The sequence below is a fragment of the Carassius gibelio genome, chromosome A18 (assembly GCF_023724105.1).
Source record: "Carassius gibelio isolate Cgi1373 ecotype wild population from Czech Republic chromosome A18, carGib1.2-hapl.c, whole genome shotgun sequence".
Taxonomy (NCBI): Eukaryota; Metazoa; Chordata; class Actinopteri; order Cypriniformes; family Cyprinidae; genus Carassius; species Carassius gibelio.
Window position 1 is genome coordinate 17,504,014 of NC_068388.1, and position 144,179 is coordinate 17,648,192.

General features: G+C 36.0%; 1 protein-coding gene and 2 long non-coding RNA genes across 7 annotated transcripts in view; 2 read left to right on the top strand and 1 right to left on the bottom strand.

The window, feature by feature from the left end:
• Positions 1-2,558: 2,558 nt before the first annotated feature.
• LOC127933948 (transcription factor Maf-like) lies at positions 2,559-111,387 on the bottom strand. 2 transcript variants are annotated; one of them, XM_052531093.1, is made up of 3 exons: positions 109,763-111,387; positions 104,500-104,562; positions 2,559-2,854 (listed from the first exon to the last, which is right to left on the bottom strand). In XM_052531093.1, exons 1-2 carry the CDS (start codon positions 110,734-110,736, stop codon positions 104,535-104,537), a joined length of 1,002 nt encoding a protein of 333 aa, XP_052387053.1. In that variant the 5' UTR covers positions 110,737-111,387; the 3' UTR covers positions 2,559-2,854; positions 104,500-104,534. The 2 variants fall into 2 exon arrangements, with proteins under 2 accessions (XP_052387053.1, XP_052387054.1); XM_052531094.1 differs by lacking the exon at positions 2,559-2,854 and adding an exon at positions 88,654-89,191.
• On the top strand, positions 50,667-54,116 carry LOC127933956 (uncharacterized). 4 transcript variants are annotated; one of them, XR_008147632.1, is made up of 4 exons: positions 50,667-50,834; positions 51,053-52,089; positions 52,778-53,210; positions 53,297-54,116. It is a non-coding gene; the product is annotated as an uncharacterized LOC127933956 (long non-coding RNA). The 4 variants fall into 4 exon arrangements; XR_008147633.1 differs by having other exon boundaries at positions 51,053-51,166; XR_008147631.1 differs by having other exon boundaries at positions 50,667-52,089.
• A 32,180-nt stretch (positions 111,388-143,567) lies between the features above and the next one.
• LOC127933965 (uncharacterized) overlaps positions 143,568-144,179 on the top strand; it is a 5,007-nt gene continuing 4,395 nt past the window's right edge. The window contains exon 1 of the long non-coding RNA XR_008147645.1: positions 143,568-143,886. This is a non-coding gene — a long non-coding RNA (uncharacterized LOC127933965). The remainder of the gene's footprint in view (positions 143,887-144,179) is intronic.

A 144,179-nucleotide genomic window follows, 5' to 3' on the forward strand; every position in this document is an offset into this window, starting at 1 on the left:
ATTTTACAGTGCATTACAAAGTGAGTCCAAAGGGGTCCTGACCAAGCATCCATATGTGATGAGTTGGGAGTGAGAAAGTGTTGGTCAACTAAATTATACAAATTGTATAATAAATTATGTCAGTAACTCAGTGATTAAAGTAAATGAAGAAAGGAAATAATGTGTCTCTTTTCTTTTTCATATATTTTTTTTCTTTCTTTCTTTTCATTTCCATCACAGCCTTAAAGAGTTCAACCCCCAGAACAATCTGAAGGTGAGTAAATGATGGCAAAATATTTGGGATAACTTAACAAATGCATTTTATTCCTCTTGCACATATGTGCCATATAATTAGTCACTTATTTTTAAACTTTCTGAGATTTATACAGCTTTTGTAGGAATATGATGTAGATAGAATATCTATATTTTAGTAATAATTGCCATCATATATACAGGTGCATCTCAATAAATTAGAATGTCTTGGACAAGTTCATTTATTTCAGTAATTCAACTCAAATTGTGAAACTTGTGTATTAAATAAATTCAATGCACACAGACTGAAGTAGTTTTAAGACTTTGGTTCTTATAATTGCGATGCACCACTTCACTCTCAACAAATTAGAATAGTTCATAAGACAAATAATAATAATAATAAAGAAACATTTTTTTGTGTGAATTGTTGGCCTTCTGGAAAGTATGTTCATTTACTGTACATGTACTTAATACTTGGTAGGGGCTGCGTCAGTTCGTGGACGTGATCATTTGGTGGCACTGCTGAGGTGGTTTGGAAGCCCAGTTTTCTTTGACAGTAGCCTTCAGCTCATCTGCATTTTTTGGTCTCTTGTTTCTCATTTTCCTCTTGACAATACCCCATAGATTGCTTTTGGCAGTGTGGGCAGGTGCCAAATCCTGCTGGAAAATGAAATCAGCATCTTTAAAAGCTGGTCAAACGGGTGCAGGGACTTTGGTTTTCAAAAAACACAATGGACCAACACAAGCAGATGACATTGCACCCCCAAATCATCACAAACTGTGGAAACTTAACACTGCACTTCAAGCAACTTGGCTATGAGCTTCTTCAGCCTTCCTCCAGACTTTAGCATCTTGGTTTCCAAATGAAATACAAAACTTGCTCTAGTCTGAAAACAGGACTTTGGACCACTGCAACAGTCCAGTTCTTCTTCTCCTCAGCCCAGGTAAGACGCCTCTGACATTGTCTGTGGTTCAGCAAATTCCTTGACATGTCTGTGTGTGGTGGGTCTGTATGCCTTGACCCAGCCTCAGTCCATTGCTTGTGAAGTTCATTCAAATTATTGAATCAATTTAGCTTGACAATCCTCATAAGGCTGCAGTTCTCTCAGTTGGTTGTGCATCTTTTTCTTCCACACTTTTTGCTTTCACTCAACTTTCTGTTAACATGCTTGGGTACAGCACTCTGTGAACAGCCAGCTTCTTTGTCAATTAATATTTTTTGGCTTACCCTCCTTGTGAAGGGTGTCAATGATTGTCTTCTGGACAACTGTCAGATCAGCAGTCTTCCCCATGATTGTGTAGCCTAGTGAACCAAACTGAGAGACCATTTTGAAGGCTCAGGAAACCTTTGCAGGTGTTTTTAGTTGATTAGCTGTTTGGCATGTCACCATGTTCTAATTTGTTGAGATGGGTGGGTTTTTGTTAAATGTTAGGCAAAATCATCACAATTTAAATAACTTAAACTAATTCTGTCTGTGTGCTTTGAATTTATTTAATACACGAGTTTCACAATCTGAGTTGAATTACTTAAAATAAAGTAACTCTTCTACTACATTCTAATTTATTGAGATGCACCTGTAGGTGTGTATGTGTAGTAAATATTTTCTTTCAAAAATAAAACTCCTTTTCTTGACAGAGAACCAATCAATTTTCTATTCCAAGTTTTGCTCTAATTTGCTGTATTTGTGTAGATTTACATACCTTTACTGTATGAATTAAAGGGGTCATATGACGTTGCTAAAGGGAACATCATTTTGTGTATTTGGTGTAATGCAATGTGTATATGCAGTTTTAGTTTTAAAAAGCACATTATTTTCCACATACTGTACATTATTGTTGCTCCTCTATGCCCCGCCATGTCATTTGGACATGTTGAGGCGTTTAGGTGGGTGTGGACGAGTCAAATTTTATGAAGAATATTTTTGGGGTTTTAGACTTTAGTCTTTGCAACTTTAGGGATCTTATCTTCTGTATGCACAAACAGCTTGTAACACCCAAAAGAGAAAAGAATACTTGAAATTCCATCATATAACCCCTTCAATCTAACTGATATCTATACAACGTGATTATGTGATTGCTCAGAAAAAAAAAAAAAAAATCCTTGCCAGTTTTGGGACATATATTTAGCTATAATACTTTACTTGAAAATATATAACTAAAAAAATTACATATAGCTTATACCTGCTTGTGATAATTACAGTGCTGGTAAATAGCCATCTGTAAAGATGCTGAGTGTGGCCCCAGTGATCACAACAACATGCACTGAATTTTTTTTTTTTTTTTTTTTTTTACATCAAAAGAAAAAAAGTGTTTCCCACAGCAGGATAACATCCTTTCCACAAGGTAAGCCATTTTCTGATATAATTCCTGCTTTCACATTTCCATTTTTCTTCTGTTTGATATGTTTATTTGTAGAAGAAGAAGAAAAAAAAAAGAAGAAGCTGCAGATGTAGAAGTGGAAAAGGGATCTTATCAAAGGACTCGGCTCCTCAAGAACAGTGCCATGGTAAGAGGGGGGATTATGGATTCAATTCTTGTTGCATTGTCTTCAGAGAGTCTGAGGTCTTGTGCTTTATGGAAGGCCTTGTACTGAGAGTCATCACATCAACTGCAACCATGATATCTGCAACCAGAGAGAGGAGAATAGAAAGGAGGTAGGAGAGAGGAAGAGACATAGATGAGTAATTGGTAGTTTAGTCACACATGAGACATTCTGAATTGAGTTTGCCAGTGATGTAAAATGAGTCATGGCTGTTAAGGTTTTTGTATGTCCTGAAGAAAACAAAAAGTAGGGTGACCACCCTGTGACTGTGAGTGTGTCATCATCCACACCAAGATTAGGAGTGACAACGGTCGCCGCTTGGGGTAACACCATTTTCAGATTCAATTAAATCCACACCACTGGAGAACACTCATCATCATTGTGATTAATGTCCACTACCTAAAATCCTTCACAAACACCTCTCAAAGAATAACCAATTTTGATGAATGCCAAAAGCAATTTACACATGCATTCTAAAATTATTTTCAACATTAGATCCTACAAAACATCTTTGCATCCATCAATTCAAATTGGTACAATGTGTATATATATATACATATATATATATATATATATATATATATATATTAGTGCTGTCAAAATTAGCGCGTTAACGCATTCGATTAATTTGAAATATTTAACGCGTTAAAAAAAAAATAACGCAATTAACGCGGTTGCAGTTTTTTTTTTTATTTCCAGTTGTGGCCTATGTGTGTTCAACGTGCAAAGAAATATGGATAAGACCAAGGAAGGACTTTTAGACGGAAAGTTTCAGTATAAAACTCTGCCGGATTACTCTTCAGTCTGCCACAAGAAACATTACTCTTCATTTATTCTGCCACAAGAAACAGCAACATTAAAATCATGAACTCAAATGTCATTGTTTAAAAAACAAAAAAAAACAATGACTGTAACAGTGCGTAAATCAGACCTTTCTGTAACGCTAACGTTAATAAGCTTAAACGAAGATAACGAAATAATTGTTTAGCGGAGTATTTTTTGTACACAGTGCCGCGAACTGTCAATCACTCCTGTACGCGTGCATCACTGTCCTCCTCAGCTGCAGCAACTTGCGCTCTCTCTCTCTTCATCAAGCTTTAAAACAAAAAGGGGACAAAAAGATCATATTGTCTTTGTGCATAGGCTATAGATTAATTAGATAAATGAATATCTAAATTTGTGCCTTGTCGTCTACGGTATTTTTTTAGAACTTAGAAAAAAGATGCTGCAGCCAATGAACAGCCAGCGGGGGCTGCAGGACGACTCAACCTCCGCAGACAGTTTTTAATGTTTATCAGACAATAAATACTCAAGATTTTGCTTTAGTATAACTCACAATGAGTTTCATACACCTTCTCCGGCCACGTTGAGTTGTTGACACTTAACAGTGGGAAAAGCGACACATGCGCTATTCACTTGTATAACTTAAGGGTGAATGGGTAATGTAGTTTCTGCTCTGGGTGGGATGAATTAGGAAGCTTGCATTGTGAAGGGCGCTCTGAAAATCGGCAGTGCAGGTAAAAGATTAAAACCTCTATTAGAACAGATGTCCAAATGAGCGTACCGGTACGCTACAAGCACGTTCTGGGCGCACGGAGAGGTGGCGGTACGCTCAAGAGCTATATTTGGAAGTGGCGGTACCAGTGCATACTGGCCCACTTAAAGCACTGGCAATGACTATACTTTGGAATTTTTTTGCAGTCCACTTAGAATTCAACATGGAAATCATTTTTGTTTTTTATTGGCATTGATTGTTTTGAAATTCAAATGGTACTTACATGCCTGTGTTTTTATTTCTGTAATAAATATGGCTTTCAAGCCAACAGTTAATTTGGAGGATATTGATGGTTTATTGCAGGTATGTTGTTTACATGAGAAAATCTGTGTTACAAGTTAAACAAAAATTCCAATAAACAATCATATTTTGAATTTAAATAGTTTCTTTGTCTTGAGTTTACATTAATTATTTACATTTACATATCCCAAAAGTTTCAGTCTTTTAATTGCGATTAATCGCGATTAATCGCGATTAATTTTTAAAAATTGTGCGATTAATTAGTTAATTTTTTTTAATCGATTGACAGCACTAATATATATATATATATATATATATATATATATATATATATATTTTTTTTTTTTTCTTTTTTTTTCTTTTTGGTATTTCTAATCATTAATACCAATAATTGGTATTTCCATATTGATTTATGGTTGAGCAGTAAGACTGGCAATGCTGTAGTTGGCACTTAGAAACATTAGGTAAACATTGATGATGTTCATGATTCATGCTTACCCAAACTTTTCTGCGTGTGGGTGGGCCATTAGGAATAAACTTGTAACTGCTACTTTAATAATACAACATTTCAGTGTACAAAAATTCCCATACAAATCAATCAAGTCATGGCAACTTTGATTCACTGTGAGTTCACATAAGGTGAAAGTGCAGTATAGTATAGGCTATTCCACATGTATGTTTTAGCCTGTAGTTAATTTAATTTGCTAACATTTGACATCCCAGATGAAAAACAAATTTGCTCAGTGGTTGCTCTTCCAAACCCACATAGCAAATGTCTTCTGGCCCGGATGCGGGCAAAACAATCACTTTTCCTTCGGCCCAAGTGCCGCAAAGAATGACATCCCTGAAGTGGCACAGAACTGGATTAAAGACAAGGGCCACACATGGGCCATAACCGGACTAAATCTCAGCCAAATAATCACCCTTAAATGGCCTTGAACTGGGCCAAAACAAGTTTTATTATTGGTGTCAATTCTCAGCCCTAAGTAAACCAGAATCCCCAAATCCGAGCCACATCTGAGACTTTTATAGCCCAAACCCAACCCAGACAGCAAGCAGTTTAGGCCTAGATCAAGCCAACATTATACCTGCATGTATTTCACGCGAGCCAGATGTGGGCCGGATCTGGGCCAACACTATGTTGTTATCTGGGAATACAGAATCTTAATATTTCATATTATTGCATCGTGTATCACTAAAATCGCCATTTTTAATTTTGTGACATGCTGACATCCCAGACAGCAACATAGTGTTCCCCTAAATCCGGCTCACATCTGGCCAACAAGAAATCAATGCGGGCCAGATGTGGGCCTGTTCTGGGCCGGAACTGCTTGCTGTCTGGGAATGTACACACAAACTATGCCAATTAAGTACATTAAACTGAATAGAAAATCTTAAAACCCACAAATCATGTAACTTTGCAATAAAAAAGGTATTGCATTGATTTTTCTATTTATTTTTATAAAGAACAAAATAACCAATAAAGAGTGTATGTATAAGTCTATAAGAGAAACGTAACAGATAGACACATGCAACTTAATCATAAGAACTTATTGCAAATATGTCAAAGAGCAGTACCACAGTAGTCCAAATGATGATACATTGCAGGTACAGTCCTCTCTTGCAGAACATAATAGTAATGCGAGAAGCAGGACATAATTTAAGTTGATAAATGCTGAAAATACTATCCCGATCCACTCCGTCAAGGCACTTGTTTCTCATTCAAAACATGCATCACTGGAAACACAGCATGTCACAATCTATGACAAAACTGGCGAGAGCCAATGAGCGTTTGATATCACTGCCATAAAACTTGTTGTAAAACTTCTTAACGGAATTTTTTTTTTATTGTTACTATAGCTACAGAGGAAGAAGATACATACCACCGATCTATGCGGTTTGAATTTGGATCTGTTCCTCACACCAAGCATCACATGGATACAAAGGATTAAAATAAAAAGTAAAATACTTTCATGATCATTTTATTTAATGCTTGTGCATGACAACATACTAATAAAAATGATGTGCCCACATTCTCTATTATAGATCAGTGTGTGTCCCATAGTAAAACAAATAAATATAATGTTTAGTTCTGTTATGACTTGCCCCTTTAAAGACTACATTTTAACATACTACACTTCTTTAAAATGTCTGTGATCATTTAACCATTATCATGCAATTTTGTATTTATCTTGTTTATCATCGGTCACATAAAATGCTTGCAGATCATAGCCTGATTTGGGCCACATATCACCTAACAGATGTTGGCCAGACTCCTCCCACCAACAATCGGCCCTCATGTTGTTTGCCGGATCCCCGCTATGCCATCATTGCCACACATGGCCCAGCTCTGGCTGAAAGGGTACATGCCATTGCCGACAGGAGGCCAGCAGTGCCAGCTTGAGGCCACATTTGGGCCAAGTCCATTTGCTATGTGGGAAGCTCAGGATACTTAGATGGGATTCTCTTTTTTCTCTCATTTTCATCAATACTGACTAAGATGTTTCTCCAAATCTCCTTAGGAGAAATAATAGTAGACACAAATGAGACATAAAAAATATTAGAGAAAAAAATAAAGAAACAAACAATAAAACAATTCAAATTCAAAAGGGATTGTGGTGGAGGAAACATAGAATATATATTCATTGTTTTATACTGCAATCTCTATCAAGACTTCATTGTAGGAACATTTTATTGCTCATAGTTTGCTATTTCCAAACTCAGGAAACTTATTATTGTGATTTTCATATATTTATCATTTTAAAATTTTAACAGTGTCTCAGTTGTTTCTCCTAAAATTCCTTTGGAAAAATAAAATTACACACAACTGAGATATGAGAAAGTTCTGAGAGAAAGGAGTTCAAAATGAAAATGGACTGTGAGAAACATGTGATTTCGCTTTATTGTGTTGTTGTAATCTCTCTTAAGACTCTTTAAATGTATATATATATATATATATATATATATATATATATATATATATATATATATATATATATATATTTTTTTTTTTTTTTTTCTTGATTGCATTAGCCTGCAATGGTTAGGAAAGTAGGAGTAGAGACGGGAAACGATTGGACAGGTGAGAAGGGAGCAGGAGCAGGAAATCATCATAATCATCACACACTGTGCTCATTTTTTTTCTCTCCTAAACTATAGACTCTGGTGGTCCATATTTGTCTCCTCCAATTTTTCAAACAAGATCTCAACATTATCACATGCTGTGCTCAGATTTTTTTTTCTCCTTAGAGACTGTGAATCGCTCACATTTGTATCCTCAAAAGTTTTAAAGATATCTCAATAACATCACACATTGTGCTCAGGTTTGTCTTAAGCTAAATACTCTGGGGGTCTCATATATGTCTTCTTTAAAGCTTTATAAAATATCGCAACAACTTTACAAAATGTGTCAAGTACTTGAAAGTCTATAAATAAAGGGCAAAAACATAACTTCAGATTTTAAGTCTACATTAAGAGATAAATCATGCAGAAATAAGGATAATGTTACTTTTTATAGGTTTACAGAAAAAAAGTAACCATGAAGCGTTCTTTACCGAAAGGCACATACATGGCTTATGATTCTGTCTTGAATATCAGTTGACCGTTTTTTTATTATTATTATTATTATTAATATTATTATTAATCCATATTACATGGTATAAATGTTTGAGCTCATATTGATACATTTGCAGACTTTATAATGTTGTTGAGAGACAAATTAGACAAATGTGAGAGTGCCTGGGTCCTTAGTGAAGGATTAACATCTGAGCACAGTGTGTGATGTTGTTGAGATCTCTTTTAGAGTTTTAAAAGAGACAAATGTGACAGATCCATAGTCTCTCTATAATGACAAAAATCTAAGCAGAAGGTGTGATATTGTTGATATCTTTTATAATGCTTTAAAGGAGACAAATGTTAGCAATTCAGTGTCTCTAGCCAAGAAGAAAAATCTAAGCACAGCCAATGATGATGATGAGGTCTCTTCTAAATCTTTAAAGGAGATAAATGTGAGATTAGAGTATTTGTCTCAGGAGACAAGTTTGAGAAGCAGGAGACTCCAGATCTCCATTCAATCTTAAAGTAACCCAATTTCTGTCTAGGATAAATTTTTTATGTTACAGAGATCTCACTTATAATTTTTCTTTCCTCTGGGATTTAATAGGGTCTATTGCACCAATTTAGTTCCAGAACTAACTGCACAGTACTAAAGTACTGGGACGATTTTGCAATAACTATTTCCCAGTATAATTTAGGGTTGCATTTGCACCGACAGTGTACTAGCAAATAACGTAAGCCAGTCAACAGTGATGTCATTTGTGCGTGCCGTTCAACAATGTTAACAAAGGAGAGTAATGTTAAAAACAGGAGGATGGAGGATGTTGGGATTTGTCGCTGTGTTTTTGGACATGGAATGACAATGTATATGTCTGCTGCCTATGTTGTACATACAACAACTGATTTTAGATGCTCTTCATTGGTGGCAACTTTGTTAACAGAAACTTAACACTTAACACACACAGATATATTAAATACTTTTTTTCCCACTTCTTCTTAAAATGTGAAGTGGTGTCTGTCTCACACCACAACTCAAAGGTGCATTAGGTGGTTGTCACACTGTTGTTTAAGAGTTCAGAATGGTTCCCAGCACCTTGATATGGTTGATAATACTCAATTACAAAAATAAACCCACAACCATGTATCTAGAAATGATATTCTATTATCTAAATGTGTCAATCCTTCAATGCACACTTAGAACATTTTTTTTTTTATTATTTTAGCGTATTTCATCATCTGCCATGCAAAATAAATAAAACAAAAATAAATAAATAATAATAAATCAATAATCTTATAAATAACAGCACAACTCTCCACAACAAGTCAGATGATTTGACAAGTAATATTTTTTTGTTTGTTTGTTTCATTTTCTTTTTTTTTACTTTTGATTGACTGGTTGATTGATTTCCAAGTTTCCCCACATGATATTAGGGGATTTTATGTAGTTAGTATGTAGGCCACTCTTTAGGACTTGACACAAAAAGTTTCAAATGATTTTCAATTGCTTTTATGAACCTCAGAAGGTTACTGTATGTCTGCACTTCTCTAACCCAGAACAGATGCACTGTTATATCGACAGATATGTCAAAGGTAACCAATATCAACCATGTTATCCACAGGGATTTGGTGAAAGTGTTTAAATGTATCTCTTCAAATTTAGTAACAAGCTGAGGTTAGGGGACTTACTTTATCCCTAAATGCTTTTGCAATCATAGATATCTCAGAGTAACCCCAGATCTGAAATTGAATATGAGACATCCAGTATAGTTTCCATGTCCAGAATGTATTAATCTACAGAAGTATCTATATTACACTGACTTCTGTTAGTGCCCCCAGTGACTACAAATTCAAGCTTTTCAATGTGACCCATGGACAGGATATTACCATTAAAGTGGGAAATTTGTTTTTATCACAAGCAGTGAAGACTGCAGTGTAATGGAGGAGACGGCTTTCTGAGAAGCTTCTAACCAAGGTGCTAGCATCTGAGCTTGCTCTCTCATCAATAATTGACAACATCAAACCAATCAGAACAATTTGCTCCCCACAAAGCGAAGTGGTAGAGCAGGCTGGAGGTGCTTAATCATTAATGAGGCAATTATCTGAAACTGTTACACCTGGCCTGAGTCGTTTGCGGAGTGGCCGCTTGTCTGACGCTACACCAGAGGACTCTGGGATATCAACTGACAGGAGTCCTAGCAGGGTCATCTACTGACAAGAAGAGTGGTGCCTGATACCTCTGCAAAACATTTGTCTTAACTCACTTCTATGCTTTTCTATAGATTTGGGAAGAGAGAAAATATTGCAGAGGAGATGGGGCACCTTGGTAGTGCCTTAAAATGATTCCAATTGAGGGACCATTTTTGTGGACAGACAAACCATTGATCGCAGGCGGATGTAACTGCACTCAAACATGTTAAAAAAAGGCCTTAAAACAACAAAGCAATCCTTTGATGCTCTGAGGTTTCAGAGGGAGATGCAAGTTCTAAGATGTCCTCTTGGAGAGGCTCATTGACTGTCCATATTGAAATATTTGATGGTTAATCAATTCTGCTTCCCTGTCAGCTTTTTTTTTAAAGTTCTTAAGAACCTTTTGAAAAACTAGTCTTAAAGGGATAGTTCACCCCAAAATGAAAATTTGATGTTTACCTGCTTACCCCCAGGGCATTCAAGATGTAGGTGACTTTGTTTCTTCAGTAGAAAACAAACTGAGATATTTAACTCAAACCGTTGCAATCTGTTGGCATATAATGCAAGTGTATTGGAATCATTGCTAAAACATGTGATCCTAAGTATCCAGGAGTGCTCTTCACATGTGGCCAGTCACAAGATTGTCTGCTGTAAATAGAATTATTGGAATAATAAGAATAAATTCATATTTAATTTAATAATATGCAAATAATATCATGTTTATTATTTGATTATTTAAATTGCCTCAGAATCTCAGAATCACTGAGTTGGAAAAATGATCACCCCACCCCCCACCTCCTAAAATGACTTGCAATCTCAATCAGGTGTAGCTAATGATCTTTTCTAATACACACAAAGCCATTTGACTTATAACTGTAATCATCTGTGGTCATTTTGATTAGTTCAGCATGAAAATAGCTTTCTTGGAGCATTTCAGTCCTGGCTAGTGCAACTGAAGTAACCAATCAACTATGGGTGGCAGGGCATTGTCAAATATCTCCAGGATAAAGTTGTGGACAGGCACAAGTCAGGAGATGGATACAAAACAATTTCCAGCAATACATATGCATACAAATTACAGCAAAGTGTAACCGTTACCTTCAGTAGGTAGGTAAAAGATTGTCATGCATGTGGTGGGAGACAAACACCGACATTTTGGATTTGGACAGCAATACAATCACAGACTAATGCAATAAATGTTGCAAATCGCTTAAATCATCATGATAAATAATTACCATCCGAACTGGGCTGAATTATTTATTTTAATGTTTCTATGTGGAGTGATATCCACATTTTATGAGGTTAAGTCTGATAAAGGTTAGCACTGGACGCATTACTGTCCAGAGAAAAAAAAAAAAAAAAAAAAAATTAAAACCAATTAATGGTCCCTAACATTAACTGTTGGTAATTTACTCTCTGCCAAATGCATACATAAAAAAAAAGGTCTAATCATTTCATGCAAAAATAGCCGTTTTAGAATGAATAGGGTCTTTAGATCTAAATCAACTTTTTACTATTTATTATTAGACTTTTCATAACTTTGCTTCTTTTATTGCCTTTCTTGATTTACATGAATTTCAAAAGAATCTGCAATTATATTAAAATTGACTTTTTTCCCCCCATTTTTTCCTTCAAAATGTGATATTGGCAGTTGTGATGACATTGTGGACAGAAACAGAATGTTTAATGATCACTGACTGCTCAGGTTTATGGCTCTCTTTGATGTGGATAGAATATAAATATGTTCTCCATAGAAAAGTGGCATCCCACTTTAGTCAGTGCTAAAATTAGTACCTATGTAATTTTGAATAGGTATTTATTACATTCTACAACAAAAGCAAGAAAAATGTAGGCTGTGAAACATCAATATGTTTACTAACATATTAGTAAACAACTAATATGTTATTAGTTATAGACTTTCATTTCCAGTGTAAATTTTATGAGAGCCCTATTTTTATAGACTTTTTCAAGGGTCGTCTGACTGTTTTGGGCTGTGTGGCCACCTAGAGTATATTGTGTATACTGTAGGACAGCCCAGGAACTGCAGTCACACTTACATACTGTAGGTTCAGATCCAGATCATTATTATTGGTGCATTTGTATCCACGGTTTTGTATCTATCCGCAAACATAATCATATTTTAAAGTTGATTTACAAAAAGTTTTAGGGAAAAAATAAGTAATTGGTCACTGTTGAAAGGGGTAGTCCCTGCATCACCATGAACGGATGCACCACACCTCCAATGCAAATAGACAGTTGCGGGCACTCTGGTAGAACACATGACCGAAAAAAGAAAGAAAGAAAGAAAGAAAAAAAAAAACTTTGCTGCTTTCTCTTGGTGTAGCTTTAACTCTGCTCTGTTTGAGACTTTCTTCTAATTCCTTTGTTTCAATGAACTTAAACATACCAGCTGCCCTTGTGCATGAAGAGAAAAATAATGCAACATTCTGTGTTTGTGTGTGTGTTAATGTGCAGTGCCCAAAATGTATTTGGACACGTGTATTGTAGTCGTACTGCAGTATGGAGACAGTATGGCAAGTTTCAAGAAAAGCTGTTTGGGAAAGGAGGAACCCTGCAATATTTTCTTCCTGCTTTTGTGGTTTTTAAAAGTGAGGCTCTTGAGACATCTACTTTTGTTCCTTATCCACACAGCCTGTGACTGCTGCTTTTAGAGACAGATTGCTCAATCAAATCCTGATATTAATAGAATTCCCCATGTTAAGTGCTGGTTTGCCTTTGCAGTCCATCCATACAATGACTGTATATAATATTTTGTTGAACATTGTTGAATTATGTATAGTCATTCATTTGTGAAAATAAATCAGCTTGATCACATTTTAAGGATGAGTTCAAATGTTTCTTGGTCACACTTTATATATTTCATAATGAAACTAAGTTAACTTCAATTTCCCATGGTAGATTCTAGTAAATGTGTCAGTGGACATATGAGTCACATTCGATTCAGCTGCAATCCGACTGTCTGTATCTTTATGTGAAATGCAATTCTCATCAAGGAAACACTCATGTCACGTTAATGTAGTTTCATAACCTTATGTATAAATGTATGAACTACACTGAATTTTAGCTGAGTACGCTGTAAAAATGGAAGTAAAAATGTGCCATTGTTACTTTTATGAGCTACCCCAAAATATATTGGTGATGTGTAAGCTAATAATGAATTTAACTGTTTTGTTTTTTTATAAAGGTTTTTTTTTTTTTTCAGAAGTCAGAGGCTATGACTATTGCTCTTTTAGAAAATATCTTAATTGTTTATAATTTATTTGTAGTTATTAATAATAGTTATTTTTATTAATAATGAAAATATTTTATAATAGGTTTATCTTAGTATAGTTTGCCTTGGCACTTTAAGTTTGTTTTTAGTGTCTTTTTTTATCTGACATATGGAATATGCCACAGATATTCTACAAACTAAAATCTGTTAACCTTTCAAAATCAATTAGGACTTAATTAATTAAGAATTAGGTATCACAGATCCAAAGATAAAAAGAAAATGCAGGGATTTCAGCGGCTAAACTAGTAGAACATGGCACTAAATACAACCGAGGCCATAGGTTTTATTTCCATATACCAAATGAGTAAAATAGATGTAAATTTGCAATAATAAAGAATAGTGCACTCTTACTCAGGTGAATTTGTTCACCATGCTTGAAACATACACCACCAAAGCAACAGCAGGAAAAAAAGAGACGAAAAATACACAGCAAGGACTTTATGAAGACAAAAAAGACAGCTCGACAGATAAAGAAGCAAAAGACAAAAAGTGTGTGTGTTAGGGTAACCCTTGAAGAGGAGACAGCAGTGTGTGGCTGTAATGAAACATTTATAATATGTCTCGCTCTGCTCTGCTGAGCTCACTGATCACTGACTGTAACTGCACTGGCAGGGCGAGAGGCAAGGGCAGTGTGAACATGTCTGTTAGCGTTCATTGGAGGAAAGAGACAGTGTGAGTCTCTCAGAAACAACCTATGTCAAGAAACACTGTCTGACATGCAATCCTGACCTCAGTGGTCAAAAAGCGAAACCCAGAAAAGGTCTACTGACAGTAAGAGTTAGAGTAAAAACATCCAGTAAAATGACAATCAAACAAAATGAGACACATTCTGTCTTAGTAGGAGAATTTCTAAATGTAGGTCACAATGTTGTTATAATTATTGTTTTTATCATTATTACTGGTCCATTCTAAAATAAATGCTTTAATGTACATCACATTTTACACAGCAGGTTTTTAAACACTTTATACAACGGTTCTTTCTGGTTTTTGAATCTGATTGGCTGAGAGCATTTTCCAGGCCTTTGATATTCTAGCGACGACAGAACTCCGTTTCACTTTTTGTATCACTCTGCTTGCAGTTTTTCTCACAGCGAGTGTCATGGCAGACATCTCAATTGTATACATATCTATGTGTGTTTCCATTTATGCAAGTGTGTATTCTGTATGTGTGTGTGTCAGCCAATCAGTTTCAAGCATTGTATAAAGTTAGACTGAAAAAAAGAGAAGAAATTACATAATATATATTTAATTCAAAAATAAATCACAATATATATATATATTATATATATTTCATTTTGTTATCACCCAGCCCACCATAACAGTAAAATATGATTCACAGTTATGCTTTAGGGGTTACTAAAAAAGAAATAATAATAATAATATATATATATATATATATATAAAAAAAAAATAGTGTTTGTTTTTGTTTAAGTGTTATGTTAACAAATGTAGGAGGTGGTGTTTCATGTGGTTAGATGGGGTTAAATCTTGAGTTCTATTTCGTTATTTATGCACTAGGGGCTTTTTTCTGGATCTTTAGAAACTGAAAGGCTTTTTACTAATCAGTGCTTCAGCATTTCTCCTAATTACCTGCTCCACAATCAACTCAGGAACAGTTTACCTGTGTAATTACATGGTATTATACCGCAGCACTAATCACACTGGTATAGTGTTGAGTGAACAACAATCTGAATTCTAGTCAAAAGGATACACACATGCAGAAGCATGACTATTCTGTGCTCTCTCTTGCTGACTGCAGCCATCTGGACTCAATAACGTTTTTCTTTCTAAATTAACAGCTGTCCGAATGGGAAAAAAAAAGTAGAAAAGAAAAACTGGGCTTTCACTTTTCATGTTAAGATGAATTTAGATCTGTCATAGTGACATTTGCTAATACACACTTCCCTATTACTACTTAGTACAGTCAGGGTTAATCAATCAATCAGTCAATACAATAAAATGTTGTGGCAAGCCCCCCATCACCACATTTTCTTCTGATTTGTATTGTGAAGTTAGACAAAGTGGACAGACAATTGTGACAAAAGTTAGAGTTTTTGATAATAAATAAATATATATATTATTATTATTAGTATTATTATTATTATTATTATTTTAATCAACTCCAGCACTTTCCTGTAAAAAAGCTTTTCCTTATACTCGTTTTCTGTTGTCTGCAGAGTTGTTTCTCTCAGTCAGTCTGTCCGTGGACTGTTTTGCTGTGGACGGTTAACATCAGTCAAACAGTGAACACCAGTGAAATAAGTGGAGAGAGTTGTGCTAACAGCCATCTGTTCCTCCATCAAACACTCATCTTGAGCGCTTCTCTTTCTGTTTCTAAGTTATTGCTGTTTGCTTAGTGTAATTCAGTGATTCTTTAAATAATATTTAAAGGAAAAGAATGCAAGTTTTAAGGGTGTCTCTCTTCATTAGCTTTGTGGCTTTAAACTCTTTTAAAATGCACGTATCAAAATTGGTTACAAACACACACACACACACATATACATATATATATATATATATATATATATATATGTAGTTTTTCCTTTAAAAAAAAAAAAGAAAAAAAAGAAAGAAAGAAAGAAAATCACATAATAGTTAACATATATAACATGGAAAAAGCTAAATTGCCCCATGTTTCAAAAAAGCTGATCTTGAGTTCTTGAACCTGGATTTGGTATTTTGATACATAATAATAAAATCGTAATAAAAAACATATGCTTGACCTCTCAGCACAGCGTTCAAGTGGGGCATTTTGATTCAAAGCCAAACGCTTCACTCACTGCCTCTCTGTTTCACCATCAAGAGGTGATATCAGAACAGACGCTGCTTTGACACAGTAAAGTGTTCAGCAAACAAATGCACATCCATGCTCTGCCAGAGCAGAACGGCGTGTTAAACTGTAGCTGTATCACGGTGTGTGTGCATGTGTCATTACGGTTATATATTATTGGCTTGTCAGTCACCTCTACTCTCTTTCTCTCTCACACCATCTATCCAAATCTGGTGATTGGCGGGTAATTATCTAACTGTCGATGCTCTCTTCTATCTCACACATCTACAGCCAACGCGTGACAGAGTCAGCCAAAACCAAGCGCATACGGGGGCACAGATGCATGGAAGTGCATGCACATGTGAAACCACAGGCCATTTCGGCAACATAATACAGCCTCAAAGGAGAATTTTCCATAAACTGCACACTTAGAGGCATGGTGGGAATGGTGGTCATACTGACACAGCAATAAAGAATAAACTGAATGTGCCTGTGGCCACAAGAGGGCTAAGATTATATTGCTGATAACATGATTGTCCACAAGTGCTTATTTCTGTCTGCGGTCATAATTAATGTCATTTCAGCGTCAGTTGAGTGGTTGCCCTGCCTCTGCTAATGGACCAAAATAGAGAGCAGAACATGAAATTCAGCATGAAGAGTGTGAACGGGTCTGTGTACAGAACGGAAGGCTTACAGACTGTGATATACAGTAATGTTTTTGTGTTAAATGTTTTGGCGAACAGAATTGGTCTGTTATGGCCTAGAGAATATTTCGATTTAAAGAAGGCTAGAGCAACTTGGAAATTATAGACAATTTTCTTAAAAATAATAATAAAAAAAAGATTAATTTAAAATCACAAAAAGATTTTATTTGAAGACATTAAACATTATACATTGATTATATGTAACTTCTGTTTAAAAAAGTGTCCCAGTATACACCTCTGTGGTTGAGAGAATGTCTAATTTTATAAGATTATTTGATGACATTTTTAATGACTTTGCATCAGCAAAGTTGAATAACTTAAATTATAAATAATATCTGAACAATTTTTTTTAATACTTACCATTTTACATACGAAACCCTGAACAACTAATTCCAGAAAAAGCTAATTTCAGAAAAGCTTCAAACCTTTAAATTTAAGTGACGCAGTGAACACACACACACACACACACACACACACACACACACACACACACACACACACACACACACACACACACACAGAGGGTGGAGAGAGCGCAGATAGACTAAAAGATAAAGGTTTTCTATAAACTGTCTCTCAGCAGAGAAATGCAAACGAGCCAATCTGTTTGTCTGTTTATGTGAGTGCAGAACAGAAGCCGTCTGGAGCAGAGAGAGGACCTGCCACCCCAGTCTGTCATATGGAAGCTACTCTGCCACAAATGGATACCTAATGACTCGATTTATACCAAACGATTCACCAGTCCTCCTAATGATCCTTCCCATATGCACTTCAAACACAGCCACACACACACACACATACACACACAGTCCTTATGTCCCCAGGAAAGACAGGGATATGTGTGTCTGTGTACGCTTTTTTGTCATGTAAGATTGTCAAGTACAATTTTATTTGAGAAGCTTTTCTAGAATTTGCTTTTCTGGAATCAGTTGGTGTTATGCGTTTCATATGTAAAATTGTATAATGTACTGTGTAATGTCCAATAGATTTATATCCCCCAAATACAACTACAACTACAATTAAATTTAACTTCGGATTTAGGTTTGTGAAGTTTATTGCCCGTTATTGTTAGGGAACTAAAGAAACTAAGTATAATTTGTGGCTTGTCCAGAGCTTTGGTTTATAGGAAATGAAAGGAGAAGTAAAGGAAACTACATAAATAGATTTGGGAAGAAGAAGTTATGCAAATTACCAGCATAAAAATTTTATACTCAAATTCAACACATATGATTTTGACATGGTACATTGATTTCCCTTCTATGCAAAAACCTGCAGTCTTCATTACTATTATTGACATGACAAGTCCTAAAAAAAAAAAAGAAAATAAATAAAAAACTGTTGCTAAGGTCATCCAACTCCCAGAAATTCAACCATTGCACAATTTTTTTTTTTTGAGGCCTGACAGGTTCTTGGATAGGCCTTCGAGTGGAAGAAAGTAAGGACGACATATATTTAATATGAGATAAATAAAAAATAAAAAACACAGAAAGGAATATTAGGAATTATAAAAAGAGTTGACAAATTTAAGAAAATCATAACTAGGCACAATTTAGATTTTTCTATGAAACAAAGTAAGCATTTAAGTATGTAGATCAAAAGGTTTTAAAGAGAATGATAAAGAATTTATCCATCTGCACTATTCTTTAATTATTGGTCTGTGTAAACGTACTGTACTAAGAAGTGCGTTGCTGCTTTTTCAGCATCTCACTTTTTTTTCCTTACATTTTATTTTGAGGCTGTGCTATTTTATTTACGTTTTTACATATATACTGTACATACATAAAGATCATTCATGTCTTATTTAATACTTTTCAGATGAACCACTTTAATTTTTCTTCAGTTAAATGCTTGTGGGACTTAAAGAGAGTTTTTAAAACACCGAGAATATGAGCTGTCATCCTTGGCTGCTGTCCATGTCGTTTCCTTTAAGTGAATGAACTGAAGCTTCAGCATAGATCAGCTCAGCACTAGTACTGCACCTCCCTGCATTCATAATTCACTCTGCAAACATTAACATACAGAGCCGAGCAGGCCATGCAAAACTGTGCAGTTTGCATTTAGATTTATGACGGAAGAAGAGAACTAAATTAATGGCAGCATTATTCAGAGGATTTCTGACTCTGTAGATTTGTGATTATTATTTTGTTTCAGGATGCGTAATGAGTTTGAACAATGCTGTTAATGGGATTATTGGCAGGCCACCAGCATTTGCTTCCTTATGTGAGGCTGATAGCATTTTTTTTTTTAACAATAAATCACTCAAGTGTACACAGCAATATTCAGACGTATGTTATTAAAAGTGTTAGAACAACAATATCAAATTTATGTTTGGGTTATTTGATGGATTGATCATAGTGCGTTATGGTGGCTCTGAGCAGAGTGATTTAATCTATTTTGATATTGATGCATATTAGCATATGAATTGGAACAAGAATGATAGAGTGTGACTGACTACATTGTAGAATTAGATTAAGCTACAGTATGTATTAATCTGTTCTGTTTCTTTCATTTTAAAGTGTAGAACGTTCACCTAATAGTACATATATGCACGATTTGTGTGGAGATATACACTACATAAAATTAAATATTTTTAAGTAAATGCACATAGTTCATATACAGTTCACACATGCATTTACAATATCTAAATACAGTGGCTAATATGTGTTTCTGTTGATGGATGCGCATTCTGGCTTCCCAGATGTTACAACAACAGCGATGAGAAAAAAAAAAAACAACCCTGGACAAATCATTCACTTTTGTTCAACGCGTATCCTGTATTCTGAAATATGAGCAGTCATTTATTCCGTCATCACCTGGGTGCTGATAGCGTGCATGCACAGATTAGATCTGAACAGCACATGTTAATATGTGTTTAAACTAAACTCATTTAAGCTTTGTCAGTTTCAAGTGAGAAGATTTGTGCGTGCGCTCATCCGAAGCGTGGAAACCCGCGCCTCAGAATGCACGCAAATATTATGCTCTCTCTTAAGTATTGTGTTTAAATGGACAAATTCAGACAAAAAATTATGTCAAAATGCCCGTCTTGGTAAATATCCTACAGCAAACATAGCCGGCTGAACGTAGGTCTACTGTAGGCTATCAGTGCATTCGAACAGCAACAACAAAGAAACCACTCACTGCTCTTGATTAAAAAGCTTTTGTAACTTTAATAAAGAATAATCTTTCATTTATACAGTCCAATATGCAATGCTGTTTTACATTTGATTACTTTTTCTGTACATAAAAAAATATACTAGCACTACCTAAAAAAAAAGAAAATTAAAAATCACTGTTTATTGTTTGTATCTTTACTCTATTGTGTTTATTTGTGCTGTTGCTTGTAGTTGGATAGAATATTCTTCTTCTTTTTTTTTATTAGAAAGTATAGTTTTTCCATAAACATAGCACATACAGGAACTGTACCGAAACCGTGAAACAAACCGAACCGTGAAAAAGTTGAACGTGCCACTCCGAATAAATATCACTACTTATAAGTCTATAGACAAGAAAACATATATAAAACCAAGTGTAATCTATCTAGCAGATGCATTACCTTTACGTTCTTGTCATCTAATGCAGTGACAACTGAGACTGTATGATGTTTTAATATCACTGTGGTCACTGTTTTAATATAATAATAATAATAATAATAATAATAATAATAATAATAATAATAATAAATAAATATATATATATATATATATATATATATATATATATATATATATATATATATATATATATATATATATATTAAGTTTATAATATAATATATATATAATATATTAAAGTTTATTAAGTTTATAATATAATTTAAAATACATACAGGTGATATCTGTTAGATAATACACAAATAAATAACCCATTTACATGTGGACTGATTTGCAATTAGGTTTGCATTTGTGTAGTTGTACTTTTGAACATTTTTGAACGGTAACCCATGTGAAAAAGTACACTTTTATAAAGTAAATCCTAATAAAACAAACATGAAAATGTAGGCTGTTTATTTCATTCAAATCATTATCTAAATGTTCAACTTAAACTACACTACAAGTGCATAAAAAAAAAAAAAAAAATAATAAAATAAAAAATTCCCTAAGAATGCATTTACATGAACATAAAGACTGCTGTATGTCAAATCACAAACAAAAGAACGGACAAAATATATTTGACTATTTTATGTATTTTTAACCAACTTATATAACCACAATGAATCAGAGATACAGAAAATGAGAGATCCCTTGAAATATGAAACAATCTGAAATAGAAAATCTTAAAATGATTTTGCTTGCATTCTCTCTGCACTCCTGGTAAAGCAATCACCAGTGAGAGTCACTTTTACTGGCAGGTGTGTTTTTAACGGCGTCAATCTGCTGTATGTTGTGAATGCTGTACTTTACATTACTCTGCAATAGTGATGGTGAATTACGCTCCACTCACAGCCGTGACACTATTGAGATTCCAATTGAGTTTTCCCGTGCCGCACGTACGACTGACTGTTCAGTAACAGATGCAGTACTACGAGAGCTGTTACCAGCTTGCCTGAGTGCTCATGTCAGCAAACATACACACCGCAACGGGCGCAGGGGTGGAGAAAGAAGAACAAGATGGAAGTAAATGGAAGGGGGTTTCTGAAAATTATGCCCACTGGGAGACATCACAACTGATATTCCACTGGTGCCTTTCTCTGAAAATTGGCCTTCTTGGCCCCCAGCCTTGTGTACAGCCGTGGAGCCATATTGGGCGTTTCTGCATGGAGGGGTCCGAGCAGCTGCGTTCAGCAGAAAAATAAATGAACAAAAACATAATCACATTGACAAAAAACACATTTTTTTCTGTGCTGTGTTAAGAACTTTTTTTTGTTGCCATCTGCAAAATCAGGCGCAAGTTGTGCCGTACTGGCATCAGTGTATCATAAGAGGCCAAAACTCAAGTATCGAGCACATATATGAAGCACTGAAGTGCAATAAAAGATGCACTTTAGGTTGTTAAGGTTTTGCAAAACACGCAACTTGTTAGACACTCGACTGTTTGACGGATATTATGCAAATAGCAGTGAGACGTGTTGTTAAAGGGCGATGCTCAAAGTGCAAACAGTTTCTGTACCATCAAAGGCTGCTTGTGTGCAAACAAGTGCCACTTAGAGTTCCCCAGAAATGTGCTGCCGGTAACAGAGGTGTTTGATTACACAACTGTGTCATGATAAGAGATGCCTGATGCTTGAGTGAGTTAAGCAGCTGTTCATTTGAAGATATTGTGTCATATTTGTTCAGAGCAGATCTGAACTTAGTACGGATATATCAGACGTCTATGAATGCAAATCATTGCTTAATTACAACATATCATTTAGTTTTTAGTAGGCACTTTAGACACACTATTTTTTGAAAATAAAATGCAACTTCCACAATACATGTGTACACTTATTCCATAAAAAATATATGAATTTAGTTTCATTATTTTACAATAATAACGTGATAACACCTTTCTTTGCAAAGTAACTATAACTATGTACATTGTTGTACTAGGTGTGCATTTTAAATTGTTTGTCCCCATTTTGAAAAATCTGATTAATTAGCACACACACACACACACACACACAAAAAAAAAAAAAAAAAAAAAATTTTTCATGAAATGTAAAAATGTACTATTTTCAAATAAACTATTGCTATTGAAATGTGTTATCATTTCATATAAATGCCATATATAATACATAGTATACAGACACAAAGTATTTAAAATATTAAGACTGAATTGCTAATCAAATATTGAACATTTATGTATGCATATATTAATTTAATTTAATTTTAATTACAATATGCACCACCTGACTGTAATAGACATTCTTTTTCTGTTTTGTAGAGCTGCTTTATGGTAACATACAGTACATAAGTTAATTTTAGACTGTGTCCTATCATGGCAGGTTCAATTTACATGCACAAATAAGAAAAAAATAAATATCCTAAAGGTGACCTGCTGGATTTCATTTCTGAAGTTTGATCTGTCCATGTAAAAGTGTCCCAAATGGTCAGGTCCGATACCAAACACCTTTCAGGGGGCGATCAGCGGACGTGAGTGCTCGTCCTGTTTATCTTTCCAACCTTGTGTGACTTGGTCTGCGACCTCTACTTCAGGACAATGCGAATTCACTAAGTACATAACTAAATCAATCTGTGCAAACACTCAAAATAGTAATGACTTGTTTAATGGCTTGTGATTAAATGTAATATATTACGGTATGCATTTGTAATTTACAAAAAAATGGACAGTTAATATGCATTGACCTAGTCTGGGATTTCTGCTGTTTCTCTACTATAATTTAGTTTGGTAATTTTTTAGATATTTGTTATTGTCGTCTTATTATGAACAGTTGTGGAGAAGTTCTACGGTCTGTAATATCCTGACACGCAAACAAACACACATCTCATTTGGTTGTTCTTGTGTGAAATGTGTTAAATACGGCACTGGATTTGAAAAATCACCACAAAATATTTATTTATTTAAAATGATAGTTAATTAAAAGAGAAATAGTTAATTAACATGAACTTAACACACATATACTGTATGTTTGGTGTCAGAATAAAAATCTACCATTGGAACACTCCTTTAGCAAGATTGTTGCCCTTTAAAGTGGAAAAGTGGAAAACAAAGAAACACCACATTAAATAAAACGTTTCATTCTTTCATAATCATTGTAATGCCAGCATATTAATCAATATAATGTTAATAATTTTCAAACTGAAATACCATTCACATTAGATGTTGTAAAGCACAAAACATCCCTATATGTGTTTATGTATGTATGTATTTTAAAGCAAGTGTGTGCCCGTGCTCTTCTAGGACACTTTACATTCCCTTGAGCGTTTTGAATTTAAAAGTAATTCCTCAGTGACTGTTTACTGAGCTTCAGCAGCTCTGTGCATTCTCACAGTCTAACCGATCAGGGCCAGGTTTAGACCGCTTGTTTAGCTTCCCAAGAGTCATCCCCCACCCACACATACACATACTGAATACACACATATTTTCCTGCTAGAGTAAGCCTGACAGCGAAGAACAGGCAGGCAGGCAGGCAGGCAGGCAGCTTGACTTTGATTCGACCCTGGACTGGGAATATCTGTACAGCATAATTTAACAAATGAATTTTCAGCAAATTTACCTTATATGCAATATCATAATTACTATTGTCTTTGGAACGCTGTTAAACTTAATGTTTAGGAACATGAAAGTGTTCTCCTTTTTAGTGTCAGTTTATTTAATAAATTTTATATTATCTCTAAGTACCTTTTTTTTTTTTTTACAAATATAACATTTTTAGGTAACATTTTATTTTAAGGTGGGCTTAAATTTTGCATGTACTTACTATACTAATAATTATGCATAATTACATGCAAGTAAGCCTAACCCTAACTATACAGTAAGTACATGTAGGTAATTAATAATACTCAGTACTTAAATGTAAAACAAGGACACATTAAAATTAAGTTTAACCCATTTTAATATAACATGGTATGTGTGTCCTAGCTGAGAATATGGTGAATCTGGTGAAAATGGAAAGCAATATTTTTACTAAATAATGATTGCATTTGATCTGTTGCTGTTATGGTGTTATTACATTTATATTAACTTTTATGGTGCTTTGTTTTTGGAGTTTATAGAGCTTTAGGGTTTTGTTGCATGGAAAAGAGCAGCTTAGACACTATGCTGCTGAGGTTCTGAGTGACATGAGGGTGAGTAAATGATGGCAGCTCGTTCAGATTTTTCCTTTAATCCTGAGAAGAGGCCTGGGCCTCTGTGAGAGTGTGTTTGGATGTGTTCTCTCATGTAAAGGTGAGCTCCTCTCACGGGGGATGACAGCTGTGAAATTACTATGGGAAGTGCAGTAAACCGCCTTCATTTCCCCTCATACATTTACATGCCCTCGCTAGCATCAGATGCCAGATCACCAGAGCTCACATACCAAACATGCCAAGGATGTTATGCATGACAAAGACTCCTGGTGAAGTCTTCAAAAACCTAGAAAGAGAATTTATTATCTTTTTCATTTTGTTGACTAGACTTATTGGTTGAATGAATAAACTCCTAAAGTTTAGCACATAACTTGTAGCTCTGTGGTAGATTTGTAATATGAAAGTATAGATGCTTAAATACTTGGCATCATGGCCGTAGCCAGCTATGAGGTCAAGGTAAATTTTTCATTCAAAATTAAAAATTTGTTCTCTGAATGACTAATTTGATGCTTAAAACTCCTTATATGAGTGTCTGCGTTTATAATTCAGTTTAGACGATTTGTAAGAATGTTTAGCGTCTGTAGTATAATGTGCAGTGTACATTTTTCTCGCTAGTTTATGGACATTGCAGGCCTGATTCTATATAGACATAGAGAAACTAGGTGGTCCCCTACAGTGCCAATGAGTGCAAGCACTTGCACTACATTTTAGCAGGGTGTCATTGACTTCAACTGGGTTTTTTTAGTTTTTTTTTTCTCAATTTTAATTTTGTTTTTTATAAATATTCATTTTTTAAATATTTGTTATTGTTTTCTTATTATGAACTATTGTGAAGAGGTTCTACAGACTGTAATATCCTGACATGCAAACAAACACATATCTAATTTGGTTGTTTCTGTGTGCATAAAATATTTTGTATTCTAATAATATAAACTTATTTTTTATTTATTTTTATTTTTTTGTATTTGGTGATCTCTGTTTTTTTTTCTTCCTTCTGGTTCCTTCTTGTTTGTAAAGTACTTTGAACTGCACTAACTTGTTTGTAAAAGTGCTATATCAGTTTAAATTAGCTTGTTTGAAACCAGGTGAATTATCCCTTTAACTAAAACAAAGTGTTATATTAATAGCTTTGTTATTATTTTTTGTCAGTTCTTTTTAATAAAATGAATAATAATGCAAAATATAATACAATGTAAATGTGAGAAATGTTGTGAAAGAATGTTGGAGTAATTTCCGGTAAGTGTAAATATGTACAGAATAGGAAAATAATAATAATAATAAATCATACTGGCTTCAGAAGGTTGAGGCTTCAGTTAATGATAAGTCAGTGTATGAAAGTGAAAATAATAATAATAATAATAATAATATTCACAAACTAAACACCACTACTGCCAATGTATCTGCAATAGCGGGTCACTGCCATTGCTTAGGCCCTAGGGCAGCATCTATAAGATTTCACTTATATTTAGGCTGGTAAACTGGTGAAATGTTTACTGCTACCTTGAATGAAATGCAATACTGTTATCATAAACCAAGCGGATGTTCATCGAGGATGTGCAGCAAAGCCCATATCTCTGTGTGTGTATGCAAACAAACATCAACCAAAATAAATAAATATAATAAACAAATAAATAAAAAGCATATGACAAAGCATTTCTTCATTTGACAAAAATCATTTCAGTAGACTTTTTGCTTTAAATGAATGGTTGTTTTCATGGTGTAAAGAACAGAAACTGCTATTTGTTAATAATTGGAATCTTTTCTGGGAGCGTCCTAAGACAATTATCAGATAACTATTATGATGAGTTTTGTTCCACCCGCTTAAATGATAAAAGTACTTGCGCTGTAAAAGCTATTGAGACTGTGTCTGTTCCCCGAATAGTGAGGTCAAAATATAATGTAGGATCTAGAAAAAATCTTATCGTAATAAAACCAGAAAAATGTAAAGTAAATGAACAAAAACAATTTTTAAAGTTTGGGCTCATAAATATTAGATCACTCACACCAAAAGCAGTTATTGTAAATGAAATTATCACAGATAATAGTTTTGATGTACTCTGCTTGACTGAAACCTGGCTAAAACCAAATGATTATTTTGGTCTAAATGAGTCTACTCCACCAAACTACTGTTATAAGCATGAGCCCCGTCAGACTGGTCGTGGCGGAGGTGTTGCAACAATATATAGTGATATTCTCAATGTTACCCAGAAAACAGGATACAGGTTTAACTCTTTTGAAATACTTCTGCTAAATGTTACACTGTCAGACATGCAAAATAAATCTAATGTATCTCTTGCTCTGGCTACTGTGTATAGACCACCAGGGCCGTATACAGAATTCCTAAAAGAATTTGCAGATTTCCTCTCAGACCTTCTAGTTACAGTTGACAAGGCGCTAATCATGGGAGATTTTAATATTCACGTTGATAATGCAAATGATACATTAGGACTTGCGTTTACTGACCTAATAAACTCCTTTGGAGTCAAGCAAAATGTCACCGGGCCCACTCATCATTTTAATCATACACTAGATTTAATTATATCACATGGAATCAATCTTACTGCTATAGATATTGTACCTCAAAGTGATGATATTACAGACCATTTCCTTGTATCGTGCATGCTGCGTATAACTGATATTAACTATTTGTCTCAGGGATACCGTCTGGGCAGTACTATTGTTCCAGACACCAAAGAAAGATTCGCAAATAACCTGCCTGATCTATCTCAACTGCTATTTTTACCCAAAAATACACATGAATTAGACGAAATTACTGACAACTTGGGCACTATTTTCTCTAATACATTAGAAGCTGTTGCCCCCATCAAATTGAAAAAAGGTTAGAGAAAAACATACTGTACCATTGTATAACAGAAATACTCACTCTCTCAAGAAAGTAACTCGTAGTCTTGAACGCAAATGGAGAAAAACTAACTTAGAAGTTTTTAGAATTGCATAGAAAAACAGTATGTCCAGCTATAGACAGGCTCTAAAAACTGCTAGGGCAGAGCATATACACAAACTCATTGAAAATAACCAAAACAATCCACGGTTTTTATTTAGCACAGTGGTTAAGTTAACAAATTACCAGACACCACCTGATTCAAATATTCTACCAACGTTAAATAGTAATGACTTTATGAATTTCTTCACTGATAAAATAGATAACATTAGAAATACAATAGCGAATGTAGATTCTACAGCATCTGTAGTTTCATCCATCGCACCCAAAGATAAACTGCAGTGTTTTACAACCATAGGACAGGAAGAGCTAAGTAAACTTATCACTGTATCTAAACCAACAACATGTTTATTAGATCCTGTACCCACTAAATTACTGAAAGAGCTGTTACCTGTAGCCGAAGAACCGCTTCTCAATATCATTAACTCGTCGTTATCTTTAGGTTCATGTCCCAAAACCATTCAAGCTGGCGGTTATCAAGCCTCTTATTAAGAAACCAAAACTAGATCCTAGTGTACTGGCAAATTATAGGCCTATTTCAAATCTTCCATTTATGTCTACAATTTTAGAAAAAGTTGTGTCTGCTCAATTGAGCACCTTCCTGCATAAAAATGATCTGTATGAAGAATTCAGTCAGGTTTCAGGTCCCACCATAGCACAGAAACTGCACTTGCGAAAATTACAAATGACCTGATCCTTGCGTCAGATCAAGGCTGCATCTCATTTCTAGTCTTACTTGATCTTAGTGCTGCGTTCGACACCATAGATCATGACATACTCATAGATTGATTACAAAACTATAAGGTATTCAAGGGCAGGCTCTAAGATGGTTTAGATCCTACCTGTCCGATCGCTACCATTTTGTTTACTTAAATGGGGTGTCATCTCATTTATCATCAGTAAAATATGGAGTGCCACAAGGATCCGTCCTAGGTCCCCTTCTATTTTCAATATACATGTTGCCCCTTGGTAATATTATAAGAAAATACGGAATTAGCTTCCACTGTTATGCTGATGATACTCAGCTATATATCTCAACGAGACCAGATGAAACTTCCCAATTATCTAAGCCAACAGAGTGTGATAAAAATGTAAAAGATTGGATGACAAATAATTTTCTCCTATTAAATTTGGATAAGACAGAGATATTAATTATTGGACCAAAAAACACTACACAGAATCTTGTAGATTACAATCTGCAACTAGACGGCTGTACTGTTACTTCCTCTACAGTCAGAAATCTGGGTGTTATATTAGACAGCAATTTGTCTTTTGAAAATCATATTTCCAATGTTACAAAAACTGCATTCTTAGAAACATTGCCAAGCTACGAAACATGTTATCTGTTTCTGATGCAGAAAAGCTAGTTCATGCATTTATGACCTCTAGACTGGACTATTGTAATGTACTTCTAGGTGGTTGTCCTGCTTCGTCAATAAACAAGCTACAGGTAGTCCAAAATGCAGCAGCTAGAGTCCTTACGAGGTCAAGAAAATATGATCATATTACCCCAATTTCACAGTCTCTGCACTGGCTACCTATTAAGTTCCGTATCAGTTTTCAAATTATCATCACTTACCTATAAGGCCCTAAATGGTTTAGCTCCTGCGTACCTAACTAGCCTTCTACCACGCTACAACCCATCATGCAACCTAAGGTCACAAAACGCTGGACTTTTGGTAGTTCCTAGGATAGCAAAGTCCACTAAAGGAGGGAGAGCTTTCTCACATTTGGCTCCCAAACTCTAGAATAGCCTTCCTGATAATGTTCGGGGTTCTGACACACTCTCTCTGTTTAAATCTAGATTAAAAACACATCTCTTTAGCCAAGCATACGAATAATGTATCTTTTAAATTGTGAGTGTAGCTGCATCTGATCAAATGTGCATTTTTATTCATTAGCTTGGGTTAAACTAATTTTACTTTGTTGGATCAGCAGCTATGCTAATGATGTCTCTATTTTGTTTTACTATGTTTTGCCACGGGATTTACATAATAACTATTAATTAATAATATTGATAGTTCATCGTCTGGCTGACTACATCTTGTATTATTATTATTTTTTTATTTTTATTTTTTCTAAAATCCTGTCAAACTTGCACAAACTACTAGCTACTATTAAATATTGTAGAAACATAATTTTCTGTAAAGTTGCTTTGTAACGATTTGTATCATAAAAAGCGCTATACAAATAGACTTGAATTGAATTCTTCTTGAGATTAATTCATGATGAAAGCACATGCATGCAGTGTTTGAGACATACAAACATGTTACTGAATATCTTGCTCAAAAGGTTTATAACTTTAAGGGGATACTCCACCCTAAAATGAACATTTTGTCATTCCAAACCCATAAAAGCTTTGTTCGTCTTCAGAACTGCCGAGTAGAATACACTGTCAAGGTCCAGAAAAGTATGAAAAGCATCATCAGAATAGTCCATCTGCCATCAGTCGTTCAACTGTAACATTGAACGACGAGAAAACTTTTTTTGTACAAGAAGATAACAAAAATAACGACTTTATTCAACAATTCCTCTCCTCTGTCTCTCCCCACATAACCATAGCCCCATTTTGGAGAATATGAGCTGGACACAGGTGGCGTATGCTCTGGCAGATGGACTATTCTGATGATGCTTTTCATACTTTTCTGGACCTTGACAGTGTATTTTACTTGGCAGTCTTTGGGTCAGTCAAAAGTCTCCCGGTTTTCATCCAAAATATCTTGACACTTTCGCACGTGAGTATAAAATATTCTAGCTGAGCCCCTGGTGTAAGTTTTTTTAGGCGACCGTTATTTTAGAATGTATCGCCTTATTATTTCCATGGCGACGTATCATGCTTGTCATGTGACACAACGCAGACGCAATATATATATATGACACATGGATCACTTTTATTTTGTTTTTCCTGTTTTATGAAAAATATTCACAAACATACTCACTAATAATTAAATATCGGATATTCTGATTCTGAAATATGTGCAAGTAAATCTATTTGGTAGTTTGATCCCTTTTATATTGACAGTGTTATTTGATCTACTCCGGGTGATGAGTGCTGACCTTATAGTTACCTACACAATCTGTATATGATATCAATAAAAATTTAATTTAGTCAGATTATATTTGTAAGGATCATTCATTATTGCCGTTTCCATAGACATCAGCGTGTATTTTACAGACTGTAAATATATGGTTTTGCTAGTACTTATGTGTAGTATTTAAATTTCTGTAACATAAAATAAGCATTCTATGGTTGAAAGCACTGAGTATTTTTTGATAATAAGACAAACACTCAGCATGTCCGATCTCGTCTCTGTGACGGCCAAAGCGGATTTAAATTCAGCAGTTGATGACATGACTCACTGAAAGTTTTAATCACACCGGTGTGAATGTACACTTCAGGGACCAGCCAAGACTCATCACACGTGATCATACAAGGGTTAAAGGGGGGGGGGGGGGTGAAATGCTATTTCATGCATACTGAGTTTTTTACACTGTTAAAGAGTTGGATTCCCATGCTTAACATTGACAAAGTTTCAAAAATGAAGTTGTACGTTTGAAGGAGTATTTTTGTTCATAGGAAAACAAAATCAAGTATAGAGATTTTAGTACAGTTGTTTTTGTTTTGTTTTTGCATATTGGAATAAATATTCTGTATTACTCTATGTTATGTTTGTTTATATATATATATATATATATATATATATATATATATATATATATATATATATATATATATATATGTATATATATATATATATATATATATATATATATATATATATATATATATATATATATATATATATATATATATATAAATTTTTTTTTTTTTTTTTTTTTTTTTGTTAGGAAAATAACTGAGCCTTTAAATCTCATTTGTAATATACATGCTTATAAATCAACAACAAGGCATTTTTAGCTGTATTTATAAACTGCTTACTAATGACTATTGATGTTGGAATAATGCTTTATAAAGGATGAACTGACTATTTACTAATGCTTCCCTAATGATTCATAGCATACAGTTATTACAAATTGTTACCCATTCTTTCTTTCCTTTTTTCCTTTCTTTTCCCTCTTCTTCTTCTTCTTCTTTTTAAGGCCTTTCTGCTCACAGCAGATGTGAATTATAGAAATGGTAAAGGTGATGTGACACCAACCAGATCCCTGAAGCACACACACTCCAGAAACAAAGAGTTTGGTTACCTAGGGGAACAGAGGGACTAACCTGCGGCATTCCATGCTTCACTGACATTCTGTGACATTTAGGATGTAGTTAAAGAGCCACTGTAAGCTCCGTCTTGCTCCTTAACCATATGAACAAAGAGGTAAAAATAAAATTAAATAAAATTAAATAAAATAAAATAAAAATTTTATATAAGCGTTCCAGAAATAGTTGCATTTATGCATTTGGCAGACAATTTTATTAAATTGAAAATGGCATGACACGTAGCCAAGTATGGTGTCCCATACTTGGAATTTGTGCTTTCCATTGAACCAATCAAAATGCATACACACAGCAATGAGTAGTGAACACACACACACACACACATACACACACTAACACACATACACATATGTGAGCACACATCCCGAGCAGTGTGCAGCCACTGCCACTTTTTTTCTGCTGCGCCCGGGGAGCAGTTGGAGGTTCGGTGCCTTGCTCAAATGTCTCACCTCAGTCGTGGTATTGAAGGTGGAAAAGAGCTCCGTACATTCACTCCCCCCACCTGCAATCCCTGCTGGTACAGAGATTCAAATTTTATCCAAGGCAACTTACATTGCTTTCAAAAGCTATGCTGTACTGTTTCAGCTACTCTACTTTGAGTACGGAAAACAAGAATTAAATAAAATATTTGCTAGCTAAATTACTTGGTCACATACACGTCCTACTTAATAATGAAAGTGACTGGATTAACTAAACTGTAATAAAATTTGTATTGGACAATGATACAGTATTTCTCATTAAGTCTGGTAGAATTTGCTTTCATGAAAAAAAATAAAAAAAATAAATAGAGTTACTATAACTGCCACTTTGACATGACTTGTCTAAAAGATTATGCTAAACACCACATTTACTTTAATAAGAGCACTTGATATTAAGAACTTGTCGTCTTGGAGTGACAAACTGTATACAGTTATGTTATGGCTCTTCTGGACTAGCATGACTAATAGCTTACGATCCATGGCATTTAACCCCCCATATAAGCTTTGGCTCTTAATAACCTTGTGATCTGACTTGATCATTGGCTGGTGCCCTGCTTTATGAATGTTTGTGAATGTTTGCAAGATAGAGAAAGATGAATAAGACCAGGAATTTAGGGATGTGCTTTTTAGGGCTGTTTAGGTTCCTTGCATACTGACAGTCAGATCCAGTTATTCATTTGCATATATCTTATTTTTAGCAGTATATGAACACAATCTTGGACTGCCTTGAGGATGAGTAAATGATGATTGAATTTGTGGATAAAAATCCTTTTAAAAGATCAATTAAATTATTCTGAAAATATAAACAATTGTAGTTTTTTTTCTTCTTGCTAATCTAAAGTCAGATTAACAGATTAGTTTGATTAAGTAATTAAAATTGGCCTATGCACTGTGGCATTAATAATTATAGTTGCATAGACCTTAGTCAGAGTATATGCCGAACTGAATTGTATGGTGATCTTCGATTTGTCTCAAGCAGAGCTCTTTCATACATGTCTGGTTCATGAGCAATATGTTTTTTTTTTTTTTTTTTTTTTTTTTTACATACTGGAAACAAGTGGAATTGCTGGAACATTTTGGAGACAACGCTGTTAACAACTCAGTCAGTCAGTCAGCTGGTGCCTCTAAATCTAATTTGAGAGGAGACCTAGAACCTGTGATGCTTACTTCTGCAAACACTTCCTTTCAACATACCTCTCCAGCTTAAATGTGAGCACACGTGTTACCTTTGCAACATGTACAAAACGGTGAGAACCAATGGGGGAGCTGACATATGAGTGGAAATGTACAGACAAGGTGGACCAATTGCATATTCCTTTAATAACTGAATTAAAAAGTTTAACAAATAAAACTAAAATAATTTTACAGATTTGTATAACCCCTTTATAAAGGCTTATTGCAGGTTTTTGGGGCTACAAATATTATAGCCCCTTATTATAATATAATAATATAAATATTTTTTAGTTTACCTTGTTTTGGGGAGCCACTTTATGTCATAGGCTATTCTTTAGGTTGATTACACATCCATGCTGGTTGATAGATCAAGCTGTTGAAAAGCTGTAAAATTGGATATAATGCATATTTAGTCATAACTGGGTTATTCTGCCAACTCAACCACAGCTCTCCAGCTAAAATGTGTATTTTGATAATTTTCTTACAAAATATTGATTGTTTGTTACTTATCAATATTTTTTTGCATTGTATGCCAATGGTGTGCAAAGGCAGTTTATGCATTAACTAACATTATCTATGTTAGTTAAATTAATAAAACGTACTTATTAATACAATTAATAAGACCCTATATGATTTTGTCAGGAAGATTTGGAAAATGTAAATGTGAAGAATGTAAAATGTTGAAGCAAGAAATGCATCTTATACACACACACACACACACATGTATTTGCTAGCTTTATTTTTTCAACAGTGAGTGCCAAATATACACTGAAATTTTAACATTAATTTGCTCTCAATAATGTATTGCCCCCACATAATGGCCATCTTGCCCTGTCTTTCTCTATGTAGTAATGTTTGATTAAATGGAAATAAAGGCAAATATAATACTGTAATAGTTGATAAACATTACAGCTATAATTGTAATCACAATTATTTTGCAATTAATTGTTCAGTCTTAATTCATATGTCATATTTGCTATGATGGTGGGTTTTAGAAATTGGCATGTTTAAAGGCTGATGATACACGTCTCCATCTGTCCTCCCATTCATCACTATTACACGCACAGTGCAGGCATGAGTGTGGTCAAAGACAGAGCCACCAAAGGTCTTTGTGCTGATGGGCAAATCAATAGCCGTCACTAGCTCTACTCTTCCTAGCCCTAGTACCCTCCCCCTGAGAGTGAGTAATTGGATTCTGGCAATGGCAATGTAACATCTGGATCAAAGTAATGTGTTAATATTGGCTTTTAATATTGGATGACGCTACTTTTTTATTTCATTATGTGTTGTCCCTTGCACATTGTAGCATGGGTTCCCTTGGCTATAGAATGTATGCCTATAGTAAAATGCATAAAATTTGTTAAATACACCACCATTATCAGCAATATACATTAAACTGCAAGATTAATTATTTATTTTTTATAGCATTAATGAAACATACATATTATGTTACACACAGTTATATATTATGTATAATTTATAATGGATAAATGTGTAAGTTGATAAATTATTCATATTAAGGTCATACTAAATACTTAATGCAAGTAAACAGCACATGCTCTCTGTTGTGCTTGAACAAGAACAAGCTACAGTGAAAACTGCAGGGATGCATTTGTCATGCTGCAGGTGTTAAACTCCATTTTTGTCTGTTTTGACAAGGCAAGAGTATGAATTTGACAACAGCACACATATATGATGACCCCGCTCAGTGATCAGGGTCTGTGGTGAGGGGATTAAATGATGCAATGTCTATAGGTCTCACCTGGACTTGTCATAGCAAAGTAGGGCATTTGTTCCCCAAAGAGGCTTGTTTTGACAAAGGTCAAGGAAGTGCCAATGGTCATCCTATGACAGACCGGAAGATTGGCTGAGACAGGGTCAACATCTGAGCATGAATGTCAATGTGTGTTTGTGCATATGGGTTTCCAACTTTCCTTTTGTCCTCAAAACATTAAAGACTTTGATCTGACATTTTTTTTTTTTTTTGTCTAGATCTAAAAAAATAATAATAATAATGTGTGGGGGGTTTTAAAGTAAAAAAAGAAAGAAAAAAAAAAGAAAAAAATAAAATAAAAGAAAAGAAAAGTGCAACAGTAAATTAAGGCTGCAACAAACAAATTAAAAACAAGCAAACATACAAATTAACAAAAACCTCACCACTCATACTGGAACAATGCTTTACATTTCTAATCTCCTGTGTTTCTTTTTAAATTAACACTTTCAGAGCTGATAATGTAACATTTATGAAAATGGTTTAAGAATGGTTTTTAAAACACATTGCTAGTTTCATCACATAATTTCAGCAGTCACAGTTTAATTAGTAGGTAGATGACGTGTGGCCCGAGTTTTGTATTTAAAGTATTGTATTTAATGAGTATGAAAATATTTAATCACTTTTTATGTAATTTAGCACCACTTGACTTTCAAACTGTAAATGATCTGAGAAACTATATTGGAGAAAGTGTTTATCAGAGTTCTTACATCTTTTAAAAGGATTGTCCAGGCACTTTCCAAATGAAAGCCATATGCAACCGTCAACACTCTCACATGAAGGAATCTGAGAGTGCATAAAGGTATGCTTGGCAATTTACACAGCATGGTTTGATACTGATGTTATCATTTAAAGGACATTTATGGCTTTTTTTGTTATCTGCTAGCAAAACCATGCAAGGCAACTGCAAACTGTAATGGTAGACTAAATATGAACACTGTAGAAGCAAACTGCATTTAATTCTACACTTTCTTGGTCTCATTTTCTTCTCTCTTTCTCTCTCTCTCTCTCTCTCTCTCCTCTCTCTTCATTCACATTTAATTTTTCTTTCCCCTGTAATGGGCTGTAATGAGGTAGTCTTTACAGTATGTCCATTAGGCAGCTGAATAGCCGGATATTGGCAGGTATAGAGAAAGCATTTCAGAAGTGAAATACTGACCAGTAAAAATGATGGCATCCTTGACAGTAAGTGGCTGTAGTACGGTGCTGCCTAACGACATGTAGCGTAGTACAGTACTTTACTATAATTTAGCACTTTAATTTACAAAGGCATGTCAAAATAAAGGAAACACCTTGCATTATGTGTATATGAAGAAGCGAAGGCCACCTTTTGCCAAGACAACTTGAGTTATTCTTGGAATATTATCAAAAACTTCTGAATTGAGACAGTACATTGGACATTATAGTAAAATGAGTCGTAAAGCTGTTTGATTCTGGTGACTGGTGTGATTTGAGTTCACCTTGATATTGATGCGACCATTTGGAATTGTTTAGCAGTATATTTAAGGCCATGACTGCAAAAGGGAACACCAAAAGACATAGTGTTTGCTGGTGGTTGTGGTCTCTTAAAATGGAATTATATACCATGGCTGTCATATGACCAAGGAGAGTGATGATTGGACATAATGACTGCAGTTAGGTGGCAGTGGCTACCATTGTAGTTTCACTTGTTATCTATGAGTATGTGCTTTCTGCTTTTAAACAGAGATTCTGTAGAGATTATCCTAATAGAAAAAAAGGTAGGCTATTCCACAATTTGGGGCAGACTATGGCAAAAGTTGGTCTCCCTTACTTTTTTAACTTTTGCCTGGAAACCTTTAACAGCTTTTGATTTGCTGACTGTAAAAACTTTGCAGATATGTTAACAGTCACAAATTCAGATAAATAAGATGGTGCCAGACCGTTTAAGACCTTAAAAACAAAAAGTAAAATCTTTAAAATAAACTCTAATCTAAAATGAACAGGGAGCCAATGCAGAGAAAGTAAGACGGGGGTGATATACTCAAATTTACAAGTGACAGTAAGTAGTCTAGCAGCTGCGTTTTTGAATAATTGCAAGCGTTTCATATAGAAATGACCAATATTTATATAGATTGAATAGCAGTAGTCCAAACAAGAAGATATAAATGCATGGATTATGTTCTCATACTCAGCAAGGGTAAAAAACAAAAACAAAAAAACGTTTAACTTTGGCCAGTAGTCTCAGCTGAAAAAAACACACACACACACACACAAAAAAACACAATTTAACAAATGCATTTACCTGCTTATCAAATAGTAGGGCAGAGTCAAAGACAATGCCCATGTTTTTAACATATGGTTTTACATAAGCAGCTAAGCTGTCTAACACTTGATTTAAGCTGCCAGAAAAAAAAGCTAATGATCCAAATAGAGTTGCTTCAGTCTTACTCTTGTTTAAAGGGTACATAATATTTCACCTAATCTCATGTTAATCTTGAGTACCTATAGAGTAGTACTGCATCCTTCATATATCCAAAAAGTCTTTAGTTTCTAAAAGAAAAATACAGCATTCTGTTTCTTTCCGGAAAAAGCCGAGCTCCTGGATGCGTGCTGTGGGTGGAGCTATAATACTGACGTTTTGTGTTATTGCCATTAACATATATTCACTTATGTGCTGATTTCCAACAAAAGACAGAAATCCGATGCAGTTGTACATACATGAATGGGGTCCTATATCACTGGGACCGCTTCATGTTTTAATAGCAAACGATGTGCAAATCAAACGTCGACTCGGGCCTTGTTAATAAAACATTCGTCACTCAAATGACCAGAACACACAAAGGCACTTGATACACTCTGTTGCTGCCCCGAAAAAACAAACTGCATCCACTGTTCATATAATGCTGTGTTCTTTGGGAAGCTGAACATGGTAACTTTCCCTCATATCCAAAAACAAACTTATTTGGAGGCATTGTCGAATACATCATATGCAGTGCTGCCAACGATTTTGAGGTGCTTTGATGTGTGCGGTCTCCCTCTCCTCTGGTCAACGTGTGCGCGGGCGCGCTTTTCCGAGAGAAATGCTCATGTAAGCAGTTCTGCTCTTGTCTACGTCATTAAAAAAAAAAAAAAAAAAAATCAAATAAAAAAAATCAGCCGAAACTTGTACCAATCCAGAAGTAAGATTTTCGGCACAGAAATTTCCAGTCATTCTTCTTCTTCTACTTTTTTTTTTTTACCTTGGCCACAAACAGGCAGTTAGAGCAGACAAACCAGCATTGTCATTTTGCTTGATGGGCACACATATTTTTGTGTCGTATGCATAAAATTTACTCTGTGTCTCTAAAGATTTAGCCCAAAGGGAGCATATATAAAGAAAACAAAATGGGAGCAGGAATAGATCCATGGGGAACCCCATAGGCAAGTAATAGCTTCATAGCATCATCAAGCTTCACTTTTGTTATTAAAAAAAAAGACCCTCCTCTCTCTCTCTCTCTCTCTCTCTCTCTCTCTATATATATATATATATATATATAACTACTGTGAATTCATCATAGTCAAGTCTTAATGACAATGCACCGCCTTCAAGGCCGGATTAAGACCAAATTAGGTTTGCACGGGTAGTTTTAAAAGTGCTGTATGTAGTATTGACACCAAGTGGTTGAACTACATATTGCAGTTCATATTCAAAATATTGGAGAGGTTTTTTCACTCGGCCCCCTCCTCCTCAGCCTCGAGGCACATGCAGGTTGCCAGATTGATGACACAAAATCAAAAAAGGATGAAATTAAATACTAAATACGTTGTGTTTTCTGCCAATTGGAAACCTGAGGTGCAGAAAAACTATTGGGTAAACTGGCAGTGGACGGGTTTCGCAAACCAAAACAATGACAGACATTCCGGCCCGGAACACAAATTTTTAAAGGATAATATCTTGGTGTAGAATAGTTTTTCAGATAAATTATGTTAACTTGGCATGTTTCTTAAACCTCTGCATCCAATCACGAATTCCAGCAGTACGGCATATGCAAATGTGACACTGAAGCCAATGAGTGAAATGTCCGCTCAGCTACTCATCATAGTCAAGTCTCAATGACAACGCCCCGCCTTCAAGGCCGGATTAAGAACAAATTAAACTGGCACGGGAAGTTTTAAAAGTGCTGTATGTAGTATTGACACCAAGTGGTTTAACTACGTATTGTAGTTCATATTTAAAATATTGGAGAGTTTTTTTTTCACTCGGCCCCTCCTCCTCAGCCCAGAGGCACACGCAGGTTGCCAGATTGATGACACAAAATGACAATGGATGAAATTAAATACTTGATGATGAATGAAATGAAATATGCTGTGTCTTCCGCCAATTGGAAACCCGAGGTGCAGAAACACTATTGGCAGTGGGCAGGTTTCACAAACCAAAACAATGACAGACATTCCGTCCCAGAACACAAATTTTCAAAGGAGAATATCTTGCTGTAGAATTGATTTTCATATAAAGTATGTTAACTTAGCATGTTTCTCAACCATCTGCAAACATATTATGGTATTTTTATGCTTTAGTAGAGTCAAAAAGGTACATACAGTGTGAGAATCAACAATGTAATTCTAAGGAAAGAGTCAACAATGTAATTCTAAATGTAATTACAGAAATTAAATCCAATTAAATCCAAAGTGCACCCAAACAGCAGACCTGTTGGTTATTGGAGGATCTTCTATTTCTGGTCTGTTAAATGCATTAGACATTTTGCAACGATCCTTCAGCGCGTGCTGAGTGAGCGAGCGCCTTAGGGGCCGTTCACTTATCGTGCCCAAAAACGCGTGGAAAACACTAGTCGCGCCGGTTTCTCCTCCTTTCCAAAGCGCTCGGGCAGAAGCGCTCATGAGGCGTCTGTCTTTGCTAAGCAACAATGACGTGCTCTCTCCATGAGACGCGGAAATTTCAGCAAAGGATAAATGGATTTGCAGCTCTAAAAATCGCTTGCAGTAGCTCTGCTACTAAATTTATTTCAAAATTGCAATCCATATACAACTGATCAGCTGTTTCTTCATCTTGGCTGAGCTTTCAACGTTGTTACGGGAAAGAATGAAGCTGATTGGTTAGTTCTTGTCACATGACCCGCGGTGCGCTTGCTGCATTCTGAAAAGTTGAGATGTTTTTACATTTTGCTGTATATAAAACGTACTAAACCGAACCGAACCGTGACAGTGTATTGTATCGAACCGAACCGTGAATTTTGTGAACCGTTACACCCCTAGTATATATATATATATATATATATATATATATATATATATATACAATGTAAAAATATGTATGTACACAATAAGTGTACTGTGCCAAATGATGAATTGAAATGTAAGTATATAGTAGTTAAGGCCACTGAATATAAAGTGGGACCGGAAAAATAATGACTAGGAAAATTTGTTCAGAAAGTATAAGTATAAAATTAAAATAATAAAAAAAAAAAAAAAAAAAAAATTAAAAAAAAAAATATATATAAAATAAAATAAAATAAAATAAAATAAAAAAGGGAGTTTTTCCCCCATTTTTTGTTTTTTAATTAAAATGATTATGAGCAATACGGCATTAAGAGTGGTAAGAAGATTAAAAAAGCTGGGCGTGAACAATACTTTTTTCAATGCTCAATCCTGTGTCCAATTTACTCTTTGTCTGTGTCTCATAGATTCTAATTTATTATAGTTCTCCATCATATTAACGATTCTTCCCTCCAGGGTGCGATTTTCAGCTTTGGCAAAATTTCAACAGATATCTTGCCTTTCCTCACCAGACTGCCAAGCAAGAGCAATAAAAGCTTTCTGAGAGGAATAGCTCTGAACACTGATGTGGAGGCTAAATGGCTTCCTGAGCTGTTCTGAGAGTAAGACAGAAAAATATTAAAGAACAAGGTGCAAGCAAATAGATAAGAGAGATTAACTGAAAGTGAGAGAGAAAGAGACAGTGGCATCTTATTTATGTTTATTTTCCTGTGAACTGCTGTTTTAGTTCACATGGAGCAGGACATGAAACACATCTTCTGAACTTCTGAACTACTATGCATGGTAAACCAAATTTTCCTTTCCTTTCCTTTCCTTTCCTTTCATGTCTGCGAACACTACACAAAAGCACTTCTCTGCTCCTAACCGCCCCCCAAAAATAAATAAAACACAATCTGAAACACAATATTAGTTGTATCTATAACACTGTCTGACACATGACAAAACCAAAATAATAACTCACTTATTCAAATGTAAATTACTAATATCATGTACTTACCAATAACTTATATCACACTGCACTTTCGTAGGAGGTAGACTATAAGTAAATTACTACTGTAAAATAAAGTGCACCCACAGTTTTTCATTAAGATTTTTCTTTTCTTTTTTTCTCTCTTTTTCTTATAGGGAGTGACTTTGGAATGGTGAAATATTCATATAGTATTAAGGAACTTTATGCCCTTTGATACATTTAAAGTTTAAAATGAGCTTGTTTTTTCTACCCCTCCCTCCTCCACTCTGCTATCCATTACATGTACTTTTAAAATAGTAATTGGACATTCAGATGAACATTACCCATCCCCCCATATTTACATTTGGACACATTTCTCTTTAAAGTGCAAATGCAGCAGGCTGAACTCACAGGGATTAAAGACAGTGGAGGGTTTCGCCCACTTCCTAATCCAAGGAATGAGGCTGCAGCCCTAACTTTGGCCTCCCTCATCAGCCATGCCATAGGCTGTGTCCCCGCCGGCAGACGCCAGCTAACCGCAGAGCATTATGGAAGTGGACTGCATTTTTGTTGCACTTAAATGGGTGTTCCTCTGGCGATCAATCGTGGGGTCAGATAGAAACGATAGCGCAGCATCAGAGGAGATGGAGATTGAGGGTAACGCTATACCAGACCAGGAAACAGGCGGGAAGTCTGACGCTACTGTGCCAAGCAGAAACGCCTAGCTAAGGAGAAGTTGGCTGGGCCGTGTTGAAGGAAACAATAAAATATTAAGGGTCACTGGATACCTTGTCTCCCCTGGCTGTAGGCTGGAAAACATAGGGAGTTAACCCCGACCATGTGCGTCTGGGACGCGTGTGTGTGTGTGTGTAGGGTGAAGGAGAGGTCAGTATAGATGATCTGAGAGGACAGGGTCTGTTGATGCAATTAAACTGTGGTGTGTAGAAATCTGGCTCTATTCAGCTGAATAGTATTCATTGAAGCCTGCTTATTTGATCACAACAACACTTCAAGTCAAATCATCAGACTATATTCATTTTCTAATATTCCTTACCTTTGTTGAGACACAGTATTCCAAAGACACATTTATTTTATCATTGCTTCTGAGGTTGATGTCCTTCTTAAATCTTACTGCAAGCACATGCATTTTAAGACCACCATAAAATATGTGGGATGCTAGAAAAATATAATGGTTAAGAATTTAGTTTGCTAACAGAAAAATTGCAGGTCCAAATCTAGCCATTCATTCGAACAATGTTCTTCCATCACCTGTCTCAGACACGGCACTTATAATTTTATTCAAGGGATGCTGCATGCCTGCAATTAGTGTTCTAAGATGGTTTGGATGAAAAGTATCTGCTGAATGGAAAGCATTAGGGGTGTGACAAGACTCTTATCCCACGAGACAAGACAAGACGAGACGAGACAAGATTTTTAGACTTTTTTTTTTGGAGGAATCCTCAATTATGAAATATATAGGGGAAAATAGTCTTTATTTAACCAAAAAAAAACAAAAAAAAACAAAAAAAAAAAAAAACATTATGCTGAAAATGTAGGTGTATTTTAAAAATTAACTTGTACTTTATGAAATTAAACTTCTATTTTAATGAATTATATTCAGCAATAAACCACATGTAAACTAGCGCTGCAAGATTCTGAAAACATTGATAATCATGTTTATATATATATATATATATATATATATATATATATATATATATATATATATATATATATATATATATATATATTGTGTGGGTGTTTGAATTGCCATCTTTGACGATTAATCTTGCAGCTGTAATGTAAACAATGCAAATTGTTTGGCAAGGATATTTTCACGTTCTCGCGAGACCTCGCGCTACAGTCACATCACTAGCAAGTAGCATGCAGTTCTATCTCAAAATGTATTTATCCTCAATGTATTTAATATTATAACTATCCTTTATCTTCTCATGCCATTATATAATTTTGCCATCCTTTCCTTGCAGTAATGTCCAGTTTTTGAGATGCTATCTATGCCAAACCAGATGGTTGGCTTCCAGCTTCAACATAGAGGTTCTATTTGTTTTATAGCTTGCTGTTACAGATGGCTTGCTTGTGAGACACTTTTGGCCATAGGGGACTACACGAAGGACTGAATGGGCTTGGCACTGAAATTTTCACTTCAGTTTTTGAGTCAATCAAAAAAGAACGGCAACGATTGTAGTAAGAACAAATATCATTGTGGAAGTGGGACCATTTATTTTCTCTAAGGCCAAAGTTCATTGATGTTTGGGGGTCAAATGTTGGAAGAAGACCATACGTGGTCTGACTTAAATAGAAACCATTATGAGTCACAGCCAGCCCTGGTAGAAGACAAACGGTGGTGTTAAATCTAAAGGGTAGGTCAACTTGGATACATAAGACCTAATACACTAAATAATAATAATAAAAATAAATAAAATACGAATGATTTCCATTACAAAACCACTATAATAATACTCCTAAACTCACATGCAGGCATTAGTTACATTTCTCAAACACAGTTGACAAAATGCCACAACTGCCCTCTTTCTAAAGTTCAATGAAAAACGCAGTTATAAATAAAAGCTGAAATTCCACTTTAATTAATGTCTCAATTAGATTGGGAACATTAAAGGTAGTAATGATTTCACTCTTTGGTCTTATCATTAACAGCATGCTCACTCTTGCCTGAGATATTTGCACGCTTCTGTGAATGTATTAGACTAGATTAATGAGGACTGTGTCAAAAGGTAATTCACTCTGCCAATTTATCCACTTAAAACCTGTATTATAGGCTACATTCTTTCTTTTCCATACAGAAGTATAGTTATGAATCCCTGGGCTCATTACATTATCTTTTGAAGTTTTCATTTGAATTTCCTTTTTTGGTGAGGAGTTTAATATAGTACAGTTTCAGGGAACAGATGACTATGTCTATAAAAGGAATGCGAAAAAATCAATAAATACATTTCTGTGAGTTCCTCTGATAACCCAAATAGACAGTATTTGTCAAAAGTGCCATTGAGAAGCAGGTGAACTTTCTTTAGAGAGTGTTTCACACAAGTGTATCACATTGTATGTTGTAATCCCAGATGAAATCAAAATGATACATAGGAGGTTTTATTTTTGCAATATAGTCTGTTATAGTCCTAAAGGCCTTCGGGCCTAATAATCCTTTACAGAGTAATCAATATTTACTGTGGGCCTTATAGTGCTTGCCGGTGACTGCTGATATTGAACCACGAGATGTCTTTGAACTCTTTAGAGACAACTGACGGATCTAACTTGAGAAACAACCAACATTTCCCTGCCTTCACAAAGTAAATTGACTCTGTTTCATCAACCAATCTATGGTTAATATATACACAGTGACTTGACTGAAGATGTTCACAGATGTCAACAAATCACAAATAGACACTTATTAAAAGAGGCTACTAAACCAAAAAAGGTTGAACCAACAAAGGGAACTGCTATACCAATGAATTCATAGTAAATCAGTGTTTTGTGTTTTCTGTTGACTCATATCAACCACTCACCTTCTTGAGAATACTACTGCCAGCAGCACACTGGCCACAATGATTTATGTGGTAAGTGATCTGACCAAAATCGATTTAAACTGTCAGCAGTAACTGGACATCAACCTTGGTATCATATCATGTGCGGGTTTTGTAATTCAAGTGACCGCAGTCTCGTCTTGCTGGTCACCTCTAATCAGACCAGGAGCACATGACCCTGATGCCCTATACAGCTAGTACTTATAAAAATCATGTTTCGCACTGACCAAGTAGTAGTATTGCATGCAGATGAAATGTAAGCTGTGGTTGAAAATAAAACCCCCATATATAAACAGTGAGATAATGTGCAGCAAAGTATGGCAAAGTTTGCTGTGGCGCCTGGAAGCAGTTGGGGGTTCAGTGCCTTGCTTAAGGGTCTAACCATAGTTGTGGTATTGAGGGTGGAAGAGGACACACACACACACACACACACACACAGTTGGTAATGTTAATATCTCTGTACAAGCCAATCAAGTCAAAGAAAAGCTAAAATAAAATAGAACCTAATATCTGCTTCAATTAGGTTTATTTCAAATAAAAACAAAAACAAAACTTTCATTTGGGATTCACACATTCTCTTGACATTCCCATAGATTAATTTGACATTATTTTGCATTGTTGTTTATTCAGTTTATTTAAGACCCCCCCTTAGACATTAGTATATTCAAACGCTGAATACAACATATTCGATAACAGATTTACTGTACTCTTAAATTTTAAGCAAACCTTGCTAAATGCAATAACTACCAAATGAATGCAGTGAATAATCACTGTTTCATTACTTTTTAAGACACGTAATTTGGTTTAGAGCAAATTAATAAGAAGCACATAAATAGTGGAGACAAACATACTAACATCAACTGAATATATAATTGTAATTGTTAATTTGGCAGTATTTGAGATGTTGTGGAAGGAGCTAATATTATACATTGAACAATCATGAGGCTAAACATTTATCTCCAACTGCAGGGTCCTGGTTGGGGCCTGATTATTTTGGTCATGGGTTGCCATTTGATTTCTGTCTGCCTACACATTTGCCTATTCAGGGGTAGAAATGGGTGAAACCTCTCATGCAGAACATATTCAGGGAGGGCATGTTTGTACACCGCTCCATATTTGCAAAGTACATACATAAAACCTCTCTACCTGGGGCATGATAAAGGAGACCCTTTGAAATCCAGACAAGCAAGACCTCTGCGCTTGTAGGACCAGATGTAGAAGTGGGAGTAGAAGGGGGAGTGTGAACGGTTTATGGCGGCAGACATACGTCTATTCTGTGGCAGTGCCACTTCCTGATAAGGAGACCCTGGAACTTGTTTATATGCGGCAATTTGAAAACTAATTGAAAATTCCTGCCTGAAAACTGATGCATATCAAAACAGGATTATTTTAGAAATAATCAACTGCCACCGTCGGTCAAGAGCTAATCTTCACTTTGTTGGAATTCAAATTGCCCAGCCATGTTTACATTGCCACAAGAGTGGGTCCAGGGCTATAATGGGCCTATTTAAAGGGTAAATGCATTCCAAATAAAAATAATAGCTGCAGATAAACCTTCCACAAACCTCCCAAAAACTTCCCATATTGGACAAAAATCTATGTTTTGTGTGTAAAAATTAAATTTTTTAAGGGTACTTTGGACTACTTCAGTAGACAGAGGAGAACGGGAAGTCTTACACAGTGAGTTTAGAGAAGAAGGTGCTGTTAATATTTGATGGTGCATGTGTTTTGAAGCGGGATGCACGTTCTCAGGGCTTTTGGCCCTGCTGTCGGCCTCACTCTGGCTCAAATTGCTGGTGTTTATCACTTATGCCTGTGCTGGCAACAAAAGTCGACACACTATCCCTGTTTGAGAGCTGTCAGTCAGCAACGGTGGGGTGCTAACACTTAGCACAGGATGCAGGGATATTGTTCTAAGTAGCAGAGACACAGACACTAATATACAGTGTCCCTTCCTTAAGGGCTTCCTCTGTGGGGATCAAAATAAATGTAAAGCGAGTCACAGGATCACATAAAAAATGTGCAACTTAACACAAAGAGGATATATATCTTTGTTTTAAATAAGGTTTTGCTGCAGAGAACGGAATAGGCAAGCTAGCATTTATGTTTATTTTGTTGATACGTTTACACGTTTAAATATCTCAATATTTGAATATGATTTGATTATTCAAATATTGATTATAATATGAATTATGATTACTCTGCATGTGTCTGTTGTTGATGTTCCAAACCAGAGTATGTGAATGGTGTGTAATCAGAAGAGGACCTGTATGAATTGAAAACTAGATTATTATTTTTTTTTTTAAAGCATACTGTCAGTGCGTCTTCTTCTCTAGTTAGTGTGATATAGGGAATGGGAGGGCCAGAGTGGAGCTGGGGCAGACTGATTACAGAACACTTTGAATTGGGAGAGTTGGCACCCAAATTCATACAAAAACTCCAATTTGTGGATTTCTTGGAAACATAAAAAGCATAGCGTTTTATTTTAGAACTATTTTCACTGATGAAAACAATAAAAAAATTACAAAAAATAAAAGTACAAACAAATAAATAAAAACAATAAAAAATAAAGAATAAACAGTTATGTGTATAACTGACAGCATGTACAAGAGGGCAAACACAAAACTGTGTATGTACAGGATATAGGATGACGAATCAAACCACAGCAAAAGCCACATAAAACAACAACTGTAGCACATGAGAGAACTTTGCTCATGAAAGAATGTTTGCCAGTGGTCATTTCATTTGTGTATGTTACAGTTTTGTTTTCACTTTGCTGTAAGTTCAAATCATAGATTTACAGACATTGTATTTTGGCTCATTGCAATACTTCAAGTTCAAGGCTTCTTATGGTCATTGGGACCAACTAATTCTACTGTTTTTATTTTGTTTATTTCTCTCTACAAAAGAGACACAGCAACAAGGTTAATCTAAACTTAGTTTTTGCAAAATATTTGATTATTTATGGAGACTCGCATTTGCAGTGTGATTTGTAAGTACAGCATTAACAAAACCCTGCATTCATTTGTTTCAGCTCTGCACTGTCAATTGTGTTAGCATTGTAACAGGATAATAGAAAGACAGACACGTCCACCTTTACAGAAACATCAATTGAAAAAGACTGCCCACAATAGACACCTCACTTCTTTCTTTTGATTTTATCTCTCTTTTTGACAGTGGCTAGGTTTCTGTCGTTTAAAGCATAACACTCTCCTGTGATCCACCATGAAATAAATGTTCCTGCTACAATAGCACTTCACATACTCTCAGAAGTCTCATATGAAAGAAATATCCAGTAGGAAAAGTAAATACAACAATTCTGCACATATCGACAGTGCAAGCAGTAATATACTGTATACAGTGCACTCCTCTATTATTGGCAACCTTGGTAAATATGAGCAAAGGCAGCTGTGAAAATAAATCTGCATTGTTTATCCTTTTGATCTTTCAGTCAAAATAATTCACAAAATTCTAACTAATCATTGAAGTAAAACAATTGAAAGTGGGTTGAAAATCTCACTGTGAAATAAATGCTTTCTCTGGTTCATTTTGGCTACAATTATTGGCCCCTAATTATTGCAGTGTCCTTTTCCCAAGATAACGGAGTTTTCTCCTATAATGCCTGATGAGATAAAAATGTATAAAAAGGATCATTTCTTCATAAAGAATCTCTCCAGATCTTTCAGATTCTTAGATCCATGTTGGTGCTTCTTCTCTTCAGTTCACGCCACTCATCAGGTCAGAGGACTGGGACAGCCATGGCAGAAGCTTCATTTTGTGCTCAGTGGCCCATTTTTGTGTTCATTTTGATGTTTCTTTTGGAATACTCTCCTGATGGAAGATCCAAACATGGTCCATTATAGGATTTCTAACAGAGTTAGTCAGGTTTAGATTTTTGGTTTGTTGGTGTTTGATAAAATCCATGATGTCATGTATCTGAACATGATGTCCAGGACCTCCGGCAGAAAAACAGGCCCACAACATAAAAAATCCAGCAATATATTTAACTGTGGGCTTTGGATACTTTTTACACTGTTTGTACTAAACCCATCTGGTGGGTTTGCTGCCTAAAAGCTCTTATTTTTGTTTCATCTGACCATAGAAGCCAGTGCCATTTGAAGTTCCAGTCATGTCTGGAATTTGTTTTGGATGAGCGAGGATATTTTTTCTTGATACCCTCCTGAGCAACGTGGTGATGTAGGGGCTGTTTGCTGTATTTTTTGCTTTCTGACCACAAGATTCAACTAATCTCTGCAATTCTCCAGCTGTGATCCTTTGAGTCTTTGGCCACTCAAAATCTCCTCCTTTAGTTGATTGGAACCTCTTAATTATTGCCCTGATGGTGTGCATGGGGATTTTCAATGTTTTAACTCTTTATTTCGGTTTTCTGAAGCTCTACAATCTATTCTGTTCTGCACATCAGAACTATATTGTCTGGATTTACTCCTTGTGATGGATTATTATGGCAATTAAGATTTTGTGTTCCCAAATTGGGTATATAATTCAGAGATATTTTACTCATAATAATTTCCAGGGTGTTTCTTGTGGCCAACATGCATTGGAGAAAAACGTTTATTTAACAACGAGTCCAACCATACACACACTTTCAGTTGTTTTATTTCAATGAAAGTTTAGACTTTTGAATGAATGAATTTTTTTAATGAAAGATCGAAAGGAAAAACAATTCATTTTCAACAATTTAAAACAGACAATTTATTTTCACAACCGTATTTGCTCATATTTGCCAAGGATGCCAATAATAGTGGAGGGCACTGTATATATGTATGTGTGTGTTGGTATTGCCATTCAAAATAATTGACTGCACATGCATTGCATAAGAAAACACCATTCTGAAAATACCAACATATACTGTATGTTACAAGCACATGCATGTTTTGGATGCTGATGTGCTGGTGTTAAAAGTTGGCTTCCTAACCAAGTTAACCAGCAAGACTTCCTGGGGTGACTAGCATCGTCATTTAAATTGTACTGGTTCACCATCTAGATTAGCACCAGACTAGAATTAATCAGCAGAAACAAGTTAGTCAATGAAAGGTGGGTTTTTGCAGAGCTTTTACAAGATAAAAAAAAAAAAAACAATTAAAAAAAACTGTGGTGGATTGACAACAAAAAAACCTATTTCCTGAAGCACAAGGAGAACAAGCTAGTTAATTAAAGGTGGTTATTTGCAGAGCTTTCACAAGAAAAAATGTACTGTGCTAGATTGACACTTCATGCTTACTGTAAAATATGTGTCCTGTAGCAAACGTACAGAACCAGTGGATAAATTATTTCATCCAAATGAGAGCCCTGACCTCTATCCCACTGATTCTAGTTGAGCTATAGTGCAAACCCTGATAAATGCTCTTGATGCATGCTGCATGTCTCATCGATTCACTGCAGCTCTAACCACACGTAAGAGAACTGCTAGGAGCTGAGACCATGATTGCATCATTTCCTCTGACTGTGGGTGGCAGAAGGTCACTGCACTGATACCAGTCATGCTCATGAGAATACTCGTACATCTCAGAATGACTGACACCTGGAAACGGCGTGTTCCTGCACATTTGATGCATGAAATGACATCTAAAATGACTCAGTCAGAATGAGTACAAATTAATTATAATTAGGATATCAGTAGTTAGTTGGGAGAGTGATTCAGCAGACAAAATTACCCAAGGTCAGTGAAAAATAAAGCTGAAATTTGAGCATAAAATATTTAAGTAGGTGTGTCCTTGAATTAAACAATTTATTAAATGTGGGTGCAGTTTGTGAAATGAGTTGGTCATGTGCAGTCTGTTGTTTGTTTGTTTCAAATTTATCTATGGTTTTGGAGTTATTGTTAAAAGTTGGCAGAAGTAATTCAGTTCAATTATAAAATCGAATACATTTTCGTAGGAGTGGATGACGCATGTTGTACTGTAAAATGAGTTCAGATTTCAGCATGTGTGAATAAGTCACTGGGTGGGAACTCACAGAACGACACCATCCTACACACTTGCAGATAAACAGGTAGAGCTTTACAGGAATTTTAGCCACTATATGTTAACATGCGGAAAAGACTAGTCTGTCACTATGGGTGTTTTGCTTGTTTCGATTACATATTTGGCTGGACTTCTAAAATTGTTGGCACATATGGCACACTGCTAATCTAGTGTTGTTGAGGTGTTTGGTACATGCTGTATGCTGCCAATTAGCATACTGAACATATTCAGTCATAATTATATAATCCTGTGCATCACCACTGTGCATGTTGTTTCCGAGAGTCCAACTTGTATTTGTTCTTAATAGAAAACATGCTGTCTAACTAAAATATGAAGTATATATAAAATGTTAAATGTATTTTTAAATTTGATGTCAACTATACGTAAAATGCAAGGGACTTCACAAATACGTAAAATGCAAGTCACTTCACAAATAATTATTACAAAGAAACATAAGCAAAATCTTGCTTTGTTTACAGTGAGTGAAAAAAAAATCAGGCAGTATAAGTTTAAACCATAAAACAACAAAAATTGCTTAAAGACAGTAAACATATTGTGGTTTGTGAGTAATGTTGGTTAAAGGGATAGTTCACACAAAAGTATAAATTACCCCATGATTTACTCAATGTCAAGGCATCCTAGCTGTATATGATTTTCTTCTTTCAGATGAATCCAATTTGAGTTATATAATAATAATTAGGGGTATCATGATATACCGGTATTGGCGATAACCGTGATATTCAAAGAAACAATTGTCGATATCATGTTAATTTAGTGTGTGACGATTTACCGGTATTAGCGATAACAGCAATATTTTAAATGACCACTTCTCTTATGATAACACCACATGTAAATACTCCATCGCCAGTACATGGTTAAGCTCCCAGGTGGCAGTATTCTGCTTTAACGCTGACACCTGTCACCTCTCCGAGGACAGCTGTGTTCATCAGAGTAAGTTGCCATTATTTTACTAGTCATAGAATGGGAAACACTATATAACCTGTTAACAGTGGTTTTCTGTGTTCATATATTTAAGTAGAGGGTGATTATTCTAATATGTACCGCATTTTCTTTACTCGTGTTTTTTTTTTTTTTTTTTTTTTTTTATCAAATACGGCCTGTGCGTAGTCACACTTTATTTCTTTGTACAAATCTATTAACAGTTACACGATTAAAACTGATCTTAAAAAACTGAGAAACCACACTGCAACATTAAACTTGTAAAATGTTACATTGGTTGCAGTGCCATGCACTTAATGCCTCATCTGCGGTCATTTTTCAATAAGATTCATTAGTTAACATTAGTTAATTACATTAGTTAATCTATATAAATAATAATGAACAATATTTCCACAGCATTTATCTACCTATCTTAGTTCAGGTTAATTTCAGCATTTACTTAAGCATTATTAAAATCACAAGTTGTGTTTGTAAACATGTATGCACAGTGAACTAATATGAACAATCAATGACTATTTGTATTAACGTTAACAAAGATGAATAAATTGTGTAATAAATGTATTGTTCATTGTTCATTCAAGTAAAAAAAAAAAAAACATCTTACTGTAAAGTGTTACCCTTAATATTTATTCATCATACTGCTGAACTTGACAGTATTTTCTCTCTTGTTATTTCATAGGAAATTCAAAGAAGATGGAGAAAGACAGAGTCTTGTGCCCTGCATTTATAAGTATCCTTATGTTTGTTGGGTAAAAAAAAAAAACTTAATTACAAAGTAAAAAATTAATTGACTGATATAATTTGCCCCTAAGGTTTCTATAGATATAACGATATATCAATATTGTGAATTCTTATGGCCAGTATAACCATAATATAAAAAGTCTAACACTGTGACAGCCCCAAAGTGCAAAGTGCCTGGAATAACTCTCCACATGTCTAAGAACTGACATAGCGGCTGAATCACTCCAATCGCTGTTGCTAGTGTTGTTCTTTGTAGACCAGAGCCTTGCCATGGTGAGGCTAAATACCCTGGTGGGGAAATGGTTTGCGGAGGATAACACTGGGAGGCCATCATAGGCACAGACAGTGGCTCTGTGCTTCTGTGAGGCAGGGTGAGTGATGCAATATTGAGGGAATGGCTCTATTTGTGTTTTTATTAAACAAACTGAAACATGATCATTGCTTTTGTCTCCTGTAGGAACAAGGCAAACATAATGAAAGATGTGGTGCTTGTGAGCAAGGCCTCCAGTGAGTTCTCTCCTCTTCTTGGCAGGTCCGTCAGTACAAAGGTTTGGCAGCCGAGGGTGGTCCGCTGTCATGGACGAGATTCCTCCTCTGTCTGTGACAACTTTTCCCGGATCCCATCCACTGCTGGGGGCGAAAATAGTGTCGAAGAGCTGCGGAGGCTCCTTAGTCATTCTCTTACTGGAGTGGGATGCAGATGAGAAGTGTGATCTCGATGGTGGATGGAATGGCTGCCGGGGCATCAGGTGACACATCGTCTTAGATCACTTTTCCAACTCTTGCCTACCGTAGCAATAGGAGCACAGAAGATGCAGGTCCACCACCATCATGCTGGACACCGGGGTACCACAGGGCTGTGCTGAGCCCATTCCCCTACTCCCTCTACACCCACCACTGCAGGCTTGTGCATGAATCCAATTCCATCATACATTTTGCAGATGACACCACAGTGATTGGCCTCATCAGAGACTACAATAAGATTGCCTAGAGGGAGGAGATACAGCACCTGGCCGCATGGTGTGCTGTAGGGCTGTCAACCAATATTCTAAATTCGAATATATATTAGAATAGTAAAAAAAAAAAAAAAAACTAATTTCGAAGGTGAAAATTAACATTCAAATAAAAAAAATGTGGAAAAATTGTCCACGGTAGTAGAGGCGTGGCTGTCTGCTTTGCGAGTGAGCGCGCTAGCGCCTGAGGGTTCAGCGACAGGTCACTGAAAGTTGACGTGTCTTGCAAGGAAGATGGCAGAAAGTGCAGAGCCCAACTCGACCGCAGTGAAAAGTAACACAGAAAGTGAAGTAACATTTTTGACCCACGAGATAAAGTTGTATGCAAGCTATGTAAGATACAGTTAGCATACCATTTGACCACCTGAACTGATGTCACATCTCACAAAAATGTCCACCCAAATGAGCATGGCATAATGTGTAGAACTCCAGCTAAACAGTCATGTCTTGACACTTAACATTACTTTGCTTCTCCCGCCACAAGCTCTTTGTCCGCAACACAACAAGAGGCCATAGCGCCATAAAAGGACATGAGACCGATCAGTATCGCGGATGGGGCAGGCTTCGAGGAGTTCTGTCAAGCAATAGAAGCGAGGTTTGATTATTTATAGTTTCATGTCAAGGAAAAGTTCCTTGTTTACCACAGCACAGTTTGCTCGGAGCGTTCAATGTCAGTTCTATATGCTGTAAAACTTCAATTAATATTAATAATATTTGTTTCAATCACTGAATGAAGCCTGCTATACTTGCAGCCTTAAATTGCTTGCACATAACTCTTGATCAGCACTCAAAATTTGTTTGTTCATCTAAACCGTTATGCGCAGAGAGTGTTAGGGTGAGGGCGAGAGAGGGTGAGGTCTGCGTTCTTGGCCATTAGTTGATTTCCTTATTTTTGTGTAGGTAATATGTTGTCAAATATTTACTACCTATACAAGTAGTTATGTCTCTTTGTATTATTTTGTCCTGTTATTGACGTAATGTGCGTCATTGACAATATGTGACAATATGTTCGATTAGCTCGAATATTCTTTTTTTTTTTTTTTTTAGGGAATATTCGAACGTAATTTTTGAGCAATTTTGACAGCCCTAGTGTGCTGACAACAACCTGCTCCTTAACAACAGTAACACAGAGGAGCTTATCATATGTGATCGAGAACATCCTGAGCAGTTGAATCACTGTCTGGTATGAGAACTGCTCAGTGGCTGACCGCAAGGGACTGCAGAGGGTGGTGAAAACTGCACAATGCATCACAGGGACAACACTTCCTGCTATTAAGGACATCCAGAAAAAATGCTGTCTACATCAAGCTTGGAGCATTCTTAAGGACTCCTTTCACCCTCACCATAGACATTTAACCTCCTTCCCTCTGGGAGGTGCTTCAGGAGCCTATGGACAAGGACCAGCAGACTCAGAAACACCTTTTTCCCTACACACACAGACCACTACACACTCCTCAACCTTCCTCATCACTAATTCTGGTTTAAAAAAAATAAATAAAGTAAAATAAATAGTAGTAAAAAAATAAAAAAATATAAAAAAAAATAAAACCTGTTACACTTTTTATTAATTGCACTACTGTCTGTACATCCAAATTACTGAATGATCCATTTGCATTTGGAATATTTTTCTATGTACCTTTTTAATGTCCATTGCACTAGTGTTTTGTACAATTTAACATATTGCCTTAAACATATGTTTTTAAGTTTGATATAAGGTTGCTCCACACTATGTTTGTTTGAAGCAGTGACATCAAATTATGCATCTTTCTGAGGTCGGGGTTGATCGATCTGCCACAAGTTCAGAGGTTGAATGTTTGAATTCAAGCGGTGATGCAAGCATTATTTCCATGTCCGATTTCAAAAGAAAAGGCAGGATTTTATGTGTTTAATGTTAATAAATTTTACCGTAAATATGGATATTTGTCTTACAAAAATGTACCAATTCACTTCATGAAGACTTTATTGACTCCCTGGAGCCATGTGGGACATTTTTATGATGGATGGATGCACCCAGATGGCACTTGTAGGTCTGCAAAATGTCTGTTAAAGATTGCATAATCTGGAAAGCATCTGGTGTGTACTAACATCTGATAGATGTCTCTAAGATGTCAATTTTACATACATTCTAAGTCATAAATATCTCAAAGACATTTTTTAAATGTTTATTTGACTTCTGATGGGAAAAATCCTATTGACGTATTGCAGATGAGCAAACGTTCTAAAAATATGTCTTGCAGATGTAAATGCAGATGTCAAATAGACCTCTCCATGATGTATGTGTCCTATCAGGACAATAAATTGGACTTTTATTGGACTATTGAATTATGTTACCCATCCCCTGTCATTATAAAGCTTGGAAGAGCCAAGCATTGTTTTTTAAAATAATTATATTCTTCTGAAAGAGGAAAGTCATACACACCTAGGATAGTAGTTTTTTATATGTATTTTTATACATTAAGTTCAGACATTTATCAATTTAACATTGAACAGCTATTTCTAACATGTCAGTATGAGAAGAAGAAACACATCAATACGCATACAAGAAGAAGAAAAAGAACAAAAACAAAAAGTAAAAGACAAAGAAAACACCTCTGAAGCACAGTCAAAGCTCATATAAAGACAACATCAGATCTTCTCGCCTTGATCGCCATGAAGGTTGACTCATTTTGTGAAATTTAATATATCATAATACATCACGCAGGACTTATGTATGAGTGAGCAAGTGCAAACAAATGTGCATGAAACGTTGTAGCAACCCTGGTAATATAATTAAAGGAAGCTAACAAACAAACCTAATTATTTTAGCAACAGACACACAGCAAGACTGAAACTATGCAAAAGCCTACAGATCAAAACAAAAATCATCCCCTGTCTGCGATGTTTTGATCATCTGTGAGTAATCTCTCCCCTGATATTTGAAAGTTACTTACATCACAGATATTTCACTTTTACTGCTCATCGTATGAGAGTACAGCAGTGATATACACATTGAATGTATCTGAAGCTTGCAGGCATCTTAATTATTTCATGTGAGGGCTAAACTCTCAGTGTGTTGTTATTGTAATTCCCACAACAGATGCACTGTTCTTCTCTCCCTGTCTCAGCATGTTCTCATTGTGTCGAGAGCTGTCGCTTCTGCTTAACCCAACGCTGTTTAACCTGCTCCAATTAATTCATTACACTCCCAGAGAAACCAAAGTATAGTATAACATTCCAAATATTCCACTGAGTCTGAAAATCATAACTTATGTTTTAAGGCAAAAAAAAAAGAAAAAGAAAAAAAGAAAACCTTTTAAGAAAGAAATTAAGAAATCTTGCCAAGTCTGTGCTGCAAATATACACTATAGTCTATGCTCATTCAGATTCTGCATCTGTGTCGCCTTTGATGAAATAAATAAATAGTTGGTCTCTAGTGACCTCTAATCTAGTCCTTTAGGCTGGTTATGCACTTGATCCACTACATTATTTTACATCACACAAAGGTTTTATTTGTTGAGCTATCAGCTATTGGAATACGATTTGTACAAACGGACATTGATGATGCTCAAGAGCTGTTCATTTACTGAGTGTAAATACTCTCAGAGGGAGTAAACTGTTCTCTTATGTGTACCCTCTGGAGATGCCCGGTATCTGTCTAAACAATGATAGCTCTTTTCAGGGTTTCCTCTGCAAGGCCAAATAGCTTGCCGGACTAAACAAACACTGTAACCCATATATCTGTCAATGACCGAGAAAGAGGCAAACGACAGAAAGCAGAAAGAAATTTCAATCCTGTGTCCGAGATGTGCACCTGTCTCTGAGGAAGAAGGAAGCAGTGGTGGAAAGTAGATTATTTCTACAATGAGGATCCACCAGGACAGTTTTGTACAAGAAGGCTCTGTTATAAAATCATGGGATAATGACCACAACTCCAGTTTGGGAAGAAGCCAAATTCAACTGAGTGGCCATCTGACTGGACAAACATTACTCAAGATGAACACAGCCTCTTGTGTTTATGTGTTTCCTGTCCTTGCGACCTGTTAAATGCCATTAGAAGCTTGCTGAATCTTTAAAACATTCACACACATACACACACACACACACACACACACACACACACACACACAATCTTGGCTGTTGCAGGATGCAGGGGTGCAGCCCTGGAGAGCACGTGTCAGCCTTGCAGCAGTAAGGCTTGTAAAAGTGTAGAGGTGCTAAGCCTTTGATGCTGTCCTTATGGAGTATGGCCCATTGCTGGAAAAGATAACCAGGATGGCCCTTTCCTAACCTCCAGGCCTGTTCACTACCAACAGGAAGTTTTTTATGCAGACAGAGAAGTCTGCTGATGGACTGGTTGTGAGTCAAGGAACAATGGGTAGGCGGGTGTTTGTTCACTTTCTACATAGCATGAAATACTCGCAACCCTACATAATACATAAACATGTGACTTATAACCCAGCCCATGATGCTAGTCTTGGATTGGATTGCTTCTGCACAGGCCTTTTAAATTTGCTAGTCCAAACCAGGAGCCTCTAATTGAGACTGTTGCACAAAAACAAAAACTAAATAAATATCATTAAAATGAACCAGTCTATAATAGAAGCACCTAATGTTGCAGAAAGTGAGTTTTTCACACAGCATAGGCTATAACAAAATCCAAAAGTGTGTCGGGTTATTAGAATGTATTCCCTTTGAACCACTAGATGGCACACAAATTTGCCACAACATCTTTCCTAAACATTCCTGTTTCACTTCTGTACACATGGAAATTTGACAGATCCTTGATGCGCTCAGGAGCAGCAATGCAAAACTGATTCTGACCTAATTTGGTTTAATATTAATGTTGTTGTAAATGTTATAGATTTATGCAGCAAATGGGAATCAATTAAAATACCAAATATAATTTGAGACAATTTTTTTTTTTAACAACTAAAAAATGCGTAAAATGTAATCCTGCTGCTGGAGCTAAAGACACAGTATTTGACATGATAATAAAAAGCTTGCTGACTTTAACTGTTGAAATTACATGGTTGAATTCAGGTGGTTAATATAATTTAAGTTGCGTGTCCACCTTCCAGATATTGCTGTAATATTATTAATCATATCTTATAATAAAATATAATATTTATTATTATTATTATTATACTGTAAAGCCATAATACATTATTATGGTATCTCCCTCAAGCAACATAAAACTTTTTTTTTTTTTTTCAGTAATTAACAAGGTTATGTTGTGAGATACACTCTCATTCTGCTCACAGGTTAGTGGGAAATGTATACTGGTTCTGACAACACCAGCACCAGCTCTATTTTTGAGAAAGAAAAAAATAATAATAATAATAATAAAGAGTATTTTGCAACCTCATTACTAGCCAAACCCAAGGGGATTGTCTTGGAAAGGTCTTCTGTTACACTTTATTACCAAACCAAACCAAAAAAAAAAAAAAAAGAAAAACACTGCATTCCCAACACATCAAAAGAGTATTACTTGTTGTTAAAGCTGTTTTTGACATTCAGCATAAGATGCTCAGAGACCAATTGTGAATATCTCTGTGGATTAGCCTTCTGGGTATCTGCTAGACGATTCAACATTACTGTAGTCTTTCTCATAGGGGTTCCACTGTTTGAACCAGCATTATGTTGCAAATAGTTGAAGATCATCGTGTAGTTATTCAACAGGAATGCAAAGGCTTTTGGTGGTCTTTTATTGTGGCTTTGCCCTGTGGCCTGGAGTCCTACATTTTTTTCAGGAGAAAAAAAAAATCAATTTAAATACTGTCACTGACACTGTAGAGCTACAAAGTGGCAAAGAATGTGTGGCATGCCAGAGGCAAACCCAATCGCTTACTTTAAGAAAATGATATGCCAAGCTACAGACTTGCAAAGGCTCAATCATAATTAAAAATGTCTAATTTATGCTGCGGAGAATTTCAGACTGCCCCTCTAAATCAGGCTGTTCTACTTGCCTCAAATAATTATGTAAAAAGCAATTGTTGTAAAAAAAAAATATATAAAAATAAAAAAAAAGGAAAAACAGGCATCCACCGTAAGTCACATGTATACTTACTGTTAGTTAATAAGGAACTTTGGTAAAATTGGTAATGCTAGTAAAAGCATCATGAACTAACAATATACAACATTTATCCTGCTTTCAATCTAGGTTAATGTTCATTTCTAATACATAAGTTGTACAAAGAAGTTAACACTAGTTAATGTATTATGAACAAACATGAATGAACAATGAACAGAAATATATCTGTGAATTAGCATTAACCTATAAAAACTAATACTGCACAAAAAAAATAAATAAAAGTAAATCTTGAGCATAACATAAACTTTGGTATGGAGTTGGAAATTAATTTGTATGACAACAGCACTGTTTTGTTTCCTAAATCACATTTGTGCTTTTCAGTTAATTATGTGCTAAACAGTGTGTTGTTTGAATGCCCGGTTGAAACTGGATAGTGAAAGTCCTAATATAAACAGTCTCTATTAAACGTAAGAATGGTTATACACTTACATACTAGCTCAGGGATAATTATATAAGCATGTAAGTAAATAAATAAATACAATTAAATTCTGCTAACATAACGCAGAGCTTAATATATATTTATCTTTGCTGCCACAGCAGACTTCTGAAGCCACCCGTATGAAATCATGAGATTCTTATGACTTTTTTTTTTGCCGTTTTATATGATTAATGGGACTTTGATAGATCAGCAGTCTTTTATTAGGAACAAAAGCATAAAAGGCTGATTGTGGAACTCTGAGGGGCAGGTGGATTGTTCTATGTGTGTGTGTGTGTGTGTGTGGCATTCTGTGTCGTGTCTAAAAAGAAAATATGCTTGTAAGTCACTGTGATTTGTGCTGGGTAGCTGAAACAGGCGGTGAAGAGAAAACTGGACAATGCACAAAGACTCGTGTCTTTATTATTTTTAGTTTGCTTACTTTCATATTCTATTGGAAACTTGTGTACTATTTATACTACATGCATGCTTACGTTCATGTTAAATACTGCTTTTTGCATGTTTTTGTTTGGTCAGTTGCTTATGCATATTGTGTTTTGCTTCATGTTTTGTTTATAAAACTGTGTCTGTCATAGGCAACTTGAAAGCAGGATGAGGTGCGTTGTGTTGCCAGGCCCATTTCAGGTGCAACATAGTAAAGACTGCTTTAGCACCAAGTTTTGGTGTCATGGTTATTGATTAATTATTGATTAATTGGTCATTCTGTTCAGGTGTGTGCACTTTAAGTTCCTGTGTTAGCTACTTTAGCTTGTTGGGTATCGTTTATGTCAGTGGTTCTCAATTCCAGTCTTTGTGTACCACTGCTCTGCACATTGTATGTATGTATGTCTCTCTTATCCGATGTCCTCAGTTCAGTTCATGGATCTCCCTCCTAACAAGTTGATGATTTGAATCAGGCATGCAAAATAATGTTTAATTTTACTCTATTAAAAAACTACATATCATGAATTTCAAAGAACATAATAATGTACAAAGTAAAAAAAAAACAGATAATTGTGCTGTATGGGAGTTTCACAGCAACACACAGCATATTTAATGCCACACGCAGGTTAAACACACAGGAAGGAACCTCCTGAGGATATGATACAACATTCATAAAACCCCCATCTATCTCTATCTTTCTTTCTCACTCACCCTCTTCCCTTTAGAACATTAGTGCCCCCCCCCCCCCCCTCCACCCCAAGCTTTCTGCAATGTAGCACTTTTACTGTCAATTTAAGGAACAAGAAAAAAAAAAACTTTAGCCAGACAGAATAAGCTCAATGATCATAACGAGAACATAAGAGTTTATGGTGAGGTACGGTTCATGTTAAATGTTCAAAAAATGGAACATCACACTAAATAAGTGTAACATAAAACACGTTTAAAGATTTAAATTGATATATAAATTGGTAGATCTTAAAAATAAGAAAGGATAATATCATAGATAGTGGAACTGGGTACAATTTTTGGAGCGGTTTTTAACATGTGTAGTGGTTATTGTTAGGTTGAAAAAACCTCCTTCAGTCTAAGTCTATAAAATGATTAATCTCTTAGTCAAATATTGTAGGCAGATTGTTTAGAAAAGCATATGATTTAAGGTATCAAATTATGAACAATAGTAATACTTATGACTGATTTAATAAAAGCCATTAAATAACAAAAAATTCTGATCAATTCAGGCAGAAGCCATGTCGACCACAGACTAAATATTCTACGAATGTCTTAGGATGTGGTTGGCCAAGTAGGCTGTTATCGATGGTATGTGTGCACCATGCATGTGTGTATGTTTACTGTCTTTAAAGACATTGTGGAAGGGCTGAAAAGTAAAGAAATATCTAAGAATAAATTAAGCAATCACCGCAGATGAGCCATTCCACAAATGCTTTATTTGGATTATTTACCTTTCTTTCACCATATGTTTCATGTAGTAAGCTCTGAGCATTATCTCTGAACGCCTCAGCTGCTGTACGACTTTCCGTGTTTGAGGGTGAGAACAACAGAGGAGGAGAGAGAGACAGAGACAGAAGAGTGCTCCATCTAAAGCCTCAACCACATCCTCTAACACATCTGTCAGTAGCAACTATGCTACCAACCTAAACTCTCACACACATACCTCTCTTTTTCTGTTTCTTCCTTACACACACATTGAAACTGTGAGTTCCGGGAAATCACATTAACATAAGTGTGACTGTTAACAAGCAGCCGCTAATCATTCACCATCTCAATGTATTCGAGCCTGGAAGGAGTTGACACAAGGTATAACTGCATCTCAAAGCATGCGAACATGCACACACACACACAATTAGACTCAATCATGTGAATTATACTGGTTGAACAGTATATGAAAAAAAAAAAAAAAAAAACTAAACTGGACAATAATCAGTTCCCTTATTACTGTAATTCCAAACGTGCTTGACTTTCCACTGATCACTGATGGAGATGTTTTCCAAGATTTTACCATAGGCCTACCTATATATATATATATATATATATATATAGTTATTGGGCCCCTCCTAAAAGCTTTCAATAGCTTCTTTGGGGTTTCCCCCTTTTTTTCCACACATTAACCTTTCAATAACTATTGTAATTTTGTCTTGATGTTGTGTGAGAAAAAAATGAAAATAAATAAATAAAATAAAATCATATATCTAATATTTTAGAGTATAATTATTTATTTTTAAAATGTTATAATCATTAGAATTAGATCAAAGACTGAAAAAGGCAAATTTATTTATTTATATTTAATTAAAATTTGGTTAATCATCAACAAACCAAATGGGAATGGATTACACAGAGAAGATTTCAAATCTCTTACCCCTAACATGAGCAATGGTAACTGTGTTGGTTGCTTTTAGTTTATTATAAATTAACAGGTCAAACACGCTAATTTACTTCTGTTTCAGTTTACAGATAAAATATTTGTTAAATAAAATAATAATAATAATAATAATAATAAGTGTAAAAAAAATAAAAAAAATAAAAAACATTATCCACATGTGACATTTTGAGTGACCTGTAAAGGGAAAAAAAAGCAAGGTGGACTTTTTGTGGTGTTCAGGGGGGAAAGCTCTTCAAAAGACTTTGAAATGCCTCTGCAGGGTAAAAGTCAACAGGTGGCATGAATATAATTATGCTGTAAAGGTGCTTGTCTGCAAGATGTTTTAAACTCTGAGCATCCATTGATGCATATCTCACCATAATCTCACAAGTAAAAAAGCTAGACAACACAACCTCTTTAGATGAATTCAGAGACACTTTTTTCAGAGACTTAATTTCACACACAGGAGGCAACATTACAGTTTAGTTTCTACCTTACAGAGTAGTTGCCATGTCGACAAAAGGCAGCAAGCTTACCAGGTTTTGAAACAGAGTTAGTCTGGTTTGGGTGTGTTATAAATGTACTCTCAGTGTAAAAGAGCACAAAATGTACATGTTTCAGGATCTTGTCCAACAATGTTGCTTTGTGAAACCACAAACTCCTCCGCTTCACCTCCTCAATCATGACTTATAGATCAGTGTCACTTCCTGTTGGACTGGTCCATTATTTCATTCGGGGGTGTCAGGTGCCCAAAGTGCAATAATAAGCAGACATGCTATTGTTTTTTTTGTGTTTTTTTTTTATTATAGTGATAATTGATTTATAAATGCCGTTTTTAAGAGTGGGCATCAAGCTGAGGAACTGTGTGTATTGTCCACTTTGCAGCCTATTCTGGTCAGGAACCACCCACTCAAGACCCTTTTCCACCACAAGAACTTTCCACAGGACTTTGGGCCGGAACTCCACTGCAGGAACCAGTGCCCGGTTGCATGAAACTCCTTAAGCTAAGAAATCCCTTAAATTTAAGGTTAAGGGTACCCTTAGGGAAACTTGGGTTGCAAGAAAAAATCCTAAGGGTTTCCTTAAGGATCTTAAGGCTGTTATTAAGTTTTCCCCCTTAATTATCTAAGTGTTCCCTTAAGCGTTGCAACAAAGTCCTTAGTGACCATTTCACCTTAATAAATTTAAGGGACCAAAACAGCTCCCTTAAGTCAACTTAAACTCAAAATATGATGGCTGATTTAGTGTTAATTGAAGAAGAGGAAACAAATAGTAATACAAGTGTGATTTTAGCAAGGGTTTGGCTTTGTGGTTCGTTATGTTCTGTTTACTGTAAGAGGTAGTAACTATAGCAACCGCAGCGATCTTTGCCGTATGTTGTCAGAAACTACTGTGAAACACTTAGTATAAAGACATAGGTAAGGGTGACAGTTAAGAGGTTTCTTGCAACGCTCTTAATGAAATCCCTTACCTCAGGGATTTTTTTCTCCCTCAGGGAAACCCTCACTTAAGGAGTTTCATGCAACCGGGCACAGGATCTAAATAAAGTTCCAGGTAAAAAATTGCCCCTCAGAAAGTCCCTGTTCTCGAGGTAGTAGTTTTTCAAAGGTCTGAAACTTTTGGGGACGGGACTTGATCGCTGAACATGCTGATTGGTTGAGTTCACACAGCATTGTATTTCAACCACCCTTTGCATAGTGAATTTTTGTTAAAAAAAAGTTTACATATTACAGTTATTGTGTCATGAAATGTATTTTTTTTAAAACTCATGTGGTACATTAATAAAAACAGTGCCTATTTGAAAATGTGCTTATCCGATTTCGAAGATGGGAGCTCCACGCGATCAGAGGGTGCAAAGTGATCATGTATTCTGATGATACAGAGGACACAAGTCCAAAATTTGCATAGTTGGTATTGAAACGTGGGCAGACCTACGTCACCAGACTATATGCCTATTCTTCTCTGTACTTTAGAATGCAATGGAAACAGATGAGCAACAGGTCTGGGGGGAAAAAAGACCCTGAAGTCCATGATCATCTCCACAGTTTTGAACATGCTCCCAATTGTTAAGACGGCACCAGACAGCCAGCTCTTTAACCTCTTGTCTATAACCAGAGTCGTCACTGTCTTGAATGAGGCTGATAAGTGTGGTGTCATCTGCAAAATTCACGAGCTTGACAGAGGGGTCTTTAGAGGTGCAGCCACTGGTGTAGAGAAAGAAGAGCAGTGGGGAGAGGATGCAACTCTGGGAGGCGCCAGTGCTGATCATATGGGTGCTGGATTAAAATTTTCCCAGCTTTACTGGCTGCTGCCTGTCTTTCAGGAAGCTGGTGATCCATTGACAGATGGAAGTGGGCACGGAAAGCTGAGTTAATTTGGGCAGGAGGAGGATTGGGATGATAGTGTTAAAAGCCATGGTGAATTCCACAAACATGCTTACCTGACTGGTTACAGATAAACTGAAACCAGTCTTTCAAATGATTTCATGGCCACAGATGTTGGAACCACAGGTCCAGTAATTTGGGGTTTCTTTGGGACGGGGATGATGGTGGAACATTTGAACCATGAAGGGACTTTGCACAGCTCCAGTGATCTGTTGAAGATCTGTGTGAAGATTGGGGCCAGCTGGTCAGCGCAGGTTTTCAGACAAGCTGGTATCACACTGTCAGTTGTTGATTCACCACAGTGCGGGGAGGATGGTGGCTTGTAATTGGTTATGTCTTTCAGACCTTTCCACACTGAAGCAGGGTAACTGGAAGATAATTGGTTCTTTAGCTTTCCAGAATAATTCCTCTTTGACACTCTGATCTCCTTTTCCACTGTGTATTAGGCCTGTTTATATAAGAATCTGTTCCAATTCTTCTTCTTCGTCTTCTTTGGACTGACAAAGCAGTCTGCGTTTTGCAGTGAACCATGGTTTGTCATTGTTGTATGTTAAATTAGTTATAGTAGGAATGCATGTCTCCACAGAGATTGATATAAGAAGTTACAGTCTCTGTGAGCTCTTCCAGATTGGAGGCAGCATCTTCAAAAAAACTACAATCAGTGAAGTCGAAACAGGCTTGTAAATCAGGCTCTGCTCCACTAGTCCTTAACAGAGGTTTAGCTGATTTCAGTTTCTGCCTGTAGGTTGGTATAAGATGAACTAAACAGTGATCAGAGAGTCCCAAAGTTCCCCGTGGGACAGAGCGATATGCATCCTTTACTGTGGTGTAAAAATGGTCCAATATATTGCTGTCTCTGGTGGGACATGTAATGTGCTGTCTGTATTTTGGCAGTTCATGGGAAAGATTTGCCTTATTGAAATCCCAGAGAATGATTCAAACAGAGTCAGAGTATTGCTCTGTCTCTGTGATCTGATCAGCAAGTTTTTGTAGAGCCGATTGAACGATTGGACCTCCAGTGGCAAATAGAATGGTTTACAGTTAATGAAGAGCACTTCTAGATTGGGACAGCACCATCTTCTTGAACACTGTTACATCTGTACATCACCGTTTGAAGATGTAAAAACATGTCCCGCCGCTGTGAGATTTCTCCATTGATTCTGCATCGTGGTCCGCTCTGAACAGCTGGAAGCCTGGCAGATGTAGCACGCTGTGCGGAATAACGTCATTCAGCCATGTTTTTGAGAAACACAGAGCAACAGAGTTTGAAAAAGTCTTGTTTATCCAGGAAAGCAGAAGTCAGTTTTGTTGGGTAGAAAACAGAGATTCGCAAGATGGATGCTAGTCAGCAATGTTCGATATCCACATTGACTGAGCTTCACGAGCACTCCAGCTTGCTTTCCCCATCTGTGCATCCTAAAGGGTGCATCCACAAGTGCAAACTTTGGTCTGTTTCCAAAAGAATTTATGAATTATAACAATTTAAGTTTGAATAGTATAATTTCAAGTCTTTATTCAAAATGGGGGGCGGGTGACAGTCCAGAGGTTAAAGGGATACGACCAAGAGCTTAGCATCATACTAAGTCTTGACCTGTCACACAGGGGCTACCGCTTGCTCTTGCTTAAACTTGCTGATGGAACTGTCTCAACTGTCATCAAATAGGTATCCTGAGTGTACATAGGTGGAGTGGTGCCCAAGATGAACGGGGCTTTTACCAGCTCAAGAAAGGGCACAAAGCAACTGTGTGAAGCCCTTACCATAAATGTTTTTAGAAAAGAACACAGAGTACTAGAGTGCGAACTTACCACAGTGTGGATTTTAGAAAGTGCCCAAAGATGTCCACACTTACGATATCATGGATTTTAGGGTAACGTTCTAAGAGGATCTCGTGGCACTCTGAAAGAGCAGTTCATAGATGCAATGTCTCCAAACCAATATATTTGAGTGTCATCAACTCAATCTATGGTATAATGCTTCAGAGACTAGCTATAAAAATACAGCTGAGAGAAGGGACAAAAATCCAGCTCTCAAATGAGAGGGGAACTTGACCTTCCACGTGTTCCACTGCTGGAACAGCTATCAGTAATTTACTTAGCCGAGAGAGCAACACACCCAGTTCTCAACGAGAAAGAGGGCTCAACCTACAGCATGTTCCAATGCTGGAATGACTTGATGCAGGTTACCTAGCTGAGGGAGGATAAACCCAGCTCTCAACAAGAGAGGGGGGCTTGACCTACAGCATGATTTTTAGAATCAGAATGGGAAGTGTACTGCAAGCTAGCAAAAATCTCAGGTGAGTTGGATCAGAGAGGTGGAGGAAGGGCCTAGTTCACCTGACGCTGCTGGTTCCAGGAGCTCTGGAAAACGGAGAAGGCAACCCATTTGGTAAAGGAGAGCGCTGCTAAACTACCATGAGAACAGCCTATGGAGCAAGGAATTAAACTCCTCAGAAGCCTTCCCCGACACTAGCCTTCTGTGCCCATCTTTGGTCCTCAGACCGAGATGGACCAGGACTCCTAAGATGTTCGGCTTCAGACCTGGATTTTCATGGAATGAAGGATTGAAGACAGCTGAACGTGCCTTTACCTCCCTGAAATTCTCGACTAACGTCTTGACAGAGGTACCGAAAAGTTCGGAAGGTGAAACAGAAGCATCAAGAAGAAAGCCCTTTTCATTCTTCCCGATATCTGCCAGATTCACCCACCGATGTCTCTCCATTACTACCATGGCTGAAATAGACCTGCCCATGACAGAGGCGGCCTGCTTAGTAGTATGAGAGCGAGATCTGTGGTGTGGCACAGCTCAGCTACTTCATCAGGAGAAAGGCCTTTGCCTTTATCCAGATCTTTCAGTAGATCAGCCTGATATGCCTTGAGTACCGCCATCTTGTGCAACGAAGCCACAGCCTGACCAGCTACTTCCTATGCCCTGCTATTTAAGCAAGATATATGCTGAAGGGGCTTCAATGGCAAGAAGGGAGTAGTAAGAGAGGACGTCTCACCCATAAAGAGATAGCTAGTCAGCGTCTCTTCTACAGAGGGCATCTTATCATAGCTTTTTGCACATCGCCTTGATACTGGCATAACTCATATGCTGGAATCAAAGGATGTGTGAGGAAAATGGCCTCTTCCATTCCTTCTCAATCTCTGTATGGAAATCAGGAAGAAATGGAAGACTCATCTGAGGTGGTGGGCTATGGCCAGAAAGATAATGCTCATGGAGACAACCTTGCAGCGTCACTTTCTTATCCCACTTCCACGGCAAGTCCAGGCTCACCGTGACACAATCCATGATTTCCAACAGCTCGTCATAGGCAGGGATTGGGAAGGCCCAGATTCTTCGCCATCCTCAGACATCTCCTGCTTTTCCTGGGCTGAACCCAGCAGAGCACTGGCCCCCGGATCAGACGATGTTAAGGAAATAACATCATCCTCCAGCAACTCTCTGGAGCGCGAGAGAGAAAGCCCCTCTTTAAACTCATTGGCCAGATTCACCTGCGATCCCCATGAGCTCATTATCCTCCTCCAGCAGTGGGTCCAGAACCGTGGGTAGCAGATGGCTGCCCCTTTTTCCACGAAAAGAGAGACAAACGAGAGTAGAGCTTTTTCTTCTGAAAATGCATGCAAAATGCCCCCCCCCCCTCCACAAATTGACAAAGGTCGCAGAGATCTTTTGTCTCATCAGGTGTCAAATAATGACGACATGGATGCACACATCTTCTAAACATTTTGCTAGTGCTCACCTTTTTGCTTACCAAATTCAAAATGCACACTTTAAACAAAACAGTCAGTGAAGATGAAGAACAGGATGATGTGTTCTCCAGGCGCCTGTTTATACTATAATCACACCGGTAGTGACGTCATGGGCTGACGCCGGCCAACATGCTGTTGGAGTTTTTCAATATATGCTTCTGACATGGGTCATGACGAGGCATTCCCCATAGTGACCCCTAGAGGACACAGTTTGAAGTTCTTGAAAGGGAACTCATGAGATGGTCCCACTTATTTTAACATGCAAAAAAAAAGAGAAAAGCTTGATTATGGAAATTGAGAAAAAATGGATATTTTATGGCAAATACCCAAAGTTAACAACAAAAAATAAAAATAAGTGTGAAGACCTGGGTATTGATTGGGTTTTTTCCAGTAGAAGACGGATGACTCCACCTCCCCCTCGTAACCTGGTTGCATCCGTGACACCTGTGCCCAATTTCCCTTTCCTCTTTAAGAGAAGCAAGATCGATGGCAGAGGGGTTTGATAATATTTCTTTTTGCATACTTCATGACACCACTTCCACACATACCCTTAGAACCCCATTACTGACTTTTGAATACTACCGTACTACGTTTTGTATATTTGTCTCATCTAAATAAAACGTTTCTTTACGAATTGGCTCTCTTATGTCCCAGTTTTTGTTGCGTCCCCTTTTGAGTCACGGGACGTAACAATAAGGATGCAATCTATGAAGTTCTGAAAAAAAAGTATATGTTTTACATTCATTGCATGGGCAGTGCATTGCAAATGCTGAAGAGCACCCTAACATAAATAACTCATCCACAAAATTTTCTGTTTTGAAATTTTATGTTCTGTTTTGAATGTTCAAGCTGTGATTTTGTTGCAGAGTGCAACCTTTTTTCTTTCAGTGTGGACAGAAAATTTGCTTAATGGTGGAATATAATTGTGTCATTATGTCTGGTGTTCAAGGTGAGTAAACATTGAAGTGTGTTTAACAGAGACAAAATTCTGGAAGACTGCAGCAAGAAAGAATACATATGATATGATATGATATTATATGATTATATGTAAATACAACATTCTGGAATTAGCATGTCCTCAACTGTGCAAGCATCAGACACTAACATATAACTTGTGAAATGTTCGAACTGTATCTAATTTAAGACGGACCAGCACAGACTCACACACACTTATAACAGTCCCATGGGGCACAGAGGGCAAAGCTGGACAACTCAGCTGAGGCTTTTTATGACAAATATTGATCCTCTTGCCAGGGTGCACCGCAAAAACTCTGCCTAGACAGACAACAAAAATAATTGTAACCATATCACAACTTCCTGCCAGAGGAAATTAATCTCTAGATATGAGCTAGTGTGGACACTATTTCGGTTCACTGTAGGGGGCTGAATGCAGGAGACCCAAGCACAGGACCCTTCCCTGGAGATGTGTGAGTGTGGGAATGTGTCAGGATGCTGCAGATTACTGTAATAAGAGTGTGTAAAGGTTTTGGGGTGCTAGTACTAGTGTAATGGACTACCAGCAAGAGTGTATGTGTCAGAAACAACATCATTGATGGATTACAAGAAAAAAACTGGAGGGCTGGTGGGTATGTGTACAGGAGAGAGAATTACAGTGAGGAAACTGATGGGTGAAAGGTCACATTGTCTGAAGACAGATAGAAAATATCCATCCATTTCAGATCTTTCCAAAACAGAAGAACTGCTCACAAATTCCCATGGGTAAAGTACAGTCTTAATAAACAGTTTAGAAAATGTATATTTATACACACATATTTTACAGAACAAACACACATGCACAACAACTCATGGTCAGAGTTCAAGAATACAACCTTACGGCTAACTTAGTGTACTTCTGTGCTCTTAAAAGCTTTCACGCTGATTATTTACAAGTGTGCCCTCTACCCTGCCATATGCTTCAGATTTTGTTTAATTATGATAATACTGCAGTCTTTGTCCAACAAACTCCATTTAAGTAATAACTATATTTCTATAACTTTCAGGGCATTTTTTAAGACCAGACCCCATTTAATTAAGTCAAATGTCAGTTAGCCTGCTGTTTGAAATATTTTGTGCAATACAGAAGAAGAAATGTGTTTATTTGGTAGTTGTGATGGTTGTGCAGAGGGAGCAGTGGCCATAGCAGAGGCTTTATTGCTGGTAAAACAAATAGATTGTCTTTAATTTTGCAAGGAATAGTTGTGGTCTCAGTAGGAAGTTATAATTTACAACTGAGTAACAGGACTCAGCAGTCAGCTTGACAATCATACTACAACAATGTGCAGGCTTAAGGCCTATATAAAAAACAAACAAACAATGAATAAATAAATAAAAACTTAAAATACAAAACTATTAACACCAAAAGTGAGCGACTGAATGAATGAATGAAAGAACAAATAAATAAACAAACAAATGAATTGATTGCAAACTATTAATGTGTAAGCAAAGCAAAAGGGCAGATTACAAAATGTGAATCTATTCACATCAAATGTGTGAAAAAACTTATTCACACCAAGTGCAAAGCTATATATATATATATATATATATATATATATATATATATATATATATATATATATATATATATATATATGTAAACGTACTTACAGCCTAGCCTGTAAGTCAGAAGCACCAGACTGTCCTTGCAGAAATTTACTTTTTATAGAAACCATTTTATAGAAACAGCCTTTGTGTGTAGATGGCATTGTAGGCTACCGGTTCAGGAAACAGTCCCCGTCCTCCTTCAAATGGGCTGTACACATCTTCATATTTTGGTTGAAATTTTCTGGAAAAGTGTTTTAAATACAATTTTCCCACCAACTTCTAGTTGTGTCCTCTTTTGGAATGCTAAACAAAGTAGTTTTGCTTTCACCATGAAACAAACAAAGAATTACCAAAACATGGCGGCAGTGCAACAGCGAGAATTAAAGTTATGCCTTTTTTCTTCGCTTGAACATTTGGGTGGTGCTATGCAATTCTTCCCACACCGTGATGTAGACATATGTGGGCATGTTAGAATGAGCGTTTTAAGAATATCTCTTTGGATTTGAGACTTCAAGTCAATTCAAGATTCAAGATTTTTATTCGTCACATTATACTATTAAATAGTGCATATATAACCAGCAGTGAAATGTGAGTCAGGTCTGCTCCATGGACAGTGCAATTATTAAATACAACACAGATGAAAAACATACATAAATATAGGTATGAAAGAAATAAAAGTAAGCAATAAAATATAAGAATAACATAAAAAAAAATTATACTGTAGAATTAAACATATGATAGAAAATAATGTGCATGAAAGTATACTATGGTCTTAAAGGGGGGGTGAAATGCTCGTTTTCACTCAATATCCTGTTAATCTTGAGTACCTATAGAGTAGTACTGCATCCTTCATAACTCCAAAAAGTCTTTAGTTTTATTATATTCATAAGAGAAAGATAGTCTGTACCGATTTTTCCCGGAAAAACACGACCGACTGGAGGCGTGACGTGTGGGCGGGGCTAAAGAATCACGAGCGCCAGTAGGCTTTTGCGTTGAGAGCATGTGGAAGCTGTGACATTACCATGAGGGAAAAACAACCATCATCCAAAACAAACCATGGCTTACAGTCAGATTCAGCCGTTTATTTGTGATCCAGAATCAGATCCCGAGGCTGAAACTGAACAGAAACTAAACGTTGCAGCAGCAGCAACAACTCGCTCCGAGCGGAGCTCGAACCCGGGTCTCCGGCATGGGAGGGGACGCACTAACAAGGAGGCAAAGATATTTTAAGCAGTTTTACTCACCGCCTGCGGTTCCAACACACGATCGTGACCCTTTTTCGTTGGGATTGCATCATCCTTAAAGGGGAGGTGAAATGCTCGTTTTCACTCAATATCCTGTTAATCTTGAGTACCTATATAGTAGTACTGCATCCTTCATAACTCCAAAAAGTTTTTAGTTTTATCATATTCATAAGAGAAAGATAGTCTGTACCGATTTTTCCCAGAAAAACACGAGCGCCTGGAGGCGTGACCTGTGGGCGGAGCTAAAGAATCACGAGCGCCAGTTGCGTTGACAGCGTTTGGAAGCTGTATCAGCTGTGAAGGCTGAAACTGAACGAGAGCAGCAGCAGCAAGGACTCGCTCCGAGCGGGGCTCGAACCCGGGTCTCCGATGGGAGGCGGACGCATTAACAAGGAGGCAGAGATATTTTAAGCGGTTTTACTCACCGCCTGTGGTTCCAGCACACAATCGTGACCCTTTTTCGTTGGGATTGCATCATCCTTAAGAAATAAACGATACGCAAATCCGTCGTCAAACTGGGCTTTGTTTGTAAAACAAGCATTTTAGAAATGCAGGGAACAAACACAAACACTTGCACAACTCCATTCATGCTCTGTAAAAATAAACTCCATCCACTGGTCCCTTAATGCTGTTTTATCTTTGGTAATCTGTGAAGGGTTGTCTTGCCCTGGCAACCAAAAACACACTCCTTTTGTGACATTTCGCGACGCTCTCCCTCTGATCAGTGCTCTGCTATATGGGAGCGCGCGCTCTTCCGGCAGACGCGCCCTTAGGACCCATATAAGGAAATTCCGCTCCATCTAACGTCACACAGAGCCATACTCGAAAAAAACTTTCCAAAACTTGTGACAAACCGGAAGGAGTATTTTTGGAACAGAAATACTCCTTCAAACGTACAACTTAATTTTTGAAACTTTGTCCATGTTTAGCATGTTTATCCAACTCTTTAACGGTGTAAAAAACTCAGTATGCATGAAATAGCATTTCACCCCCCCTTTAAGAAAAAACGATACGCAAATCCGTCGTCAAACTGGGCCTTGTTTGTAAAACAACCATCTTCGAAATGGAGGGAACAAACAAAAACACTTGCACAACTCCGTTGATGCTCTGTAAAAATAAACTCCATCCACTGGTCCCTTAATGCTGTTTTTTTTTGGTAATCTGTGCAGGGTTGTCTTGCCCTGGCAACCAAAAACACACTTTTGTGACTTTTCGCGACGCTCTCGCTCTGATCAGTGAAATGTCTGTGCTCAGCCTCGCTATACGGGAGCGCGCGCTCTTCCGGCAGAAGTGTCCTAGGACCCATATAAGGAAATTCCGCTCCATCTAACGTCACACAGAGCCATACTCGGAAAAAACTTTCAGAAACTTGTGACAAACCGGAAGGAGTATTTTTGGAACAGAAATACTCCTTCAAACGTACAACTTAATTTTTGAAACTTTGTCCATGTTTAGCATGGGAATCCAACTCTTTAACAGTATAAAAAACTCAGTATGCATGAAATAGCATTTCATCCCCCCCCCCCCCCCCCCCCCTTTAAATATTAAGTGTACAAGGGGCAAATGTGCATATGCGCATTATACTGTAGTCTTAAATATTAAGATATACAAATGTGCAAGAGGCGAATGTACAAACAGGTTGTGACACTGTCAGTATGTCAGTGTGAGGTAGAGAATGATGAATATCTTACTGATTAAATGAATATTAGGGGAGACGAGTGTATGTTAAGAGGGTGGTTTTGAGTTTAGAAGCCTGCGGGAAGAAACTCCTCCTAAGTCTCTCAGTTTTTGCCATCAGGTTATGGAAATGCTTATCAGATGGCAGCAAATTGAAAAGATGGTCAGTGGGGTTGATGGAGTCCTTGATGATTTTAACAGCTCTGGTTTTGCAGAGTTTGAGGTAGATGTCCCGCAGAAAGGGGAGAGCAAACCCTAAGATGCACTCTGCTTAACTCACAACTCTCTGCAGAGCTTTGCAGTCTTGACTGGAGATATTCCCATACCACACTGATATACACTGAGTCAATACACTTTCTATGGCCCCTGAATAGAAAGTTTCCAGGATTGCTGGTGAGAGCCTGAATTTTCTCAGCTGTTGCAAATGAAATATATATTTTTTTTTTTCTTGAGGATTGCACAATGCTCTACCACTGAGCCACAGGAACATACAACATATTTATTTATCACGAGTGGTAATCAAATACGGTTTTAATGATAATTAAAAGATGAAATGGTAACACTAACCGTGGGGAATTTTATCATGATTTATCATCAAATCGTTGTTATCGTTACATCCCTAAAAGAGAGTGACAGCTAGAAAATGAGAGAAGGTAAAGGTTCATACAGACCTCGTAAGCAAAACTGAAAGAAACGTAAAAAGATACAAAGGAATTGTAAAATCTTTGAAGTATGTGTTAACTGTTCTTGTTATTAAATATCTGAAAAATCCCTTCTGCCCTCTCATACCTGATTTTCTTTCAACATCACAGAGACACATTTCAGTTGACACATATCAAATTCAAAGCAAGAGGAAAAGGAACCCACAGGAAATGTTATTGGTTAGGCAGTTCTTAGCTCTTCATTGAACCCCATGTTTTGTGGAACTGAAGTGTTTGTGTATTTGGAGGGTATAATTAAAGCTAAACACACTCAATTCAATTGAATTCAATAAAATAAAATAAAAAAGCATCCTGCTATAAAACTTACAAGCACCTAACAAAACAAGTCCCAATTACTATGTAAGACATAAGTAAAGACATGGACAGTCATGGCCAAAAGTTTTTGCAGTGACATAAATTTTGTGTTATACAAAGTTTGCTTCTTAAGCTGTTGTGGTTGTTCATTCACATTGTTGCCTTCCTGTCACGTATCACACATGCTCACTTCAATAAGCCGTCATAAATTGGGTTATTGCGTTTAAATGCTGTGCAAAATTGGAATAAGAGGCAAAAAACTACCTGCTGTGAACGGTTTATGCTTAAACATCGTTTATGACCTTACTTTGATAAAAGAAATCCGGTTACCACATTTACATGACCAAGTGCGGTTTTGGTTTACTAAGCATAATCACCTTAAGAACATGCATTCAAAGCAAATGCATTCAATGAGTACTTATCAGGTGAAATCACTATCACACTAATTCGATTTTAAGAGCAGACTGATTGCTATAAAAGAAGGGAAGAAGTGCTTCTAATCATTGTGTTCTTGTTAGTAATGATTTCCTCAAAAAAAAACATGTTCAGCCACATCACAGTGCATCAAAATGGCCTCACATGCAAGTAATTTACTGGATCATCAAGAACATCAAGGAGAGAGGTTTGACTGCAGTGAAGAAGTCTTCAGGATGTCCCATAGTGTCAATCATTCGTCAGGATGTCTCCTCCTAAAGAGTCCACTATGGAATCGGGGCACCAGCAGTGCAGAGTTTGCTCAGGAATGGCAGCAGGTTGGTGTGAGAGCATCTGCACAGACAGTGAGGCCAATACTTTTGGACAATGATAGGGTGTAATGAAGGGCAGCAAAGAAGCCACTTCTCTCCAAAAAAATGTCAAGGACAGACTGAAATTCTACAGGAAGTACAAGGATTGGACAGCAGAAGACTTTTTTCAAAGTCCCTTTCTCTGAAGCTCCCCTCCGACTGTTTGGGACATCTGTAAAATCGATTGTTTGGAGAAGAAAAGTTGAACACTACCATGAGTCCTGTGTTGTGCCAACAGTGAAGCATCCTGACACCATCCATGTGTGGGGTTGCTTTACAAGCAAGGGAGTGGGCTCTCACATAATTCTGCCCAAAAACACTGAAATTAATAAAGAATAGTATCAAAACCTGCAAGAGCGATCCATGAGCGATTTGGTGATTCATGCATTTTCCAGCATGATGGAGCACCATGTCACAAAGCAAGAGTGATAAAGAAGTGACTCAAATCGTTACATTGACATTTTGGATCCGTGGCCAGACAACTCCCTGGATTTCAATCCCATAGAGAGCTTGTGGTCAGTCTTCAAAAGGCGAGTGGACAAGCAGAACCCCACAAATTGCAATCAATTCTGAGAACTAATAAGACAAGAATGGATCGCCATAAATCAGGATTTGGCCCAGAAGCTAATCCAGTATTTTTTATTTTATTTTATTTTTTGCTAATAAAATCCTTTAAAACGGATGACATGCCTATCATTATTTTACAGTATACCACAGATACATGTGGAAAAATTAAACTACAAAAACCGAAGCAGAAAATGTAGTAAAACATAAAATGTGTCACTCCCAAAATTTTCATCCAATTTATTCCATATTTATGAAATAAAATGTATCCCGTGCATAATGTCAGGGTTTCTGCAGTTTATAAGATATAAGATTATAAGTCTAAAGGTATTGTCCTGCGTAGGGTCCTAGCATACTGGGACAGGAAGGGAAACACTTGTGAGCGGCTTGCCAGTCAATCACAGGGCTACACAAACACTCACGCATTCACACACTAACTCTCACATAAGGACATTTAATTGTCTGTAATTGACATGTCCTACTATGGAGCAGAGGAAACCCACGCCAAAACAACTCCTCTTCTAGAAACTGTCTTATTGTACATGTGTGTGTGGTGACAGTGCTACCATGCTGGAATCAAATATATGATAATACCGTCTGTTAACAGATGAAAACTAAGGCCTTTCTGTATTCTTTGAGATACCAGAAGAAATGCCTCTATAATATGCCTCTTGTCTCTCTCTCTTTTTTTCAGTTTGTAATTATTTTGATTTTCAAGGCTGCTGTGACAGGCCTTGCAGACAAACACTGAGGTAGTTCTTTACTGTGATGTCTCACAGGTGGTTGGTTTATCGGTGTACTATGAGTGTGCCACTGTGGTAATCACCAGTTATCAGTTTGATCTGTGGTCTTCAGGACACAATCCCTTAACCAAAAAAAGATTCTGACTTAATAAAAAACCAGTGACCCCTTCTCAGAAGAAGGGTGTCAGTATCATGATTAGACAAACAGTGTTTTCATTGAGGTTTCCTTCTGAAATCAAGCACACAAACCACCACACACACCATTTGCTGCAGTGCCTGGGGAGCAGTTGGGGGTCCGGCGATTTGCTCAAGGGTTTCAAGACATGGTATTGAAGGTTGAAGACAGCATTGGTAACTGCATAGAATTATGCTCTACCATTTGATATTACTTATTTTAATGCTTTTTCATTTTATTTTGAACACATGCAGGTATGAAGATACATCATATAGTCTTCCTGCTTTGAGCATGATTGGAGTCGAGGGGGTTGGGGGGAATGGAATATTAATTTTCTCTCTGAAAAGAAGATCCCCACAGGGGAGAGAGATTTTCTGCACAGTCTGCAGTACACTGGTTCATATCTGGAGGTGTTTCTCTGGGCTGGGGGTTCTTATTAGACTCTTGCAGGCAACAAACAATCTTCTAGATTGGACTCATGGTGGAGGTTGATGCTAGCATGTTATCTGTTTTAAAAAAAAATCCTTTGTAACACTCGGAAATTGTGTTTTATCTTTCAGAACATTACATCAAACTGTTAAAACAGTTTTCTTTCTCAGCTTTTCAAGCATGTTCATAGGATATCTAAAAGAGACCCATGTACAATCTTATTTGAAGGTTTCTTTTTTTTTTTTTTTTTTGCCCATGTAATATGCAATAATGAAATCAGATGTTGCTGATACAATAATAATAATAATAATAATAGAAACGTTTATTATAAATAACAAACTATAAAGTATTTATTTAATAAAAACTTTATAGTTAAAGATTCTTTTGTTAGTTCTGTTATTGTGTAAAATTGACAAAATGTCATGCCTGTTTTAATCAGATGCTGTTGCATTAAATGAATACAATGGAATGTGAATGCTGTATCATGCGGACTTTAAACTGTGTAGTTGAGAAGAGGGTGAAAAGAGTGAAAACAAACATAGTGATACATTAACACTTTCATTTCACGGATACATTTCACAGTATGTAAAGTGTTTCTTTGCAGTCAGATAAGATAAAACAACTCTTAAATCATTACTTGATCTCTAACAGCACGTAAAAAGAAGACGGAAAAACGGTCTTGGACAGAGCTCATCATTCGGAGCAGTCTGGAAAATGTCTTGAAGAGTGACGCACGCTGATGTTTTTTTTTTTTTTTTTTTTTAGCTATTGCATCGTAGGTTACTGAGTACTCTTGGATTTCCTCTTCCACCCACTCTGACGGCTTGAAACCCAAGTCCAATTCAGCGATGAGCGCTACACGTTCCACAAATGCATATGAAAACCTCTCCTTGAAATGGCAAAAACATCACTTGCTTATTCATGCCCTGACCTATGAAAAGACACACTTCTAAACTCTGCTATATCTATTCTGGGTCAACAACATTCATAACGTTATAACAATGATTCAAATCAGAACAGTATTAAATGTCAAACTACACCATCTTAAATAATTCTGAAACTGAGTTTTCTTTCTTGTGTTGACACATTTCCTCTTAAAATAGAAAGTGGTGGATTGGGACATATCTAAAGAGTCATATGTCATTAAGAGTATATGTTCTCATTCTATAATGTTATTGGACAAAAATACTATTTTTTCAAAGATAAAGGAATAAAAAATAATATATGCTGCTTTCTAATAAATTGTTCATTTGAGCCCTACACTAGCATAGAGATTGCATCAAAGCTAACATGTCATGGACTAAAAGCCAAACAACTTAAATTATGTTAATTAAGTTAATTTGACACCACAAAGTTTTTGATAGAAGGGATAGGGCATGATTTTTCCCTTTCTGTTTTTGTAAATGTATTTTACATTTACAAATCCAGAATGTGAGTTTGGACACAAATATTTAATGCACTTGAAATTACTGAAAAATATGATGAAATCAAAAGCCAATGTGACCATTCAGATGAGCTTTGGTGGTTTCCTTTTTAACGGCACCCATGAAATCAACATGCCACATGAGTGTAGAGCTGTCTAGCCTCTAACAGTGTGTGTCGAAACACTTCCTGTTAGAAAACATAATTTTTCTAAATAAAATTCACACAATTGTTGCAGATGCTGTAGAAATCAACCTCTGCAGACAGGAGATATGTGTAAGTCTGCGGCTCTAAATGAACTTCAAGTGCTGCAAGTACTTAAAATCCTTTTAGAATCTGCAGTTCTCTGTCCATAAACTGCAAAAAAGTGAACGTTTATCCTTCCAGCTGTCAAACTCAAATGGTGCTAATGCCATAATACTTGGGTTGTGTGACACACCATTTATTTTCTAATTATAAAATTGTTAGTGCTCACTAATAGAAGAGTCATGGCTGCCAAAAGCCCGATTCGCATGAGAAACTGCAGAAATCTATGGTGGCTCATTGGGATCAAATTGTACAGCTTGTTCTAATGTGCCCTTCATTGTAGTTTTGAAACACAAACATTATTTGTCACAAAATGCATTTATGAATCCTTCACAATAGTCTGCTGTAGAGTGAAACCTTTGAAGTTAACTTCAGTTGGCATGGACTGGATAAAACATGCATTGCATTCATACATCTAAAAAAAAAAAAAAAAAAAAAAAAAATCCCAAACTGATTCAGCTATTGACTGATTTGTGAATGTGAGTCTATTTAAGTTTCTTTAACTATAACGTTTTTATTAAATAAATACTTTATAGTTTGTTATTTATAATAAATGTTATTTTTATTATTATTATTATTATTATTGTATCAGCAACATCTGATAAATTTTTGCTGCAGCACACGGGGAACAGTTGGGGGTTTGAAGACGCTGTGTTCAGAAATGCTGTCGATCATATAGAAATGATTAAAATGTAATATAGAATTATTCTATCAGATATAAGTGTTTGAAGACTGTGAAAATGTTTCAAAGATTTCACCCCAATAACCTTGAAAACCTTGGCAAATCCAGTTATTAATTCTTCATCAAAACTATTCATTGTATCAAGTATTCATTGGCCAGCCAATCAGATTGAAAGTGATGACTTTCAGTTCTTGACATGTTTGTTTACAGTATACTTCAGACAGTCAGTGACTGGATTGTGGGCAGGACATGGGCATGCCATCTGAAGTTGAGACTATATTAGTCAGCTGCAAATATGGCTTGACCTCCCCCAAAAAATCCAACAAAAGGTGGTGGTTTATAGTAGCATCAGATGCACTTAAAAACCTACTAAAAGTTTACAGAAAGTTTGACTCCAAGAAAGGCCCCATTTTCCTTTGTGTTGCTCCTAGACCAGAAATACTGGTGCCTGATACATGTTTTGGCCATGTAAGATTCTAATTATCATATTTGCACAAGTGATTACAAGTGCAATTATATATTAAAACAATTGGTTACAAGCATATTATTGTAAAAAAATACATACAATTTATAAGTCCTTATTTCTATGACTTTCCAGTACTCGTGTGCTGGATGGCATTTGATACATAGACAAATTTCACAATGTTCCTGAGTCCTGTGCCTTCCATTAGTATTCCTATTGTACCAAGTTGGTTCATAAAAGTATGAAAACCTCCAAGCATTAAGACTATGCTTTTCAGGGGACTATTCATGCTGCCTGGACAATTGGCTGTCCAATTCCTGCAACATTTCGGCTTTTCTCCTTACCCACAAAAAGATCATTTAAAAGTCTATGGAGAGTCTCAGGAAAAAACGAAAGGGCAGAGTCAAGCTCAAGGGACTTTGTGCTTGGGTACTGATCCATAATGGATAGGACATTGGTCTTGATATCAATTTTGATCAGTTGAGCAGCTCTTTGAATAATCACCTTTTTTTTTCTGGGATTCCTCATCCTTTTCTTGTTTGCTGAAATAAGATTGTAGGATGTGTGATGTCTTCTCTCTCATTGTCACTATGTCATGGAGGCCTTCCTATTCAGTGAAATGTACATTATCGTGGTAAGGTTCTCTCAATTTTCTCTTGAAGTATTGATTTCCATAAGGTTCAGAGTCCGGGTTTATCAGAGATTCCTTCATTTTGTCTTGAAGATGTATAATTGTCAACTGTTCCTCATGTTTACTACTGAGGCAAGAGAAAATGTTCATGGATGCCTGCTTCTGATCTTTATTTCTGGGCCGTCCAGACTTTCTGCGCTTTGCTTCTGGGTATTTCTGGAACTGTATCAGTATGTTATATCTGTTATGAAAACTACTACTGCATAAGTGGTGGTAAACACAGTCTGCAGCATGTAGATCATGGCCATAATACTTGATCCTGCCTTTTACAGTGAAAGCCCATTGATCTGCATGATTGTCACAACAATCAAGAATGGACTCTGTGAGCGTATCAGTCTTAACACTACTTGTGTCATTACTTCCATTAGTTATCGTAGTCCCACAGAAAAGGCAACCGTTTTGGCTGTTGAAAGGACCAGTTGATACTCTGGCTTTATTTTCGGTGGCTCAGCTTTATTCTCTTGTTGGTTTTTATGTTTTTCTGTTTGTTTTATATATATATATATATATATATATATATATATATATATATATATATATATATATATATATATATATATATATATATTTTATGCACTTCTGTCAACATTTTGAGTGTACTATTTCACCAGCATAAATGTCTACGTCATCGCTTCTTTGTACACTTCCATTGTTGATTCCATCATCTGCCTTCTGATGAATCTTAACCACATCAGAGCCTCATCTCTTAAGTTTTTACAGAAAATGGGGCAAGTTTCTTGGTTTACAACAACATGACTCATGGTCAAAGTTGCATTTGGAGTGTACTTTTTCCTCAAACTAATTCAACAACGTCATGCTCTCTTAACACACTCACATTGTTGGCCTTTTACATGTGTTAGAAATCTGGGTGGGGGGCTGTGGTTTAAGAGGTCAAAGATTGCTGTAAACTGTGCTGCCAACAACATTTCAATGAGGCAGGCAATATCAAATGTCAGTATTCTCTTCACCCTTCTTCTGAATTGCTGAAAATTGTGAATTTAGTTTTGTTGGCTTTAGTATAATGACACCTTAATACTCAAAAACAGCTATAGAGGATGCATTACATGTGTATTAACTTATTCAAATTGAAATGATTGAACATTTTAGATGGTTCACACACAGGCCTCTGTTCGGGTTTATTCAGAGTTGTTTATAATCAAAGTTACACCGCTCCAATTTAAGTTGAGTGCAGTAACTTTTAGTTTAAATGTCAAGTCTGTGTTTTAGCAAGAAAAAGGGTATGTGTCCAAAAACACATACTGAATAGGAGTTACATTACATAGGCTAAATCGTTTACCTTTCTGGTTCACCCCAAACAATGAAAAAGCCTTACAGTAATCTCACAAAATCATGTATTTCATATGTAATCATATCAGTGCAATTTAGACAAGTCAAATGGATTCATAGACCCAGACAACATGGGGTTAGACACCAAGATTACTTGGCTAAGACAAATAATGAAGGAGTTAGGATATTTTAATGGCTTCCTGCCCATCTTAGACACCATCTTCAAAATGACACATTTCTAGTGGTCAAACTTTGGTAAAATTTAAGTATGTTATTAAGGACACCTAATAATAATAATAATAATAATAAATAAAATAAATCATTTAAAAAAAAATTACCCTGAGAAACATTTTGTTAGGGTTAGATGATTGTTTTTTTTTTTTTTTTTTTTTATTAAAAAAGTATCTAGATCCACAACACACGTAGATAGCAATCTTTATCTCTGGGTAAAATGAATGATCCACTTAGAGTGACTCAGTGAGGCATGAGCTTTCCCTAATCTTCTCTCTTATATATCAAGAAGACGCAATTTTCAGCTAAATGTCATTACAATGTTTTTGCACAAGTATACCAGCAAAGTGGCTCCATAAATTAATTGTGGTTGGTTTTGAGGAGATAATTTCCCTCTGTTAAGCAGACTGTAAAAACACATGGCTTAAAATGTAATTACATAGACTCATAGACATAGACTCAGGCAAATTTGTCTACTGCTCAAATATACTATGAAGCTGGGATTCATGTAAAAAAAAAAAAAAAAAAAAAAAATATATATATATATATATATATATATATATATATATATATATATATATATATATATATATATATATATATATATATATATATATTTTTTTTTTTTTTTTTTTTTTTTTTTTGAATAGCTATTAAGCACATTTCACATGTCAGCTCACCCAAATTAAAAAAAAAAAAAAAAAAACGGCAAGCACTTCAGCAAGTCCTAGCAAATATGTGTGACAGCGTTTATGCTCAAATAAACTGTGGGCATGAAGTGAGTTATTAAGCTGAATATTTCAAACAACAAATTACTAATACAGAGGATGAAAAGAGGGGATGAAGAACAGGAAGTGACAGGGTGCTCAAATTTCAAGCACACGTAATAGATTAATGTGCCATTCAAATACAAATTTCTGTATTAATAGCTAGGAAAATCCCATATTGGGAAATAAACTTGTAAAACACTCACTGTAACATAATGAAATATTGATAGTTAAATGTTGTTTGCAAAAGTTTATGTTGTCAGAAATCAGGCTTATAGCTATCAAAACTTTAATTACTTCCACTGTTAAAATGCAAACATAATCCAGAAAGTAAAACTTTTTTTAGACCTTGGGAAGTTTTATAGAAAACTGAAGCAAGTTCAAACTGACTTTTCTAGAATGATTATTTATGCAATTAGATGCTATGAAGTTTTTCAGTCCTCTAATGGTGACGTTCTGGTAAAATGCATGTACAGAACAAGACAAGGCAGGCTGCTAGATTCCCAGTAGGAGGCCACATAGACAGCTCCAGGAACAAAATTCAGCAAATTAATCAGAAAACTGCAAGAACGAAAAAAAAAAAAAAAGACTGAAGTTATCGGTTTTACCTGTCATGGGTAGAGTGACATTACAGAGGTGATACTAGAAATATCTCCTGTACTGTCATACAGTAGCATGCATGCATGTGTGTGTGTGTGTGTGTGTGTGTGTGTCTGTTTAGAACTCTGGGTGCGTCTGCATGAACAGTGAATTAATATAGTTTATTTATTTAGCAAGAGGGTGTTCAGTTTAGACTGCTGAGAAGGCCAGTGGCCTGTTTTCCTGCGCGCAGCTAAAATAGACTCCTACAGTGGACAGCCACTCAAACTCGGCTATTTACAGAACACACAGACACTGCATATGTATACTGTTGCCAAGGCTATTTGTGTACACACATTCACACTGAAGTACACGAAAATGCACCATTTAATATGAAGCTGCAACAAATCTTATTCCTCAAATATTTAAACTGTTAGCAAAAAATGGTTACCTTCTCTACATACACAGTATGGCTGGTTGTGACATGATTGTACAGAAAATGTAAAGTAGCAAAAAAATCATCCTGCGCTTTGCTTCTCTACATTTAATGACCCAGTGTAAAAAAACAGTTTACAAGTATGTTAAAAAACAACAACAACAAAAAACAACAACAACATGCTAATTTTATTTTTATAAGTAACTAAATTAACAAATAAGATCTAAGTAAAATGTACAATTCACAACAAGAGCAAAATTGTATTTGCAAAAACATACAAGGGAAACTTATATAAAGTTAACTTAAATAAATACAAACACAAAATTACTCTTCATTTAAAGTACTCTATAGTACTGTGAAGTGAAAGATGCGACAAAGAAGAGACAGTGTTGACCACAGATACATAACTCACTGACAGCAGCACTTTCAGCGCTAACCGTTAATAACACTTATGCCTGCATATTGTCACATTAATGTAGCAGCGGATACCAGCAGTAGTCACTTCAGCGCTGACAAACACAAGCACACATTTCTAGCGACACGAGAGAAACAGCTACATAACACCTTCGTCCATTACAGAAACATTTATTTGTTTTTGTTTGATTACTAATTATTTTGATTGTTACTGTCTCTCTATTTTTTTTTTTTTTTATCTTTTCAAATATGATACAGATTTACATATATTATATTTATTTCACATGTTTATGCATTTATATTTACCTTGATGTGTTTACCTTTACATATGGAACTTTAGTTGCTATACGTTTAACTATTTTTACAAGTAATTGAAGTATAATTGACAAATTACTTTAGAATTATTATGCATGCAGTCTCTCAATTAATATGGGCTGTATCTAATGTTTAATTAGATGCAATGGGGAAGTCGTGGCCTAATGGTTACAGAGTCGGACTCCCAATCGAAAGGTTGTGAGTTCGAGGGCCTGCCGGGAATTGGGTGGGGGGAGTGCATGTACAGTTCTCTCTCCACCCTCAATACCATGACTTAGGTGCCCTTGAGAAAGGCATCGAACCCCCAACTGCTCCCTGGGCGCCGCAACATAAATGGCTGCCCACTGCTCCGGGTGTGTGTTCACAGTGTGTGTGTGCTCACTGCTCTGTGTGTGTGCACTTCGGATGGGTTAAATGCAGAGCACAAATTCTGAGTATGGGATACCATACTTGGCTGAATGTCACTTCACTTTCACTTTCACTTAAAAATGTAATTTATTATTTATAATATTTAAAGAGGAATTTCAAAGTGAAATGTTCAGTTCACATCAAAAGCAATAATAAGCTGCATGTTTAAAACTTTTACATAATAACTTTGGTTATTAATAATAATACTAATACTAATATAACAAAATGTAATGCATTTATTTATATGTGTGTGTTAAGAGGAATGTTTCACTTGCAGAAGACATATGCAATTAGAGCAGTTTTAAATTAACATGGGGTTGTAATTACGGTCAGAGTTTCAAAATCCTTCATTGCATGAATGAAGATTAAATTTAAAGTCAATTTAAAGCTATTTATATATTTATAAAAAATAAATAAATAAAAATAAATAAATAAACACAGCAAATCACCAACAAATCAGACCTACTCTGAGATCATTCTAGGGTTAAATACAGATTTAAAATAATAACAAGAAATACAAACCCGATTCCAAAAAATATTGGTACACTGTACAAATTGTGAAGAAAAACAGAATGCAATGATGTGGAAGTTTCAAATTTCACTAGTTTATTCAGAATACAACATAGATGACATCAAATGTTTAAACTGAGAAAATGAATTTTTTAAGGGAAAAATAAGTTGATTTTAAATTTCATGGCATCAACACATTTCAAAAAAGTTGAGACAAGGCCATGTTTACCACTGTGTTGCATCCTCTCTTCTTTTTATAAGTGTGCAAACGTCTGGGGACTGAGAAGACAAGTTGCTCAAGTTTAGGAATAGGAATGCTGTCCCATTCTTGTCTAATACAGGCTTCTAGTTGCTCAACTGTCTTAGGTCTTCTTTGTCGCATCTTCCTCTATATGATGCACCAAATGTTCATTCTGCAGTCTGGCCATTTCAGTACCTGGATCCTTCTTCTACACAGCCATGAATTATTAATTAATTAGTAATTAATGCAGTATGTGTCTGGCATTGTCATGTTGGAAAATGCAAGGTATTCCCTGAAAGAGACGACGTCTGGATGGGAGCATATGTTGTTCTAGAACTTCTATATACCTTTCAGCATTGATGGTGCCTTTCTAGATATGTAAGCTGCCCATGCCACATGCACTCATGCAACCCCATACCATCAGAGATGCAGGTTCTGAACGGAGAGCTGATAAAAACTTGGTTTGTCCTTGGCCTCTTTAGTTTTATAATTAGAAGAGAAAACTTCTGCGCTTCTGGATGATGTTTAGATATGGCTTCTTTTTTTGACCTATAGAGTTTTAGCCAGCAAAGGTGAATGGCACGGTGGATTGTGTTCACCAACAATGTTTTCTAGAAGTATTCCTGAGCCCATGTTGTGATTTCCATTACAGTAGCTTTCCTGTATGTGATGCAGTGCCATCTAAGGGCCCAAAGATCATGGGCATCCAGTATGGTTTTCTGGCCTTGACCCTTACGCACAGAGATTCTTCCAGATTCGCTGAATCTTTGGATGATATTATGCACTGTAGATGATGATAACTTCAAACTCTTTGCAATTTTTCTCTGAGAAACTCCTTTCTGATATTGCTCCACTATTCTTCATTGCAGTATTGGGGGAATTGGTGATCCTCTGCCCATCTTGACTTCTGAGAGACACTGGCACTCTGAAAGGCTCTTTTTATACTCAATTATGTTTTCAAATGACCTAATAATTAGCAAATTGGTCCTCCAGCTGTTCCTTATATGTGCATTTAACTTTTCAGGCCTCTTATTGCTACCTGGCCCAACTTTTTTGGAATGTGTAGCTCTCATGAAACCCAAAATGAGACAATATTTGGCATTATATTTCAAAATGTCTCACTTTCAACATTTGATATGTTCTATATATTCTATTTTGAATAAAATCTAAGTTTATGAGATTTGTAAATCATAACATTCCTCTTTTACTCACAATTTGTACACTGTCCCAGCTTTTTTGGAAACAGGTTTGTAGTTTAATAGCTATTATACTGTTTTTGAAATTAAATATTTGCATATCTATGGCAGGAAACACTGGAATCTAACAATGCCTTGTTTTTTTTTTTTTTTTTTTTTTTTTATTTTAAATAAAGCATATAAATAAACCTAAATAGAAAATAAAACACTTATTGAATAAGCATGTGTCCTATTCTCTGTACTAATCTCCTGAGTCACTGCAATTTATGAAATAAATAAGTTAAATCTGTATGTGGGTGTGTGAAAAATAAATAAATGCAAATGTTTAAATCATTCAGTGTTCAGATGATCCCTGTTAGTAATTGTTAACATTTTCATAAATAACAGTCATTTAATTACACATTTTTACTCAGCGAATGTAAATGTTACTGATTGCTATTACATTTATTTTGTAATAACACTGCTCTTGATTTAGATGATTGTTAACATTGTATGTGGTCTGTTTCGGTCTCTCTCTTGTTCTCTTTTCTGGTTGTTCCTTTATCCTCTTCCCAGCTGAACTGCAGCAGGCCTCCGACTGTGAAGCTGAAACTAATTTTTTCTGTGCTTGTGTGCGGCAACTCGGCTGGAATTAGGAGGGATTTGTAAACATTAGCCAAAGAACAACACGGACATGTTTGAGTGCCTTAAGAGCACTGCACTACAGAGTGAGTGTGGGTTGTCCTGCGCAAGAGCATTCATGGATGTGGAGTGTGAGGTTGATGAAAGGTCCATCTGAGGAGAGACAGACTGTCAAATACTAGCAGGAGAGTCTTCTTAAGAGAGAAGATATGAGATGAATTGTGCTAATAATGACTTACAGACACACACAAGCGCGCACATGGAAATCAGCAGTGAGGGAAAAGTACGCTCCCTATCTCAGGGGAGTAAATTTAAAAAGCCATTTTCACATGCACACAATAGATCTTCTCAGGTTCCAAGCACCCAATGTGACTAAAATTGGTTTTGGTGAGTAAATCGAATTTTACTGGACAGTTTATGATAACTTTTTAGGACAAACCAATATTTACTTTAGCATTAGTATTATTTAAAAAAAAAATAATAATAATTATAAAAAAAATAATAATAAATTGGGGCAGTTTATGAAGGTACTTTTTGTGTCTATTTGTTAATGAGCCATTTATGGACACATCAGTGTTTTTAGTAAAAAAAAATGACCCTAAGATTTGCACAACTGCAAAAAGTTGTATACAATCTTTTCGGATTTTATTTGAATTTCATTATTATATCTGAAAATAAATAGGAGTTGACTTTGATAGTATGGGTTCTGTTGTTTAATATCAATGTTACAGTAATGTGCCAAACATGAGAGTTCCCTGTATAGTTTGCCGCATTATTTGGAAGAGATCAGACCAATCTGTTGACATCAGCATCCACAGATAATATCCTGAATAACTGGCTATTGGTATTGACAAATAAATATAGTATCATGTTCATAGCTAGTATATACTGTATATATTGCTCTATGTGACTATATGTAAGTGAATAAAACATAATAGTTGCCAATTTAATTTAGTATGTAGTTGTCCCTGTGATCGGTATAATGGAATATGTATGATTCAGCAAATGGCAGATGTGTTGTAAAATCTTATAGCATCAGGCACATATAATTTCCCGTAACACTTTTTGTTGCACAGAAGCTGGATCAATTTACAGTACTGCTGGACTGGGGTGTGTTTCTCATAAAACTTGCTGCTTAACCACCATAGTACAATGCATCATTGAATTAATTAATTAGCTAGATGCATCTGTTTCCCAAAACTGCAGTAACATGATCACATCTCTTTTAATTGGACTATGTTGGACCTACAATATAGGACTGTTTTAATGATGTCACGCTTAGGTGGTGGAGTAATAACTTCTGCTAATTAATCGATTTAAGATAGCAATTTTTGTCAGATTATTTAACCATGTTTATGTAGTACTGTATGTCAACAAGTATTTGCATAAGCTATACATTTGGTTAATTCAGTCAGTATTACACAACATAATGTTCTGAAATGTTCCTGTAACTACTTCACTATTTTGAAGCCAGATGTTTGTTTGGTTTTTGATGTTTGATTCTTTGCAGCTTCTCTCTTCCATCATTCCCATTTTAGAAAATTACGACTATTCAAATGGTGTGCTGTTTGTAGACACATTAAAATATATAGATTGAAAGGTATATACAGTATTTAAATGGAATGAAAAATATAGAATGTACTTGCAGGTTGAGTGTGAACCAGCTTCAGGTTAAGGCTAAAAGTAGCCTATTTTATTACACCTTCCACTACGCGTACATCATACGCTCGACCCTTGTCGTGAACACGGCTGCTTGAGCTGGGGATTGCAGTTTATACATTTTTAAAAATCAATATTATTCTTACACTAACATATTGTTTCACTTAAGAATGCCTTTTTTTGACACCCCAGAGCCATGTGAAGTAGTTTTATAATGAATTGGTTAATGAATGGATGCAGTTTTTTGGCTTCAAAAACAGGGGCACCATTCACAGCCATTATACAGCTTGGAAGAGCCCATTTTAAATATAACTGTGATTGTGTTTGTCTGAAAAGGAATGTCAGATACACCTAGGATGCCCTGAGGGTGAGTAAATCATGTGCTAATTTTCATTTGAACTATCACTTTTAGCACTCTCAAAAAAAAGTTTTACTCACTGAAGCTGTCTACACTGTAAAATAAATATTGTACCTACACTATATGTACATCTGACCTCTACAGTGTAGAAATTCATCAGCAAAAAAAAAAAAAAAAAAGAAACCTAAAAAAAAAAAACTTTGGCTTTTCAACAATTAATCTGAACTTCTCTGATTGGCCATTGCATTCGTAAGCTCAACAGAATTGTGTGCGATTGGTTATAATGCACAACGCTGTAGAAATATGTGAAAAAGAAGTATGAGGCAACATGAGAAGATCTAAATTGAATGATAATAATCGATTCAATTGTGACTTACTTTTTAGTCAGCTAACCAATCACAGTAGAGGAGGGGTAAACTAATACCACACCATCCAACTGTCACACCCTGCTTCACATTTAACTTGTTGGCATCTCCAGCACACCACTGGCTAAAACAGGACACTCACAGTGAAGAGTCTGATCTTACAACATGTAAGAACTGAACCGTAAAAAGTCAAGTCAGCTCTGGCCCTTTTTTGTAGATTGCTTCTGTGTTGTTGTTTTTTATTCAAGTGTAACGTTTATGTGAATCCCAAGGTACTGAATCAGACATTTTCATGTCGCAGCTATAAATAAAGAAGGAGAGTTGGTCCTTTTTCCACCTTAAGTTGATTACTAGTGTCTTGTTTTATTTTTTATTTTTTTGTTTTGTTTTGTTTTTCAGCATTAATTTTCAAATTATATGCTTCACACCACTCGACAAAGCTGATGACCTGTTTCTTTTATTCCTGTCACAGCAGACGGCCCTAAAAATCAATCGTCTTAAAGGGATAGTTCACCCAGAAATTAAAAAAAAAAAAATGATTTTTATCTGCTTATCTGTACAGTAGGTGACTTTGTTTCTTCAGTAGAATACAAACTGAGATATTTTTCTCAAACCGTTGCAGTCTATCAGTCCTAAAATGTAAGTGGATGGGAATCACGGCTAAAACATGCAAAAAAAAAAAAAAAAAAAAAAAAAAAAACATACACAAACAAAACCAAATTAAACCCAGTGGTTTGTGACAATACACTGATGAGTAAACACACAAAACGATCAGACTGTACAAAAAACAGAACAGTATTTATATAGTTTTTTATTTATTTTTTTTACCTCTGATTCAAGCAATGTCCGAACTGTTAGAACCCTCCTGAGCACTTACTGTTGTGCACATGATGCGTCTTCTTCTTGCTTTATGGCACATCACAAACTTAAAGCAAGAAGAAGAAGCCTCCTTACGCGCCTGCTTGACAACATAAATAGGAGGACAGGCCAAGGAGAGTTTGAACAGTTGAACGTTAAGTGAATCAGAGGTAAACAAATGATAAAAATACTGTTCAGATCTTGTTTTTCTTTTTTATATGTTTTAGTCGTAATTCCAATCCACTTACATTATAAAACTGACAGACTGCAATCGTTTCAGTTAAAAATCTTGGTTTGTGTTCTACTGAAGAAACAAGTCACCTACATCTTGGATGCCCTGAGGGGTAAGCAGATAAACATCAAATTTTAATTTTTGGGTGAACTATCCCTTTAAAGAACTGGTTTAAGCCTCCTCTCTGTTATTTCCTAAGGTGTTTGAAGCAAATTATCTCACTTCTATCACTCCAAACATCTCTCTAACTATTAAATAGTCCAAATGTTAACATGTACAAGCTCTGAAAGTGATTTAAAAGGGATAGTTAACAAAAAAAAACAAAAAACAAAAAAAAAAAAACAGTTATTTAATAACTGTGGTATTGTTCTAAAGCTGTACAATCACACAACATGATAATGGGAATGAATGATGGCATTTAAGCTTTGAAGACAATTAAAAAGTGTTATAAATCATGCGACTTGCCATATTGAAAGCATACGGTAAAGTTTGGAAATACACACACTCAGATGGAATTGTTATCCAGCAAAAATGTATATGTAAGGCTTTGTCAAAAAAATAAATAAATAATAATAATAATAATAATAATAATAATAATAATAATAATAATAAAATATTCAAAAAGTTAACTTTCATCAATTGATAAAATTTTGCGTAATTAAGTACAAGATAAGTAGTAATTATATATATTTATACATTTTTTTATCGGTTCCCAGTGATGAACAAGACAAAGGGAAGTGAGTTGTTTTGAAATTCCGAGGGCGTGCAAACAGTTGCATTTTTCATACTGCGTACCACATGTAAATGTCCCATTTTGTGGGCAGGTTTTTAGTATGCACTATTGTGCTCCCGTTAAAGCCTGCCTCCTCAATTACACCATCTGACTTTGTGACCCAAACGGAGCACATGAGAGCAATTAAAGAGAAGAGATGGTATCAGAATTTACACTGGTTGCATGACTCCAAAACCACACTCCATAGTGAGGCTAACCAACATACACAGAGAACAAGCCAATAAAAGTCTGGAGTGAAGGACCCTGTCTTTCTCTGCAAACATAAGCCCTGACCTGCTCATGGGGAATAACTTCTGATGGGTCTTTATAACTGAATCCCTCCAGTAATGGCTTTTCAGAAGGGTGACAGCAAGGCTAACCTATAATTAAACACAGAAAGAGCATTCTTTTGGCTAGTAAACCATTACTATGAAATGAGAGATTGAGAGAGAGAGCTAAAACATTATATATTACCCCTCTGTCTTTTACCAACACATACACATACCAATCATTTAACAGCAAAGAGCCACTGAGCCTTGTAAACACTAGTTATGTCTGGCCTAAAAAACTCGAGGCAGACACACTGACTCCATACACCCCACTGTTAACTTTTCTTCTTCTTGAAAAAACACAACCACAGTTTGCGACATATAAATGCAAAATGCACAATTGCCCTGGAACAGGAAAACAGTATTAGGACAAGCAGTGTTACAGAATATAATTAGCATGTATGTATACTGTATCATCCAATAAAGCCGGTGCCAGCACAGGACTGAAGAGGGGCTGCCTCCAGTAATAAAAGGGGGCCATAATGTAATGCAAAGTATCCCCAGCTACATTATACAGTTCTTCTTCTTTTTTTTTTTTCATCATTAAAATCCCAACACTGAGCTGATGACGGTCGCTAGAAAGAACCACACAGCATCACACATACTGTAGAAGGATTTGTTATTCTTTACAGTATCTGGTGATCTGGTGGAGGTCACCCTTTCCCAGCCGCAACAGCTGCTGCTATAGCAGACAGTAGAAAGGACACAAATGACTAATTAAGACCTTTGATTAGAGCAATTATAGTGGCACTGCAGGGCTTACCCTACTACTTCAACACACACTCACACACACAGAGGGAAAGAGAGAGGGAAAGTACATGGGATGTAGGCACACACTCTGGATGATAAAACCTATGGGTGAAAAGGACTGAGAAATATTGCTGAGAGACTGAACAAACCCTGTAATGCAGCGGTTCTCAATTCCAGTCCTTTGCATATTTTGCATGTCTCTCTTTGTTAAAACACATGATTTCAGATAATCAGCTAATTAGAAATGAGCTCCGTGCATGAACTGTGTTCCTATTGATGTGGTCCCTACACAGTGTTCATTGCTCCCTGCTCTCCCGGCTCTCTACTCCCTACACCCTGAGCAGGGGAAATCTATTAAAGATTACCACACTTCAGAACATTAATTCACAGCTTTGCGCTCCGCAACGTCTTCATATAATCTCTGTAAATACGTAAATACAATTTAAATTCATGTATTGCACACTTCAACACTTTGAATGGAACATATATGTTCGCTTCAAACTGCAATCATGGCGGAATATCCGGTGATGTTTACTTTGCAGGGCACTTATACGTTCGAATAGAACAAACGTCTGAAGCCATAAGAGAAACGTACAATATGTGCAGAGCAAGGAGGCACAAGAACTGGAATTGAGAACACCTGCTGTAATGAATCAAACCACAGGACTTTTGGAGAGGCAATGCTCACTTACAATACAGACTAAAATGATAAATGATAAAACAGATGTATAATAACATTATGAAGCAAAAACAATTCCTATCTTCCTTTTTATTGTGTCTCACTTATTTTGTGGTTATGGTTATGTTCTTAAGTATTATGTGGTTACTGTATTATGGCAGACACACTGTAGGATTTATAACCTGATAAAAAAAAAAACTATAGTTTTCGAAACATTAGAGATACATTTTGATTACTTCATCAGCTGTGATTTCATGTATTGAGGTGTGTGCTTTACAGAATGCAGTAACTTTTAATTATATGTAATTTTATATATATATATATTTATACATACATATATATATATATATATATATATATATATATATATATATATATATATAAATATATATATTTGGTGTAATGAAATTTGTTTATGTTGTTTAAGGTTAAAAAAACACATTATTTTCCACATAATATACATTATTGCTTCCCCTCTATGCCCTGCATTCTGAAACGCATCGTTTTTTTACAAAGCTCATCGGTCTGAAAAGCGAGGTGTGGTCTGATTGGCCAGCTATCCAGTGTGTTGTGATTTACCAAATGTTTCAACCATCGAACAGAAATGTTACGCCCCTCAACGTATACTGTTATGGCGTGTCCTGGTCAGAACACCAGCATGACATGAGAAAATCAATAAAACCCATTACAAACGAGGCCGTTGTTGCATCCAATGGGGACATAATTACTGATTATAACGATTCAAAGAAAGCCGATCTGGAGATCCACAGTACTAAGTTGATGTATTTCCTCAGCGATGAGCACGGATCAGCTCTAGGCATGACAAACCGGATACTGTACTCTTTTGGAAGGCCACACAAAGTAGTTTCACTTTTAAAATAAAACACACAGATTCTCCATGACAGCGAAAATAAAAGGTATGCCTTCTTTTTTTGTGTGAACACTTGGGCACCATTTTGAAAATTTTCCCACACAGTGACAGAGAGATGTGGGGGTGTGTTTAAACTTTCTATTTTAGGGGGGCATGGAAAAGTCTTAACTTTTATTCACAATATCACTTTGGATTTGTAACTTTAGTCTTTGCAACTTTACAGATCTTCTTTATGCACAGAGAGCTTGTAACACTCCAAAGAGAAAGGAAAATTTGACCCCTTAAACTTTCATTGTTTAAACTGATTTAATAAATAAATAAATATATATAAACTTTACATGAATGTATAGAAGTGGCTGCTTATAATAAACCAATGCAATCTTACCTGATGCTAATTTTAAAATGGCCAGTGTTAGCAGTTTCTTCATTTTGACTTTCACTATTATAACATCATTATTATATTGTATAGTAATAACAGTTCTTATAAATTATCTAAATTATTACATGGCATGGAGATGCTCTGTTACAGTGTTTGTACACTAATCCAGTTACTGCCCTTTAAAACACAAAGCCTGCGTATTATATATGCTCACATATGAATCACTGAGCAATAGAGACTGTGATGTGAGGGGCCATTACCTGGTGGTAGTTATTAAAAATAGATATGTTTGTGCTGGAAACATTAAATGTGGGCTGTAAGTAAGGTGCACTTAGGCAAAAGACAGTAGATGAAAGCCATTTATGAGATTTGACGCATTGCCATCAGGCTGTATGAATGAATGTGAGATACTGTATTCCTGCAGCTCTGGGGTTTCTTTTGGCACGAGATGCAAATGAACAGAAAACTGCAGTGGGTCTCTCTCTCTCTCTCTCTCTCTCTCTCTCTCTCTCTCTCTCTCTCTCTCTCTCTCTCTCTCTCTCTCTCTCTCTCTCTCTCTCTCTCTTTCTATCTCTCTCTTTGCCTGCCTCCCTTGTTAGGTAAAACAGATGGTGCTTAATTCAATAACAACACATTCCTCTATGTTATCCCTATTCACAATTTTATAAAATGTGATTTACATGTTAATCATAGTGTAAACAAGCTTGTGTCAAAACTAATGAATTCATTTCGAAAAATGTGCAGGTTTTCTCATCTGCAGACTGCACTTTAACCATGGAAAGTTATGAAATGACATTTTCAACAGAAAAATCTCACTTTGCTTTGCTGGCTCACCATAATCAGCAATTTTTCTTTCTTTCTTTTTTCACAACATTTCTGAATCTTCTTTTTTTTTTTTTTTTGGACTGTCATTGACATAATCAGATGAACAATTTACCTTTTCACAAGCCACTGAAATGAGAATAGTTAGACAGTATTAGATAAAACTACATTACATTAATAATAAAAAAAAAAAAAAAAAAAAAAAAAAATTCAAGATTATTAAAAAGTCTAATAATAAATTAAAAGTACACATATATATATTTTTTTTTTTTTAATTTTTTTGCAGATTTTCTATGGTCATCATTGGCAACATTTAACATTACAACTATAGGGTTTTTATTTCTTTCTTTCCATAGAATCTAAAACATTGTCTACTTCTGCTGAATTCAAATAATATTTTGTGGTCTACAAATGTATCTTTGTGAGTGCAGTCTCTGTGATAATTCAGGCCCTGGAAAATGCTTCTTCACGTTCAGAAAATTATTATTTCATTTTTTTTTTTTTTTGTCACATTTAGTAACATTTTGTGTCCCACTTTGGTCTAATGATATCATAATTAATTTGTCCTTTACGTAAAATGGTCAACTGATTGTTGCCGCTGTTGTGTTTCCTGTAAAAAGTGTTGAGGTCAGTGTGTTGCAAAGTATCTCATGAGTGATTTTTTTCTCATCAGCTATTGCCTTTTATACAGTGCAGTAATGACAAGCAGTTGGACTTTATGGATATTAATAAGTCATGGAAATTGAGAGTATTTGAGAGTATCATTTTCTGTACAACTGTCCAAATGTACCTCCGAATAATGAGTTTGTGAAATGAATTAAACTATCTAAAAGTTGGTAGACCACAGCTCTATAACACATGCCACAGAGCGCCTGTCTAACCCACTGCTGAAGGTTCATGATTACATCTCTCTAATTGGTGTCCCATTACCCTGCAGGCAGACAGGTTCTGGAGAAATCTACAATGACCTCACATTTCAACTTTTGGCTGGAAATAGTCTTGACCTTAAAAAGAGCACAATTATTACCCAAACAAAATGCATGTAAGGATACTGTAGAGAACAATAGTCGATATTGTACTAAAACAGCAATTACGAAGAGCTAGTTTAAATAGACTCACTGAATAATACTAACAAGCAAATGATGGAAGTAGAGAAGCAGAGAAAGAGGGTTGACCACGGGCAGTGCTTGGGGGAAATGGAGACAAAACTTCTCCTTGCATACATTTTACTAAATTCTGCTCATCAGCACGTTGGGTGAGATCAAATGCATGTTAAGTTGTTAAGTTTTTATTATTATTATGTTTGTAATAATATTTTTTCTATAATAATAACTGTTATATTAATGAACATTAAAAAAATGATTATTTGTACTATACATATTTGTATACTGATATTTGTATGTATTTTTAATCATAGCCATTTAAAATATATAGAGAAAGGAAAAGGTTGATAGGCACACATACTTTCCCTTCATTATGCATACTGGTCAGTAAAAAACAAAAACAAAACTGAGTCTAATGTAAATGTTACACTTTATATCAATCAGTCAATACATACAAATAAAAGTAAACATACAAAACTTGTGAAAGTTACTGACCTTGTCCTTACTACAATATTAGGATAATGTATGTATCTCTTCGGTTTTATTTCCTTGACACAATGTATTTATTTTTACTCACATTTGATGTTTAAACCTGAAGGAGGGCATGGAGACCAAGGGCCTTAGGATTACCTGGGAGTCAGCCGGCCCAAACTCTATGAAACATCAACTGAAAATGCATACAGGTCCCCTACCTTCTTGATGGAGGCCAGTGCAAGCTGGATTCTCTGAAGCTGAAGCTAGAACTAATGGCCTCAAGCTTAAATGGGAGTATCTCAATTACACAGCTAAAGACACAATTTCAAATTCAGTGTACTTCGCTGTATTAAAGAAAAGTCACTTTACTCTCTGTCTCTCTTGAGTCCAGTTACCTTTAGAAAAGGAAGTAAGGCTGTGCTACACAACACACATACAGATCAGAAGCTAAAGGTCAGAGGCGGTTAGCTAAAAATAGACTCAGGTTAAAGACATTATCCAAAGCATCATACTGTACTCTGGACTGACTGTACACAGATATCCATATTTTTAACCTTAAAGCCAAAATACAGTGTCTGCTGCCTGCACAGCTAAAAATAGACCATCAGCCTCCGTCTCCGGTTTCAATTGCATGGAGCAGGTGGCTGGAAGATCGGGCGGATACAGCAAGTCTGGGTCATCTTGTCCTGCTAGGACACAGAGTGACCCTGGACCAGCATTGAAGTGGATGGGTTTTTTATTAATTTAGCACACTTGGAGTATTTGGACAACAATGACTGAGCATCAATAAATAAATGAATAAATACATACATTTTATGAATTTTAGATCTTTGTTAACATTTAATATTAATTATGTGATTGGATACAGTAGCATAATGGATGTTCTGTTTTAGTTTTTATGAGATTTGAGAAATCTTGAGAAAAAAGTATAAAAGTGAAGTAGCCTGGTGCACACATCTCAAAACCATTGAAATGTAGATCTTGTATTGATATTATTATTATTATTATTATTTATAATGTATGCATGTGTACGTTCATATAACCTTTAACCCAGCGTTGGTACTATTTTCACAGGCAACAATTACATTTACAAAAATCTTGGTACTAATATCACAACATATAATCAAAAGTGCACCTTTTTATTTCAAACATTTCAGCATTTCTGCCTGAACCTTCTTTCTTCTCTTCTTCTTCTACTTCTTCTTTTCCCATGAGCAATGAAATTAAAATGAAAAGTGCAAGAGAATCGGACTGCAGCATGTTTCTAGATTTAGTTCCAGTCACAGTCTCAATATAATATTGAATTGAATTAGCATGTATTGAAAATGACATATCATTTTGGAATATCATATTGATAGTTGGTGAAACCCAACCTTTCATCAAATACGTTTAGTTAGTTAAATTCATATTTACACAAGTACCCCAAATATAGTAATTATCAGAGCTGTTACACTGAAAGTCAGGGGTGTTGAAAAATACAGAAGTGTGGTGGGTGTGATATATGGTGTTTTTGGCACCATCGTTGGTAGATGACACTTTATCAGCGAGACTGACCAGTATCAACCGCCAGTCACGCCTCGTTTAGCCCTCCCTACAGCCGATGTCAGACTCACAACACCTCAACACGAGTATGGGTGTGTGTGTGTGTGTGTGTGTGTGTGTTTGCTCACACTGTCCTCTCAGGAATTTGGTCATTTTCTCCTACCTCAGCAGTAACTGTGTCCTTTTGTCCCCCCACTGGTGTCTGAACTATTGCCACATGCAATGGAGGAGTCAGGCCAGCCCATGGGACATATTTTCTTCAATACACACCAAAGTGTGTATCTGTTTATATAATCTAAAAACAGCTTGTCAAGTTACAATCACCTTGACACATTGTGCTGTTGAACCTGTTTATTAAAGTCAAAATTAAAATTATCTGACAGCACTCTTATAAAAAATGTTATAAAAAAAAAAGGTTCCTTTAAAAGTTATTTTTGGAATCATCAATGCTATTAAAGAACCTTTATTTTACATTAAGCGTGTTATCACGATCACCAGCTGGAGTGCCCTTGATAACCAATAGAGGGCATTCCATCCCATACCTCTGTCACTGTCAGGCTATTATGTCCACACGAAGCAAGAACTTTCCCTATCCAATCATTTTTTTCACTCGTCTCAAGAAATAACTGTGTCTACACGAAACCACAAAACTGACACAAAACGATGCAGTATACATGCCAGACCAGTATGTGGCGCTGTAATTCTGCCAAAGAGATACACTAAAAACAGAGAAGAAGACTTTGACTATGCACATGATACTTGCTTGAGTGAAGTGACATTCAGCCAAGTATGGTGACCCATACTCAGAAATTGTGCTCTGCATTTAACCCATCCGAAATGCACACACACAGAGCAGTGAACACAAACACACACACTGTGAGCACACACCCGGAGCAGTGGGCAGCCATTTATGCTGCGGCGCCCGGGGAGCAGTTGGGGGTTCGATGCCTTGCTCAAGGGCACCTAAGTCATGGTATTGAAGGTGGAGAGAGAACTGTACATGCACTCCCCCCACCCACAATTCCGTCCGGCCCGAGACTAGAACCCACAACCCTTCGATTGGGAGTCCAACCCTCTAACCATTAAGCCACGACTTCCCACTTGAGGTATACAAACCAACATGGAAAAATGCATTGATTAATCTGTGTTAATGTTAATTAATAAAAAGAAAATCTTTCAGTGTTTGTCCATGATTTTATTTCTGTTACGTGACATAGTAGTGTCTGACTAGGGGCGAGACGTGGGCTGATGTCATCGTTTGAGAAAATATATGGATTCGCTGTCCAGATGAAAAATCGAGGGTGTTTTTTTTTTTTTTTAAATATCCACTCTGGGTTTAAAACGTAATATATATCTGTTTCACTGTCCCAGAGCGCTGGATCCATGTGGATGAATCGCCATATACGAATTGTATGCATATACAGCAAAACTCGAAATCTTTTGCCCGGACTCATCAGCACACATTGTTTGCACCTGTGTCTCGTTAACCCTGTCTGCTCACCCTATATAAGCCTGGTTCATTTTGTCCTTCATTGCTAAGCTTTGCTTGTCTCATCTGCATTTCTAGCCTAGTGTCCCAGTTATCTGGTGTCTTGGTTACTGGTTTGTTTATCCTGACTGTTTTTGGATTTCCTTTTAAGTTTTTTTTTTTTGCCCTTTTGCTTTTGTTTGGACTGATTGCCTGTGTTATGACCTTTGCCTGTTTTGGACTTTGATTGTGACTTATCCCTTCAGTAACACTGCATCCTCAACCTCTGTGTCTACGTGCAGTTCATAACAATACTTAATTTATATTCTCAGGCATAAATTATTGTGAATGTGTCATCTGTGTATGTTAATTAAAATATTCATCATTTTAATCTTTCATCACAATGCTATATATATATATATATATATATATATATATATATATTGATATATATATATATATATATATATATATATATTTATTTATTTTTTACCTGTAAACAAATGTTGCTTTTTCATCTGTCTGGATATCACTAACAGCGCCAAGCCTGTTCCAACTCCATTCAAGAATGTGTCCACTGTCCAAATCATGTCATTTTTGATTGACAAACGTCATTATCAATTCCTAAACCAGTGTTGTACTACTCAAGATTATTTTTATTGATCTGGGTCTTGTCATAGACTTGGGAGCATTTGGACTTTGGACTACATCACTGCCTTAAACATCCAAAACAGAATAAACAACACAGTGGGATTTCAACAACATTCTTAACCACGAGTCGTGTGCAAAAAAAATAAAATAAAAATATAGATATATTTTCCATGCTAAAGTCAAGCATCATTCTCTTTTCCTATTGACACTTAGCTTACATGGGAAAGCTACTGATTGTTCACTTATGTTTTCTTGTAGAAATTAATAAAGCCAAAAATGACCTTTACTAGAGGAACATACTGGTCTCAGTCCTAGGCTTTGTCAAAACCATTTAAAGTGTTGCTTTTTCAGCAAGTATAATGAAATGGAATGACTGGTCCAAAACCAATGTTTGTGTAACATCCTATATACTAATGCCTTCATTGTGTCCGTTTCTGATGACATGATAACCCACAATTATGTGAGTGTGATAACAGACGTGGTCTATGTAAGACACCTACTGTATCATCATGTGTTTCACTCCTGTGTTCTCTGTTTCCTGTCATTCCTATGTGTTTATCCAGCCCATTTCCTCAGCCGTCTCTAAAGGGCACCTAATTCACAGCCGCTCTGATGGCTGTTGAAAACAACAGCACTTTAAGCACTTCATTGAACGCTGATTTGTCCTTGTCATCTCTGACAGCGCCGTCTCATTTCTCCCAGGCAAAGTTAAGTGAGGCTGGAGCCAGGCCAGCCCTGATCCTGTGCTCTGCTTAAGTACAGTGGGGATGGTAACACAGAGCATTATGGAAAGGGTGGCATGGCATTAACATATCCTCCTCAATATGCAGATTAGTATGAAAGAGATGGAGGACAATGGGTATCATAGGTTAATTTACCTGAAAGTGGAAACATGAGACTCTTTTGTGCTGTACAATTTATTTGAGCATCCAGACTATTCCAACAAAGAAAACTGGCTCAACCATTGAGTGTTTAGGAAACAGGTATTAATAATAATAATAATAAATAAATAAATAACACATTCACATTTAAAATAAATAAATACTGAAGCGATTTAATCACAAGCAGTTTTGTATTATAGTGAAATTATGTTTGAGGCAAAGTGACACCAACAACTGAAGCAAAACCACTGTTCAGTAGTCCTTAATAATAATAATAATAATAATAATAATAATAATAATAATAATAATAATAGTAATATATCCTTCAATCTTTGACATAATTCACAATATCTGACATCAGCAAAGTGATATAGTTAATTAAAATTTTAGTGCTCATAGAATTCTTAACAACTATTTTTGTTTGTTTATTTGACCTTTTTGAAATTTTTGTTGAATGTATTGGTAAAAAAGGAGACAGGAAACGCTGCATAAGACACCCACATATATAAGCACCACTGCACACCACAATAGTGTGTTTATGTATAGTCTATTTAGAGTATGTTTAAATATGACTCAACCATTCAGATTAGGCCTAAAACTATCCTTACACTCTCTCTCTCTCTCTCTCTCTCTCTCTCTCTCTCTCTCTCTATATATATATATATATATATATATATATAAACCCAGCATGCAGATCAAGATCAAGAACAAGATCTCTGACTCTTAGTTTTGTTCTAGAAGGTAAATGGCCTTTGAATCAATCATGGTCGGTCGGGCCGCAGTGAATATGGAAAACTTTGGTCACTAAAAGCCCTTTTATGATTCAGCAATGTTCTGCACAACCACCTTAATCCCTGACAGCTCAGAGAGCAGCCTCTACCCAAGAGCGAGGTGCATGAGGTGCTCCAGTGAGATGTCATTGGTGTAGTCCTACAAGAGTACACACTGAGCCTGGAGAAAGATGGATTGTGCTTCAACTGGGCTTTTAGAAATTCATCACGCCAGCACTGAGAGATTGGCCTATGGGAAGGTGAATTTACACTAGCTTTTAGTCGGGTGTAAAGTAAAAATAAAATAATAATAATAATAATAAAATAAAAAGTATGTCGTACAGCAGTTTAGGAACCACCAGCCTTGAAATACACTTTTTTTTTCACCATTCTATTTAGTTATTATATGCTTTAGCATTAGTCTTCCATAATGGATTCCCATACCGTACCTATGTTGTGTACTGTAGTATGTCAGAGATACAGGTGCAATTATTTTACCTCACTTATCAAGGTCAGGCTTAGAGAACTCATAGTCACAGATGAAGGAACTTTCTGGAAGACCTGACAAAGAGAGAGAAAGAAAAGAGATGTCATAATACACCACAAACTAAATGGAAATTGTGATCTCACCATGACTTAACACATTGCTTATAGAGTCTTTGTGGAGAGTTTGTACTATAAGCTGAAATAATCATATATTCCATAATAATTTTGTCAAAAATTAACAGCCAGATACATAAAAACTGCAAGTTGTTCATATCTATCTATCTATCTATCTATCTATCTATCTATCTATCTATCTATCTATCTATCTATCTATCTATCTATCTATCTATCTATCTATCTATTATTATGTAGACTAAGGTGTTGTGTGAGTGCATAGTCACTGACATGCATTGTATGCCATTCCACTACAGTATAATGTGTACATTACACTCCAAATTCAGATTTTGTCAGTCATGGAGGGCCATAAGATGTTGAAGATGAACTGAATTTCAGAGATTATTTATTTATTTATTTATTGCCTAAATATCTTAATTACCGATCTGAGAAAAATATGTAAAAATAATTATTATGTTGTCTCTAGATAAAATTAATCACAATGACCAGCATCAAAAACATATTTTTCCTATCAAGATACTTTACCGAATACTGACAGACAAATATTAGAGCATTCATATTAAAAGCTTAGCACTTTTTAGGTACACCGCAAATATAAATGTAAAAAATTGCTCAAGTGTGTAAAAAAAAAAAAAAAAGCGCATTATTGACTGATGATTTTATCACACAGAAAATGCCTGGGAAATGCTTCTCTAAATGAATATTTCGGAGGATTTGTTTGACATGCTATACACATTTAACTGTAAAATATTTTTTTTTATTCAATTGCACGTCAATGCCCAAATGAAAGATTAAGTACATACTCTGAATCCAAAACTTTTCTCACTTGCTCTCTGTACCATACATGCATCATCTTCATTTTTATTGCATCTGTGCATCGCTGGAAAACCCCAATACTCTGACACACAGTTTCAAAGTGTGTGCACATCTTTCCGAAAGTTCTTTCAAGTTCTTCCTGCGTCACTCACAAGCCAAAAGACTTCCAAAACTGCTCTATCTATCTATCTATCTATCTATCTATCTATCTATCTATATATATATATATATATATATATCTATCTATCTATAATGACGTAATGTACATTAAGTGTACATGACATAACATGTAAACTAAATACTTAAAAAGCTTCAGTACAGCCTACAATGTACATGGATACTGATGACTGTGTAATTGCATCAAGTCAACTATTTAAAATAATGCAAAATTGGTGGGCGAATTTGTTGAGCAAGCTGTAAGTTGTTAGCTGATTAAAAGTGAAAATGGATGAAAGGTAGCCGGGGTACCATAGGAAGAGTGTTATGTCTGTATGTTTGTATGCGTTTGACTTAAAGACTGGCACAGGAAATGAATAAGGTCTCCCCTGAGGGTAAACATCTCTGTAATGAATGTACGAGTGTTTCTACGTCTCGTTCACTGACCTCCACGCATTCTCCGTTCACACATACACACTGAAATACACCTTCGCTAAAGCCTGAATTTGCTCTTACAGAGTCTCAGTAAGAGTAGAACATTTATTGATTCAATTTAATGATTTTTATCTTCACACATTAAATAATGATGAAAAAAAAAAAAAAGAATAAATAAAAGTATTTCCAAAATGAGGATAATAACAGCTCAGTTGTAACAGCAAGACTGTGAGTCACATAAAGTGTAATGTTTTAGGACAACATTAATACATTTCAGATTAAAGAAAGCAGAATGTTGAGTTGCAATTTGTGCTTTACATAATTTCTTCAGTGCAAACAAAGTTTAAGGAGATGTTTAGGGCTTTGCCAACTCAAAGTAATAAAATTGAACCGTTTTCTCTTAGTGCACATAAGAGAGAGATTTGTAATAAACTGCAGTTTACGCTTACATGCTAAAAGCCCAGTCTGGACATAACTGTAGCCATACAGATTCATGATTTATAATTTTTACACAGCTCAAGTCAGCCCCTTTCTGAGTGATCAGTCACTGGGAAAATAATTTCAACTATCCCGTTATACTCTTTCGCCCGCTCTCTTGTTCTCTCCTCCACACGTCTTGTTTCAGGAGAGGTGGATGACAAAGCCGCCTCTTTCACATGGAGGAAAGGCGGATAATTAGTAATTAAAGAGCAAGTCTCAGAACAAACGGACCACTGATAATCTCGATAAAGATTAAATTATATTTTACTTAACCTTTCTTAGTGTGCAGCTTTGCTGTATGTCTGGGTTTTCTAAGAATTTGATTTAAGATATTTTTTAATGAGGCTTTGTGCACTATTACTTTCCTTATATCAGTGGTCAGATGGCACATGTCTAACAGTGGAAAAAGTCTTGCACACATACAGGATGTGAGTGTTTACTCTGACCGTCAAAAAACCTGTTCACTACAGTGGTTCTAAACTGATTTGCCTCAGAATTTCACATTATAACACTAAAGGTAAATTGTTTATCAAATGTAAAAAAGGAAAATAAAATAAAAATTACATAAAATCAAACAATCTACATTTTTTGATATAAATATCTAATGCTTAAGCCCAGAAATATGTCAAATTATTCATATAAAAAGATAAATAGGAAAATTTATATTTTTTGTAAGAACGAAGCAAGTTTGTGAATGTGGACTGATTTTGCGCAGTATTTCAAAGTGTTGTTTTTTCCCCCAATTATTATTATTATTTTTAATACATATTTATTTATTTTACCATTTGCATTTATCACAGACTTTTCCCTGCTGTCCGCTGTACTATAAAAACAGACCTAAGACTCACCGGTTAAGAAGCACTATACACATACTCATGTACCCGGGCTCATACAACTGTTCGCTCTTATAAAAATGCATGTCTCGGGCGGATGCATACATGCTGGTCATTGATAACTGCAACTATTTACATTTGCAGTTAAATGACTCGATTTTTGCAATTCCAGACCCACACAAACAGCTTTTCCAGAAGTTACAGGAACTGTTCTGTGCACTGTGCAACACAGCAGGAATAGCTTTTGTCAAGAAATTCACAAATTTCTCTTGTAGCCACTAAATAAAGGCTACAAAGGTGACACCTACGGTGGCGCTTTAACTTCAGTCTAAACATAAAGCAAAGTCTATCGCATAGAGATGTTGTCGAACTTTGGAATGTTCCAGCGTTGTCTGCCATAAAATGCTTTATTTAATCTGTAGCAAACATTGTGAGCTATTGCCTGCAGCTCTGTGGTCCTGTGGTCTTTTCCAGATAATATTTGTACATTTATGAGATAGTGTTTGTAGTAATATTGCCATACATCTTGAGAATATTAGCGATCTGTGTTGTTAACAAATGGTTGTCCTTTGAGCCAAACAACTATATGATAAGAGAGATTGTTATTTAGTTTCATTTTGAATCTTGTGCCAGACAGTCTGTTTTTTGAGACGCCATGCATGTTTTGCGAAATGCATGCACTGGACTAATTAAATCTAACAAAACTTATGTTTTATTCAATTAATGATTGTTAAAAAATAAATAAATAAATAAATAAAAACATACGTAATAAAACTTAACAAACATAACATCACAAACAACATCCAGAGAAAGCAGACTTTAAGTGGCCCAAATAACATTTTATTGCATATCATATAATTGTATGAAATTAAAATAAGCATATATGAACATCACATATGGTTAGTGAGTAAAATAATTTTGCACAGCAAAATATATATGAAAAAAACAACAGTTTTAAAAAATTTATTGATGAACTGTATATCCTGTTTTTATACAAGCAGGGTATCAATCCCTGACCATAAATCAATGTCCAGACATTTTAATATCAATTACTACATTATCGCCATGTAATGAATTTATTAATAACAAAGAAAGAAAGAAAGAAAGAAAGAAAGAAAACAGTCCTGCTTGACAATATATATCTAAATAAGATTATATGCTTTAGTTTTCAGCAAAGCCATGATGGGTGCCTGTTAAATTAGCGTTCTAGATAGATTCCAATATGTGATCTATAATTTGCTACAAGTTTATTGCAACTCAATTCCAAATAGGTCAGATTTCATCTCAGATATATATTTACGTTTGATTTTTTTTTTTTTTTTTTCTGAATGCATGATGTTGAATTCTGCTTAAATACTTTGGTTTTAAAATACAGTAAATGGCAGGCTACAACTGGAACTACAACTATCAAACTGTTGTTTTCATTGCAAGTACATGCTGCAAAAAAAAGCTCAAATTACACATGATAAAAATCCAGCTGTATGCAAACTTGGAGCCTTCCCAAAACGTCAAACAAAATGATCAGGCATTATCTAAAATCTAAGTCACCTTCTCCGTGTCAACCTGTGGCATGGGCTACCTCTAACTGTTCTTCTATGATGCAAAAAAACAAAAAACAAATATGTAGTTCATTCCAGAGTTATCAAAATGCAAAGATTTGACATTAAATGCACAAACCACGTTTAACAACAACACTGTTTAAGTCCCAGAGGGAGAATTCCTTTTGGAAACAAGGTCCTTGTTCTCTCCCTCGCAACACTACTTCCAGTTGGCTCTCAACAGAGAATTAACTGCATGGAAACCGTATGGATCAACTTTTTCATTGGGAGGATGATGCATGATGCTCCTTTCACTTTTTTAGTCCGTACTCCAAAAAAGTGATCGGGAAATGAAAGAAATGTATGAATACCATGCGGAGCAGAAGTTCTTTTCCAAGTAGAAGTTCATTTTCAAAAGCATAAAAAAAAAACAGAGGAGGAATAAAGAAAGAACAAAAAGACCATACATGTCCAGCATGCAGGCACTTTAACAATGTCTCTTTATATAGTTCTCATGTAAAGTCACAAAACTGCAAGCGGAAGGCATGGGATGGTAATGGGGGAAGAATCCTTCGGCTTTGGCAAAAGCAATATATATACATATGAAAAATATCAAACTTTTATATTTGGCAAGAAAAAAAAACTGAATGAAGGTCAATATCATGAGTGTATATGCATATACATCAAAATATTAACTGATTTAAAGAATGATACAATGCATATGCAGAATATATATATATATATATATATATATATATATATAGTTTCACAGCCAGCCTCCATAATTCAAGAGCTGACTTCAGTTCTTAAAAAAAAAAGAAAGAAAAAAAAAACTTTAAAAAATGTGACTGATTTCTTTTTTATGTTTTATAGGGAACTCACATGAAAAACTCCGGGGATGAGGGGTTGTTGTCGCTGCTCGACGAGTTTTCTCGGAAGCCGCTGCTCACGAGCTTCTCGTACTTCTCTTTGTACGCGTCTCTCTCACGCACCAGTCTCGAGATCTCTTGTTTGAGGTGGTCCACCTGCTGCATGAGCTGGGTCTTCTCGCCCTCCAATACGTGCCTCTGTTGGACCCTCTTGTAGCGACACGACTGGGCATAGCCTCTGTTTTTGAGGGTTCTCCTCTTCTGTTTGAGTCGGATCACCTCCTCTTTGCTGACGCCGCGCAAGTGGCGGTTGAGCTCCCGCACGGACATGGTAACGAGTTGCTCGTCCGAGAAGCGGTCATCCAGGTGGGAGTGCTGGTGGTGGGTGCTAGAAGAGTTGTTGCTGGACTGGACCCCGGGAGTTTGGTGCTGCTGGTGGTGGCTGTGGTGATGATGGTGGTGGTGGTGGTGAGGAGCCCCGTTCTGCGCTGCAGCGGCGGCAATGACTGCGGACACCACCGCGGCGGCTGATCCCATCTCCTCTCCGGGCATGGTGCCTCCCGCCCCGGCTGCGCTACTGAATTGCTGCCCTCTAGCATAGCCGTCGAAGCTCTGGAGCTGATGTGTGCTGTTGATCAGCGCTTCAACCGCATCCTCGGGGCTGAAGCCCAAAGCCTCCGGGTTGAGCTGCTGCTGATAACCGGTCATCCAGTAGAAATCATCTAGGTGCGCCTTCTGCTCGCTCCCGGAGCCAGGGCTGGGCGCCGAGAAGCTTGGGGAAGGGGGAACCGAGCTGCAGGGCGTGCTCATCGGGGTGGAAGACAGGGAGCCCCCGGCGATCAGACGGCTGCACTGGCTGATGCTGCGATCGGGCTCCAGTGGCTCTTTCTTCACCTCAAACTTCATCAGATCGAAGTCATTAACATATTCCATGGCCAGGGGACTGGTGGGCAGGTCGGAGCTGCTCAGTGCCAACTCTGATGCCATCCTCTTGCTGCTGACCGTCCTCCAGAGCGGGTGAAGAGCTGCTGTCAACGCCGGCTGGATCGGGAGAGAGTGAGCCAGCTTGCTGTTTTTTATGGTTTACTTTTAGCAGGAAAACAAAGACTGCACAGGACTTTTCACTGCGCTTCTAACTCCAGATTATGAGCTCTCGTTGGCACAGTCTATTGCAAAGAAGCATCGGATCTCTTTCTCCTCTCTTTACAAGTGAATTTCGGCGGCCTTGGGTTTCAAACATTTAACACTTTAGTGACTCCTCGTGAGCAGACATCATCGTGGTCAAACGGGTGAGTGTAACTTAAAAGAAGTGCGCAAAATGCTGCTGACACAGATCGAGCTGAGAGAGCGTTTTTAAACTCGACACACGACCGTACAGTTTAAAAGCATTGCTGAGTTTTATAGCTTCAGTGACGGATCGGAGCGAGCCAATAGGCTCGCTGAATCTCTGAGGTCGTTAACATATCGGCTCGGAAACGAAAACTTTTCTCGTCAGCTGACTGTCATTTTGGAAATGCAAGAGGAAAGAACTGAATGGATGTCGAGCATTTAACTCTTTCGTCATTCCCTTTTCAAAATTGTAAATTAGTAACGCACGCGTGTGTGTGGAGGGTTTTTATTTATTTACTTAATTATTATATTATACAGTTAGCAGTATTGTCGAATAAGTCAACTGATTTGTTTTCCACATAATCATTATAAAACAACTATATATATATATATATATATATATATATATATATATATATATATATATATATATATATATATATATATATATATATAGGCCTAACTATTATTTTTTTGCTAAACCTGAACATCAACTCTAAGCTATAATACAACATTATTATTGTTAGAAAGAAAATAAGATGAATTCAATTTATACAATTATTTGCAAATAAAGTTAAGTGTCTTCTTGGATAAATGGAACTTTTGGAAACTCAACAGTGCCCCCTTTTGGATAAAAATATAATTCTGTGTGCATGTAAGTTTCTAGTGATTTGCACAGGAGCGAGTTAAATCTGACAAAACCTCCCAAAAGTATTTTTGGAGACATCCAACTGTATAAAAACTAAAAGTTTTTTATACAAATATAAAATGAAGTAAATAGGCTATAATTTTAATTCAGTAGTTATGTTATAGTATGTATAACTTGCTCAGTGTTAAAACAATAGAAGTCAACAGAATTGTGTGTGTGTGTGTGTGTGTGTGTGTGTGTTGGGGGAGGTGGGGGATATACCTAGCTCTTGTATAATGTAATCAGACCTATTGGAAAGTGAAACTTTATATTCACGTTTATGTAGATATGAATGAATGAATGAATGAATGAATGAATGAATGAATGAATGGGATATATGGCATTACAGTTTCAACAATACAGAGTGAAAATAAGGAATCATTTGTAGATGTACTTATACTGAACACAACAGCATTCACATAATATGTACTATGAGAGACTGTCTATTCTTTTCAGAATGGACAATCAGAAGGAACACATTGCATAATCTACTGTAGTTTATTGTACAAGTGATTTATCAAATACCTAAAATGCGCATGATCTGTTAACACTATATTTTAAGTAAACTATATTGTTTAATCTGACCAAATCAATCTCACTATATCAGTTTAAGTAATTTCTAAATAAGTTAAAAATAGATCCTAATAACTGCACATTTTCACTCAAAACTGCACTCTTTTCACCCTAATTCAGACATGAACTACAATAGGATGTAGTTCAGTGATCAACCAACTGATTCAAGCATAGATCAAGAAAACAGCCATAAAACTTCTTTATCAGGTCTTTGTGATCTGCCTCGTCTAGTCATAAATTAAACTACTCCTGTTTATTGCTCTTTTACTGGAGGTCAGGGGTTGATTACGGCAGTATTTCTTAATGATTTTTCTCTCCCTTTTATTCTTTAAGTATTCAGTTAGCATGAGTACAGTATAAAGTAATTTTTGCTTTGCATAATATAATTGACTGATTAATTATTGATGCCGTCTTAATCTTCAATTTCATGATTCTTACACTCTTGGTTTTTCCAGGATTTGAATTAACAGTCCAGTGTCATGCTCTGTAGAATAGTAAAAACCGTGCAATGATAAGTTGCTAATTTAGGAAAACTCTTAGGCTGGTGATACACGGGGCAAGATTTTAAACAATGTGGCTGGGCAACTTTGTGAAACTTTGCCACAACCTGGTGGGACACTGCACCCACGACTGATCTAAAGTATCCAGATAGAAATCTGTTACCCATTTTCAATGGGTAGGTGCCCAAGCAACATTGCTCAAAAAAAGTTGACCAGCAAAATTGCTCATAAAATTGTGCATGATCAACCTTATGTGACTTATGTTAGGTTTGACACTGTACCAACCATTTCATACCCTGCACAAAAGCCTATAATCATTTACTCAGTATCTTTTCTGGCAAAGTCTGCGAACTCATGTTAGGGATCTTTGGTATTTTTAGATGTTGGACTGAGACGAGTGTAATGATCTGTCCAACCGCTGGCAATGAATGATTACATCAATAGCTGTTACTGTATGTGTATGTGCACTGCATTTGCATTAGCCTAACTCTGCATTTGCTCTTTATATGTTCTGACAAAGCAATGGAATTGCTAAGTTTGTTGAACTTTAATTACATTGGTGCGTGTGTGTGCGTGTGTGTGTGTGTGTGTGTGTGTGTGTGTGTGTGTGTGTGTATATATATATATATATATATATATATATATATATATATATATATAGATAGATAGATAGATAGATAGATAGATAGATAGATAAATTAAAATGAATAATGCACTTTAACAAATAGTGTTTACTATTTCAGAAAAAATAAATAAAACATCATATCAGAGAAAAAAAAAAAAAAAAAAAAAAAACATTTGAAAGAAATAAAAATCAAACATTTGTTTGGAATAAAGTCCTACAAAAGATTATGCAGTGACTAATGACAAAGTCTGGCAAAAACTGTGGCTCTTAACAGCACAGACTCATAGGAGTGAAACATTTTGCTTTGCTAAATTTAGTTTCAGTGTTAAATGAATGACTAAACCTTACACTGTGTTTTAACAAGTGATTTTCCAGGTGTCAAGCTATTTTTCTGACCACACAGAAAATGAAAATACTGACTGATACCACACAATCAATTGTAGTGTGTAATGTAAAGCTGTGTGGTGTAGGATTTTGTACTGATGAGATTTCAATAATTTTGTCCACTGATTCCATTCAGTATCAGATAGCATTTGAATATTAGATTGAAATTTGAATAATATTACTGCTTATTTACATTATTATTTCTAATATAACAAGTTACAATCTGCAAATATCACAAAACATACATACATTTTATTTATTATTTATTTGCTATGCATTTTGTAAAGTACATGGTGTACCTAATGTAAACTGTAATTATTTGATATAAAATTATGTGTTGCTTGCAATGACTTTACATATGGATAGAACATTTCCTACTTCTTTTCAAACCACACAAACACCCACACTGTGTGCTTACCCCACAGTTCAACCACAAGTGCAACAAAATGCCTCTGCAAATTACTGTAATCTCGATTATGTCAAAGCACATTGGTGAGAAAATGAAATGCAAAAAAAAAAAAAAAAAAAAAATAGATCAAGGACTTCTTCAAGAAGAGGATATTACTCCATGACCCCATGTCACTTCATTTGCAATCGCTCAAAAGTCCAAATCATGACAGCCCTCATTCCTAATCAATAATAATAATAATGATAATAAATAAAAATAAATAAAAAAACAGGTTGGAACAGTGAAATTGAGGAATATGAGACTTTCAATACATAAAGTGAAGTCAAAAGAGAAAGAAGGCTAAAACTGAATAAACTGTGAGTCAAGAGCAAGTAGGAAGCGATCCAGAACAATCGACCAAGGGTGGTGTGCAACACAGGCTTTTTGGAAGAATATCCGTATTGCTGTTGTCCATACTATTTGTTTGTGTATTTTTATTATAATTTTTTTTTTTTTGCCAAAAGTGACATACAATAAGCAATTTGTCACAGAACCAAGCAAAAATTGTTTACAATGGCAGGTTTAATAGAAAGGCATACATTGAAATCATACAATCACCGGTAGGGGTGTAATGATATTTAAACCAAACCGAAGTACCTCGAAACATCACCCACACTACGTACCGCGGTATCTCGTGGCGTGCTGTGAAACTCTCTTGGCCTAACCCACCCCCGAAGAAGCACTTTAAATGCTACATAAAATTGTAATGAGAACAAGGATATGCCATGTTTCAACACTTGAAAATAATGCGGACTATGGTGATTCAGGGCACAGTGTGAGCAGCACAAACAACAATGCAGAATATTAATAACTATGACTGGGATTGCCATATACATAACATTATCATGAGAAAGCATTTATAATAAAACACTGCAGATTTTTCTGTTTCTGTTTCTGTGCAGCTCAAATCAGAAATGCAGAACATTAATAACTATGTCATTACTATATAATAAGTGCACTAATGTAATAATGTTGTTCTTAGGGTTTAGCTGATGTTTTTGTCCATGGAAGGAGTTACACATTCTGACTATTTAACTTAGTTCAAGTTCAATTGTGTTTGATTTTGTGCAAAACCAAGACCTGAATTTTGTTGTGGGATTGTGGGCGTTGTGCGTAATTTTACACATTCCTGGGAATTCTGTGATCATAAAGCGGGCTGTTAACAAATCGGATGGTTAAAGAAAACGTACATATATACTGTAAAAGCGCAGAGAGCAATGTTATGCATTTGACGCCTTTCCTGTGGCATTGTTTCTAAGCAACAGAATAAATAGCTGCTGGCTTGATGATGCAAATGAACTGCGGTTATGACCCAAATAAAATAATATGAACACAGTGGGAGGGGGAGCATTCTCGGGTGTGGACCAGGCAAGTGAACCAGGTTTGAAAGCACCCTGAGTAGACCTACTAGGTCCCATTCAAGACTGAGTCCAAATGTCCCCAAATCCATGACAATAAGAATGTGTGTGTGTGTGTATTACACATACATAACATTATTATTTATAAGGATTATTACGAACACCCGGTCAATTTCTCATTATTGCAATTATCTAATCAACCAATCACATGGCAGTTGCTTCAATGCATTTAGGGGTGTGGTCCTGGTCAGGACAATCCCCTGAACTCCAAACTGAATGTCAGAATGGGAAAGAAAGGTGATTTAAGCAATTTTGAGTGTGGCATGGTTGTTGGTGCCAGACGGGCCGGTCTGAGTATTTCACAATCTGCTCAGTTACTGGGATTTTCACGCACAACCATTTCTAGGGTTTACACAAAGAATGGTGTGAAAAGGTAAAAACATCCAGTATGAGGCAGTCCTGTGGGCGAAAATGCCTTGTTGATGCTAGAGGTCAGAGGAGAATGGGCCAACTGATTCAAGCTGATAGAAGAGCAACTTTGACTGAAATAACCACTCGTTACAACCGAGGTATGCAGCAAAGCATTTGTGAAGCCACAACACGCACAACCTTGAGGCAGATGGGCTACAACAGCCCCCGGGAACCACTCATCTCCACTAAAAATTGAAAAAAGAGGCTACAATTTGCACGAGCTCATCAAAATTGGACAGTTGAAGACTGGAAAAATGTTGCCTGGTCTGATGAGTCTCGATTTCTGTTGAGACATTCAGATGGTCAGAATTTGAGTCAGAATTTGGCGTAGACAGAATGAGAACATGGATCCACCATGCCTTGTTACCACTGTGCAGGCTGGTGGTGGTGGTGTAATGGTGTGGGGGATGTTTTCTTGGCACACTTTAGGCCCCTTAGTGCCAATTGGGCATTGTTTAAATGCCATGGCCTACCTGAGCATTGTTTCTGACCATGTCCAACCCTTTATGACCACATGTACCCATCCTACTTCCCATGGCTACTTCCAGCAGGATATAATGCAACATGTCACAAAGCTAGAATAATTTCAAATTGGTTTCTTGAACCAATGGCCATCACAGTCACCAGATCACAACCCAATAGAGCATCTTTGGGATGTGGTGGAACGGGAGCTTCGTGCCCTGGTTGTGCATCCCACAAATCTCCATCAACTGCATGATGCTATCCTATCAATATGGGCCAACATTTCACCTTGTTGAATCAATGCCACGAATAATTAAGGCAGTTCTGAAGGCGAAAGGGGCTCAAACACAGTAGTAGTATGGTGTTCCTAATAATCCTTTAGGTGAGTGTATATGGCATACAGCTAATGCAACAGGAGGCTCCTCCAAATTCTAGACCAGGTTTATGACCAGTCACAGTAGAAGGAAACATTTCTAGAGAAATTTGCCAATGCAAAACTCAACATTGATAGATCTGAAAGTTCCAAGGATGTTTTGCTGTCAGTCATGAAGTACAGTTGAAAAAAAAAAAAAAAGAAAAAAGGGGGATTTTATTAAATTATGAGATGATTTATTCAGTTTTTACTTCTGAAATCCGTACATTTAACAGTCTTGTTAGATGTATTAATTTCTCAACATATTGCCATATTGACTAATTATAATTTATGCATATATATATATATATATATATATATATATATATATATATATATATATATATATATATATATATATATATACTGTAAAATACTGTAAAAATGCTACAGAAAATGATTGCTAATATGTTAACAGTAAGTTGCCATACAGAGGAAAACTGTAAAATATCTAGCCAGCCATTTCATATAATTTTACAGTAAAATGCAGTTAATTGTTAATTTTTTCGAAGTAAAAAAGAACAAATAAATGTATAAATTTACAGTCAAAAACTGTAACCCCGATTACACTCGACATAAAAAAATTTGAAAGTACACACATTTTATTAAAATAATCATGTTTTAATAGTTTTTTGTTATCAGTAGTGTATTTTAGGGTTTTATGTTACATCTGATGTTTTTTAATGAATGTTTATTGTATTATTTAATTGTCATGTGTGTTACCATGATGGTGTTTTATGTTAGCGTGAATAACTCTTCTGTATAATATTTACTTCAAACTACTTGTGATGAACTTTGATTCTTCTTGTGGCTCTCTCTTTTATCACCTACATCATTATGGTGGTTGTCAGTATATGTAAAAGTTTATGTTATAAGACAGATTTCAGTAGCAGTGTGAATTGTTGCATTTACTGGTTTACGTTCAAAATGTAAATTACAGTTTTACACTGGTCACTTTACAGTTCTGTGATGTTTACATGTTTTTTTTTTATTTTTTTTACAAAATTATTGGCAACCACAGCTGCCAAAATTATTTTGTATGAAATGTTTCCCAGAGGTTTACAAATTGTCAAAAATACTGGCTCAATGATTTCAGGGAGTTAGTGGGTTCACCTAATGGACCTTTTGATATTTTTGCAGGTATAGCTCACCAGTTGAATAACAAACCACATGAAGCAACACTGCGGTATAGTTTGTGGACTTAATTTTCCTCCGGCTGTCACCTACACAAATTTTTAAGGCATCACAGGCTTATTTTAGATAGGCTGTCTCAAACTGTATGCAGTGTAGTTGCTGATATGCATTGCTGTAAGCACAGCTCTTTTTGGTGGAGAATCAGTGAGGACAGCAATAGCAAGGCTCAGCTGCTTATAGAATCAGATAATAATCACTTCCCATGACTCTCAATTTCACATAAATCAAGTTTTGATGACGATGGTGGGCATGCTTAAAAAGGTGTGCTTCAAAAGAAATGCATAAGTGAACATCGGCTAAAGGTTGTACGTCATCAACAAACCTGATTCAGCAGTCATGACAGACTGTGAGAAGTTTGAATATGAAAAGCTTGTATAACCTTTTTTTAGTGTCCAGTGGGGCATCTCATTCTCTGTCTGCAATGAATATAATAATAAAAATGTGGGTTACAAGGTGGAATATATTTGAAACTTTATTAAAAAACTCATGACAAAACAAAACAAATGGCACCTGTTAAGTTCACACATATTCTCTCTCTCTCCACTTTTTTTCCCCATCTTCACATAAGACCATTTTCCCCTCATTAAAGGTTCAGGGGAAACAAAGAAAAGAGAAACTAATATCACTAGAAAAATAATAACAATAATAATAATAATAATAATAATAATAATAAACATAATTATAAATAAAATATTTGAAAACACAATATTTATATATTATTATAAATTGGTAAATTTCCTCAGAGATTTTCATAATTTGTTTTGATCAAATGCTTAACAGAGGTCAAAGCAAATAATGGACATCCTCGTAGTCTTGTAGACAATAAATTGTTGTACAAATGTGAAAATACAGCTTTACAGCTCTGCAGTGATTATTGCATATGTTACAATAATCAATAATACTACAAGTTAACTTACATGTCATTTACATTTCTGTCTCTGGCTACATCTACAATGCAAGTCTTAATGCACAGATCTGATCTTTTGACAATATCTAATTTTTGGGCCCTTCTGTTTACATTCACTTTAGACATGACGGGTTATACAATATCTGTGTTTAAATTAATTCCCACCCAAAAGGATTGTCTGCAGTTATGGCTTTATTATGCACATGGTAGACCCTCGGGTTTGACATGGCCGTGCTATTAAAATTATTTATATAATTCACGTTGAGTGGCCATTATTATTTACCAGCATGGACGATGACTGTCATGGATGTTTTTCAGGACTGAACGTATAAATAACAGAAAAAAAAAATGGTACATTTCATTTGTTAGGCTTATTTATCTACAGCTAGTCAGAGGTATAATTCTTTAGTGAAATTAACTGTCTTTATGGGCAAAAGTGTCCATCCATGCATTGTGAGTTCTGGGGGAATCGGATATGTCTGTTCAGACACATGTCCAATTATCGGATATGTATCTGATTTAAAACCACATTTAGAAGTGTCTCAGATCAGATGCAAAAAAAAAAAAAAGTCAGAAAAATCGGATCTCGTGCGGATTTTTGTGTTTACACATGTAAAACAAATTCCGATCTGTATAAGATGTGAGCAAAAAAAAAAAAAAATCTGATATTTTTGTGCCAGTGTAAACACAGCCTATCAGACATTTTGTGACATTATGTGATATATTACAGGCATATGGATAAGGTCACGATCCTGTAATTTTCAGACAATTGCGTTTAACCTCATATCTCATCACAAATAAACAGAGCTAAGATGTCAGATCTTCGCACGAAAATGAATTTCCTTCATCTATACTTAGTAAGTAAACTCATGCTACTTGGTTGTTTTCTGATTCAATCAATTGTTTTCTCATTGATTTGGAAAACCAAGATAACAAAACCATAAGGGGGTTTGGGGAGGGGTGTGTTATGTGTATGTGTGTGTGTGTGTGTGCGTGTGGTGGTGGTGGTGGGGGAGGGGGGGTTTAACTACTAACTGCTCATTTAAGTTTAATAATACATTTGACAAAGCATTATATATATATTTCAACTACAGTCGAAATCAACTGGGAACCTCTTTTGAGCATAATGATAATAATCAAAATTAAAAGCAAAAAATAGAGAGCTATTAATGGCACATTTTCAGAAATGATGTGATCTAAATCTGCAAAGCTTCTGTTCTGACCTATATTCACAGTCTGAGTTGTGGGTTGACCTGTGTGAACATATATGTGATCAGTTCAACTGAAAGAGAGAGAAGGAAGTTGGAAAACAAGTACGTGAGTGAAGACATGACACTCGTGACAGAGTCTGAAACTATTCTTGCATGCACAGTGAAGAGGATGTGATGTTCAAACGGACTATCTTCATGATCATATATGACAGAAACAGAGAAAAAAGCCTCTCAGTTGCGGTTGCATGAACTGCTTTGGTTTTGTAAAAAAAACATGTTTTGCAGCACATTGCATGTGAAGATGTGAAGCATCATGTCAAGTCATCCAAACCAATGTGTGTTTTTTTTTTTTTTTTTTTTTTTTTTTTTTTTTTTTTTTTACCAACAGCAGAAAAGCATGATGGAGAGTACATGCTAGTGATTTTTATGTTTTTTTTTTTTTTTTTTTTGAGAACTTCATGAAATAGGGTTTAATGACTGGAATGAGTTAAAGAGACCACGGGAAAGCAGCTAAGGAAAAGCAAACATAGATAATACATAATTTCATCCCTCCAGCTCCTTCTATATAGTCCTCAGTTTACACTTACTTAGTCTGAAGTGAATCCAAAGCCTTTCTGTTGATAGAAATATGTGTTCATAAGACAATTGCAGATTGTTTGCGCAAAAGAAAAGATTTAACTAACAAGACTGGACTCGCAGGAGACACATTACACTTAAATGTTCAATTAAGTTGAATACCATCATAAAATATATTAAAAAATACATTTACTAGACACTTTCTATTCACACTTCTTTTCAAAATATAATCGTAGGAAGCAAAAAGTGCTTAAGGGTTAGATAGTATATTAGCTTAGCATAGCGACAAAACACGTCAATTTATAAGATAAATACAATGTTACTGCTCTAAACTCACTCTATTATCTCGGTCAAGTGTTTAAAATAACATAAACTAACCTTATACTATACTATGTGATTGTTTTAAATTAGGTATGTTAGCTAGCTAGCAGTTACAACGTTTACATTTCCAGTAATTTCGGATCGTGCTCAGGTTTTTACTGGAAAATCTGTGAATCTCTGTATTGTGAATCTCTAAACTATTGAAAAAATGTTCACTGAAATATCAGTGAACGCGCGCAAGTTAACCTTAATGAAGTTATGTGTTTAGATGAACATTAATGTATAATGAGTCAAGAATCAAACTACCAACACAGAAAATAATGAACTAAAAATCAGAAATCTTAAACACAAGGCAAATTTACATTTCGAGACAACACGAGAAAATCCAGCCATGCATCACCTCCATTATGACAGGCCAACTGTCCCTCTCTGATTCAACAAATAAAACAAATAAAACATGTTGCTCTTCCAAAGCAGTTCATTAATTACATGGATTCATTATGTACATTTTATTTAGAAAATTGTTGTTATCCTTGATTTTTAATATTACAAGTAAAACTTATGATGGTTAATTTAATATATTTTCCTTTAAATTATTATTATTATTATTATTTTATATATATCCTCTAACACAATGAGTCTTGTTTTACAACCACGTTTAGCCATACATTGTTATAATGTTCCAAGAGAAAAGGTTTAAAACCATTTAATTTATTGAATTATCCTCAAAGCCCTAAAATTTTTCCAGACCCTAAACATCGAAACATCTACTGTAATTCATGTGAAAAAAAAAAAAGGAAATAAATAAAGAAACCCATGCCGTTATTAATCAAAGATCTTCCCTTAGAGTTTACAGAGGAGCCAAGTCGGATGTTCCTACACTCTGTTCAGCAAAAGGGCCCTTGTGGAATCTCAATTTTCACCCGGCTTCCAGAATGTGGGCAGTGATGTGAGTAATTACATTAATCCATTTATCATCCACTGCCTGGGCAACCAGGGAGACTACAGCAGGGTAAAGACCAGAGGGCAGGCATTATGACAGACATGTCCTGCTATTATTGACATCCAGTTGGGGTGGTTTGGTTGTTCAAACACATTTTAAGGGCACTGACTGGATATAACAGCAGTTTGGCCTATTATTCAAGTATGTGACCATGACTTTGTGCCCTTTTAACCCATCCGAAAACAAGCAGCAGTAAACCATCAGCATGACACAACCATGAGCAAACTATCAACAGACACAAAACATTTGAGGACAAAGAGGAGTTAAAAGGTTTTGGGTCAGAAGAGGTTGACCACAGTAAAGCCCCTTTCACACTGCGTTTCCGGCAAATACACGGGTAAAGTGTTCCGGCAATTGTTCCCGGGTCGCTAGATTTTGCACTTTCACACTGCCAATGACCCGGCTTGCTTTCACACACAACCCGTAAAGATCCCGTTTCGACACATGACATCAGGGCTTGAAGTGTAATGTACAAGTCAAAAACGTTAGGCACGTTATACTTTCACTGAAGCTGGCGAACGATCTCAGCATCAGCGCTGAAAGTGAGGAACTAACTGATCTCTGCTTCATTACAGTTTGCACATATTTTTTCGTCGCAAACTTTGATCTTCCTTCAAAACAGCCGGTAAATGAGCCGCGCGATAACATGCATCATCACTACGACACGGCATTAGATCTGGCTTTTGTTCACACAGCGCTCATCCCGGGATTGAAAACGGCAATGTTACTAGGTCCCCGAGCCGGGTTCAATGCCAGAATCAATCCCAGGACGTGTTTGCTTTCACACAGAAGGTGACCTGGCAATGTTCCGGCAATTTGCCGGGTCCGACGTGCAAAGGGGATTAAGTATTTGACAGGAACTGTTGTAGTTGCACTTTTGAGTTTTCCAAGGTTTATGAATGTAAGAATAAGAAAATATTCTGATACATCCAATTTGTCCTGTTTGAAACACTCACACAGAAAAAAAATTCTGTAAAATTAATCATGAAGTAATTCATACGTAAATGGCCACACTGGACTGAATGCAACAATTTAGATTAAGGTTTTATGACCCATTTACACAGATTTACACTCAATTAGTTATCTATGTGTTAAAAAATAACAGTGGACAGTGGTTTGTGAATGCTAATGATTAGCCTAAATAATTTGATTGGATTCATCCCATCCTGTCACCCATGATTTGTCTGGATGTGTATTCAGAGCCACTGAGCAACAGACTTTCATAAAAAAAAATATAAAAAAAACACATGCTAATAATGCGCAATAAAATAATTAACAGTGTTAACCAATTAATTGCACTAATAATGTTAACCTGCCGAGCCCTAATAAATACACACACACACACACACACACACACACATACACACCCATACACACTGTAGCTGTCTGAAATATATATTAAGTCGTGCTAAAGGAATATATTCAGGAACATTCAAAGTAGAGCTGTTTTCATTTACCACAAGAAAGCGTACCTTTGATTTAGTCATGGCAGGCCTACACAAGTGGATCTGTAATGTCAGTAATTCAGATATGTTTCACTGATAAACTTATAGTGGTTTTGTGTGCAGGAACTGTGTATATATGCCTAAAGATGACTAACCGTTTGGTACCTATCAATGACTGTAGTTTATAAAAATCTGCTTTCTCATTTGCTTTCCAGGAGATTCTTGCCAGAGTAACCACATTGCCTGTTCAGTAAGTTGTGCAGCTTTACTCAAGGTAAACATTCATTCTCGATCAAACCAGATATGTTGTACCATTCTGACATTCAGGCATTATTCATTGTATTGTTGGATTGTTTGACCTATTTTTTTCTCTATGATGTCAGCGTTTTAATCAGTTTTACTGTTGTCATGACCAAGTAATTCTGAAAAAAAGAAAAAAAAAATAGAAAAAAAAACACTAGTTGGTGTCATCAAAACAAGGTCAATTTGGGCAAAAACATTTATATACCAAGTTAAAATTACAATTTGATCAAGATGCTGATGTTTATTTTTACAATAACACACAGATTTGGGTGTACCTGTGACATGCATGACATCCTCTGACCTTTCTTCTCACACCCCAGGAGAACTGTAATAAATCATCCTTTAAAAATAACCTTCTGTGTTGGGTCATTTAATGATTTACCAGCCACATGTGATTATTACATTCATTACTTGACCAGATAGTGTCTACTAATAACAATGATTGAGAGAGCCTCCTTTTTATATGCTAGCTAAAGATTTCCAGTTCAAGTGCTGTGTTGTATCATAACATATTGTATTTGTATTTAATTAATTTAAAAATCTCTCTTTGATCAAATTACTAACCAAGTTAATCAATGCTTTCCAAATTAATAATAATAATAAATAAGTTGTTATGATTACTTGTGATAATTAAAGATATGTTAAATATATTTCTGTGTGCTTGCTTGTTTATTTATTTGTATGTTTTATTTTAATAATTAATTATTAACTGGATTTCCAAAATAAAAATATTACCTAAATGAAACATAGCTGAGGATTCACCTGAACTATAAAAGGGCAAGTAATAAACTATAAAAATGATAGATTATGCTTCTAACAGTGCTGAGGTCATACTCTTTAACCATGAAACACATATTGATAAAACATATATTTGAAATGCACTGTAAGACACTTTTAATTGCCGGAATGCATGCCATGTAAATTCTGACTGGTGAAATAAGCATGGACTCAAAAGGTTACACATAGTAAATTTCTTTTTTTATCAGAAATACAACCAATAATCTGATGAATTCAAGTGGACTCCTGCTGAATTCTTGTGGTTAGCTGTGGAAATTCCCGTTTAAAAAATTCAGGACACCTGCACTATATATTATGTCGAATCTCCTTCCCCTATTTCTCTACCAGAGAACAGCTGCCTTCCCCAAGGGCCTACAGACATACCAGCAGATTAGTGTAGTGGGCATTAGTGTGTTACGCTCGAACCCTTTTCCCTTTTTGTTTATTCTCTATCTATCTGTCCATCTTGGTTGGGATGAGCAGTGCAGAATGAATGTACGTTTGCATCTGCCAATCTTGTTTGTGTAATCTGGGGAACTCTGGAACTGTGGCTCGCTGAAGACAGTTTTCCATGCTCTCCTAAAGGAAACTTGTTAACAATTAACCCTATTGTTATTTCTTAACATTAGTTAACTATATGTTATTGTGACCTGACATGACATGACTTGTGTTGCCCCAAACTTGTAATTTGTGTGCTGCATTTCTCCCATCCAAGTGCACAGCAGGTTGCAGTATTTATTCATCTGAAATTTAACATTTACTTTTTTATTAATGCACTATGAATTAACATGAATAAACAATAACAACAGACAATTAACCACTGTATTTTATGTATTACTCGCTGTTAAAGTGCTACCGGAAACTTTTATTGTTCAGATGTTTCTCCTTCATATCTCAGAAGACTTAAGTGAGTTGTCAACTCTATTAAGTTGTCAATATTGTCTCCTAAAATGTAAAAACAATTGGTCACGGGGCTTTTTTTTTAACAGTTTAGTATAGGAAAAGCTTTTTTAGTGGTTTTAGTGTTTTGCTAGAAGACTTAGTGAAAAAAAGAAAAGAAAAAAAAGACGTAGATTATAAAGATTACAAAAGGCTGATCTGAGTGATCTGTTAGTGGAGGATGTGTTTATGATCAGATAGGAAGGAAAAACTGCCTCGTGCCTGGGCGGACATCCGTTAAAATGGTCAAATTTTCTCAGAAACCTGGTGTCGTCTGGGGCCATTGTCAGTGTATGCCACATTATTTGCATGTGTTTAAATGTCTTGTTTGTGCACATATGCATGCAATTTTGGGCTGAACACAAGGTGTCTTCTTTTTAGGGTTAAGGCTTGGGTGAGAGCAGGGTGGGAATATTTATTTAAATATACAATACATACAAAATAATAAAAAATAAAAACTGCATACATACATAAATTATTTATGGGATGCCCTCATTTTAATTATCTATATGTGTCTAAGACTTTCCAAGAATCATTTTGCCTCATTCAAAAGCCAGTCACTCACTTTAGAAGCCTTTTTACAGCATGGATAATCTACAATCTATTGGAGATAAGCAAATATATACGCCATCAAATAAAGGAAAGAGGGAGAAAAAAAATCTGACTTTCTTTGTTTTCTAAGAAATAAAATGGCTTTAGTAAGTGTGATACATTTCTAAGTAAGGTTTCAAAACTGAAACACGTTTACAAATCAATGTGTTTCAAGAGTGTATAATCACAGTGTTCAGCCATTCTTTTCAAAGGAGGGACATTTCATTGCTCAGTTTCTCTTTTATCTATCAGAAGACTGAATGAATGAATGTCTCAGTTAAGTTTCAAAACATAAATTCTGTCTCGGATGTCTCCCCAAAAATAATTAATAAATACACTATTTTATTCACATTTGAATCACATTTTGTTACATTGACATCAGTCATCTGCAAATTCTCTCTCTCTCTCTCTCTCTCTCAGAAGTAGGACTCTTAAAATTAAGTAAGTAAATACATACATAAATACACAAATCTAAATTTGCTTTCCATTTAATCCCTTTGTTTCTGTCCTCAACCAACTGATTCTGATAACTGAAATGGAAAGTCTCTGTGTGTGTGTTTTCTTGTGTGGTTAAAGAAATGAAGACACTGGGTTTCAGTGTCATGATGCCAGACGTGTCTCCGGAGCAGCCAAGGAGCCTGAATCCTCCGTCTAACTTGAACAATGATCTCCAGTGGTCTGAGATATGCACCATAAACCAGCCAGCATTCTTGGCCACAATTATAGAACTGAGCCACATTGGTCTGTCCAAAACACCTACACATGACAAACAAAAGCCCTGACTGTTCGAAGACAAGGGCACTCTGATTCCTGGCCTTGTCACCCCTGCAATCTTCTCTCGGAGTAGTGTTCAAATCATATTATCATAGTTAACTCAATAAATTGCAAATACATTGCCACTTGTTCTTCAATAATGAAATGTGCCATGATGTTAGAGAGGAAGGGGAGGTCATTGCTGTGGTTACTGTGATTCACCCTGAAATAAGTAAAATAGCAAATAAATAAAATTCAGTGTAGAATTTAGTCTCTTTCTGAGTTTCTTTCTGCTCAGTCTGTTTAAGGTTTAAAACTATGACACTAGAGACATTAAGTGTTTTGGCATTAAGCATTCTATTCTACATTGGGCAGCTCTAAACTTGTCGAAATGAGCACCACTGTCAGCCAACTACAGCTGACTACAGAAAAAAAAAAAAAGTGCTAGATGTTCAACCTGACCAAAAGCTTGTATTTCGTACATATAGTCATTTTAACACAACATAATCATGTGTTAATGGTCTGCACTACCATTATGTGGGGAAACCACGAGATGCAATTCAGTTTGCTAGGAATTATTCCAGATCTAATCCAGAAATAAATCTACATCTAAGGTTAGACGCGGATATATATTCGAACACATAACATACTTGTCAATGTAGAATTGGCAAAATTATTTTTACTTTAATTTTAATATTGCTCAGTCTTTGAGAATCTGTCTTTTCTCAATTACTGAAGCATGATTTATGCAGGTATGCAAACAGACAAAATGTATTAATCATGTTTTGTTTTTGTTTTTTGAAACAGAAATTTACTATAAAAGAAGACTGAAAAATGAAAAACAAGTTTAACCAACTGACAACTACTGCATCCCTTATGGCAACAATGAGCATTCAACACAATAATTTGACACAACAACACATTGAATTAACATGGCACGTCATCTTAGAGTTTGTACTTGACTAGCTGGGGTCTAGATCAGGAAGCAGACAGACTGACTAAACCGACTGTTTGCTAGCAGCCTCATGTCACAAAAGTCAATTAATTCTCAGCACACAGAGACTCTTTCACCAAGATATCATACTATAGAGACTGTCTGTTTCCTGAACTAGCAAATACAAAAAAAAATAAAAATAAAAATAAAATCCCAAAAATAAAAACCTGTCCAAAACTATTTAAAAGTAACAATTTAATTTACTTTTCAACAAACAAAAAATAGATGTCCTGTAATGCAGATAACAAATGATAAACCTGCATTGCCTTAATGGATATAGGTCCCTCTCTACAAAGCACTTTTGAAAATGATATGATCAGAAATCATAACTCAGATGTGCTCTGTTTCACAGAAACCTGGCTAAAACCAGATGATCACATTATTTTAAATGAGTCTACCCCCCAAGATTAACATGAGCTGCATCCAGTAGGTAAAGGGGGAGGTGTTCCTTTAATTTATAGTAATGTTTTCAATATTTCTCAGAAGTCTGGTTTCAATTATAATTTGTTTGAAGCAATGGTGCTTCATATAACATTATACATAGAAACAAGCGTTAATGATGCATTCCCTGTGACTTTTGTACAGACTTTATCAATGAATTAGCTGATTTTATATCTCCGTTGGTGCTGGCTGCAGATAAAGTCTTAATTGTTGGTGATTTTAATATCTATGTTGATAATGAAAAAAAAAGATGTATTACTATCAGCATTTATAGACATTCTGAACTCCACTGGGGTTAGACAATATGTGTCAGGGCCTACTCATTGGGCCTCATTCATGAAACACGAGCAGAACACATTTTTGTGTAAATCGTTTGTAAGGCTGTTCTGATGTAAGTTTTGGGATTCATGAGTGTTCGTATTTTACAAATGTTAGTTGGTACAAAAACAAACAAACAAAAAATGTTACACCTGCTCCCAGACCCACGTAAATGGGTTGTAAATCATCTAAATGGTTTGCTTATTGATGACACTGCATGCTTATAAATCTATTTACCTTATATAATCAAGTATTCACAGGATTTTGAAAAAATAAATAAAATACAATATACAGTTTTTCTTTTTACTATTATTGTGAACAGCAGTAGGCCTACTATAATCTGTAAATTTAACACTTGCATCAAATAATTAATTACTTTTGTTAGGCATGTACCAATAGATGTGCCAACAAGAAGAAAGGGTTTCCTATAAAATGGCCAGAATTAGGCATAACAATAAACATTTCCTATGGCTGATATAGTGCTATTTGGCAGACCGAGCGCTGCACAAAAGACATATTTTTAGAGACTGTGCAGATAATGATGACTGGTTGATTAACAGATGAAACTCCATTAACAGCATCTGTAATGTGCTGCCAAGCTTCCTTTTTTTAGGACATGATAGTCCACTACGCTTAAAAATAAAATGCTGTGTTCCTTCCGATAACAAAACTTCAATTTCTGCATCTGAGAATTTCTTCTTTTTCATTAACTTTTGAGAGGACATGTTAAAATCCTTATTTTCATTTCATAATATGATGCCCATATTGTTTTCATTTGGAATTCTTGGGTGGGGATTATGGTAATTATGAATGAGTGTGCATGCCAGCCCCATTTTGTCAGGGACCAACCATGCCTGGTCCCAGCGAGCACACAACGATCACGCTCCCCTGAGTATTAATCACCCTCACCTGTTCACCATCAGTGACCTCATCAAAGCACTATAAAGCACTCACCTCAGCCCCAGTTCAATGTCAAGCTTCCAACAGGAACAGACCCCATGTCCCATGGATTCCAAGATGTAACGTATACGTACTTTTGAAACACTAACCTTTGTGTCATTGTTCTGCTGAGATCTCCTGAGTTTCCTGTGTTTCCTTCGAGCTCACTGGAAAGTTTCCTCTCCTGATAAAGAAAGGGACCAGCATTATTGAACCGTGATTGTGTGGCATTGACTTATTTTCTAAGGATATACTCACCTGCTTTCAACCCCGCACTGAGTGATCTGCACCGTATCCGCACCTGAAATCATCTACTGCTCACTGTGTACTTTAAATTCTGTAAATAAACTCCGTGTTGGATTCACTTACCTCTGCCTCCCGTTACTATCCTGACACATTTATGAATGTTTGATATTCATTAACATATACGTTTATCTCTTTAACTACAATCTCATCTGTATAAGGTTGAGCTTAATTTGATAGAGAATAAATCTATCAAAAGTAAGAAATGAGAGGGCAATCTTTCCACAGCTATACTGTCCCATCTCTGTGTCTGCTGTTGCCATGGGGGTTTGGGAATTTCCAGTTTTCAAGTGACAGCAGCAGTTTACAAACTTCAGTCAGTCACACAGAAGGGAGAATGGTACTGGTGAGTCATCCATTAATAATGTCTGTAAAGAACATCATATTATATATATATATATATATATATATATATATATATATATATATATACATCTCTCTCTCTCTCTCTCTCTCTCTCTCTCTCTCTCTCTCTCTCTCTCTCTATATATATATATATATATTTATAATGAAATTAGTTACAGACCAATTGCAAATCTCCCTTTTCTGTCAAAAATCCGTACCTCACACCGGGCCCTGTATTAGCTAAGGATGGCTCTGCATACATATATGTTGTCAGATTCCTATAATTCAAATCCCTTAAAGGATTGTTAGTCTGCATTAATTATGTCTACAAGAATCGGGAACACTTTCCATAATACCCAATGTACTCGCTACATTGTAAGTAGAAAGTCTCTTTGATTTTTAATCCAAAGTCACTGAAGCCACACAGATCCAGTCTGTATCCAGATCAGATGTTCACTGTAGCCACCAGATCTAGTCCATTTCCAGACCAGACAGTGGATCGGCACTTGGAGATGACCACTACAGCCCTGAAAGTCAGCAGAGTCCATATTAACTACTGTAGATCCACCCCAAAGACAGATCCCCTGAGAAAACCTAGTCACATCAAAGACCATCGGCACCAGACCCCTGACTTAGCCTGGTTTCTCTTAAGATTGTTTCTCCATTTCTGTCACCGATGAAGATTTGGTTCTTTGCCACTGTCGCCTTTTGCTTGCTTAGTTGGGGAAGCTTGACTAATTGCATAGACACTTTTGGAAGAAAGCTGAACTAGGTAGTTTATCTGCTCTTCCATCCTGGAAGATTTATCCACCATTAGGCTGGTTTAAGATTCTTTAAAACAAATGTGCTTACCTCAAAATTCAGCAGTGATGACAACGCTTGTGAGCAAAAACCCAATAGGTTCTTCTTTTCCACTGGCATTTGGATTATTAGAGAAAATGAGCACCATGAACAACATAGATTTATGATTTTTATGTGTTTTGTTCATCATGATGATCTGTACAAATGAACACAACTGATATAAATGTTGTACACTAAATATTTTCTTTAGAAATAGAAAGATAAACATAGGGTATGAACAAATTATACCAAAGTCATATGACTTACTGTAAATGTCACCATCACACAGATTCAGACATAATTTCCCTGAAAGTTCGAGTTAGAATGGTTTGCAAGAGAGTGGTTATAAACAAAATGAGTTTGTAAAAGTGAGTAGATCAGTTTATCTGCAAGGATTGGTGACATTTAATGTCCCCAAAAACGTATGTAGTCCCATTTAGCCACTTGTTAGAAAATAAATAAATATGAATAATAACAATAATACTGATTAAAACTTCAGGGCTCATTTTCAATAAGGAGTTTCCACCAACTCTGAATTGACTTACACAGAGATGGGATGCTCTGAGTTTTTGGGTTCAGAACAGCTGAATTTAGTTAGTTTAGTGAACTCTGAGAAGGGTTGAATCTGAGTTTAGCTCGTACACCATGACTATGAAAAGCCATGATCAATGGGGCTCCGAAATATGATTCAACATGGCAACAGCACCCAACAAAAAGATGTCTGCAAACTTCAGAGTCAATATGCCACTTTAATTATTTATCACTGTTATAAAAAAGCAATAAACTGTCAGAACAGTAAGTTATTGACCTAATATTTATTTCCAAAGCCAAAAGAAGAAGAATAAAAAGAAGAAAAATAAAATAAAATAAAAAAGTAAAATACAATTAATTTACATCCCAAAATACTCAGTAAAATGAAGTGGCAGTGTGACTAAATGAGGTATTTAAACATCACTTTCACCTAAAAAAGGGGGAGGGGACCGAATAAGTTACCTATCTTTCAGAAACAGGCTTGACTTACTCTGCTTTCTCAGGTCTGACAAACCTCTGAAATGAAAAACCCATGGATTCCCTCATTTCAGGGTTAATTTTTTCAGGGTTTTCACTTGACCTCCTTTCTGAGGCAGATCAGTAGATCTTCAGTAGATCCGAAAATGCTAAAATGCAAACTTATTCCAACAAAAATAGGTCATCTATGCAGCACTATAAATTAGCTTTTTATTTATGTTCATGTAGGACAAATTGGTGTTTGCAAACAGTTTTTATTCTTTGTGGCCAGAACCTACCTGGTGGCAGAAAATGAGTTTTAAAGTAGCAGTCTATGGATGCCATGGAATAAAATAATACAAAGGGGATAATTTTGAGTTCATATTTTAAAATTCTGATTTTTTTTCTCACAATTTCGAGATTATATTTATTTCACAATTCACAATTCCCCACAATTCACAATAAGAAAATCCAACTTGTCATTCTCTCTTTTCTCCTCGGCTCTGAGTCATGAGTATATATAATCCCACACTAAGTATTTTTATTTATTTTATTTTTTTTTTCAGAATTGACAAACTTGCAATTGTTGAGTTAAACAGTCCGAACTAGGAAATATAAACTTGCATTTGTGAGAAAAAAAAAAAAAAAAAAAAAAAAAAAAAAAAAAAAATCAGTGTTATTGGTTTAAATAGCAGGCTATATTTTATGCTGTAACACCAAGGCTAATATACGATATGTCCCCTGTGATCTTCATATGTGAATATTACGCAGACCTGTAGTTTAAATCAAATGTATGCTTTAATAGGGTAATCATAGAAGGTTTCATACATAGTCTGCCAATTATACATCTGTGTTTACCTTCAAATGGAATTGATGATGACAATATTCTATAAACCAACATTTTTATTCTGACTCTGATATCCAAAGGCACCCTAAAATTTTTATTTATTTTATTTATTGTTTTGACCTGTTTCCCTCCACGTGTTTTTCTTCCACCACAATGGGCACACAGCTGCAAGTCATGTAACTGTGATGTTTCCTCCAAATTGTTTTATACGGATTGTCAGATCATGTATATAAAAAAAGGTTCAGGAAGTCAGTGTGCATATGCCTGCCATGTTTTGGATTCCTTTGGCCTACCCCATCCAACATCCCACCCACCCACAGAGGCAACAAAGAGGTCCAGTACTTCTGAGGACCATGACAAGTAATTGCTATATTAATTTATTTCCTTTTTGCTCTTGCCAGAGAAGGCAGTGGTGGTGACAGCCAGGGTTTTTCCTGTTGTGTCCTGGTCTCACTCCAGAAAACTGCTAGACACATTAACAGACTGAAAATGCAGCCCAGCCATGTGCCATACCACCACTGACATGTTATGGTTTGAAGACACGTAGTATGATGGAAAATAAGACAAAATATTTTTATGAATACAATTTAAAAACGGTGAAAAATAGCCACCTCCTTGTTGGTTCTGGAAGAACATTTCTATCAACCAATCAGATTTTAGGGTTAGGCCTATGGGCTTATAATTTCCCTTCTGATTTTAGGTAAAGTTAATAGTCATGGTGGGGGTTAGGATTATGTTCATTTGACAAGACTGTCCAAACATGTCGTACTTGGCAAAGTCACAGTTTATAATAAAAAAAAAAAAAAAAAAGAAATATGATAAAAATTAGCTAGAAATAATAATTTAGAGATAGCTTACAAAGAGTAATCTCTAACTACAGTGCTTTTCATGGTTAAGACAGTGAAATCAAGTACAGATGTTCCTCTAAGTCTTGCTGATGCTCAGTATAAATACATATTTTTTAAATATAATCCATTAAAATGTTCATCCTAAAATAGCATTTACTATTACTCCTGTAAAATCATGAAAGTCAAATTTAAACTTTCAAATTTCATTCAATTCATTCTATCACATTGTTTAATTTTTTAATACAATAATTGCTAACACCAATTTGCCATTTCCCCTTATTTTAACTGTATTTAAAGTATAGAGATTGTCAGCAGACAAATCACACTGAAACAGGCATATGACACTCAAATGACCCATGTGAGAAACAGAACTGTATTGCTTTTTATTTTCAAGCATTAGCTATTTATCACTTTTGGGCCTCTTCTGCCTTGATTCATTAAATAAAATAAAAGCCTTTCTCTTACTCCACAGGTCAACTTGCATACAGTTATTGCCAAAAGTTTTGGCAGTGACACAATTTTGTGCTTTGCAAAGTTTGCTGTTTCAGTATTTGTAGATTATTTTTTTCACAAGTTTCTATGGTATACTGAAAAATGATAAGCATAGCATAAGATTTAAAGGCTTTTATTGGCAAAAAAATTGAAATTTAGGATTTGAGGATTGACCACAGGTTCTCCATGGGACTGAGATCCGGGGAGTCGTCTGGCCACGAATCCAAAATGTCAATGATCTTCGAGTCACTTCTTTATCACTCTTGCTTTATGACATGGTGCTCCTTCAAGCTGGACAATGTACGGATCACCAAATTGATCATTTTGTGTCAGAAAAATAAATAAATAAAAAATGCACTCTACACAATAATCAACAATCAATGTGAATGAACACCACAACATCTTAAGCAGCAAACTTTGCAAAACACAAAATGTATGTCACTGACAGAATTGTAGAGATCTGCAGGAAAACTCTAGCTGACATATACTGAGAGTTCAGAGATCATGCAGAATCAGGCCTCCACCCACAGGATAAGACATAAATTCATTCCCCTAAGGCTGAGCGAGTCAAGCATGTACATGAAAACCCTGCCGGACATGTCTTAATTATAGTGAACTTGAACATACGACTTACTAAATAACACCCTAGAGGATATAAGCCTATTACTTTAACCAAAGCAATAACAAAATGAACAGTAAACTAAAGCCATTCTGGGGCTATTTCCTCTTTGTGAGATGGATACAGTCAATGAGTGACGATATTATCAGGGAAGGAGAGGGAGGAATAGGACAATGTCTGGTCTTGAAACTGTATTGAACACACAAGCTTGTCAGAACATGTCCACTAACCACTGTGTCATGTACTGTGGACTTCATTTATGGGGCTTTTTGTCATATTTGGAGCTTGACAACCTGGTCACATTACAGGCTCGGGATGACATGACACAATATGAGTATATGGTGGCAGAATTTTTATTTTGGGGTAAACTATTTGTAGGAAATGTTAAATCTCTGAGCACAATTCTGTACCTTTCTGAAATAATCAGGGCCAGGATGTAGGTCTTCAATTAGTCTTCCACCAAATAATGAGTTTCAGACATGTTTAATTAAACTATCCTGTCTCTCGCCTCTCGTTCACTCTGCTCACCTCTTATTGCTTTGCCCTCCCCACCAATATGGAAAGAAGGACTTTGTCCTTTAGGCAGATGTCACTGCTAAAAATGTGTTACAGAGCTTTCACAAGGTTCTTCTGCTAAAGCAGAGATTAAAATGGAGATGGTCAGTGGGGGATGTTCTTCTGTGATTGTAGAGTTATTAACAGGATTTGCTTCAGCTCAGTATATCAAAGTCTCCCACTGCGATAAACAGTCAGCACATCAGCAAATTAAAAAGATGCCCACAGGTGTGTCATCTCTCCATCTACTGACCAAGGAATAAAGCACTAATTGCTTTTAAATTCTGTTAAAGGGCCATCCAATTAAAGGAAGGGGAGAGAAGGTGTTTTACTGGGTTGAGGTGCTGTGTAAGGCTGCAGTGTTATTACCCCAGAGTGGTCAATAACAGCATTAAGATCCATGAAGCTACAAGGACAGGATGCAAAATGAGTATTTTTGTTTTCTTATCACCCCGTGAAAAAAAAAAAAAACCCAAAAAACAAAAACAAACAAAAAATAAAAAATAAAAAGTATATAAAAAGAGTAAGTTAATTATTATTATTATTATTATTATTATTATTTTAATTTACACTAAAGTACATTACTCAGGCTTGTTAGAAAAGAGTTTCAGATATATGTACGTATGTATGTATGTATGCCACAATCCATAAGCAGGCATATGCTGAATCTGTGCTTGCAGAAATCAGTGCAGGAAACAGGGGGGTTGTGACGTTACTATGCAGGGGACCAAGCTTTCGAATTAACATGGTTACTTTCGTGCTTTGCTATTATGATTTTTACAGTTTTCATTGAAAATATTCATCAACACACAATACTAAAAGCATGTATTCAAAGCTTGTATTGCAGTTTTGACATTTAATCATACCTTATTGACTTGATAAGGCACTTTGCAAATGTTAGAATCCTTCTGATGGAATGCAAACAATGTTCTTCCACAAGTAAGAACATATCTTATTGACTGATTGGAGTGATACTGGCTAGTATCTCTCCATTCACTAACACGTGCCAGTGGTTGGGCCAAAGTGATGAAAAAGCATTGATCTGCATCTGTGTAGGCAGCCTTGTGCTGGTATATTAATTGCTATTACATAATAAAACCAGTTATGTTAAGAATGGGTTGTTTTAGCAGCTTGGTTTCAATACTTTTGGACTAACAAGGATGTGTTGAGATCTGAGGCTTACAGTATGATTTTATAGCTCAGTGAATTTTTTAGATTTTTTAAATTCATGACCCCTTTAAAATATCAATTATTGATTTTATTTATTCCATATGCAGAGAGGTTAGTTAATCTTAACAGTATTCATTAATATATAAATAAATGCACATCATTACAACACTCTAAGTGCCAAACAGAATGTGTAAAAAGTACTGAAATCTTACTTATTATTAATAAATGTTAAAAAAAAAAATATTATGTGTCCATATTTTAAATGTTTCAAAGCAGCTTTTTCTTGCATGCAAAATGTACTCCTTGAATGGGTAATTACTAAAATCTCAAAAACTGATCATTCTTAATTGATTAACAACATGTTGTGAGATAGCGATGAACTGAAGTGATTGACAGCATTTAGTCATTATAGAAGGAGCACTCTTTGCGCACTTTGGCTATAAAATCCCATCTGACTGGCCCATAATGGCTATATTAACCTCAGAGAAGAAAGTATCATGTTTCGAGTCATGATTGTATTTGTCTTTATGTTTCAGAATGACTCTGTTTACTGGTGTGAACTGCTGTGCTCGCATTCAAATGCACAAATGAGATTGAATAAGTATGTTGTGGCTTTAGAACAGCATCAGGTTGACTTAATATTTACTTAAGTTGTGAAGAAGTAAATAAACTATAAAGTATAAGAGAGAGAATGCAAAATATAAGGGTTAGGCATTAAAGAGGGTCATACTTTATTTTAGGGTCCATTTCTCATTAACTAACCATTAACTATGACTTTTGCCTCAATTAACTCCTTATTTGCTGCATATTAATAGTTTATAAGGTAGTTGTTAAGTTTAGGGTATTGGGTAGGATTATGGATATTATGCATTATATGTACTTTATAAGCACTAATAAACAGCCAATATGTTAATAATAGACATGCTAATAAGCAACTAGTTATTAGTTTGAATTGGACCCTATACTAAAGTGTTACCTAAAATAGTACATAGTTATTGTGTTGGGGCCCCATACCTGAAATTTGCTTAGGGCCCCCAAATCAATAATTCCACCGTGTATTTCATGCTACTTTTTCTCCAGTTCATAGCAACACAAGTGGACCATCTAGGTTTTTACAGACTTTGTTTTACAATAAATGTAAATTATATAGTTAGTGGTAATTTTTTATCAGGATCCTATGTTTAATTTCAGTAAGTTTATTGTAATGACAATACATAGGTAATTTTCTATGGCATTAAAGTGAAAAAATAAATAAAAATAAAAAAATTGAACAAAATAAATATATATAGGAGCCTGAATAAAATTCTAATTTTAGATGAAAATTTCAGACGGCATTTAGAGGATTAGAACTCTTCTAATGTAATTGGAATTCCTTTAATGTGGTCTATATGGCAGTTGTACATCATTTCTAGAAAATGAACTATGTCAAGCCAAAGCAAGAGCAAACACTGAACAGAGCATACCTACAAAACCATTAGATGTCTTTCAAAGCAATTGGGAGGAAGTGAGTTACACAGAGAAAACACCGCTGTACATTCCTAACAAATAAACAAGAGTGCACATCCTTTGTGATCCACTGCACACTGCTTTTGTGCATGTGTCAGTTGAACCTTAGAATATATCTGTGGTGGAGAGTGTTTATGATTTATAGAGACTAAAGAATAGACATTTAGTGCTAGATGACAGGATGTCTGGCATACAGTGCATCATTTCACGGATCCTGTCTGGTTACTGAAACCCAGTGACTGACATTCAGTTATCAGTGCAATATTTATTTATTTATTTATTTTTTTTTTTTTTTTATGTGTATATTTATTTATTTATTTTGCCAGTCAAAATGCAGACCAGATAGAGTATATGGCAACATGTCAATAGATATTTAACCCTTTTGAGCTTGATTTACCACATCATCCCATTCAGGCCAGAGAATGCTCTGATGTTGAGTGATGTTGCCTGTATTTTCAGTGTGATTGTGTGTGAGTGTATGTCTATGTCTATAACACCTATACTCTTCTCAGGAGTAAAATAGCAGTTTTGGATGGATGTGCCGGTAAAACACACCTTCTTGGCTGATTCACTGAGAGAGAAGTGGAGGGGAGGCAGGATAAACAAAGAGAACATTCTGTGTGTGGAGGAGCTCTGTAGAGTACACCTGCTCCAGATATCCAACTGCCGTTCAACATCCACCCTATACTAACCCTGAGGGTTACTGCAGTCATACACTCTGCCCTATAATCATAGACACTCTGATGGGAACAAAAGAAGAGGGCAATTCATTCATTGTTTTTTTTATTTTTTTTTAAATACAGTTAAAAGGTTGTGAACCGCTTGCAAAATCTGTGAAAATGTTATTTAAACAAATAAGAGAAATCATTCAAAATGTATGTAATTTTTTATTAAGTACTGTTCTGATTAGATATTTAACATAAAAGATGTTTACATTTAGTCCACAAGACAAAATAAAATCTGAAATTATTAAAATAACCCAATTCAAAAGTTTTAAGATAATGATTTGTTTTCATATTGACACTGCTTTCTTCAAATTAAACCAAATATTTTCAGTGAGAGTTAAAGAGGCAGTAAGATGAAAATTCTAAGCTTCCTATCACTGTTTATAAGTCCTGTACATTAGGTTTAAATCCATCCAAGGTTAAAAAACATTTTGTCAAAATATCATTTTAAAATTACCTCAATTCTCAGAGATCCCCAAACGGTTCGCGCGAAGCTGTTCAAAAGATTCAGTTTCCTTAAACCCCACCTTTCGGTAGCATACTGTGTTCTGATTGGTCAACTAACATAGTCAGGTTTGATTGGTTGTTCCGCACACACCTCCACGATAAACTATGCGTTAGCATCTGTTTGGGGTGAATTATGTCTTATTCCTCTCATCGCGAAGCAAACAGTAAAATAAAAAACTTGAACAATCTCGCTGCTTTTTCTTCTGTGTGGGTGTATTCAAGCCGCGCGCTTCAGTTTGAATCTGAATAGCGCGTTCAGCGTGGGGGCGTGGTCACGAAGGGAGACATGAAAAACAGACATTGTGTTGTTTTCATATGGATTACCTTATCACAGAATATCTGTTAGGAGCACTTGTTTAGTTTTAAAGTAGACATGTCAAGCTTTTTTTAAATCTGGAAACTGAACTGGTCACTCAAGATTCACAGGTCACTTGATTCCTGAATCAAGCATAAGTAGACTTGGATGAATATTTTGGGATGACTGTCCTGCAGGAAAGATCACTGATCATCAGCTTCCATCTTTGCACCAAAAGGCATTCATTTTTTTTCCCCAAAATGGCCTGATACATCATTTCCTTCTTACAGTCATGATTTCTTCTTCCTGCAATGGTAAAACACCCCCATAACAGGAATGGTCCACCTCCAAGTCTGACCATGGAGACCAAGGTTTAGAAGCTTTGCCTTTTTTTTCACCAAACATAGTGCTGATCCATAAGTCCAAAAGTTCCAGTTTGGTCACATCGTTTCATGAAACATGCTTCCAAAACTCCACACGTCTACCCAAATGAATTCTAAGTTGGCCTTTTATGTTTTCTTGGTCAAGAGTGGCATTCAGCAAGATGCTTCAAATCAAGGACATAGTTGTCTACTGTTCTTTTTATACTCAGCACTGACATGTTGTTTCCTCCTTTTATGGGGTCATCTTGCAAGTCTTTGGCTGTGCAATGCAGGTTTTTCTTAGTTACTCTGATCAAATTTATTATAATAGTGTGCTTTGTCTTCAGTACCCTCAAATGTTTTCTGGTATAGCATATTTTAAGCTAAGGAATAAGGCTGCAAGCTGTGTTTCTAGGAACTTTTAATGTTTTGGAAATCTTGTTGTAGCCTTAGACTTTCTAATGTAATAAAAATATTTATTCTATAGCTTTTGAGAGAGCTCTGTTGAATTAGCATATTTGCTACTCACATCAGCAAATACATGGGCTAAATTTATGTATGTGTAATAGCTGAAGCTAATTCCTCTCTCTCTCTTTCTCTCGGTGCATGCTGGGAAGTGGGGAGTTAGTGCAAGGGAGTCAGGTGGTGGTGAGAATAAAAAAAAAAAAACATATCTATTTTCTTGATATCTTTGTTTCAGTTCTTTAAATTGCACCTAAAAGATAATTTGTAATCAGTTTGTATATAACTCTCAACTCTCAGTAATTTTGGGACCTTGCCTCGTGTTTGGGTGGGTTGTCGTCTCACCTGAGAGTAGAGACATCATCCCTATTACTCAGACACAGGGTTAGATGTGTTAATAACGCAGGAGTTGCGTTGAGGATGTACTAGTGGATGTAGGAGAATGAGTGGGACATGGAAATATTATATCGGCTTCTCGGATGAATAAGGCCATTGTGGTTTTCCTGAAAGACGAACTACTCGTTAATCATTTGGTTGAAAGTGGAATTTCGGTAAGTGAGAACTTTATTCCAGTACAACCCTTGGTTTCTCCAACAACAAGGGTAACGATTTCTAATGTTCCGCTGTTCATTCCCGATGCAGATATAGAAAGGGAACTTTCACGCTTTGGCAAGTTCACAAGTGGAATTAAAATGGTCCCGCTTGGATGCAAGAATGCGGTTTTGAAACATGTGTTGTTGTTTAGACAACATGTGTATATGTTTCTGAATTCAACAAATTTAAATGTTTCATTTAGATACATTTTTGATGGTAAATCGTATATGGTGTATGCTAGCGCTGGGGGAAATGAGATGTTATGAATGCAACTCAGTTAGACACGTAAAATTGCCATGCCCTTTTAGAAGTGAAGTAGACAGTGAGGCTGGCCCGAGTGCTGTTTCGGTTGAGAGAACAAATAATCCAGTGTTGGAAGGAGATAACAGTGGGGAAGCTAAGTCGCTAAATATTGAGAATGGAGATGAGATTGGAGGAAGTTCCCAACAAGAAGGACAGTTTACTGATGATAAATTGTCCAGTAGTGAAAATCGGAATGGAAATAGTTCTGGCAATGTTCAATTTCAGGAAAATGTTGAGAATGTAAATGGTAAGTCTGTTGTAACTGATGGTGGAGTTCTACAGCTAACGGAAGCAGTGGATGAGATAACAGTAGGCCAGATGGAAAATGAAAGTAAAAGAGTTATAGAATCGAAGACCGTAAGTGGTGGTGATCTTCCTTTACCAAAGATAGTGTTGGTATCTGATAAGGAAGTGGATAATGAGAATTATGACGATGATGAAAGTGTTCAGTCTGATTGTTCAGATGTATCTAATTTCTCACAAATCACCAGTGAACAAATATATTAGTTGGAAGAGTTAAACGATTTTATGGATGAGACGTTTGGAAAAACGGTTGCTGTAAGGAATTTTTTTCCTGATGTGAAAAAGTTTGAAACTTCAGTTCTTTTTTGGCAGAAGAGGGTTGGAGTAAAAATGAGTTGCACTTCACATAAGGTGACTTTAATACTCTTCCTTTTCTGTCTGTCTCTCTTTCTTTCTTTCTTAGTCCTCTTATGGAGATTATAAGAGTGGGCTCCTTAAATATTAATGGAGGTAGGGACAGGAGCAAGAGAGCTATGGTTGCTGAAACAATTAAATAAAAAAAATATAAACATTACTTTTTTACAAGAAACACAATTGTGATAATGAGGTGGAATGGCATAGATGGTGGGATGGAAAGTGTTTCATTAGTCATGGATCAAATATAAGTGCGGATGTGGCTATTCTTTTTCAAAAAAATATTCAATTTCAATTCAAGTTTATTTGTATAGCGCTTTTTACAATACAAATCGTTACAAAGCAACTTTACAGAAAATTTAATTTCTACAATATTTAGTAGTAACTTATAAGTGGTGACTGTCAGTGTGTGCGCGTATGACAGGATTTTTCAGAAAAATTTATACAAAAATACAAGATGTAGTCAGCCAGGTGATGGAGATTATTAACAGCAATTATTATATGATGGACTCACACTTGTAGCAATATTTTTTAGTTCTGTTTGTTGATTCAGGGTTAGCATCATCTGAGGTCCTCTGAGGGGTCAACATCATCTCTTCTCCAGACTGGAGCTTGTGTAAATCCTAGTTACCATGGGATGTATATCAGTAATATAGCTTAGTAATTGAACCTCTTTTATGTCATTTAAGAAGTAATTTGAAAGGGTTTTCAATGTGAAATGTTCTGTGTCCGCATATGCAGATGATATAAGAGTCAAACTCTATTTGAAAAAGCTATTTTAAAGCTTCTTCTGCAAAAGTAAACTGGGGAAAAAGTGAGGGGTTTATTATGGGTGAATGAAGGAATGGTTGGATACCTCACATTCCAGGAGGTTTGAAGTAGGGAACAGAAGGTATTAAAGTGTTAGGAGTCTTCTTGCGTTCAGAAAATTATAGGAGAAAGAACTGGGAAGGGATGTTGGATAAGTTGTTAGCTAAGTTGTCTAAATGGAATTGGCTAATACCTGAACTATCCTATAGGGGTAGAGTCAACAATTTGATTGCCTCAATGCTGTGGCACAAGCTTAATGTGCTAGAACCACCTGATAAATTGATCAAGGATATACACAGAAAGTTGGTGGATTCCTTTTGGTCAGGCCTGGATTCCTGGGCCTGCCCTGTATTTGTCAACCCAAGAAGGAGGACAAGGCCTTGTGGACATCAGAAGTCGGATCGATACTTTTCGTCTACAAGCTTTACAGAGACTGTGGTATGTAGAAGACATCGAGTGGAGTAATGTAGCATGTGTTTTGCTGAGGAGGACATTGTGTCTTGAATACAATAAACAGTTGTTTTTAATTAGAATGAATGAACTGGATTTGAGCAATCTGACTTCTTTCTATCGCTCCATGCTACAAGCGTGGAAAATGACTTTTTTTCCGTAAGCAGAGAAGTTGAACATTTACAAGAATGGATTCTGGAGGAACCATTGTTTCATAATCCATTTATTCAGGCAAAATGTTTATGTTCAGAAAGTTTGAGGAACTGTCTGATTAGAGCTGGATTTACTAAAGTTAAGAATATTGGAGATACAAACGAATGGAAAACTGAGGAAACATTACAGAAGAACACTGAAATGCATTCTTGGCGTGTCGTGTCTCAGGTGCTGAAGGAAGTGAATGCAGCTTTACCAGGAGTCTGCATAGAAGCATTAGGACTTCATCAAGTGCAAGAGGAGGAGAAAAACTGTGCATTTCCACTGATTTCTGTGTCTGCAGAGGTATGATTTTGTCTTTTAAAACACCTGAATTGGAGACGTTTCAGGACATTAGCAAAATAAGTACTTTATTCTGTATTTGTGTCAAAATGTATCATTAGCATGTTCTGGAAAAAGTCAAGACGTGGAGGTGGTCAGAATTGTTTGGGCCAGACTTTGGTGGCTGCTGGAGATCTCTGTACAAATCTCCTATAGAGAAACTTACAACAGATTTACAGTGGCTGCTAATTCATGGTATTATATCTAGGAATAGACACATGGCACATCTAAATTCAGCAGAAAAATTGTCTTTTCTT

Bases quoted from the DNA above. Each gene is read 5' to 3' on its own strand.
- LOC127933948 (XM_052531093.1), bottom strand. From the start codon at position 110,736: ATGGCATCAGAGTTGGCACTGAGCAGCTCCGACCTGCCCACCAGTCCC. The intron at 104,563-109,762 runs GTGAGTTCCCTA...TCTCTTTGTCAG, and splicing joins TCATCCCCGGAGTTTTTCAT to GTCTTCCAGAAAGTTCCTTC.